This window comes from Oryza brachyantha, chromosome 1 (assembly GCF_000231095.2).
Source record: "Oryza brachyantha chromosome 1, ObraRS2, whole genome shotgun sequence".
Lineage (NCBI taxonomy): Eukaryota > Viridiplantae > Streptophyta > Magnoliopsida > Poales > Poaceae > Oryza > Oryza brachyantha.
The window spans coordinates 5,750,784-5,858,236 of NC_023163.2; the positions used below are offsets into that span (position 1 = coordinate 5,750,784).

Below are 107,453 nucleotides of genomic sequence, written 5' to 3' on the forward strand. Positions count from 1 at the left end.
TGCTACGAGTATGAAAAATACGTGAGATGTCACGATTATCACGGTGCGTTATAATAATTTTCTTTTTCTGATTTCTACCTTTGTTTTTCCCAAAACCTAAACCTCACGAAAATTTTTAAAGGGCTTACCGACACCGTCGCGGATCCGGATTCAATCATATTGTGCAGTGACATTCTCGATGATATTATGTCACTAACATGTGAGTCCCACATGTGCCTGAATTCACATGGGACATATTACCAAAAATGTCATGGTGCAGTGGCACTGAACCCGCGTGCCGAATTTTCCATGGGCAATCCCGCCACGTTTTGGGCGTGATGCCTGCAGCATGGCAAGCACAAGAGCAACCACCCAGTACTCCCATTTGGTATGTCAAAAGGACCTCGATGATTTGAGCACATTTTTATAAGAATATAAAATTTAAATTCTATAACGTAACTCTAGTCTATTGTCATATTTTATTTAATATTATTTGTTTTAAAACACTAAAAGTATGTATAAAAACTACTCATAAATTTTTTTAGTTACTGGTCCGATGTGCTACGATGTGCCACCTATGTTTATTACTCTTCATCTCTATTTTAACGTCATTGATCTTTTTATACATGTTTAACTATTTATTTTATTCAAAAAATTTATATAATTATTAATTATTTTTATATCATTTTATTTATTGTTATGCATATATATATATAGTTTTACATAGCAAATTAAATAAAACAAATAGTTAATAGTTAATGTGTATAAAAAACAATAACGTTAAATATTTAGCGACGAAAATAGTGAGGGGGTCGGACATTGTCCATCCATGCGACGAATCACGGAAAATTGGAAGCCTGACATGATTTCAGGCTGAAGAATCGTTTGTCAGGTTCAGGCCCAACCTGCTATGCTAGGCTTTCAGATTAGTGGGCCAGGCTCAGGCCCGAACAGAATCACGGTTAATTTAGGGGTCGTTCAGATGGGGTTAAACTTTTTAGCCCTATGTCATATCGGATATTCGGACACTAGTTTGAAGTATTAAATATAGACTAATAAAAAACTAATTTTATAAATGAGAGCTAATCCACGAGATGAATTTTTTGAGCCTAATTAATCCATAATTAGCAAATGTTTACTATAGCATCACATAGACTAATTATGGATTAATTAGGCTCATTAGATTCGTCTCGTAAATTAGTCCAATATTATGCATGGGTTTTATTTATAAACTATGTTTACAATTTATAATAAATATCCAAACATCCGATATGACTAGGGCTAAAGTTTAACCCCTAAATACAAACACCTCCTTACCCACCTCCTGAAGTCGGTCTTTATGGGACAACCATTATGAGCTAAAAATGTATATATTTTTTTTTGATAGAGGTGGTAGACCAGTAAACCAACTCCTTTGTTTACATTAATACTACATTGAAACGCATATCTACGCTCATGTTTTTTCATCAAAGCAACTCCTCCCCTCAAGAGATAAAGAAAATTAAATTGGTTGAAATGGTCGTAACTGAAGTTAACATTGACGATGTCTACACTTTTCTGGTACTTAAAGCATGGAGATGTATATACCTCGTAAAGTTGTAATATATCCTACGTTAAGGATTACTTTTGGTATCGCCTAAGAGATGATTCGTTAGTTCCAAAATAAATTAAATTTTAGAGTTGAACTTTATCCCACCGTCGTATTTTTACCCACTGTCAGTTCACAAATCAAAACATTTTACCACTTCTACCAATATAAATTTTACATTAATGGGTGTGATATTTTGATCATTTTCCTTCTCTACCAATCTCTATTCGTATTAGTTCCTTGATTCCTATTCAAGATGTGATCAAATTTTAAAATTTTGACTATTGAAAACATTTAAACAGTTTAGTTTGAATGCATTAGGACATATCAGATGACATAAGTCTTAAGAGGCACTTCAATCGATGTAACATTTATTAACTTTTAGTATATAATTTTATTAGAAAGGACTTTTTTTAGTGTATTCCAAATCTGTTTTGGACCATCCATTATGCCTTCGTCCAATGGTTGACAGCTATCTTACTTCTTGGTGGTAAGATATCAAAATAAGGAAACATTTTACGTGCTATTAAAACATAATTTTGTATATGCATGTTAACTATTAACACGATATCATATGCTATCTTTTTAAATTTAAATTATGAACTGCAAAAACTTATTTATAAAAGAATTATCCACTGTCTTTCCGAATCATATTTAAAAACGGTCATAAAACTTGATGCTAAGATGTTAAAATTTTAAATTTGATAGCAACGCAAAATTCAGGATCATGCAAAAAGAAATGACTTGACCGCAGTAGAAATATTGAAGAACCCATATATTGAAACATACTTCCTCTGGGTTTTTTTTGACGGTGTTGACTTTTTGATTTATGTTTGATCCTTCGTCTTATTAAAAAATTATCCAAATATACAAAATTATAAATCATACTCTATGTTACTTTAATAATAAATTAATTCATAATAAAATAGTCAATATTTATATAAATTTTTTGAATAAGACGAATGATCAAAAGTAGATCAAAAAGTCAATGCCATTAAGAAAAAAATCGGAATGAGTATTTATTTGAATAGCATGGATTTAAATTTAGGGATTAAAATTGACACGCAAAACCATTAATAATAGACTGAATTGTGCTAAATTTATTTTCCTTAATTTCAGACATGCATGATTAATTTTAGGAAAGACACTGTGTTTACTTTCCGTTCCTTCTTTCCCCTCATTAATTGACATGCAAATGCAGTTTTATTTAAAAATAACATTAACAAACAATGATTGAGATTTGTTGATACTCTTATTCTCTTACCCCTACGAAGGTGAGATGGAGCAGACTCGGTTAGAAAGGATAATGTTAAGATAGATTTTAAGAAGTGACGTTATCGGTAACGACAAAAATTATTAAGGCTCGTTTAGTTACCAAAAATTTTCATCCAAAAACATCACATCAAATCTTTGAACACTTAAACAGATATTAAATATAGATAAAACGAAAAACTAATTGCACAGTCATGTGAGAAATCGTGAGAAGAACCTTTTGAGCCTAATTAGTACATGATTAGCCATTAGTGCTACAGTAACCTACATGCGCTAATGACTGATTAATTAGGCTTAGAAGATTCGTCTCGCGGTTTTCATGCCACCCGTGAAATTTGTTTTTTCATTCTTGTCCGAAAATCCTTTCTGACATCTGATCAAACATCTAATATGACACGTAACAATTTTCATTTCACCGGCTAAACATCCCCTGAACTCTGCGGCGTATGATTTTTGGACATGTTTTTTTAAACCGAGAGAAGAATGCACACGTCTATCCCATCCATTTCAAAACGGCGCTTCCTTTTCCAATTTTGCAGTACATCTAACGGGTCTTTGAATTTGCAGTACCAGCAACACTTTCAATGAATTCAGGCTCCGTTCCGTTTAGTTTCTAAAATTTTTTTCCAAAAACATCACATCGAATTTTTGACATCTAAATGAAGTATTAAATATATATAAACATTAAAACTAATTATACAGTTATATAGAAAATAGTGAGACGAATCTTTTAAGTCTAATTAGGATATGATTAGCCATACGTGCTATAGTAACCAATGTGTGCTAATGACGAATTAATTAGACTTAAAAATTCGTCTCGCGGTTTTTCGATGAAATCTGAAATTTGTTTTATAATTAGACTAAGTTTAATACTTCAAATATGTGTTTAAAGTTTTGATGTGATGTTTTTGCAAAATACACTGTCCGTCCCAAAATTCACCAATTCCTGTGTTTTTAGATTGAATTTTTGGACTCTTCGTCTTATTTGAATTTTTTATGATTTATATTTTTATTTTTATTACATGATAAAACATAAATAGTATTTTATTTATGATTATTTTTTATTTTTTAAATAAATTTTTTAAATAAGACGGTCTAACGTACCGTAGACAAAACTCGTAAACCTGTTTTTTCGACGGAGTAGTATTGTGCAAACTAAACAACCCTCAACGAAAAGGCATGAAAAAACACTTTCTGTCCACGAATCCGCCATCTTTTCAGAAAAGAAAACCACACAAATAGCTCTCAAAAACAATAAAATAATTAAAAACCTCCGGCGATGTCGCTGATGTCCCATCAAATCAATCACTGGAGCTGAACGGTCGGCTCTCCTGTTCATTTCAACTGCTCTCTGGGTTGGGTTTCTGCTTTACCGTCTCATCTTTTTACCCTTCCCGTGCACATTTCGAAGATTCAAAGCCCAGAAGCTTCGAATCGAGGTGAAAACCAGAGACGCCAGCCCAAGGGCGGCGAGGCGGTCGAGCTCCAGGTGTCCGGTGGCAATGGCGATCGATCCGCCCATCAAAGCATGTTCTTTTCATCTCTCTGTCTGTCTGTCTATCTGTCTCGACTGACCCCATTTGTTGGGGGTCATTTACTTCGCTTGTTTATATCCCTCCTCCGGTTGATTTTTTTTTTTTGCCACTGAACGAGTTTTCTTGAATCGTCGATCGATGGCGGAGCACTTGAGCTAAAAGTTCGTATCTTTCTTTGATTTCATCTTCTTGGCTTCCTTTTATTACTATTATTGTGATCCTTATGAGGAGGAACGTTTTCTTGAAAATTTTCTCATGTTTCCTTCCGATTATCCGTTGCTACAGCTCTTTCCTATGGTCATTTAATCTTCTTGGAGATTTTTCTTCCACTTTGATCAATTTGAATATTTGGTAGTACTACTCATTGTTGGATACGGGTTCTTTAGTTCAATGGATAACTTGAATATAATTTGCTCTGTAATTTGGTTGGTTGTTCTTCAGAGGAAGAGAGGGAGACCATCAGGTTCCCTGTCCCAACCAGTGAGGAGCAAAATGGAGCAGAAGATAGCATTAGTCAACCAAAGGCTCGCCTTGCTTGACAGCAGCAGTAGCAGCAGTGGCAGCGACAAGGATGACGAGTTTGAGCCGGGGGTGAGATCTTGCATCGAATGCTTTCACACTAATTTGATTCAGACATTCTTCTTGTTGTTCTAAATGGACAAAAGGGGAGATGCATATACTACAATTTGATAGGACAATATACTCTTTCCTACCTGCTACCCTGAATGGTTCATGTATTGTGGAATATCTTTAGGAGTATGTTGGAGCGTAACTCTGAACACAAAATTTCTGACAAATTTCCGATGTTGAATTTCTTAAAGATAGATTAAATTTCAACTGTTATTGTTGTCAGGTCACTTATGTAGACTTTGATGCCAACCATTTCTTTGCCTTTTTTCCGTGTTATTTCTTAATTTCATTCCAGCGTTTTCGAGGTTATGGTTTTTCATGTAAATGCTCATTAGTCATCAACATCCAGTAACCCCCATTATCAATGATGTATTCAATATGCTATCAAGAATATATCTTTTTGTAGCTGCAGGATTATAAGCTTGCTTCATGTTGTTGCTTCACAGGCTGCAGTAATCGATTATGATGATATGGATGACGTAGTGGAGGTTGCTCCTTTGAAAGTAAGGGCAGCGTTGCTTTACTTATCTGTTTACAATGATACAAATATATAGTATGATATGGACTACATCAGTTCTATTTAGAGCATCCCTGTTAACACTACATCATTGTTAGCACTACATCTAGCAAACAGTATTTTCAATCGCACAAACTCACAATATCTATCTTCCCTTTTATCTCATAATTTCGTTTCATGATTTTTATCTCAATAACTTGTTGATTAACCGTTCTGATTGTTGTTGGATTTCCTTGTCGCACAAGATGCTGAGGCCAAAGGAAGTGTACAGTGAGCAAAGAACGATTCCTGCCGCTCCTCGAACATGCAATACCCAGAATACTAGCAATGACCTCACTAAAACCACTAAAGTAAGATATGTTCACCAACTCTGTGTGTTGTGAATGCAATATGAGCATTCCTTACGTTGGAAAGAAATTGTAAAAGGAGTTCCTATTTCCATCTATATAATGCCCCTAAAGATTTTTTACAATATAAGTCTTAGCATTTAGGAATTTGAATAGCTGGCTCAAATCTCCAGTTTTCATATTCAAATGAATCACATAATGTAATACTGGAACACATCTCTAACTTTTATTTCACTGGACTTAGGCCGCGTTCGGGCCATCCCATAAGTTAACTAACCCTCACTCATTTTCCGCATGCACGCTTCCCGAACTGCTAAACGGTGTATTTTTTGCAAAAAATTTCTATAGGAAAGCTGTTTTAAAAAATCATATTAGTCTATTTTATATTTTTTTAATAATTAATAATTAATTAATCATATACTAATCTATTACTACATTTTCCGTGCCACTTATGCCCCTCTACCGAACAGGGCCTTAATTTCGTTTCCAATTGCTATATAATGTGTATGAAACCATTGTACTTTTGTTCTCCATCATTCACAGGTGTCTGTTAAGGGCCAAAATAAATATCTAAGGTACTCTAGCTCTCCTTGTTTATGAAAAAACTGCAAGTATAGTTTTCAAGCTTGTTCAATCACAGACACCTGTGTTTTTTTTAAAAAAAATCTAGTGCTGAGGAGTGCTGTGGATCTGCTATGGAGAGAGCTCAGGAGGTACAGGCAAAGTTACCAGCAGAGCATCCTAGCTTTGTTAAGCATATGTTACAATCACATGTTGTCCGGGGATTTTGGCTGGTAAGGTTTGTTGATTACTAGCTTTTCTCATTCTTTTCAAATGCTGAAGACTTAGATAATTGTTTCTTATGAACCGTGTGTGGAGAAGCACCTTCAGCAGAAACATTTAATTTGCATTTATATACTATTAAGAGATTTTATTCGTCAAACAAATGCTCTCACAAAATTACTAGAAAGTAAAAGTTTAAAGCGTGTTAGGGATCTTATTTGAAACTTCCTACTGCTCTACTAACATGTTTTAAACTTCCAATCTTTTTCATTAAATTTTGTTTTAGGAAGGGAAGTCTCACACGAACAAGTTATACCCAACTTATGTACATTTCCCTGCATGTCAAGTTATATCCAACTATTGTACATTTCCCTGCATGTCTTAGCTCTGACTGCTCGAGTGCTAGTGATTATTAAAATGGCTGATTCTAGTTCTGCACAGGCCACCTGAAAACTCCCGTTTGGTTTTCTCTGCATTTTAATGTTGTGCTCCTCTGCAGGGTCTACCCGCCGACTTCTGCAATAAGCATCTCCCAAAGCATGACACTGGAATTGTGCTGGAAGATGAGGATGGGACCAACCATGATACGACATATCTAAGTAGTAAACAGGGACTCAGTGCTGGTTGGAGAGGTTTTGCGGTTAACCATGATATCAAAGTTGGCGATGTTGTGGTCTTTCAGCTTGTGAGATTAACAAAATTCAAGGCAAGTGTTCCTGAAATGTTTTGTCAATTGCTTGATTTCATTCTCACTTGATTGTTCCCTAATAATCTTCATACCGATTTCTTGAGTTCCTTGTGGATTTAGTCCTCCATAATCCAATAATAAAATTACTTCTTGTTTCTTTATGCCTTACATTCAGGTGTATATATTGAGAGAGAAAAACTTTGGCACAACTGATGAAGCACTCGGTTTCTTGAGTTATGATGCGTGCAAGAAACGGAAGATATCAAGTGAGTGGATGTTTACCTTGTTAGTTTTGTGCCTTGAAATGTGTTAGACATGGGTATAGGCTAACTACTGAAACTCCTGGATCATGTGCTGTGTTCTATATGACAGAAGTTACTGACAATGCCAAGCCTAAGGAGGATCCAAAGACTACTAGAGTCAGTAGCAAAGTAGAAATTACGGACAATGCCAAGTCTAAGGAGGATCCAAAGCCTATTAGAATCAGTAGCAAAGTAGTTCGTGATGATACCCAGAATTTAGTCAGCGAAGCAATAGATGGCATCAGATTTTCAGACTCAGAAATCAGCTTTGAGGATGTGGCAAGCTTCAGTAACTTCAACATCATCGTGGACAGCTTGGTCATCGACTGCAAATTCCTGGATCATCAACGCAGGACGTACTACGAGCTGTGCTGTTCCCAGAAGTCATTCCTCCACAAGCATCTGCTGAGGCAGTTAAACCTCAAGCTGGTTGTGGGGGTGATCATGGAGACGATCATCATTGCCGAGGGCATCAGGGCCTGCAAGGTGAATACTTCCTCCCATGAGGACTTTCTGATCTGGAAGAAGACACTGGAGTCCTTTCAGCTGCTGGGCATGAACGTCGTGTTCTTGCTCAAGCGCGTCGACGATCTCCTTGGCCTCGCGGCCCAGCCAAGAGATCCATCAGAGTGTGACAAGTACAATGAGATGAAGCGGGAGCGGTCTCGCACCGGGGAGAAGATGAAAGCCCTGGAGTCCAAGATGTCGACCCTGAAGGATGCACTGAAGAAGATTGACGCCGAGATGGAGGAGATGGAGTCAAGCCTGAGGAAGTATGACACTGCGTTGCAGAAGATCGCCACCGCACCATGGTGATCCTGCTACAAGTCTATAACAACTGCTACTACCTGAAACATTTTGGGCTCTTCTTTCCGAGTTTCAGAGAATGGTGATGATGATGATGATGCAGTGAGAAACCTTCGTGGTGAATGACTGTAGTGGTGAATCCTGCTAAAGCTCTAGGACAAACCACATTTTTGTGTACATTTCTTCAGTTGCTACCACGCAGCTCAGTACCTACCTATAACCTAGGACTGTTCAGCTTCAGCAACCTGTGTAGCAACTAGGATGCTGTTTTCACACGGCAAAATCGTGTAACAAAAGTTGTAAATTTGGGGGGACGAATGCACTGTAAACAGTAAACAACAGTGCAGGAAATGCGAGGAAGAAACGCAATATTACTGCCCTTAAACTATTTCTGATTTCCAGCCATTCAGTGCTCACTGTTGTTGGTGCCTGCTTTGTTGGTTGGTAGGGATGCGTGATCTGAGTACCGGACGCAACTGTGCAATTGCAAACGAACCGTGCCGGTGCAGGGACCGAATCAAGGCGAGAGCAAATTAGCTGCAACGGCATCTCTGCATCTGTATCAATGGTGTACGTTTCAGGTTCTGCGGCTGCCAATCGATATGAACTCAACAGAAGCACAGGCAGCAGCACAAGTCCTACAATGTCCACTAAGTGAACTGCCATGTAACTACTTAGGACTACCACTGATCACAACCAAAATTTCTCACAACATGCTAATGCCAGTCATTGCAAAAATCAACAAGATGTTAGCTGGCTGGTTACCACTGTCATTAGGAGGAAGAATAACAATGATAAACTTAGTCATCTCAGCTATACCGACATATTACATGTCATGTTGTTTATGGCCAGACATCAATTGAAGCAATTGACAAACTCAGAAGAGCTTTCTTATGGAAAGGTGCCTAGTCGCCTGAAAAACGGTTCTGTTATCCAAACAACAAGGAGGTTTAAGTATCAAAGATTTGAAGACACACAATATAGCACTGCTAATGAAAACTGCAAATAGGATCTTAACAGAAAGTGATCAACCACTAGGAAAGTGGTTCAAAGCCAAATACATGCAGAACAGTATACCAAGAACACTCCTATCTGAGAATTGATGAATGCCAACATCCAAAGGCTAATCCCAGTCACAACAACCATATTGGGGAGAGGAAGCACAATACTATTCTGGAAAGATAACTGGACCAATAATAGACTCATGCACACATTCCCCATTCTATTTTCATATGCAGTTGACAAAGATTGCACAACTCTCTCACAATTCTAGAACCAAGCTTGGACCATCCAACTGCACCCAAACCTATCTACCCAAGCACAAAGGAACTATAACTCATCATCAATAACTACTATCCTGATGATTCAACTCCAGATGAAAGACAATTGCTACATCCCACCACAAAGATAATAACTTCAAGTCTATACTATATGATAACCTACCATGGATCACTAAGGCACCCATCGAGATACATTTGGATTACTGTCATACCGAACACATGCAAAGTCTTCCTTTGGCTAGCCTTCAAAGACAGATTAAACACAAACGCAAATAGGACAAAAAAGAAATGGAATGATAACCCGCACTGTGAACTCTGCCCGGCACTAGAAACAGCAGATCATATCATTCTCAGGTGCAAAGCAGCAACAGAACTATGGGCAAGTCTACAACTATTAGAAAAAACCAACACATCAATTTCGGTATGTAACTTTATGGATAGAATAATAGAACAAATAATGGACAGACATGCATTGAACCCGTATGGTTCGCAGCATGTGCATACACGCTCTGGAGAATGAGGAACAAAAGAGTGTTTCAGCAGCAAAGACAAACCTTACCAGAAACACTGAGACAGATAAAAAAAACTATTGACTTATGGAGCCATCGTGCAAACAACTCAACCAGAAGGACGATGAACCAATGGACTGTTTGGCACCTCTAAAATCTGCAAGCTTTCTTCCTCCTTTAAATTTTTGTTACTTTATTTATGTACCTGAAAGAAGCTGGAAACTCTTCTTTCCCTGTACATCCCCCACCCTCCCCTTTGTACTTCAACTTGTAACACCACCCTATTTTATTGAAATGGATACAAGATAGAGCCTCTCCTACCTTCTTATTCCAAAAAAAAAAGGTCCTGCGGCTGCTTGGCTTGGCACTGATGCTCCCCGGCAAGAACCGTCTCGGTGCCAGCAGAATCCACGGACCACACATGCATTCATCAAATGGGCTTGGATCAATGCTATTATAGTATTACAGGAGTGTTATTATAGTCACCGATATACAGATTCCATCATTATACAAACTCATATATTAGTGGTTGTAATGACCTGTCATAATGACATAGACGTGAATCCTCTTCTTAAATTAGAACTACTGTATTTTATTAAGGTGTTTCATCTTACCTAGTAAGACCTATTATTAAATCCTCCCAGCCATTGATTATATTTATTTTATTTATCTAATATCAAATAAGTTTCAAACCCTTAACTAATGAATATTAGCAGAAAAGGAAAGCAATGATGCACATAATTGCCCTTCCTAAATTTGATTCATGCATGCATGCGCAATTTAACTATTAGGGGTAGGACAAGAAAACCGAGTTATATACGAATGAACCACACGTCCATGAATTCAAAAATCCTTTTGTTTGGAGTCCAAAATATATAAATGCTGTTTAGATTTCAAAACACTTGAAATTTTCATGTCAATTTAAAGTTGTTCTCTCAAGATCGACATCCTATATCAAGTTTGAATTCTATTGAATTTCACTACTTAGTTTAAAATTATCATTGAAGTTGAAGATGTGGATATATACAACGTTCATATTTTTTTTAAAAAAGTGCATTTGCTAATTGTAATTAGATTTAAAAATACTGAAACTAAGATAATTGCATAATTACTTACTTTATAGTAAGAACGTATGTTATTGTGTAGACTAAAGAATGTTTGTCTCTTTCCTTTCTCAATTATGATATACTTATCAATTAAGGTATAAAAAAATAACAAATTAAACTCCGAGAAGTATACATATATTCACAACTCCGTTTTTTTGCAATTTGTAAAAGTAAAAAAATTAACTTACGTTCTCATGGAGTGATATATTATACATCTATATTGTTACATCTTTTTTAACTATTTGGATGCCATATAAAAATGATAGACATTCTTTCGAGAATATAAATTATTTTTCATGATTGACGGGATGGCACTATACGAACGACAGATACGTTGGTAACCATCGGTGTTTAACATGGCTATCGAACATAAGTTGGTACAAATATAGAAATCCACTCCATAAACCAGTTGGGTTTTTCTTTTTTATAAAAAATCAATTCCCAATAAATTATGTTTTAATTTCATAAACCGTTCGGGACCGTTCAGCGGTAGAAGGTACATAGAAGCACCCTTTTTAAACCCTAATGGCCACACCGTGGCTGCTTGTAGCGTGTTTTATAATGGCTCTTGATCCGTCGCTACTTTGTTACAGAATGGAGGTGGTCGGACCAGGGTTAACTAACCCGCTGGTTACCTTGGTAAGTGCTTTTACCTTTGGGGGTATGAAAATGATATATCGCAGGGTAACATCACACTTAAACAATTTTAGATAATAACTTATTTTCAATAAATTTTTGTTTGGTTTTCCTGATTCGTCGGGGTTGTCGTGGTTAGCATCGGGGTTACGTTCTTGTCTTTTTGTTTTTTTTACTTTTATAAGACAATTTAAAATTTTCAACCTTAAATTTAGAATTATTTTGAAGTTTTTTTAATCATAGTATATTTTTTGACCTTTGCTCTTAGATAGTTAAGAACACGTGTATAAAGGTTTTATTCACAGACTAATTTTGATTTATAAATGTATCATTGCATTTTTTTGAGAAAATACCGAAAGATGGCAACTTTAGCCCTCGGACGGTAAGGTAACCCTAGGCCGGACACGGCCACGTTACGTTCCAGCGAGCGGCTGCCGGAGTGTCCGGTTACCGGTGGCCGGTGCATGATTGCACACCCGATCTGGCAACGAACACACACTCGCCGATTCGCCGGCACGAGCGGATGGGAGTAATGCGATACCACATCACCATTTACTCCTATCGGCATTGCATCCACGGTTTTTTTCTATTCTGTTTGCATGCTTTCGCTGCACACATTTTCTTTTCTCCTCTTAAATTTTATCAAAGATTCACTCCAAATCCAGTAGATCCAACCAAATATTGGCAAGATAGCATCATCGAAATTGCGAAAAGATTAAAAGAAAGGTGGATTTTGAAGCAAAGAATGGCCAGCGTGAAGCCAACTCAGCGAAAACTCCTCTCTATAAATTCTCTCCTAAAATCACTTGGTCTCGCTTTTGCTACGCTTACATCGAAAGAAAGGTTTTGTGAGCATATTTTGCATGGCCCATGCCACTCTCGGCTCGCCCGAGCCGGCACGGCCCCGGCTCCGGTGCGCCGACGCCCGCCACCGCCGCCGCCTGCTCGTCGTACTGTGCATCGTCGGCGTGGCTCTCGCCGTCGGCGTCGCTGTGTCGGTGGCGATCGCCGTCTTGGGGAGGTGGAGGACGACGCCCGGTGATCGAGGGGCGCCCCGGGGGCGCGCGCCGACCGAGGCGATCACGCGCACGTGCGGGGTGACGCTGTACCCGGAGCTGTGCGTCAGCACGCTCATGGGGTTCCCCGGCGCTGTCGGCGCCGGCGACGCCGAGCTCGTGCCGATGTCGCTCAGCGCGACGCACCGCCGCGTGGTGGACGCGCTGTACAACGCGACGGCGCTCGGCGGCGCCGCCGCGCTGCTCGCGGGCGCGCGGTCGAGCGCCGCCTACGACGACTGCGTGGAGCTGCTCGACGCCGCCGGGGAGCTCCTCTCACGGTCGGTCGGTGCCATCGCCGCTCCGCCGCCGTCGCCGGAGTCGGTCGACTCTGACACGGCGGGCCGGGACGACGATGACGTCATGGCGTGGCTCAGCGCCGCGCTAACGAACCACGACACGTGCCAGGACAGCCTCCAAGAAGTCGGCGCCGGCGACGATGACGACGGCCGCATCAAGCCACAGATGCTCGGCTACCTCGGCAACCTCGGGGAGCACCTCAGCAACAGCCTTGCCATCTTCGCGGCGCGTGGAAGGCCCGGTGACGAGCTCTCCGACACTCCCGTACACAACCAGCTCCACCGACGGCTACTGACCACTGACGACGGCGGCGACGCTGCCAGCTTCCCAAGGTGGGTGAAACAGAACGACCGGCGGCTGCTCCAGGCCGCCGCCGCCGAGATCGAGCCCGACATGGTCGTCGCCAAGGACGGCACCGGGACTCACCGGAAGATCCGCGACGCGATCAAGGCGGCGCCGGAACACAGCCACCGCCGCGTCGTGATATACATCAAGGCCGGCGTTTACATAGAGAACGTCAAGATCGGCCGCAAGAAGACCAACCTCATGCTCGTCGGCGACGGCGCCGGCAAGACCGTCGTCGTCGGCTTCCGCAGCGTCCACGACAACTACACCACCTTCCACACCGCCACGCTAGGTACGTAGCACCGTGCCCGTGCGTGCACACATGCAAAAAATGGCGGAGTAGTCTTGGTGTGCTGATCGTGTCGTCTTCCTCGCCGCAGCGGTGGCCGGAGCGGGCTTCATCATGAGGGACATGACCGTGGAGAACCGGGCCGGGCCGGCGAGGCACCAGGCGGTGGCGCTGCTGGTGAGCGGCGACCACGCGGTGGTGTACCGGTGCGCCGTGCTGGGGTACCAGGACACGCTGTACGCGCACGCGCAGCGTCAGTTCTACCGCGACTGCGACGTCGCCGGCACGGTGGACTTCGTGTTCGGCAACGCCGCCGTGGTGCTGCAGAACTGCACGTTGTGGGCGCGGCGGCCGCTGCCGGGGCAGAAGAACACGGTCACCGCGCAGGGGCGGCGCGACCCGAACCAGAGCACCGGCATCTCCGTGCACGGCTGCCGGCTCCTCCCGTCGCCGGAGCTCGCGCCGGCGCGGCGCGGCTACCCGACGTACCTCGGCCGTCCCTGAAAGCCGTACGCGAGGGCGGTGTACATGATGTCGTACATGGCGGACCACGTGCACGCCGCCGGCTGGCTCGCCTGGGACGCGTCCGGGCGCGCACCCGACACGCTCTACTACGGCGAGTACCGGAACTCCGGCCCCGGAGCGGCCGTCGGCGGGCGCGTGTCGTGGCCGGGCCACCGCATCATCAAGCTGCCGGAGGAGGCCATGGAGTTCACCGTCGGCAGGTTCATCGGCGGCTACTCGTGGCTGCCGCCCACCGGCGTCGCCTTCGTCGCCGGTCTGACCGTGTGAGCTGACTCATGGTAGCTTAAGCCATAGCTAAACTTGCATTTTCCTTAGGATTAGGTGCAGTAAAAGCATATTTAGTTTTCCAAAGATTACTGATTAATTTGCAAGTCGTTTGGAAATGCTTCATAAGCATGAATTTTGATTGACAAATATTAATGGCAATTAATTGAATTGGGCACCATATATAGTACCATGACTGAAAAAGAATAAAGTTGTAAAAGATTATACAAAAACAAATATTTCTGCAATGTGGGTGTAATGGCAAAAATTAATTGTTTGTCTAACTACTACGTCCCTGCAGCAATGAGACGGAAGGTGAAAATGGCACAAGCTAGCTAGCTACCCTGGAATTAAAAGATGCCAAGCAAAAAGGAAAAAGCTCCTTTAGATTGTCACTTAGTCTGATCACAATTGAACAGAGAATATATGCTCTAGAAGATCGAAAGAACCAAAGCATAATGCGAGAATATCAGAGAGTGGCCTATAATGAACTATTGCCACAAAATTCCTAGTACAAATTCGTAGATAAACATTGCGTATTTATGGTCCTGATTTATTGTTGTACAAATTAATTGTTCTGTGTTTCAGCAATACTTTCTAGGGGATTAATTGTGTTCAACAATGTTCAGCTATATTTCCCGGCAAAGCAGTAGCAATATATCAACATCAACAAAGGCGACTGATGGTAGCATGTAAATAATCTAAAACAATTATATCCAAACCTTGCACATAAATACATAATCATGTGTGATCATCTGTCCATGGACCATGGTCCCATGCTCTCTCATGAGATTCAATCCTGCTGTTTGGGCATGGACGGAATGCATTCAAGTTTATATATCCATGGTGTTTTCGTCTGTCATTTCCTACTTAGCTGAAAGGCCATTGATCAGTGCCTTTTGAAAGCAAGTAGAGCCTTTCTATCTCAGCAACCAAAAAAAACCAAGGGTACAGATTCTTTTGCTGCCAAAGTAGAAGCCAGAATATATAGCAGAATGCAAGATCCAAGATTAAAATTGTGACTTTGTGAGGCAATGTGGAGCCCTTGGAAGAGTCGATATTGAGCACAGTGATTTGAGTCTCAGATTTAACAAGCAAAATTCAGCCACATAGAGCATTCCCTCCACATTCCCTTCCTTTTGTTTTAACTGTCACCGGAAGTATTAAATTAATAATCCCGCCATTTCATGTTACAAAATGTTTTAGGTTTATCATAAGTTGACTGAGACTATAAACTTGTAGCAATATTACAAGATGTAATTACTTTCATAAAATCAATCATTGAATATATTTTTAATAATGACCTAGTGAAAAAATATTTATATAATATATTTGTTTCGTGTTTGAAATATTGCTATATTTTTCTACAAAGTTTGCTAAACACGGAAAAATTTGGTTTACGACAAACTCAAAACGGCTTATAACATAGAACGGAGTGAGTTAAAGTTTTTCATTCGGTCATAAAATTAATCAACACGTTTTTTCATAATTAATATGTGTGTTTTCTCATTCAAATATGACTACCAGCCCAGTTCTAAAATTTTTAGAGACGGGCCAGTTTCTAAGGCTGAAATTAGAGAAAAGTGAGAGAAAACAAAACAAAAGAAGGTGTACATCCGTTTCAGTTCAGAGTCCAGCTTTGATGGGCACCCCGAGATGCGATTGGATCCATGGCGCGGCGCGCGGCGGGAGGCCGGCCTAGTTGCCACCGCCGAGGCCGGTGGCGCTCTCGACGGCGCCCTGCGCGCCCGCCTGCTGCGCGAGGCCGCCGCAGGAGGAGGAGGAAGAACGAACGGCCAGCCGGCCATGTCCTCCGCGTCGTCGTCCGATCGTCCCAGCCAGCGGCGATATATGGGCCGAAACGGGACCGCAACGAGCCGACGAGCATGGGGCCCATTACATATGGGCCTTAACGGGATTGTGACATGCGTGAGGCCCACAATGGATGGGCCGGAACGGGACAGCGACTAGCAAAGCGGCCTGTCACGCATGGGCCGGACGGCCCGTAATGATCATGTGTAAAATGCAACAATATACTCATAATCCGTTGTAGTCTAGCTGGTTAGGATACTCGGCTCTCACCCCCGAGAGACCCAGGTTCGAGTCCCGGCAACGGAAATTACAGTTTTTTACATTTGTTTTTTCACATTTTCCCCTTTAACACGTATAGTCACATATCATTTTTTTTTGGGGGTTCACGCATAACCTGCCAGGTGTACGTGTAGAAGTGAAGGTGGCCAGCATCCTTGCAACTTTGTGAGCCAAAAGCAAGCCAAAGACGACGACGATTGGGTCTCTTTTTTCCCCAGGAAAAGATGGCGCAATCAACGCGCGGTGTTGCTTAAACGCTAAGCCCCCCGAGCTTTTTTTCCCTCCCAAAAGAAAAAGAACAAAACTACTACTACTACCGCTGCTGCTAGTGCTACTTCGTTTCGGTTAATTTTTTTCCTGTTTGGTGGAGTCCGCCTCAACGCGCCCTAACCTCTTTCTTTCCCTTTCGCTCTTCGCTTTGCTTTGATTTGCTTTGCTTTGCTTAGCCATGTCACACTCTCGTAATACACAGGTCAAGTTCATCCCCTTGCTCTGCAAAGCCAAGACCAATCAGGCGAGGCTGGGGGCAGATCAGCATGGACACCAGTCTATAGCTAACACGACAGCATCACAGCTTCACTAGCACGAAACAAGTAAAAACCGTCGGAAAACGTGAAGCTGAAGCATCCACCAACCTAGTCCGCAAATTACCACCGGCGGTTTCTTACGTGGTAGCTGTTTATAGCATATTTGTAAATAAATTTTTTTATATACGTGTTATCGGTATATTCTCAGCGATATAAAAACAAAGACTGAAAATTAACTATAATAAAAATCTTTTTTTTAAGGTCACCGGAGGGAAGAGATTTCTCACCTGAATCTTTCCATTAAAAACGAACCGAAAGGTAGTTTGGAGAGAGATTGAAGGTGATACATATTAATAGAATTAACAATTTAAATTTTGCTATATAAGTATAAGCAGTAATGAGAAGATAAATTTTGTTAGATTTACACTATTATTCGACGTATCACGGCTATATGTTAGGGAGAGAAGAGGGAGAAAAACAACGGGCCGAAGAAAGGAGAAGACCATGAACAACTGTACATCAAAATCGTCAAAATCATTCTTGCGCCACTGGTTATGCCAAAAACCATGAAATTATTGTAAAAACCGTAAATTCTTAAAACGGAGAAGGTCGCACGCAAGATTTGTCACGCTAATCGTGAGGTAACCGCGGTAAACTCTGGTTCGTTTATCTCACGAGTCACGACTCGCACGCGTCGTCGGATCACCTCTCCCAGACAGCCGACAGCAGAAGCAGCAGCAGCAGAGGCTGCGGCGACGAGTGTCCGAAAGCCGACGGCCACTTCGCCGCGCTTTTCCCCACGAGAGCACATGCAACCCAACCCAACCACTCGACGCCATCATCCATCCGTAAAGCGGCAGGCCAGGCCACCCCCGCAAGAAGCCAACAAAGGCGATCGACCACTCCCCCACTGACCACCCACCACGCATGCAATGCAAGCGCCGCCAAGAACCCGAGACCCGGCCGCCGGAGGCGCGGCCAGGCAAGGCCCCCCGCCGGCGCATGCGCATGGGCCGCCGCCGGTGCAGCCGCAGCAGCAGCAGCAGCGACACTACTACTACGAGGAGGAGCAGCGGCCGCTGCAGGTGAGGCGGACGACGACGACGTCGTCGTCGTCGTCGGCGCTGGCGTCCTGCCTCATGGCGGCGGCGTTCCTGGTGCTGGCGGTGGGAGGGGCGGGCGCGGCGCTGTTCATCCTGTTCCGGCCGCGCCCGCCGGACATCGCCGTGGCGGCGGTGCGGCTGCCGGCGTTCGCGTCCGGGAACGGCACGGTGGCGTTCACGTTCGAGCAGACGGCCGCCGTGCGCAACCCCAACCGCGCGCCGCTCGCGCACTTCGACAGCTCACTCCGCGTCGCCTACGCCGGCGGCGAGCTGGGGTCCGTCTACATCCCCGCGGGCCTCATCGACGGCGGCCGCACCAAGGACATGTCCGCCAGCTTCGCCGTCCCGGCGTTCGCCGCGGCCACCCCGGTGCCGCCACTGCCGCAGGAGATGGCCGCCACCTCGGCGCAGCAGCAGCAGCAGCCGCAACCGGCGGCCGCGCCGGTGATGGAGGTCGACTCGCTGCTGGTGGTCAAGGGGAGGGTGACGGTGCTGCGGGTGCTGACGCACCGGGTGGAGGCGGCCAAGGTGTGCCGCGTCGGCGTCTCGCCGGTGGACGGCAAGGTGCTCGGCTTCCGCTGCTGAACACTCGGTCGTAGCCTTTCCGGTTTGGATCAAACCATAGGACATCACAATATCAAGGTCGAAATTTTACGGCAAAAAATGTGAAATTTCTGCACTCCAAAGTCCAAACTGGTCTTGAAATATGGTAGATAATACTATATGCAATGTGCTATCTTGCTTAGATATGACCATTCTTCAGACATGGTGAAACACCAGAGTATTTAGCAATCATACTATGGTTGTTCTACATCAAAGTCCATCTCAAGTTGTTGCATGCCAAATTATCGACTACAAAAACCGATAATCTGGCAACGAGGCTACGATAATGACCTTTCTCCAGCTGAAAACGTCGACTCACAGGACATTCCATGCCGCTTTGCATGGTATCGAAGACGACAGATCTGAGCCTTGGTACATCCACTAGCCTGAAACATCAATTATTACATGGTTAGTTTGCAAGAAGATAAGTATACTACTTTCAGATGTCGAAAAGCTGAATCTACACAGCTCTTAGCCGGAAAGCACAGCTCGAAAAATTCAAGAATTTCGCCGTCCGTCCGTCAGGATGGATCTGGATCAGGTCACCATATCTTGTTCCTGACTCTCGCAATTGACAAGTGTTCGGGAGAAGCCTGAAAACCAGAAGGAAAGTCTTTGTCACAGAAATGACAACAGGAAAGGAAAAGGGCATGCACTTCATCAATGATCGCAAGTTGCAGCTGAGTGTGATAGTGCAAATCAAGTGTTTGTTAGCCTTAACAATCAACCGCTGTTAAAAACAGAGATAGGTCATAGTAACACCTGAGAGATTCCCATATCTCTTATGTGTCGATGAACAATCGAACATAAACTGGAGGTGCAACTTGAATTCATATGCTCAACAAATTACAGGATGTAAACATGTTCAGAGCATTAGTTAGTCAAAATTGATAGCAATGGGACCGACTTTTAGCCATGGAGTACAAATGCATATTTCCTCCAGAAGCATAGATTGCAGGTAAGGAAATTTTACGTGGACTTACTGGCACTAAGAAAATAATGTCGCAATCCTTATTTGATCATTATATAAGATCTGGGCACTAAGACAAAATATATTTAATCTACATCAAAAAATGATTTGTTTGGTCATAAACTCCGACCTAGCATATTTTTTTTTGTTTACATGTGGTTTATTTGGTGATTGATGATTTTTATACTACAAGGGAATGTGTCTTAAGGTGGGAATTATTAGAGATATGATCTGAATTTTAGTATGCACTTTATTATGATTATGATATTAGTTTCCTAAGAGTATCTCCAACGGTGCCCAATATATGTCCCTAAATCTTACTTTTTGGGAAAAAAAGTTGTCTAAAAGTCAATCGCCAACGGTGTCCAATATCTACTTCCAAATTTACGTTGCTCCTGATATTGATCCAAAATTAAGCTAGATTTGAAGGTTTTTTTGGTGTTCCCTATCACTCCAGCCAGGAAAAATAGCAAGACTATTGGAGGTTGGGAAGATTTAGAGGGAGAACAATTTTAGGACAGCTCATAGTATAATAATTTTGGGACTTGATTTTTTGCTCTCCCTTGGAGATGCTCTTATATGACTTGTGGTCTTTTTCTACTAGAACTCAGTTTTCTAACAAGACTTATAAGTCTTTTCTTATTAGAACTCTTAGATTTTCTCTTTATATATTGCTTATAAGCTGCACGGGAAGGAGTGATGGTCCAATGCTATTTTCCTGCATTGCAATCATCTTCTCATGTTGTTTATTGCTGGTCGACGCCCATAATTTTTCCCGTAAGAGTTTCCATGTAAAATTCCGTGTCTTCACTGCATATTTATTTTTCTAACAGATTCAAAAGGAAGCATGTGTGTAAGAAATATGAATAAGATCTGAAATAGTGCAAGGACCTACCTGAAATAGCAAAAGGGTCTATTTTTAGGGAATATAGTTTTTTGAACCAAATTTGTTTGTGAATCCGACAACTAGCCTACTCACTGATTCCGTTTCAAAGATGAACTCAAGATAACTGTTTATGCACAGAAATCATTGATAGGTCCATCATGCTACAAAATATAATGAACAAAGACGCAGTGGTAAACTCATGATCAAGTTTTTCACCAACACCAAGAACTTCTTAAACATTACAAGTCATAATCGGGTGCACTTCATAGAGCTCATCATTCAACTTGGCCAGATTCCTTTGGGTTCTGGTATCCAAATACAACTTGTGGAATTAAGATAGCTTATCCAAATTCAACTTGGCCAGATTCCTTTGCATTCTGTATGAATGTGCCTAAACAGGAATATACAAGCTCTTAACTTGTGGAATTAACAGAATTGAGTATAAAGAAAGATATCACATGAACCTAAGAACCATGCCAAAGTTTGTAAAAGCATATGGCCTTGCAGGCTGCAGCAGTTTCAATTTGGCTGCCATTCACACTCGAATTCATTTCTGAGATCTTCTGGGTACTGACAAGAATGGTCACACATAGTTAAATAGCTCACATGACCCTCAACGATATAACTTTCAGGTTTAATCAAGGGGCAGCAAAAGTACCATAACTATTTTCACAAGGCAGACAGGCTGAAAAAAATTCAAGAACCGATTTACTTATTAACATATATACACCATTAATAACACAACTTGCTTTGATGTCGTAGAGCCATTACCATCTAAATATATCATGAAAGGCAGATGGCAGATGATGCATATAGGACATAGCATATATACGAGTTATTGCTAATGCAAAAATGGGTAGACCAAATAAAATGTATAATACAATAATTGCTCACCAATTTATATCCCCCATAAGCCGCAGGAATACGTTGTTACTGGTCAATAAAATTAATTTGAGAGAGAGAATGTATTAAACGATATATCTAGTTGGAAACTTGGGATCATTCTCTTTGCTGCTGTCTTTAATATTTGTAGCCTAAAATCATAAGAAGGCAATCATGAGTTAATCCTTTTGGGAATTAGCACAAAACTCCTACAAAAAGAGTTCACCAAGGAATCACCTATTTTAAACATGAACTCTAAAGCTGCAGATAGCAAAACTGCATAATAAGGATTAAGGATACTGAAAAAGGTATGGCCCAATCTCAATAGACATCTTCAATGCATGAGGTTTGTTCAACTGAACCCTAAATCACATTTAGAAACAGGTTATTGTTTGTACTGAACCAAGCATTGAAGGAATCAGGGATAAATTGAGTGGGTTAATAATAAGACGATGGATCATGGATCCCCAATCTACACCACGCCGGCTCATGCGAGGCCGCCCGCCGGAAGGACTGAGCAAGAAGAACGATACTTTGGATCACGATTCGATTATATATGGGTGGCCGGCTGCGTCACCCCCTCAGCAGCATCGCGTGAGGAGGCCGTGCGGGGGAGGAGCCCGGCCGCACCCGTGGCTCCGGCAGGACACACACAGGAACATTTTTTTTATCCTTGAGGACCATAAGATATCACTGTTTTCTATGTAAATGTAAAATTAAATACCTTTAAATTTTATATAATAAACAGTGATATCACCTGCTGTCTTCTTAAAGATGGTAAAATTGCTCCACACACAAAGAGGGAGAGAGAAGTCGGGAGGGTGCACTGAGCATTTGGGTTGTTCTCCATTTTCTCAAAAAAAAAATTCCTGGAATTGAGATTCTTGCCACTATCACAACTCATTTTTGTCCAAATTGGCGTCAGACAGGGATTACTTTAATTTTCAAGATCAAATCGGTAATTTGAAGATTTCTTGTGTTAATATGCAAAAATTTCCCTGCAGTAAAAAGTGTATGCAGATGTGGTGTTCGCGTGTGTGTTGCCATGTAATCAAGGAAGAAAATCAAATGTTATAACAATAAAGTATGGTTTGATATTTGTGTTGTTTATTCAGGTCGAGAATTTGAATTAATACTAGTATCAGCTAACCATGTGGTCAACTCCCCTTATGTCATCCTCAAGAGGAAGTTTCAAGGGTGGAACTCAATTTCTTACTCATATTAAGATCTTGAGGAGAGAAACCATCACTTAAAATATATAAAATGAACATGTAAGAGAATGATGTTGACCACATATGTTGAACATGTAAGTTCCCAAAATAAATAAATAAATAAATATGGATATGTATATCCAACCAGATATAGAGGCCGGGAGAAATTCAGGCCAGCCTTCGACACCTTGTTCATGCTTACGACTTGGTCCATCTGGAAGGAATGAAATGAGTGTTTCAGCAGAAATTCGCCTCCGCCGAGATGGTCTACACTCTTATCCGAGAAGAACTGGCGATTTGGAAAGCAGTAGGATTTTTTAAAAATTTTCAATGACAATGGATAGATCGATGGTCTGCTATTTCTTTTGTTCTTCTTTTTCATACTGTTCTTTTGCCATATAATTTTATCTGTATTTTTTCCTCCCAACCCTTAATGAAAAATCTAGCCATCCTACTTTGGGGGTGGCTCGGCAAAAAAAAAGATATAGAGGCCGGATAAAAATATTCTTCTCTAAAAAAGAGAGAGAATGATGTTGAAATAGGTACAATCCATTAATTACAACATTCTTCACATCCATTAATTTACAGCTAACATCAAGAAATGTCCTAGGTAGGAAAGCCTGATGATTTACATGATTTTTCATGGAGATGGTATCTCAAACAAAAGGGATTTACATGTTTTATCATACACACAACCAAAACATTAAACCGCAACTATCAATCAGGTCGTCTCAGTTAAAAATTTCATTAAGACGGTGATCCATGATCCTTGAGATGGCTTCCATGAAGCCCTCTTCACTTGTCCCAGGAAGGACAATATTTTCTGCCTCTTCAACAATCTCTTCGATCTTCGATTTGGTTGTGATGTTCTCCCTACACAACATGTTACCAATCTCATAAGGAGTTAGGCCTCTCGCAACACCCTTCTTTAGCATCATGGTGCTTACACGAAGAACACGAACACATTTAGAGGATGGTTCACAACCATGGAGCTTGAGCAACTTGACATCCTCTTCCTCATTAAGTGACTTTACGTAGTTGATGGTTTCATCATTGAAAGGTTGGCGTGCTTGGGGCCAATAAAGCCAATCAAATGTGCAGTCTTCGAACTGTAGATTGGTAAGGCAGATCAATTACTAAATCTAAAATAGTTCAAATATTGGTTTCTAACGTGTGAGAAAAGAATCATCACTAGTAACCAACTTAATGGTTGGATAATTTACTGATGCTTAAAAAGTGGAACATAGTGAGCGGTAAAGTTTAACTATTTTTAAGGTGAGTGGTGACTAAATGGGAGATCATAGATTGTACAAGTTGATTCATCTACATTTCAAAAGTAATTTTCCTAATGAAAGCAATCCTACTCCTTACAAAAGAGCAAAGACAAAACAAAATACTTACACTTTCAGGCAAACAATATCCATGATCAATTGGCACCAGCCCAATCTGCCCATTCTCATCCTTATGGATCAATATGTTGCCACCATGGCGATCTGTATTAGCCAGTCTCATATCCAAAATAGCGATCTTATGCACCTCTCGCACAGGGAAAAAAGTTGGACCAATGTCCTCGCAACTCCCAGAATTCTTCATGAACATCTGCAAGGATCCAATTTTTGGTTTGTTCTCCGTGCAATCACATCGAGTCTGATCAGTAGAAACATGCATGCATCGAACAAGAACAGTTGGAGGGACACCAGCAAACCCATGCTCATCACACGCACGATATCCGCTAATGGGATGGTCAAGAATGTACGCAGCAACCTCCCTGAATGCACCTTCACCAACTCGTGTTCCTCTCTTTAACCCTTCCCCATCGCTCGACAAAGGGTACCCGTTAGGATTGTCCTTCGCCATTGGCTCTTCATTTACCGGCTTAAAAACCGCAACATACTCTTGACCTGATGGATCTAGCATGAAGTAGACTCCCCCAGTGCCCTCTGAGGACATCACGGGTGTGTGCTTCTTTTCTAGTCCAGCAAGTGTAGCTTGGATCATACCCATAATAGTTGGAGTAAGGGTAACACTTGGGTTGACAAGAACCGGTTCGATCAATGGATATTTCTTCACGCCAACATCAGATTGAAATGTATTTCCAATGTTAGCACCAATAATAGATAGTTGCTCAAAACATTTATCTATTTCTTTTCCACTAAACTTGTCATCAATACCAAAACTATCTTTCTCACAAACATTGGAGATAAGTGTAATTTCGTCAAACTTTTCACCACTGACCAAAGACATGCTCTGTTTAATATCATAGGGGCATTCAAAATTTTTGTTTATCTCCTTCATGTGTCTAGTGTTTCGACCTTGGTCTACTTGGATCTTAAACTTCCTTCCATAAATTGTCCTCACAACAGTTCGCCGTGGATCCGATAATCGGATCACAAGATGAAGCACGCTCCCATACCTCACGCCATAGTCGCGGATACGGCTATCATTGCGAGAGAGCTCTCGGCCTTCAAACACTAGCCTTTGGTTTCTTGCCACAAATCCTTTGCTATTCTGTATCCGAAGCTTCACTGCTGCAACTGAATCAGACTCGAGCACTTGCATCCTTGTGAGTGGAAAGCCAGGCACCGCAAGGTAGAGCAGCATGACCTCTGTTGTATGACATGAGGACTGATCGCCATCTAACTGTCCAATAACCAGGTCCAAGGCATCATTGCTTGGGCTCACTGTAATGCCAGTCGATGCCATGTTGCTCTTAGCAACAACTTATTTGATATGCACCACAAATTTTTAGTAGCCCCTATGAATGTTGTGAAGATTGTATTTTCTATTACAATATTCTGGAAGCCATCTCCAAAAATCAACTCCTATATAAAGATAAATAATCATAAGAACATACCAGTGAACCTTGCAATTTGAACTTCAAAAAAGTCGATTATGAAATTAAATTAGTATGCATTAGGACATCAAACAAAACAAATACAGATAATCAAGTTAAAACTTCAACCATGGCCAACATTGTAGATGTGTTGCTCATGAATTTCCACATTTTGGTTTAATAATTTTAATCAAATTAATTAGTTAATCACAATATCTATACTATTCTAAAAGAAAAGAAGGTAATAGTAGTGGCAGTGAATCTGTTATCCACCAACTATATTGTTTTGGAATAGTCCTATATATTGGCTCTATTTTTTATCTCCAAACAATACTAGCATGGGTATAATTCATATTTCTCTATATCAAAGCACAAATATTTAACTAGTTATAAGTAAAGCGAACATAGTCTTGCCACACAAAAGGCACATCCATAAAAGTAGCTCTCAGTATTCTTAAATGACACACATTTCCCACATTTAAGTAAAGATTAAAATACAATGGTAGTCATTAACTTTGTGTCATGCTGTCACGTCGATCCCTTAATTTTGAAGATACATGTCCATCCTCAAATATTATTAAATTATCGTTCTACAAGGTAATTGTTTGGGTGTTTTATAGAAAAAAGATGAACAATATATTTGCAAACGAAAAGTATTTGTAAATTAAAAATGTTATATACGTATTCTTAGTGATCTAAAAGCCAAGGGTGAAAAATAAACTTCGGTGAAAACCCCAAAAAATTAACTCTGAATTTAAAGATAAAAAGTCAAATTTTAGCTTATAAGTATAAGCATAAGCGAAAAGATGGGGTCTACCCCAGAAGTACTCCTGTAGCTATTTGCATGGTTACCGCATTGACCCCTCTCTCTCACACACACGCAGAGAAAGACTCAGGACCATGATGACACCACACAACAAATATAAGGATCATTAATTAATTCATTTTACTCTAAATATTACTTTTGTATCCACCATCCATAACATACACCAAAACCCACGAAATATTGCCAACATGACTTTGTAAGAACATGGGATAAGATTTCTAGAAAAGTGGTGCATGATGAGGTCTATATACATACAGTATGGTAAATAATACTTACCAAAGTGATGGGTATGAATATGGTTAGTAACCAGTAAACATCAAACTAAGAAGATTTCAGTTTTCCACCTCTTGAAGGAGAAGAACTAAAGCAATCAAACATGAGTGTGAATCTTTTGGGAGCAGGCCAGGAGAGGGCAATGAGAACCACCCAGTGGCTAGTCCTGTTTATATAGCCTTAAAATAGGAACTAAGGTGAGTTTAACATTAATGCTGACTAGGACTTTTTTTTGTGAGTACAAGATTGCCCCTGCAAGGAATAACATTTTTTTTAAAAAAAAATCATTTTTCCTGCTTTGGCCCCAGATCCTTTGCACCAAATGTTTTTATAGCTCTTCTCTTTCTTTTTCTTATGTTTGCTTCTGCAGCATATTATGCATTATGATACTCCATGAACATGACTATTAAGAGCATAACTATTAATGGCTGCTAAAACTTTGAGCTTTAATGATGGCATGCATGCTTTAAAATGGTACTACCTCTATTCTTGAATAATTGAATTTGACATGGATCAATTTCAAACCTCACCAAAAAATTAAATAATTGAAAATATGTTATATCATTGAAGTGTGTAGCATCACAAATAATGGAACCATACAACTTTCAAAAGTAATTTTGGTTAAAGTTAGATGGCAATGATAAATAGTGTCAATTATTCGAGATCATAGAGAGTATGTTTACTTGTCTGGTTCCTTTTACTTAAGAATCACTTCAATTTTTTCTTCTAAGTTTCATTTTTTTATCAGCTCAACTATTACTAGTAGAAGAGCAAATAGGTATGGTATTTGACTTGGAAGTTTGGAAAATATCCTTAGAAATACTTTGTTGATTTAAGTATTAAAATATTAAAATATTATTTGTGCTCATGACAAAACTATTACTTTCCCATTCTAAGTAAACTATACTATTATGAATATACTTACACATGTCCTTTTTATTATTCTCCATGGGGAACATGAAAACTTAGAAACAACATATAAACATATATGATGATGAAGATCATCTACCATCCCCTCATGCTTCGGCATAGTTCTTGCCATGGTTAGACCATTTTCTCATGAGAATCACAAGTGCTTGACCGATGGTGCTCGCCACCATCAACAATCAACTCCTACAATCATGAGTTAACTACAAAGAAACATGAGTTAATGCTAAATGCAAAAAGGGCACACAATATACTAAGGAAAGACATTGGTCTAGAGGAAACAAGTAGATAGAACACAAGCGTTGGGAGGGGACGAGGAGGAGGGGGAGGAGAAGAGAAACATTTCAAGTAGAACACACACACCATGCCTCTCTTTCATAGTTGGTTGGTGACATTGCGTGTTGTGGAAGGGCACAATACATACTTGCTCGAATGTTATCGGGATGCGACATCAAGATATGTCAAAAAAGGTAGTCATATACACGTGTCAACTTGACGGATTATACTTGCTTGAACTTCCGAATATGGGCCTTTCATTTTGATACATTGTACTCCTCCTATAGTATCTAATACTAGCTAAATTAAAATATTAGGACATGTATAAAGTGGAAGTATCAACATTAAATATGATCTTAGTAATTTTAGCTTCTAGCCAACATTATTATATCACAAATATTCAAAATCATATATCACCGATAATCCCCTTAGGAGTTTAGGAGGCTAGTGGCAATATAGCAAATATAGCAAACATGTAAGGGGTGAATTCAAGGTAGGTCAGTGGCATTTCACAAAATTAAAGCCAAGTTAAGGGGCACGGTGGTTTATTGGAGGGATGTTTCGTCACGGAGTGAAGGTCGGTAAAAATGAAGAATAAAACAAAACATATCATTGTGACATGTATGTGGTCTTGACGTGGCCGTGTGATAACCTTAGCAAACTTTTATGATGCAGCATACAACAAAAATGGTTGGTAGGATCACGCTTGAGAAGAGTTTGGAGTATGGTATAAATTGTTGCTATCTTAAGCGAAGCTTGTGGCAAAGAAAAAGGATCCATTTTGTGACTTGGAAAGTTAGAATCTTGGGTAGTCCCAGAGGGAATGTGACCGTTGTTACCCTTACTCTGCACAAAAGTTTTTTGTGTTTTTTTGTTCTCTACATGAAAGAGCAAAAAAGATTCCTGGCAGTATGCAACTGTAAGACAAGAGCCTTGACCATGTTCTTTGATGAGGCTGAACGTGGAAGAAATAACATCATTGTGGTATTTTGCTCTTTATACAGAAGTGGTTTGCTTGCTTCTCTTATCTTTGGCATCTTAGGATGAAACTTATCTAGGAAATCATATGCAAAAGATGGTTGTCACCATATCCTTGGATGACTGGATGCCGTAGTATACAAGTACATGCCGTAGGAAAAAAATGTGATTCCATTGTTGTGTTGCTCTTTACAAAGGTTTGCACGTATATTTTACCTATATTTTTTTTGTTTGTTTAAAGAGGGTATAAAGTTTCCTGGATTTATGTAGGGAAGCTGGGATGGATATATTCCTGACAGAAATGCAACCAGGCTGTTTTGTTGTTCTGTAAAGAAAAAGTTTTTTTGTATTTATATATCTTTCTGTTTGCTCACATGAGGATGGAAGTTCTTTACATGTATGCGTGCTGAGGCTGGATGGTGATTTTGTGTTGTGCTGATCTACAGAAAGTTTCGTGTCCATCGATCCATTTGTTTGCCAACAGGATATATACATAAGTTTTCTGGAGTTATGCAGGAAAAATGTGACTCTGCATTGTTCAATGTTACACAAACGTATATTTACTATCTATCGGTAAGTGTTACTGTTCTTCAACATTGTTGCATAATCTGGATTCCTTGTTAACTTGTTTTAATCATGAGAAGATAATATTTTCCCCTGCAATTATTGGGGTCATGTTCTCAGTTAACCAATAAGGGGCTCGTTCGAGCTGATGGCGTCGGCGAATCTAACCAGCACACGTAAAACGAATAACATCTTTAGCATATGATTAATTGAGTATCAACTTTTACGAACTTAAAAAATAGATTAATCTGTTTTTACAATAATTTTTATTTACAAAGAATACACCGTTTAGCAGTTCACGATGCATGCATACGAAAAAAGAGGAAAAAAATTCTCTCACATTCCACTTGCGAACGAGGCCAAGATCCCTTCAATACCTCCTGCCCATTGCTCTCAAATTCCAGTCACTTAGCCCATCTTGACAAGGACATCAACACATTACTTAAGTCATTAATCCATCACATGAGATTGTCCTCAAGCAAAATAAATATCAATATGTGTATAATCAATGGGTCCAATCTGGAAAAATGGTTGATATCAGCTTCCAGAAATGCTGACATCATCGTAGGTGTCCAACCATGTTTTGCTGTCAACTTGTAGCTTCTCCAGAATAATAAAAGCCATCACCAACTGAAAAAAAAAATAATAAAGTCCACATCTACATCTCATGACTCTAATCATTCCTCTGGCATTCGATGGTTGGAGACGCTGAAATTTCCTGACATAAAAATCGAAACTTGCTAATAACAACAGGAAGTAACAAAAATGCAGTTTCAGATCGAAACAACAGAGAGCTTGAACGCTTGATCAGCCAACCTGTAAGATATGGCGTGCCATATACACACAATTTACTTTACAAGAGCGTCCTACCCTCCTAGCATTTGTTTAGCAAAGGTACAACATGAAGCGTTGCACAAAGTGGAGTTCTCAGTTCTGTGTTTTCCTGAACATTTTTCGTTGCTTAGCTACAGAGATTTGGTATGCAGGCGCCATCCGGGGTCTGCTGCTCCTTCCAGATCCGGCCGGTGATCCTCAGCTTCAGCTCCTTCCGGTCGCCGCCTGAGAAGAAGAGCGCCATGTTCCTCTGGATGATGAGGCCGTCATGGCTGTCCCTCACCTTCCGGTGGCTGTCCCGGACACTCCGGGGGGTGCCCTCCCATACCATTTTCCGGCCATTGGCGCCGACTTCAAGACTGTAGCTGTAGTTCCTTGCCTCATTTTCATCACCCATGAAACGGAGGAAGGCCATGTAGACCGGTGCCATCCCAAGCTGGAAGGCCTCAAAATGCAGGCAGAAGTATTGCCCAAAACAGTGGAAGACCTACCCAAAAGACAGCAATTCAATGTGTCAAAATCTCTAAGTAAAATGCTTTTTTTTGTATGGTGACCAAAGATAGTCTTACATCTACCATGAAGATATTATTCTCTTTGTTTCATATTATAAGACTTTCTGACTTTGCCTATATTCATTGGTGTGCTAGTGAATCTAGACGTATATCCAAAACATATACATAGATATATGGATGGATTTAGGCCAACCTAGAAAGTCTTATAACCTGAAACAGAGGAAGTATAGTTTAAATAAGAATAACAAGAGGGGCACAGTCTATAGATACTTACCGTCAGCATCCAGGTGGCATTTTCGACTTCTCGTGGGTTCGACTTGACATATCTATGGTTGAATGTGCAACCACTATGCATGTCAACTTTGTGATCATCCCTCAAATGGGCAACAAGATAAGGGATATCACCCACCACAGCACACTCAGAACCAGCATAGGGGCAATTATATGGTCTAAACATGCATTGTGCTTCATGTTTTATCTTGCTGTAGTATGGGAAGATTTCCGGGCACCCCAATGAGCAGTACTTACAGGGAAGCTCAAGCGATTCAGCAACTTTCTCCAGTGCCAAACACCTGATATCACCAAGCTCTTGCCTGCATGTAGGGCAACGGTTGTGCACCCTAGCTTTGCAGGTGGAACACAAAGTGTGTCCATTTTGGCACTGCAAACAAATTCAAAGATATGAGAATCATATCCAAATATCAGAAATACATAGTGAATAAGACTTTTCAGTTTTACACCACTAGATCAATCAGATACAATGAAGCATTTATTTGAAAAACCGAGTTGCTTAGTGAATTCAACCATATCTTGCCTAAGGATCTTCAAATGATCCATTTTTAGATTAACTGATTTCCTTGTACACAGCACATGCTTCATATGTATCACTGTCTTCCTTCCCTTTTGCAACTTGCGCTAAAGGGAAAACTCGCCATGCTTAAATGCTAAGATGCTATATTTATAACTTTGCCAAAGATAAGCCGATTGATTTGCAGGCATGTTTATTTTGGTGGCACATTCCAGCAAAATAACCGATTAATCGTCATCTAACAATTTTTATGCTGTTGTTCCGAGGAAAAATCCTAATCCTAACGCTCTGCTCCAATTTGTACAAAGCTAGTATAGCAGATGTTAGCCATCTAACAATCGCAAGATCCAAACTTGCTGCTGCTTCTCAGGCGTCGACTAAATGTCAAAAAGGAGCACCAAAATTACTAGAAAAATAACGAGGAAATGAACCATCATCGCCTAATCGATAAGCTAAGTCCGCGAAGGTTGGTATTAGAACAGATAATCGAAATTATCAGAAAATATATGACGCCAATCCAGAGCCCCCAAAACGTCCAGATCCCACGAAATTCTGAACGACGAAGAGAAATCGGCTCGGCTCCCATTGTGCCGATAGCAATCGTCGTCGAATCAGATGCTCCAATCAAGAGCTCAAGAGGAATCAAGTCGAGACAGACATGGCGAAAATGACATTTTTTTTTTCGTTTTTTGATTCAACCCAACCCCGAAATTCCCAAGCGCGGACGAACACAGATCCCCATTCCAAACCCGCGATGAATCGCATCCCGAGAAAGCGAGGAGGACTCATCCGAATCCCGCATCAGCTAAGCGCCGCCGAATCACGCGAGATTCGAGAAGCCGGCCGCGGCCTGACCTGGTGGATCGGCGGGTACATGGAGTTGGTGCAGACGGGGCACTCGAGCAGCTCGTGCACGCCGCTCCCGGCCCCCGGCGCCGCGCCCCCTCCGGCCTTGGCGCTCGCCGCCGCCCGCGCGGCCGCCGCGGCGGCCAGGAGCGCGCCGTGCGCGTGCAGCGCGATGCCGACGTCGTCCGCGTCCGCGGCCGCGCCGGCGGCGGCGGCGGAGTCGGGCAGCGACAGGCACTCGACGCTGTCCACGTCCATGGCCTCACCCCCCGCCTCCTCCGCCCACGCGACGCGCCTGGACCGCGAGGAAGTGAGGAGGAGGAGCAGCAGCAGGAGGAGGAGGAGGCGGGCTCCGTCCGGCTCCCGGCGGTTGGGCTTTGTGGCGGTGTGGCGCCGCGGATTGCGGGGGCTGGGCTTCCTAAAAACAAAGGGAAAAGGGAGGAAAGGGGGGAGCTTTTTGGCTGAGAATAGATGTGGGATTAGGTGAGGGGAGGAGAGGAGGACGACGACGACCGCGACGGCCGGTGCGGATCGGGGCGCTGCTCCAGCTATTATTGCTTGCTGCCGTCTCCACGCCGCTGGGGCTCGCGTGGCCGTTATGATGATGGGTGGTGGTGGCGCCGGCGACATCGGTCCGGACCATGGACCCCGCCTCCGGCGAGCACGGTGACGGGGTGATCGCTCGATTTTTTTCTCGGGAAAAGTCAAATGGTATGAATTATAAATAAAAATAGTTTGTAGATGATATTTTTTATATCTCTATTTTTTATTATTTTAATAAAAATACTTTCAAAATTAACTCTAAATAAGATTAGAAATTATTTAGAGTTTAACGGTATTAAGTCTAACGGTATAACTCTATTAAGTCTAACGTCTAACGGTATGAATTATAAATTAAAAATAGTTTGTAAATAAAATTTTTATATCTTTATTTCTATCACTTCAGTGAAAGTTTTTTAAAATTAACTTTAAATAAAATTAAAATTTAAAATTTGGCTTATAAGCATATGCGAGGGGATACAAATTCTGGGGTAATTTTTGACCGACTTGACTTTGATGGTCTTGGTTTACCCAGTCGTATGGAGTGGAGTAGAGAGTAGAGTAGGGATCTGATGCTGACGACCAGATGCAGGTGCAATAACTGCTGGGTCCTCCGTTTCCGTGCAACTGGATATGGTGTTTAGTTACCAAAATTTTTTGCCACAAACATCACATCAAATGTTTGACCGAATGTTGAGAGAGGTTTTTGGACATGAATGAAAAAACGAATTTCACGGCTAGCTTAGAAACCGCGAGACGAATCTTTTGAGCCTAATTAATCCGTCATTAGCACATGTTGGTACTGTAGCACTTATGGCTAATCATGAACTAATTAGGCTTAAAAGATTCGTCTCAAGATTTCTTACGTAACTGTGCAATTAGTTTTTTGGTTTATCTATGTTTAATGTTTTATTTAGGTGTCCAAAAATTCGATTGATGTTTTTAGAAAAAAAATTTAGAAACTAAATAAGGCCCTACAGCAATTTTCGCACAAGAAAGAATTTCTACACGTGGATACGAGAAGTAATGGATACGAGAAGTAAGTGGCTTTCTGGATTTGGTGATTTTTTTAGTCTCTTGTTACATCGGATGTTTAAACGTTAATTAGGAGTATTAAGTATAGACTGATAATAAAAAATAATTGCATAAATAAATGTTATTTTATTAGACAAATTTTTAAAGCCTAATTAAACCATAATTAGCAAATGTTCGCTAATCATGGACTAATTAGGCTCAATAGATTCATCTCGCAAAATAGTCCAGAGTACGAGGTGTTTTTATTAATAGTCTATATTTAATACTTTTAATTAGTTTCTAAACATTCGATGTGACAGGGACTTAAAAAAAGCTGAGAAGAACCAAACACCCCTCACTCTCTATCCTAAAACGTAACAATTTCTACAGCTAGATACAAGGATCAAGAGAGTAGATAAAATTATTAAAGAAATATTATAATTAGTAAAAAAATGTGTGTAAAAAATTAAATAGAGAATTTTTGTGATTGGTTGCAATGACGAAGTAGATTGGAAATAGTTTTTTTCAGAATAAACGATGGTGTAACAGAAATAGCTTTATGTTAGAATGAAGATAGTAACAAATTATACAGCCAGCTCCAATTTAGTCCAATTCATCTACGACTCTCTCTTTACAGTAGGCCCTAATCGATTTTGATAATTAATGACAATACACTAGGAAGAACGACTAAACGTTTTCTTTGAGTATTGTATAAGAAAGTGTTGTGCTAGAAAAGCCATACTAGAAAGAGAAATATTGTTTTGAAACCTATGGTTGAAAATAAATATGCATGCATTATATCCGTATGAGCACATTCGAAGTTCAGCCATATCCTAATATTGATAAAGTCACCCGTGGACATCTCTCTGTTGATGAGTGTAGAAAGTAATTAGTAAGAGCTCGCGTCAAATCTTGTATTTGAACCCAGGTGGTTAGGTTCTACCACAACAAGAAACCTAACCAATTACGTTATGCCCACTTCAATAAAAGATTGTTTTCAAATTAAGTCATCTCAATGATTAATTTCGAATTTTAAATTACCTAGGTTCCCTTTACCAGCATCAGATTAGCTATGAAGTCATTACAGTCATCATAGTTATAAAAATCAGCGTAAAATGTTATATTGTGATACAAAATTTAAATATTAAAATTGCTTGTATTTTGATATGAGGAAGTACACACCAAGATAGAAACAATTTTGCTGGTCTATGGACCATTTTTCATGAAAAGTTTTGTAATATGGTGATTGTTTTGCCCATCAACTCTTCAAGTAACCCCTAGTTTGAGTAAATGACTAAATGAGAAAGCCAATTTGTAATTTATACAGTGTACTATTGTATTTGTGTGCGTGTATATATTTACACCTCAGGAATCCGTGAACTAAGCATATCTTACCTAATTAGGCTCTTTGTGGTAAAACCTCTGTAACGGGGTTCCAGAATTAACATTGGTGCTCGTATTTACATATAATTTTTCTTTTAATAATAATCGATGTACCCATTAACAGTGATGTAATTTCATCTATTTCAAGATAAGAAGGTCAGTATTCGGAGGTGCTTATTATCCAATAGAGATGATACGCGTATGGTTTATAGCGGTAGTGTATGTATGTCAGCATGCCTACACGTAATATGTTTCGAAATGAAACTACACGTAGGCCGTGTTTGGCAGTGGGGTTATTAAACCACGCAAAAAAGACGGTAATAAATTAGCATATGATTAATTAATCATTAATCATAAAAATAGAAAAGGATTAATATAAATTTTAAACAACTTTTATATATAACTTTTTTAAAAAATATATTGTCTAATAGTTTGAAAAACGTACACCTAGAAAAAGAGAGAATATTTATTAGTAACCGGTATTGTCGAACGCGGCTGCAGTGAGTGCTTGAACTTGTCCAACGTAGGCGATTTGCCCTTAGTTGCGAAATTTGCAACCGTGCTGTTATAATTCACTGCCGCATGCAATCGGCCGTCACAATGCTGGGCCTGATATGATCGCGGAGTTCGGCCTGAGGCCCATAAAGTACGGCGATGGCCCAAGAAATTCGGAAGGAGTCTGGGCCGCGCAGGCCTTGTCGATCGGAGGGACCCCACAGCGCGGCCGTCCCACCGCCGGCCGGCTAGACTAGCGCCGCAGAAGAAAGTCGCCGGTGGCGAAGACGACGAGTAGGGCCGCGTTCATTTGGAGGCGTGGAACTTATATGGCGCGAAAAACGTTGCAATAGATTAGTACATTATTAATTAATTATTAATTATTAAAAATATAAAATAAATTAATATGATTTTTTAAAACAACTTTTCTATAGAATATTTCTGCAAAAAGCACACCTTTAGCAGTTCGAAAAACGTGTGGACGAAAAACAACAAGTGGGTAAGTTAACTAACCGCAGAAATCGAACTCGGCCTAGGTCTGTGCATAGGACGGGCGGTGCGTGGCTGGACGAGGCCAAGCGCCGCCGCGTCGGCGGTGAGCAATGGATGGAGGGGACCCCGAGACTGGAAAATGGCTGCCAGTTAACAGTACCATGTTTCTGCGAGCAGAAAAGAGAGAGCATTTTATATTTTTTGGATTTTAAAATAATGAAAAGCATACAATTTAGTAGTCCGGTGATAATATGCTTGTTAATCTTGTTGTTTGTGGTGAACTGGTGATAATATGCAGAGTTTCAACACAAGGCTTGCTGGTCTGCAAGATGCTGTGATAGATAGACAAGAACTAACTGAAAAAGACCACACGATCAAAACACAGTGATCATGGACTTATAATAATCCGGCTAGCATGTTCAGGGCCCTGCAGTGTAATTTTACTGTTAAGTAATTAAGGCAAAATGCATATGTATTGTTTATATAATTAATCAGGATCAGCATGTCAGAAGCGGTTCCATGGTCTAGCGGTTAGGACATTGGACTCTGAATCCAGTAACCCGAGTTCAAATCTCGGTGGAACCTCTTTATTAGCACAGATTTTTTTTACGCTACTAGATGTTCAATTTTTCATGGAACAAATAGAAAATACATTTATTTCCCCTACAAATTATTCCACCAAACAAAATAAACCCCCAAAAAACATTTATTTCCCCAAAGAAAAATAAACCCAACGGGCGGGCAAGCATCCACCACGCATTATCCCACCACAAGGTAGCAATCCCACGTGGCGCCCAGCTCGCCCTCCATTCTTCCTCGCACCCTCCATTTCTCTCCGGGAGGAAGAAAGCAAGAGCGGAGCAGAGGCAGAGGAAGCAGGTCACACACCAAGATTAATCAATGGCAGCGGCAGCCTCGCTGTGGCTGCAGCTCCCTGCCCCTCCTGCTGCCGCCGCCGTCCACACCCTCTCCTTTCCAGGCACCATCGGCTCTTCTTCTTCTCTGGCCTGCAAGAAGCATCATTCACAGGTGCCTAGAGGGAGCATTCTCTGCAGCAGCAGCAGCAGCAGTGGCTCCTCTAGTTCTGCTGCTTCTGCTGTGACCAAGGAGCAGGAGGCAGTGGCTGCTGCTGCTACTGCTTCCCAGGAAGAAGAAGCAGCAGCAGCAGCAGTGGTAGTTCCTGAGCCTGAATTTGTCAGCTACAGGGATGACCCCAACTTCAGGTTTGTGTTTTTAATTTTGTTTTCTTAGATGGAACTTCATGTGTATCTCTAATTAGCATGATCTTGGCATTAATCAGAGGTTAATGACTTCTAGTGTAGTGTCAGAATGAGTCCAAGAATCTGTAACTTACTGAATTTGTCGGCTTCAATATTATATATGTCTTCTTTCATGTTTCATCAAGTGGTTCCATGGTCTAGCGGTTAGGACATTGGACTCTGAATCCAGTAACCCGAGTTCAAATCTCGGTGGAACCTTTTTTTTTCTTTCACCTGTATGTACACTTTGCCTAGAATGACAAGCACAATTTGTGATCTGTAAAGCCAAGATTCTGCTTACCACTTTAGCAAATCCCTTTCGAAACTATATTCTGAAGATTTCTGATGGGTGCTATATCCCAGTTTAAAAACAAATCCCTTTCGAAACAATATTCTGAAGATTGCTGATGGATGCTATATGCCAGTTTAAAACCAAATGAGAAGAGAAAAAATGTTCTCTTTTCCTGAAAATTGAAAAAAAAAAACGTATACACACTTTGGCTAGAATGACAAGCACCATCTGTGATCTGTAACCCAAGATTCTGCTTACCAGTTTAGCAAATCCATCTCGAAGCAATCTTCTGAAGATTGCCGATTACATTTACCAGTTTGAAGCCAAATGAGAGAAGAGAAAAAAAAAAACATCTTCTTTTCCTCAAAAAAACTGGAAAAAGAAAATGTACCTGTGATCTTAAATCAGAAACCACCAATCCAGTTCAGTTTGGATCCATGCATGTTAGCTGAGAATCTGTGCTTGTTGCGGTGGTGGGTTCGATCTCCTCGTCTTCAGGGGATGCAGAGGGTGCGGGCGGGAGGAGGTGGAGAGGGGCTGCAACGGCGAGGGGCGGATCCAGGGCGGCATAGCCACCGTGCCGGGCTTCGGGTGGTGGCCGATCAAGGCGTACCGGCCGTGCCCCGGCTTCGTCGCCTCCGGCGGCCGGTACCGGCGGCAGGGGCAGAGCATGGACGACGTGGCGTCCGGCAGGGGGAAGAAGGTCTCCTCCAAGACGAAACAAAAGGTAACTGCTCGTCTCGTTTTTCTTTCAAACATTTAGACGTGTAAAAATTTCACGTAATTATTATTTATTTCATTCTTATTTGATTTGTCATTTGATATAATTTAAGCATAACTTATGTTTTACATACTTGCAAAACAGCTTTGAATAGCACAACAGTTAAAAATGTTTAAAAGCCAACGATGTTATCTATTAAAATCAAAAGAGAATGACATTTGATTATGACATTCTTAGGAATTTCACAGGAAACAGAGGATGAGAGGAAATCTAAGATGGGAAAAAACTTTTTTTTTATGAAGTTCGTAGGAATTTCACGAGATGGGTAATTATCCGAGGAAAAAACAATCATTTATGATTTTCGTTCAAATTTCATACCAGGTAGAGAAATATATAAGGAAAAAACATTTCTTCTATTATTTTCGTTCAAATTTCATAGCAAGCAGAGAAAAAATACGAGGAAAATACGCTTCTTTTATGATTTTCGTAGGAAACAGAGATTCCCCGAGAATAAAGTAAACTCTTTTATATGAAATTCTTGTGTTCCAAACAAACACATACGATTCTTGCTCGTACAATGTAACATATCAGCTGATCTCACTTTGGGTTTCCAACTTGCAGTGAGAGCTAAGACTGAGAGGTGATCCAATCCAAGAAATTTCAAGTCTGGAAATGTAAGCAATTTTGTCTGACGTGATCAAGGAGAAGGCAGAGTATGCATCACCAAGAATGTCAAGAATTATGTCAGACTCTTAACATTATCTAGGTCAGACAAGAGTGTTTAAATCCAGCCTGCAAAACTCAGTAGCCCCATTTAGCTCGGATTGACTGAATATTCCAGTGTCACCTGGCTTTCATGGTTTGCATATTGCTATTGCTACCCAAGTGTAATAGCATAATTGTATTGGAAGTACTATCCTATGATAGAGTAGTAATACCATCAAATTTTTTATTCACTGGCTTGATGATTACTCTTCACTGGGACATGACTGGTAATTTCGATTCAAAATACTGTTACTGAATGTATTGCGAACAAAAACATAGATCATCTGAAAACTACATCAAACGGCAGCAACACGCATGTACTTGTGTTGATGCCATATACAAGTGATGGTACCGTGGTTATACAGCCCTGGCTACAAACAGTTTAGGACCATCACTTAAAAATCAGTAAGAGAAATTAAAATGAATGATTCTCATCAAGCTGTTTCTCTTCACCAATTGTAAGTTTCGTCTACACCATCCAGCAAGGATGTTCAAAACAAAAGTTCCTTTGCATCATCCAGCAAGGATGTTCAGAAAGCATACTTTGAATCAATTAATGGAGAAACCACGTCATTTGCATGTTCCTTCAATTCTTTACTTGAATTTGGTTAGATGGAACCCCTTCTATCATCTTCCTTTGGAAGATGCAAAAAAGCTAGTGAAAGCGAAGGAAAACTAACGGGGTAATCTGCTGCAGACAGCAAAGTGACACCCTAACTTATGATCTGATGGTTTGTCAGTTATGTATGTCCACCTTATCACGGTTCCAACTGTGCCCCTGAAACTAACATCAAGATAGTTGCAAAATGCAGCTGGCTCTGCAGGCATGAGGCCATCATCTACCTAACTCCAATGAGAAGGGAATGCATGTATTTAGCTAAGCGTTTATGCTGTCACCGCAGGTGGGAAGGCTTTGCACCAAATGGATTACTTCCAGGGGTAGCTGGTGAACGAACTGTTGGTGAACCCTGTACTCTCTGGAAAAGGAAAGGACATCAGGTCCATTGTCATATCACCATTTTCCATTCTTCTGAATTCAATACATTTTGGATAAAAAAATAAATTTGAAGAAACACATATTAAAAATGGCGAGTATAAACTAGATATTGAAGGGCAAATTAAAATAAAATCGATCTTCAAAGAAACATTTTGAACATGGACCTCATCCTAGGATTGGCCAGTTTTCACAGGGGCAAGTTAAGTAGTTAACTGGCCGTAAATTCGCGTTACCTAAGAACATATGAACAATAATTTATAGTATTGCTATACAGACGTCTTATCAATAGTATAACATGTTGTATGTTACGATAATAGATAGTGTATATGTAAGTCACTTTATTGTTTACATAAGCCATAGATAGAGTGGATGAAACTATGCACTAATGAACATGTTACTTCTATTTAATCAATCGCAGTTTTGTCAAATAAATGATCAATTGATTGCAGCAATAATATTGCACTTTCTATTTCATTGAACAAGTTCCTTTTTTCAAATGGAGCATTTACTATCTAGCAGACACCTCTGGCCTCCCCTTTACTCTCACAAGGCAGCTACATGCACCCTAAGAATTCTTGTTTCAGGAGAAACTTAACAAAAACCAAGCTAAGCGTATCAGATTTTCTGGCAGACCCCTCTGGCCTCCCCTTTACCCTCATAAGGCAGTTACATGCGTCTTACAGTTTCAGGAAAGACTAAACAAAAACCAAGCTAAGTTTATTAAATTCTCTAGCAGAGCCCACCCTGTTAGAAGGCAGCTCCTGTATGTGTACTTATTACAGTAACACCTCATATAAACGGTGCATTCTATTCCCTACACTCCAAAATGTAAGCATTTCTAGAATTTAAATCTTGTACCAAAACATAAGCATTTTTGGCACTATTCACAGTAATGCTTATCACATCAATCATTTTCCATCAAAAATTCTTATCGTTTTATCCTCACCTACCCACCAACCCCTATCCATTCCTCATCTATTGAGGAGCATCATAGTCTTTCTTCTTAACCTTAATCTCTACTAAACAACCTTGAAATGTTTATATTTTAGGACGGGTGTAGTATTCATTATCTAACTGTAGGTCTTGCCTCTGGATGACAATAAATTACCAAATTAATGCAGTTAAAAAATAATAAATTAGAAAGTTCACCTGTACCATTGCTGGTTGAGTGAGATATTCCATGAGCTGATGCTTTTTCTTGCTGAACAAATCCTTAACTTGGCTCAACAAATCTCCTTCTCTTTTCATGTCCTCAAGAAGCCTTTCCTTTTCCCAGTTCTTATGTTTAACTTGCTCTTCCAGTTCAGTTATAGTTCCAGGTAAGTTTGAGACACCAAGATTTACGGTTACAGGAAATTTTATACCCAAGCTTGTCCTACAAAGGCCATATATAATAATTGTAACAAAAAAAAAGGTCATTATGCTTTGTATGCTTGTTTGACAATACGACTAAACAGAAAAATGATGGTATAAGCAACACAAACAGTGTAATAGAGTTAGCACATTATTTTAGCAACACGAACAGCTCATACTCATTAAAGGACATAAAAATCACTGAAGGATCCACAATGTGAAGAACACTAACGGTCCATCAGTGTTATTATTTAATGTTAAAGGATAAATTCATATAATTGCATACCTATTTCCTAGGCAGAATGAGCCATTAGGCCTCAGTATAGCACCATCCAAAGACACAGCACCATCATTTATCAATGGAATAGCATTTCGCAATTCAGCTCTCGTCTTATAGACTTGCAAATGAGAAAACAGGCTGTAAAACAAAGTTTCCCTAAGACCATGGCCCCCAGCTGTGAGACAACTCAAATTTGTCTGGTCCAAATGTATCAAATTTACTGCAAAACCCAGAAAACCAGGAGGAATCTCCCCATTAGGCAACCTTGGCTTATGCAAAAGAAGTTTTCTCTGTGGATCATTGATCATCAAATCACCAGAAAATGGCCTGCAAAGTGTAATAGTGCATAATGTTAAGATGTTCATCTGATTGAGTCCAAAATATAATAGCACATTTAAACACACCTTATATTTTCAAGACAAAATACAGTGAATCTTCCATCTACAAATTTTCCAATTGTGCGACCTAGGCCATGAATGCCACTGGTTTTATCAATTATACCTTCCTTGTCATATGTTTCAAGACCCTTGACACCATCATAAGTCTTGCAGACGACACCAAGCATATTATCCAATCCCAAGTACTCTGAGAGTATTCTATAACAAATACATAAGAAAAAAATGGGTACCACCAAGTAAATAAAAACATCATGCCCACTAACTTTGCACCAATTGGTGCACTAAATCTTGCACCAAAACAAAGAGAGAAAAATGACCTGCTAAGGTTATCATCATTTAATTTTCCCAAAGTAGCAACAATACCAAGAACATCTTTCACCAGTGGAAGCTTTGACGCATGCTGATAATGACGGACTTTCAGTTGGCAGATAATCCCCGCTGCTGTCTCATCCTGATTGAGTATACTTTGAATAGTGCGCTGTTCCGCTTCTTCAACAGATGTGTCATTATTTGAAATGGCCGCCATTGATGAATAATAATTGCCAATTTTAACTGAGAAAAGTTCCAAAATTCAGCATATAAATAAAGGCAATGAGTTAAAGAAAAGGTATATAGATAGCTTTGTTATTTTTATTCAAATTACATTACTTGCACGATAAATTCAAGCTTTACCCACAGGCATCCAATGAAATGGACCAATCGTGGTGCTAAGAACATTAGAGAATAATAAAGGTTCCGACACAAATTTCTGTGAAGGTGCAATGGACAGCAAGGTTTGTGCAAACAGAGTCCAATTTCATTATCAGTAGTTGGCTAATCCTGCCAATAATGCCAATAAGTAGAGATCAAAACTTAAGATATTCTAATCAAAGAGACCTAATTTTGATTTACATAGATGCATATGCCATGTGAAATAATAGCACCACAAGGATATTTATTCATCCCAAATAATTTGAGTTTCTCTTCCGACGATATCAACAACTACATCTAATTATCTATATATTTCTATTTAAAATATTTGAGTTGGGGATTGTTGGTTCCACACCCCATCCCATCTCTCACATGAATAATTTCATGCCAAAACATGGGTTTGTCATCCTCTTCATAAATCCACTATCCATGATTCCACATCTGGATAATTGAATGTAAATATGGAATTCAGGTTTGTAGAGAATATATCTTACATACTAGAAAATAGAAATGTCAATTTCCTTTCACACACACAGTTAGCCACATGCTCACAGCGAAAAATATAAAGTGATCTCTGTATGAATGTCATCACGACCGAAGCTCCATAGTTAACAGGCTTATTTACCAAGAACTATGCAACTTAATACTCGAATTATATACCATAGTATTAATTAAGTCATGCTCGAATTATCTACCATACCTATTACTCCATCCGTTTCAGGTTTATTCATATGAATCTAGTAAAAACCAAAACATCTTAATTCAGAAGGCAGTAGCGTCTTACTTCCCAGGTCGGCACACAACTCCTCGATGACATTTAGCTCAGACCTGAGAAACCTAATGTTCTCCTCGTGGTGGTTCACCTTGAGCCCCAGCTTCTGCAGCTCCTCCTGCATCTCCTGCAAACCCACGCACACAACCCGATATCAGACACGAATTTTCCCAAGCATTGCAATGTTTTCAGTTCGGCATCATCAACAGCAGCATTAAGAAGGCAGAGGCAGCAGCAGCAGAGGCACACCTTACTGGTGAACTCGAATATCTGCAGCGTCAGTGGAGCCTCCATGCCGCGCTCTGCAGGTTGAACCAGGAAGCTAGGTGGCAAATCTGCAGGGCAGAGAGGGAGGGAGATAGATCAAAAGGTCACGCAGTAGAGAGCAAAACGAGGAAGAGAAGGGGGGCGAAACCCACCTCCCCACCATCGCCGCGGCGAAGCCGATGCCACCGGCGCGCTGTCCTGCGCACGAACGCGCGCGACAGAGCAGGCGACGGTGGCAGATTGAAGATGAGCGTGGAAGAGTGGGAGGGAGAGATTCGGAGGGGAAGGAATTTGGCAGTTTTCGGTGTGGGGATGGAGACGGGGAATTTCGTATAGATCTAGGGCTTGTTTGATAGCTACCACTAAGGGCAGGGTTCTGATTGATATCGCTATGGTTGCATGTTCGCTGACGTGTAAGAGAGATAATAGGATAAAGAAAAGTGGTTGTTTTGTATGGAGTCAGCAAAACATCGATTATTAGCGCATAAAATTAAGAGACAACCAGAAAGTCTGCTTTGTATATATGCTGCTCTAACATAGACGCTAATCAGATGGAATATGAACGGGGATTAATTAGCCTGTAACTATGAAGAGTCAGATTGAAAGATTATTCTTTGTATGAGGAGTTTTTTCTGCTGACATGTCTTGAGATAGAGCCCATAATAAACTCCATTGAACATGTCATACGGACATTTACAAGGTTGAGTATTCTCTCTGTGCTACGTAGACGAATACATTTTAAAATCACTCTTTCTACAGTGGAAACCATCTTATTAAATAGGACCCACGGCCACTTTGCATTTCAGCCTTTTTATTTTTCCCTCCTCTCTCCCATTCGGTCGCTCCCCCCCCCCCTTGCACCTCCGGTGTCGGAGGCAGCGGTCCATAACGGAGCACCGGGACAACCAAAGTGGCTCTAGCCAGCGGATCTGGAAACGGCAAAATAAAGATGGCGGAGCTTGGGCCGACGGAGGTGACGGCCACAAGCGTGGGGTGGTGCAGGTGTCACATGCGTCATGCCCAAGGCACGCGAACCTCTGCACGGAATCGTCCAGGCATTGCATCGCACTCTCTCTCTGACATGGCGGGCCTGGGCCACTCGTCACGTCAACGCAGTGTGAATGCCCTAATGCTAGAGGTGAAAATATAAGCATATACCGCGCATTCAATGTAATTCATAATAACTATCAGTATTTGCAACTCATAATCTGTAAATGATGTAAATAAATGGTAATATTTGCATTCAGTCATACAATTAACTTCATCGTATTGAAACCATGGAATGAGTTTGTTTTCTAAGAACTAACGATCGTTTGTAAAGTGGCATGTTAACTATTTTATCTATTATGCATCAAAGTATAAAAGTAGTAGAATTGTGGCCGTCGTTCTTACGAGAACTACGATTCCCATACCAGCAGCTCCCATTGTTTCAGGATCCAACCTCATCCTTCTTGAGAGGGATCTGGCCATCCTGACCCCTTTCCTAAGGAGTGAGCGGGCCTCCTGTCCCATTGAATAGGGGGCAAACTGTCCCGATCTCCTCCCATAAAGAGAAAATAGGCATTAAGGCAACCCGATGTTAGACATCCCAACACACCCTTAAGTCCAGGCACTAGAAAGCTAATGCATGTGTTTTAGGAACATGAGTTACCATATTAGTAGCTCGCGGCATCTTGGAACCTAAGTTCGCGGCAATGCCCCGGCTATCTTTATATGCCATCAAACACTTCCTGCACTTTCTACTTCTCAATCCCTCACCACCTCTCCTACAGTCCTACGCTAGTCCCTATTAAAGTTTGGTTGCAAAAGGTCACTACAAAGTTAGAGTACAAATCTTACAAAAGATGAGGTCCTAGAGAAAAAAAGAAAAAAAACATCCTTTAGCAAGATGTAAACTCACCTATCATAACATGTCTGATGTTGCCTCAACCAAACATACAGTGGTGTGCTCAAAGCAAACTTACTAGTAAAGCCAACTTACTTGTTATAAATTTATATTATAGTCAACACATATAAGAGCAAGTTCAATAGTATAGCCAACTACTAGCTCCAATTCATCTATAGTCAATCTAATAGCCAATTCATACAATAGTTACCTACAAAGTATTAATACATAGTCTCACATGTCATACATCCACTGCGTCTTGGAACCCGTGATGCAGCTGGCTACAAATAAGGTAGCTCACTCATCTTCTCTTTCCTCTCTTATGTCTTTAAAATATGTTTATAGCTGGCTTATAGTCTATGAGTAAGTTCAATAGTATAGCCAACTACTAGCTCCAATTCATCTATAGTCAATCTAAGAGCCAATTCATACAATAGTTACCTACAAAGCATTAATACATGGTCCCATGTGTCATACATCCACTGCTTCTTGGAGCCCGTGCTGTAGCTAACTACAAATTAGTAGCTCACTCATCTTCTCTTTCCTCTCTTATATCTTTAAAATATGTTTATAGCTGGCTTATAGTCTGCGAGCAAGTTCAATAGTATAGCAAACTACTAGCTCCAATTTATCTATAATCAATCTAAGCCAATTTATATAATAGTTACCTACAGAGCATTAATACATGGTCACACATGTCATACACCCATTGCGTCTTGAAACCCATGATGTAGCTAGCTACAAATTAGTAGCTCACTTATCTTTTCTTTCCTCTCTTATATCTTTAAAATGTGTTTATAGCCGCTTATAGTATGCTATTGTACCTGCTCTAATAGATTAGTTATGAGGTTGGTTATAGTTTTTATCTCTTATCTCTTTCTCTTACCTTTGCATTTAATGCATTTTTCTCGGTGTGGGTGCATAGCTAGCTCTTGCATATGGACTTAGTGTACTGTTATAGCTAACCTATAGCCTACTGTTATACTTTCTCTCGTGACTATTGTCATTATTGTTGATTCACTATTCCTTAAATCAATTATTGTTAAATGGGCATATGGACTTATCACTTATCTTGCTACCTTCTTATGAAAAGTATTACCTTCCTTTTAGGGTATAAGATATTTTGGTTTTTCTTAGATCTATATGGATACTGATAAATTTGAACATATATATAAAATATATATATTGGTTTATAGATAAATCTAGAAAAAGCCAAAATATTTTACAGCCTAAAAAGAGGGAGTATTAGCACAATCCTTATCTTTAAGGAAAATTTCAAGACTATCATTATAATTTTGCTAATTATAATTTTGCTAATTAGAGATATGGCATATCTTCAAAGCCACCAGTAAATAGTACTCTCTTGCTATAAATATTTGAGCGGATAACCTTGGACATAACGTTTCACCGTTAAACTTATGTAAAAATAATGTAAATATGTGAAATATAAACCAGGGTTAAAGTAGCTTCAATAATCAATCTAGTTAACACAAATACGTGATATTTACATGATTTTTTAGTTATAAATGTTAAACAGTATGTCTAAAGTGGAAATGAGTTTTATCTTCTCTTTTTTAACTAAGAGGAGGGTTTAATCCTATTTTGTACTAAGAGACGAAAATAAATCATGTCTATGTAAGGATTTATGGATGGACAATAAATATTATTGTCTCCCTAAAGAATTTGATACCACTAGCCATCTTCTTACCTCTTTACATCTAAACACACCTTCACTATCACTTTCTCTAATTATATAAATCTAAAAATACAATAACATCTAGAAAACCTAAAAGTCCTGCACTACTGCTCCCTCCATCCAAGAAAACTAGCTTGTAGAGGAGTGCATAACACAGTTGGCCAGGACGGAACACGCGTAAAAAAAATACATACTTGTGTGCGTTTGGTGCAAGTGTGTGACCATGTGATTATGTGTGTTCAACATGCACCTTTGAAAAAAACTAACTTGTAGCTATAAAAGTTTAGGTTAGAAGTTGTTCAGTCTGTAAAGATTGTAGCTCTTCTAGTTTATTCTAAATTATAAGAAATTTTGTGGAAATGGTTATCCCTTGAATCAAGTCTAATTCATTTTTTTCAATCTTACGTCTAATAAGTAATAACCCCACGTATCTAAGCACGTCTCATTTAACACGGATATTCTAATCTTCTATCTACTTATATTTTTTCTATAATGTTTGACTTTAAAAAATAAAAGTGACTTTGTAATATGATATAGATGGAGGATTTTTTTTAATTTTTTTTAAAAGATGGTATAATGTCTTATGATAGTATGGGGCTGGATGGATTATTCATCTTCGGGAGGACGCACCGTACTGTGCATTCTTTTATTTTTTTATAAAAAAATTGATTTTTGACAATCATTTTAATAGTATGAATGATGAAATTAATCACTGCAAGTTGAAAAGCTACTCTAAAAAGTAAAAAAGTAAGATGATGAATTATTATATAAAACTTTTTTAAAAATACATCATTTAACTGCTAGAAAATATGCGTGTAAAAGTTGAGGAAAAAATTCAGAAAATATGCAGCCAACGCTTGTACTCTCCGCCATTTATTTAACGTATTTGACTTTTGAATTTACGTTTAACTATTTATCTTATTTAAAATTTTGAGTAAATATAAATTATAAGTCATGCTTATAGTGTTATTAAATAATAAATTAAATCATTAATAAAACAATTAATAATTATACAATTTTTAATATAGAACGAACAATCAAATGCAATGGAATTAAAGCGCGATTAAAAAAAACAGGAATAGCCTATTTTACTCCTCTGCCGATCGGTTAGCGGCCTCCCCAAGCAAACAGTCGCTCTAGGCGAAGACGGCCATGGCGCGCCTCCTCCTCACTCTCCTCTTCCTCCTCCTCGCGCTGCTCCCGCCGGCCGCGAGCGTCTCCGGCTCGGAGACGCCGCAGTACACGACGGTGCACACGGAGTCCGACTTCGAGGTGCGGCACTACCGCGCCACCGTCTGGATGTCCGCCCCCTCCGACGACATCTCCTTCCACGTCGCGACCAAGCTCGGCTTCCACCGGTAAGAAGAGCAAGCAACCCCGCGGCTGATCGGAGACCCTCGTCCTCCTCGGGTTACCACTTGGTAGGAGTAATCTTGCGATGTAGTTGTAGCAGTAGGTGGGGGGAGGGGGGTGGGGGGGGGGGGGGGGGGGGTTGTCTTCCCTGTAGACGAAACCCTGCCACTTCTAGGTAGATCTTTGGTGAGCACATCCCTTGGAATTGTGTGCTTAATTGTTCTCTAGGAATGGGGATTTGTGGATTATACAAGAGTTTGATGAGTAAAATTGTGGGTTGTTGCAGCGACACTTGAGCAAGATGCGTGCTCACTTCAGTTTAGAATTGGGGGAGAATGTGGTATATATTGAGTTTGAGACAATATTGATGAATGATGATGCTCAGTTCTGTTATCCGGGAAGAAATGGGGTCTTTGTGAGAGATATTTATAGCAGAAAAAGTATGTAGGACTCTGTTGTTACCCACAAATTAGGGGCTGATCTCATCTTAATTTTAGTAGGATTTGATAGTGCTACAAAGTCTTCGGCTAAATCAGTGAAGAACTCTCCATGTAGTGCAGAGATAAAAGGCATTTTTGGTTAATTTGCGGGAGAGATTTATTGATCCATTGCATTGTTTTGCCACTTCCCTATTTAGAACCCATAAAAGTCAACTCCAAACTGTATCACATTTGTTGTGGGTATTTTAGTACTTATGTGATTATTTTAATTCTCAAGACAGTAACTAACAACATGGTAGCATGTGAACTAGAGCATCAAGGCATCTGTATACATTCAGTTGCTATCCCAGTTACATCAGCCCATAAGATCTGTTACATTGATCTCTGTTCATCATTCGTTCCAACTTGCGCCTTTTGAAATTCAAACCTTGTCGAATTTGCTTCCTACAAAGCACTAACCCTTGGTGTTGTTCCTGCCAGATTGTTCCAGTACCTGATGGGAGCAAACCTCAACTCCTCCAGGATCAGGATGACAACCCCTGTCCTAACTAGCATCGTCCCAGGCGCAGGGCCGCTGCACTCCTCGGCCTACTTTGTGCGGCTCTACTTACCAGAAAAGTTCCAGGATTCCCCTCCTGTGCCCCTCCCCGAGCTGAACCTCCACCCAGATAGGTGGCCAAGCCACTGCATTGCGGTGAGGAGCTTCTCGGGCTATGCACGGGACAACAATGTCGTCGAGGAAGCGGAGAAACTTGCGTTGAGCTTGAGCCATTCGCCGTGGGCTAACTCGACGAACTACCCTAGCAAGAATGCCTACTCAATTGCGCAGTACAACAACCCGTTTCGCATCATTGGCCGTCTCAATGAGGTATGGTTTGATGTTGACTGCAAGTCAGCTGGCATTGAGGCGTACTAAAAATGGTTTTTTACTGTGTATCATCACCAGAAACCAAAGTTTAATGTGTGTCAGTACCGCATAAGTCATGTATATATGTGTTCATGGTGATAAAATCTGATGGAAATGCTGGTTATTTTCGTGGTGTATCAGTCCATCAGCGCTGAAATGACACAGCAGGGTGTCAAATGTAATGATCCACTATGTACTCCCAAGTTGCAAGCTTGACTGCTCGACTCAGACTGATCTTGCATGTAAATTGTGCGGCTAATGTGATGCTTCCACTGCAATTACCATATTACCTTTCCCATCTATTGATCGAAGTGAGATACAGCTTACCAGGTAACTTATGAGTAAGGCAACGAAAGCAAAACTGTACTGAGCTGTAGTGGCATTACATAACTGCTCAAAAAGGCAAATGAACTTTTACAGATGAATGAACCAATTTTGACTTTTTGAGCTGGGTTCGCAATTTGTGATTCCGTAAAATGGTGAATAACGCTTTGTTATCTAATAAATGCTACTACTCGATATTGGATATAACAAATGGACTTGTGAGATGAATGAACCAAGAACACTTTGTTATCAATTGATGCGTTTTGAATCTGCTAGTTCAGGGAAAAAAAAAGACATGGAACACAATTGCACCTTTCTGATATACAGTGTCTTCTACTCCAAAGAGATGGCAACAGCAAAGCTTACTAGGGACATTATTTTATACAGCGATCATTATCAAATTTGATTATTCCTACGATGATTAAGGTGAATCATTACAGGAAAAATACCAGCGTTCTAGTTGTATTTAGTCCTACAAGCTGCGTTAATAGATCATAGGACATGGTTACCTCATTGGTATAGTAGGTAGACGAGCGCAGCAGCCAGCAGGACCAGGAATGCCGCAAAAATGCACTTCCAGTTCAGGACTGTTGGTTCAATAGACCGTACTGGTATTGTGTCAATTGTGCTACAGGCACCAGGTTTATCCTCCAGTGGAGCAGTCATCTCATCTTCCTCCTCTCCAAGATTTTCAGCAGTTCTCTTCACCTTTTACCATATAAATTAGTAAATATCGGAAGTTGATCTACCAATAAGAGCATGTAACTGTTCTTGCCAAAAGTTCTAAAAGGGGAAAATTTACTTAAAAGTTGCACGTCGTACATTAACCCAGAACCGAAGTTTTGGTTCTTATGACAAGAACCCCAGATGTGATGAATTTATATTCTTCTTTAGGTAAATTTTATAGTCTTGGAGAAAGTATCTCGAAATACTAAATTTTTTATGTAAAATTTTGATACCTTAAAGTACTTAGTATCTGGTACGAGTTTTTACACTAGAAAATATAGAATCTTAAGGTATTATTTTAAGAACGGTAAAAAACTCTCTTCTTTATGCTAGTAACGCTTTGCGTTATTAATTAATTAATCATGGAAGAGATAACATGGTTGGTGGGAAATTTCAACGTTATGAGTTCTTTTCTACGCTGATGAATGTCTTCAATAATACAACATTGTGGCAAGGGTTAACTACAAAGAGGATCAGAAAAACCAGGGAAATTGCTGCCTCTACATACATATTTTATAACAAGACACCAAAATAACTTACCTTGGTTTGTGTCGGTGAAGAATCTGGGACTGTTTCCTCAATTACCTTAGTGGGCCTTTCTTCACCTTCATTGGCAGTAACTTTGTTGTTTACCGGAGCAACTTCATTAATATTTTCTTTGCATTTTTGAGCCAATATCTTGTTCTTCTTTGTTAGCGTAACAATCTGAACATAGCAAATAGCAAACGAAGCTGGTTAAGAAATAGCCAGGAGGACATGTATTCTTATAGGCTTATAGTATTTTCTGCAACACTGTTAACTGAGAGGAGTCTACATGCATAGGATCAATATCCAAAGGAACTTATAAATAAAACAATTTTTATTAGCATACTGACCAGCCTATTGCAGAGTCTGATGGCTAAAAAAAGGCTAAACCATGCCCAGGTAAACAGCAGGAGAAAATTCAGAACTCGAATAAGTAAAGAACATAACTAAAGGTTTTATACTTTTATGAAGATGAATACAATCACATTTTTTGCAAAAAGATTATTTAAACAATGTCAATCATAAGAATCAACATATATTTTGTTAAAAATCATCTATCAGTTAGATAACATATAAGAACATAATACACAAGAAAAGCATAAAATAGTGATAACAGTAATTTTTCCTCAATAATAAAATGTACCTGTAAATGAAGACGTTCTCTTTCCAGTGCAAGTTTTGCAACCAAATCAGTGATAGTCTTAGTTTTAATACCAATATCTTTTGCTGCGGACATCTTCAGTTGGTTGGCTTTGTGCAGTGAGTTCTCTAAACTTTCTACTCGACCTCTAAGAAATGACAACTCTTCACTAAGCTCTAAGTTAGTGTCCGTCAGCAATGTACATTTTGATTCAGCATTCTCAGCTCGGGTTTCAGCTTTCAAATATTTTTCCTTTAGATCTTCAATCACCTGCTCCATATCCGACATTGATGACTTCAACATACTCTGCTGTTCGACAATAGCCTCAACCGATGCTTTTGCATGCTCTAACTGAGTGTCCGACTCCTTAAGCCTCTTCTCCAATAAGCCAGCCCTATCTGAACCCTGACTTTTAAGGGATTTTAGCTCCTCATTGAGTTGCATATTAGTGTGGGAAAGTCGTTTACACTTTGCTTCAGCATTCTGAGTTCTACTTTCTGCTCTGACAGTGGCATCTTTAAGGTCATTAACAATATTTTCGAATGTGCTCATGTCAGACCGTGGCATATTCTGCGGTTCTTCATTTGCCCCTAATGATGCAATTGTCAATGACAAACCAGACTTTGATTCCCTCAGCCATTCCTCTAGTTGCTGAAATTTATCCTGCAAAGTCAAGAACTCAGCGTCCGGTTGGGCTTGACTCTGCAGAGCTTCCCAAGTGACCTTTTCACTGTCTTGTTTCAGAGTGCTATTAGAAATATCTTTCGTCAAGCTTTGCTCTAACTTTGATTTAAGGTCACCTTCCCTACTAATTGATGCGCTTAGGTCGAACTGTATGGTATTAACTTTACCAATAAGTTCCTTTGACAATCCAAGAAACAATTCAGATGCATTTTCTGCTGCAAACATTCTTTCAGAGATCGCTTCAACTGATTCCTCCAAGAAAAATGATTCATTTTCTGAATGGTGCAGCTTTAGCTTGAGCTCTTCCATGACAGACTCTGAATCATGTAACTTCTTTCCAAGATCTAATTCGCTTGCCATTGACTGATCTAACATCTGCAGAATATTTCTTTTTCCCTCACTGTGCATAGCCGAGTGAGATGAAACATGACCATTTTCATATCCACCATCTTCACTAGCTCCTGTACGAACACAATAGTCAGAAACAATATACAGTAAGCAGCTAACACTAATAGCACCAAAACTGATATGAGCATACCAGAGTTATCGTGAGAAGTGTCTATGAGTTTATTAAAATTTGCCGACTGACTTCTAATAGCAGAAATAAGGTCCTGCATCTGCTTCAAAGGCACCGTCGCATCTTGGAGCTTACTGCTCACGCCACTCACTGAATCTTCATCAGAAGCCATCTTTGCAGCATTCCCAATATCCATTTCGATAGAACCAACAAAGTTCTCCAACCCCGTGACTTCTGAATCTAGAATGCAGCACAAGAGGTCAAATTCAGAGACCTTCTCGGCTGACTCTGCCGATATCGATTCAGCATCCAACACGAGGGGCTCGATTTCAGTCGCGCGATGGGCTATCTGCATCAGCAGAATCTCCAGATTCAGCAACTTCTCTGAGCCAAACGCAACCCCGAGCTCCACCCTTGTTAGAACTTCCGTAGCTCCCTCTCCATTCCGGCCGTCCCCACGTTTTTCACGAAGGTAAAAATCACCCTCCTGGATGCTCTCGATATCCATGATTCTTGCTCCCCTTTTCGTCGTTTCCTATGTATCTCCTGCGTATTGTATTGCGTATTTCATATTTGGATGGCGTGAGCGAACAAACAAAAAAATTGGTAAATGAGAAACATGTATGGAACGAAAAGAAAAAGGAAAGAACTCAAAGGAGAACGAAATGGGAGAAGGGTCATCTTTTTCAATTTTTTCAAGAAAAAATCAAACCGCATATTTATAAACAAAATTAATTTTTAAATAAAACTTTTATATATGTATTTGTAACGATTTAAAAACAATGCTGAATAAAAAATCTCAAAATGTTAAACATTCAATTTTTTAACTTAAGCTAAAAAATAGGGTAGGAAGCTCGGAGGAGCAAATTCGTCGGTGTCACCGGCGCGTCAGCCCGCCCTGCCCTTGCAGTAGAGGACACCGCCGACGCCGATCAACCGGAATGGGATGGTCGGGGGTGTATTTTTCCTCTGGTACGGTACTCGTGATCGAGACCCGAACCACACGCATCACCACCTCGACCAGCACACGCGAAACGCGAACGCAGCTCGGGACGGACTGCAGGGCGCGGCGAGCCACACCAACCGCGACGGCGACGGCGGCGGCGGCGATTGATCGTGGCGTGGCGCTAAGCTTAGGGTGGGAGAAGGGAGCCAGCCTGGGAGGAGGAGGATCGAGCAGGGATCGTTTACCCGGTGCAATGCGCAGTGGAGAGGAAGAAGGAGGGGGGAGGCCAGCGCCGTACGTGGAGCTTCTCGTGGCGATCGCCGGAGGAGGAGGAGGAGGGATTGATTGTGCGCGACCGACGAGGGCGGAGAGGTTTTGGTTACCGTTTTCTGTGGCTGATTCGTCGGTCGGGACACGCGGAACGTTAGGTTGGGGTCGGCGTGGCAGCACGAGCGGGTGACGTGGCCGGCGTGGGTTGGGCAGAGCCCGGTCGGCCACGCAAGCGGCTCAGGTGGCACGGGAACGACAAAAACAAAAAAGGATAATTGGTTATATAAATAGTGCCAGTACATACGTGTGTAATTTGGGGAGCAGAGCAGCCGAAACAAAAGTAACAAACGTTGAAAAATTACCCATATAAGCCAAAATTTTATGTGAAATTTCAATTTTTAACCTACATTTTAGATAATTTATTTTTATAAAATTTCAATTTTTAACCTAAATTTTAGATTATTTATTTTTTTATATTGGTTTAGATCACTAAGAACACGCATATAAAAGTTTTATTTATAAACTATTTTTTATTTACAAATATGTCATTTAATTTTTTTTGAAAAGCCAAAAAGATCACCGAAGTACTACCTCTTCTGTCACTGAGTTTTGTTACTAAACATAATCACATCAATCATTTTTTGTTTAAATTTCTATCCATTTGATGCCAACCATCCTCTATTTCCCATATTAATGAGTCACTGTAATCATAATCCTTTTACCTCTACAAAACAATACGTGATACCTTACTCTAAGTGGTGGTGGAAGGTGTCGCTCCTTTAGGGGGCTCTTAGGAGTGTAGAGTGGCCCATCCCTCCTCCTCTGTAGTGTGCCTTGCCGCTTAGTCACTTGTAGTGTGTTTAGTTGCTAGTTTAGATAGGCTCTCGTTGGCCTCAGGCAGGCCAGCTTTTTCTTTTTTTGGGTCCCTCTAGGCTTGTCTGGTCTTTTGCATCTTACATTCAAACTCTTTCCTGTTAACATATTAACATGCAAGTTTTTTGCGCGCTCAGGAAAAAACCTTATATTTGAGAAGAAACCAAATAGTCCCCGTGCTTCCGTGGGAATGACTAAAAGCTGTGATTTATTTGACATAGAATATATGTAAGAAAATTAAATAAAAATTAGTTAGGATTAGTCAAAGTGATGAGCTAGGTGAAGAAATAACTGGTGGTAAAAACAACATATTTTTAGGAGGAGGGAGTAGTACAAAAATTCAACCGATATATGCAATCATGCAACGGCAGAAATGGCCTTATGCCATCTTGCAACGGCACAATGCATTCAAACCAGAGCAAATCGCAGCAGGGATGCGAGCTCTCCGATCAAGGATTCGTTCAAGAGCCCTTTTCTTAACACAACAGAGGATGATTGACAATTACAAACGTCCGCAATATACCATTTTTCCCACGCCAGAGCAGAGGCAAGAAGGGGCAAAATTCACAGCAAGTTCCACCACACGATGGCACGCCCTACACTGGCAATATTCTCGGGGGTACCAATACATTTTCCGGAGGAAATGAACCTCTTCCACACCAAGAAGAAAAAAAAATCCAATCAAGGAGACATCCTCCACAATATTCATGTTTCCTTTTTTTTCCCCGCTGTATGATTAGACATCCTTCCTCTCCCAAGACCAACCTACACATGCCAGTGTGTGTTGCGAGGATGAAACTGCAACCAGTTTGACCGACCGACAGACTCACTCCCAGATACTCATCCTTTGACAAAACCGCAAGGAAACAATGCAAATGCCTTCCAGCAACGCCATTGACTCCTGAAATATTCAGAGGAGGTTTAGATACACTGAAATGAACAAATATAACAGTTTGCAACTATTCCAGACCAGCTACTCGCAAAAGGAAATATTCAGGGGTATTAAATAAGCAAATGTCAAGTCTGGACTAGAACAAAACAGTGTATTCAGGATCAAGATAGCTGCTTCTCGCAATTCTAGCCAACTCTAGGACCACCCAAAAAAACATTTCACTGCATAGAAAATTATGTATTGAAAATATATTATAAATGATGTTAAGAATAGCATCTATACTCTGGTTATTAAACTCACTTGCGTCCTAAATAACTGCCTATATGCTTTTCAGCAAGTTCCATCCACCCCAAGCCATGGAATATGAATTCAGCAATTCACATTTTGCAGAACGATCATGAGTAGGATTCCTGAATCCTAATTGAATGTGTAACTATTAGCAGAGTTCAGAACATGATCCTTGAATTTGCATAACTTGGATTCTGAATCAACTTTGGACAATGTTTCCTAAGGCTCATGACTCGTGCAATAATAATAACATGATGGAGAAAAACTTGAAGATACGAGAATAAGTTTCAATATTTATCACTAAGGCATATGTCAGGCTTGGAGGGGGGGGGGTTAATTTTCATCACCATCTCTCACAATTTTTCCTATCAATATATTGATGTCCCTTTTCTGCCAGCAAGCATCATGAACCATAATAACTAAATGATATTCCCCTCCAAAGATACAACTGTGTCCACAGCATTAGTTATATTTGTCTGGTCCTATTACAAAATGGATGTTTAGTACAGTTACTGTTTCTCTTTGATTGAACTAAATTTTAAAACTGCAATGATCTGTAAGCACCATACATAACAATATACTACTTACAAGGAGAACACCATGTCTGAGACATGAAGGAAAATGAAAAATGAAATATTATAGACAAATTTACAACAAAGCCTAGTAAAATTGGAGATTATGTACTGTTTGATGGAGAACTTGATCAGCCCAATGTTGAAACCTGAAAGTCTTTTCTTGTGACAAGACATCTCAAAAGGATTATGATTTTCTCATTTTTTCCATGAGTATTAGTTCTTGTGACAAGAACTACTTATCAATATGACATGGAGGGACTGCTACCCATTAAATCCTAATGAAAAGTTACTGCTATAGTTCTCAACTCAATGCAGACATAGCACTCAATTACCATATAAATTTTGAGACAACTAAACGTAAAAAAAAATGAATGCAAGGCCAAACAACAGCATAGTTTAAAAACTGCCTTCAAATAACATAATAGAGTGTTTGCTCTAAGATGACACAAAAAAAAAACATGGTAAAGAATCCTATACATTCTAAAACACAAAAGAATTGTTAAGCATGACCCAGTTGTCCTGTGCTGAAGGGCTCGCTATCAATGGATCAAAGTTATGACAGGGATGACGAAAGCTTATGTCCTGACTCACAACTCACAAGAGCTCGCATCTACACAGTTGTCAACATGAACTCTGATATTATCTGGATTCAATCCAATCTGCGACTAGCCGACCAATTCTACTTTGTATCTAAAAAAGATTTATGTGACATGAATCGTGGCATAACATAACCTACGGTATGGCTCAGAACGGCGGAAACTATTAATGAATCTAGTCACACTCACAATGTGCATAGTTATATCCTGTTCTACACAGAAGGCGTGTCCATTATATAGTGGAAGCAGCAAACTAAGGAAAAAGTTGTACAAAGGATCCCACTACAGTTTATAGCATCAAATGGATGGTTCACTTACAGTTGATATTAGAATGTATGATGAACTTCCATGTTTTGAAGATACACAACTGAAAACACATTGGAACGACTCAACATAATAAATAGGAAGGAACTGAGAGGTTTACCTAGACAATGTTGGCATTGTAGGCTGCACAAAGTTGAATAAGAGTGCCTTTGTTTGCAGGATCCACATTCTGTTCAATGGTAGGACCAAATCTCCCAGGAGATTGCGCAGAAAGTGTGGCCAAGGAGGTAACAAGAAACTGCTTTGGATCATTTACTTCTTTCAACAGATCATCTTCACTCTTTCCAGCATATTGAAGACGTACAAATGAGACAGAATAACCTGAGGTATTCTGACTATCTGCATCAGCACCATCATTCTGCTCTTGTTGTGCTTCATTTTGATCCGATCTGGACAGCAATGCAACAATGCTATCAAGCAATTTGCCCCAAGTTTGGGCTGCTGCAGCATCCAACAGCACTGCAGATTCACAGATCAACTTTGTTGAGGCAACTGATGTCAACTTAACTTCGAGAGCCCCTTTGATCAATTTAAGATTGGGAATCCAAAAACGTTGAAGGATGGTCATGAAAATATTTGGTTGAATTGCATCAACAGAACTGATAAGAATACCTGCTCCATATTTAACCACCACTAAGGACATGAAGACCACAAGAGAATTCACAAACTTCACAGCTTGCCTTGTCTGTAGTCGAGTAAACAGAGCACTCCATATCTCATTTATGTAAGGGTTCATGATGTCAAAACTCACATTTTCCACGAGCGTGTTAAGCATGTAGAACGCAGAATCTTCAGTACTACTCCGCAAGACGAGATTGCGGAATATTACTAGAATATTCGGTAGCCTGCCCTCTTGATTAAGCTCATTTGGAATTTTCCGAAGGAATGCTCTCAGCAAGCGAACCAAAGCAGGAACACACGGTGGGCGATCCCAGGTAGCATTGCTGAGCAAGACACCAAACAGCTGCATGTAATTCTGAGAAAGAGGTGGTTGGCTCATATTGACAAGTTGTGCAAATATCTGGAAAGCATATGGCCAGAACTCCGAGATGTCCTCAACCAATATTCGCTGGAGCACAGGGAAGAGGCTTGCCTCAAACATAGGAAGTAGTGCTGGGTCCTGCTCACCAGCCCGACCAATCACTGCTGCCAGGGCTTCAAATAAGTAATGGTTAAAATCAGGGTTCTTGGGGTTATTGCACACTTCCATAAGAATACCCACAAGGCGAGCAGTAATCTCATGAACAATTTGCCCAGCAATATTAGCAATCCCAAGAACTCTCATCAGACACTTCATCAGATAGGGGTTCTCATATGATTCAGGAAAACTTAGTGCCTTGGATAGGTTCTGAACAATCTGCTGGGCATATGGGTTGATATCAGCAGCAACATAACGTGGAGCCCTGGTAACCACATTCACACCTGGTACCGGGACCACATCCTTGATGATCAGAAGGTTCTCAATAAAGGTTGCAGCATAGGAATGGACAACATTGGACTCATGTACCAGGAACCTTATCACACTTGGAAGCAATGCCAGTGCAGTGGCTTTGGGGATTTGATCCTTGAATTCCTTCAAAAACCTCAGGACAGTTGCCTTCAGCATCGGTTCGGATTCCCAATCAGGGGCCTGCAGCTCAGGTATGATCACAGATGTAAAGAAGCTCTCCATGTCAACCACCGGTGTCCCACCTCCTGTGGCACCAGGCCTCTGCATAAGAGAAATAACAAGGTATATTGCAGCATCCTTCTCTTTCCAGTTGTTTGTCCGATCAGCTGCATATGCAGCCAACATCTGCTGGACCTGTGCTGACACAAGAGCAGCCACCTGCTCCCTGTAGTTTGCCGCAAGACCACGCAGCAACCGGCACGCAGCCCGTCTCAGTGTATCTGCATCGCTCCCCTCGGCATCACGCCTAACATATTCCACCCAGTTCCCCTCAAACAGCTCCTCATCATCGTCTCGTAACCGCAGGTTAGGAACAACAACACTATCGCATATCTGCTTCATTGCCTCAGGGCTCCCAAACAGCGCGTGGTGCACACTCTCAGCAACTGTTGTCAAAAATCTTATTGCAGTCACTGCAAGCTGCCCACGGGATGGTGAGACGGATGGTGCCATGAGGAGACCCCATACAGCCTCAACAAACTCCTTCAGATATCCCCTGAACTCCTCCTCATACTTCTCCATGTACAGCTGCAGGTTATCACATACAGCAGCGCGCAATGCATCCGGAGCACCATCTGCCTCTATCGCTGGCGGGTATGAGGTGGTGAGGAATGCACGGAACTCCGTCATCCACTCACGCATGTGGTCCTCGAAGAACTCCGGCAGGTCGATAGAGTTGAGTGAATAGAAGATCTCGCAGCACAGGCGAAGGCACTCGAACACAGGGCGGGATTCAGGCGGAGTCACCGTGACTGCAGCAGCCTGAAGGCGGCGGGAGGTGGAAAGGAAGACCTCGAGTAGGGGAGCGGCAAAGTTCTCGAGGCAGTACTTGAGGTCGAGGCGGATGGCGTTGTTGTCGAAGGCATTGCGGAAGCGGGAGAAGAGGGAGGCCGCCGCGGAGAGGAGCGAGTTGGTCGCCGGGATGTCCCCCGCCGAGAGGGCGGTGCCGAGGGAGGAGACGATGGAGGGGAGGAGCGACTCCCACCTGGCAGGGAAGTCGGAGGCCGCGGCGGCGGCGAGGGCCTCGGAGAGCTGCGCCTGGATGAGGGGCGGCGCGGTGAGGAGGAGCTGGAGGAGGTTCGCCTTGATGATGGCGCAGTCGGAGGGCGGGAGGTGGTCGGCGTCGTCGCCGTCGGGGGAGGGCTTGGGCCAGCGGCGGCGGAGGAGATTCTTAAAGTGAACGGAGGCGGCGAGCCGGGCCTGCAGGTCGTGCCGCGGGGAGGAAGCGAGGCCGAGCAGCGCGAGCGCGAACCCCGGGGATCCCGCCGCCGACGCGAGGCTCTGCTCGGCGGCGCGGCGGGCGGCGGCGTCGGGGGAGAGCGACTGCGCAAACCACCCCGCCAGGGTGTCGAGCATCTCCGGCGACACCTCCATTTCCGCCGCCGCGGCGATCTGGAGACAGTGGCTAGGGTTCGGCGCAGCGGCGGAGGAGATCGGGAGGAGAGCAGGTAGGGTTTTTGAAATTCTCGTGGGGGAATGAATAGGCAGCGGCCGCCGCGGAGAGAGAGAGAGCGAGAGAGAGAGAGAGGAAATTGCTATTGCTATTGCTATTGCGATTTGCTTGGTCGGTCGGATGCGAGGAGGAGACGGGGAAAGAGGAGAGATGAGCCGTTGGATTTGGGCCTTCTTGGGAAGAGGAAGAAAGGCTGGGCCGCATTTGCCATTGCTGGCCCAGGCCCAGCCCAGTCAGGCTTTGTGATAGCGTATAGTATATAAAACTTTTATTCATAAATTATTTTTATTTGCAATATGTTTTTTGGGTTTTTAAATAAAAAGCCAAATAATGAGGTATATTTGATAGCCGATCAAGGAGGTAGCAAAAATATAAAAAGTAAATCAATATAAGTTAGGTTGCTTATTTGAACTGTTGCTTGATGAATTCTTTTGGCTGCCGATGAGTTGTACGTATATGTTTGGGCTTGGGCTTAGGGGGCTCCGGGAGGCGGAGGCCCTGTCTGGTCGCTCCGGCGGTGTGCCCCGAGGAACGAATTTGTCATTAGATCCACGTATCACAGACTCAAGAAGATTCACGTATTATAGATAGTGAGTAATAAATTTATTTTGACCATTCGTAAGAACAACAAAAAAAAAAAAAGGTTAAATTTCCATCCATCGCCACCGCCGCCGGGAACATGTCTCGCTGCATTCGACGCACGCGCCACCGCAGGTTGCTTCCGCCAGGGGATCTATGGCGTGGAGGGTGATCATGGGAGTGTTTCTGCGGGTGGGAGGCCAATCCGAAGGGCAGGTCTGCGTCGGCCCGGCGGGCGCATTCAGTGGCCAGGCCTCCTCGCCGTCGCCGTGGAGACAACGCGCTCGCCGTCTCCCTGTTCAACCGTACCGCGCGTGCATCCTCGTCTACTGTGGCTGCCGCGCGAGCAAGCCCCTGTGCCTCGTCTTCGCGGCCGTCCGGTGCATCGTCAAAGACGGGGTGGAGGATGGAATGCCATCGACTTCACAAAGCTTGATCGAGCGACTCTACGGTTGGATGGTACTCCTCTAATTTTTTTTATGCGATGTTCTTAGTTTGTGTTTAACCCAATCATCTTAATAAAAAATTACTTTATTATTATTTATTTCACTGTGATTTGATTTATTACTAAAGGTATTTTACGTATGACTTATTAATACTATTTCTTTTGAATTTAGTAGTACTGTTGATACTCATTATTATTTGAGTCGTTGGTTCTATGCCAAAGTCATAAGTCCAATAGCATGCCTTTTTCTTTATCCTGTGCTACTTCTGTTTCGAATTTTATAACGAACTCAAATATCATATGCGCTGTTCATTTCAACCTATTTATCTTTTTTATTAACTACAGACGAGCTTTCTCCTGGGTGTTAATGAAGCATAACTGATTTCAAAATTTCTTACTGGCTTCTACCTATGTATACAAAATAATTCTGGTTATTAATTTTCTAAGTGATGTACTGCTATAATAATTTTCCTTTTTTTTTATCTTAGGTTTCATATTTCCATTGCCTCTCAAATTTTTGTAGGATCTTGTAGTAATCTTCAAGTAATATCTACATTTGTTCTTAGCATCTCAAACTTTTACAGGGTCTTCAACTGGTAAGAATTTTAAGTGATTTATACATCAAATATTGTTGTTTAGCATATTTATAATTACATATTGTATGACAAGGTCACATTTTAATCTTTATGGTGTAACTGGTATCAACACATACAAAAGAATTTTGGCTAAATCAAAGAAATACCTAGACTCCACTGGAAAGAACACTAGAATAGTATGTATAAAGACGTCTTGAAGTGGTGAACAATTGTAGATAATATAAGGCTGATTTTTATTTTTTTATGTAACGCGAAAAAACCGAGTCCATGTCAAATAATAGCCGTTATAATTTGTAAGGCAAAAAAATTATCAACCAATTTTGTTGTGAACTACTGTTATTTGATTGTTACTCCCTCGTATTTTTTTAGACGATTTTGAACTAACCGACACTGTCATTTGATGGCGGTTAGCCTGGTGGAGGGGCATCAGGTCCGCTAGACGAGCCTGTGTTGCCTCCTGACAAGCTTCGTTTCGCGACAAAGTTGACATTAGGTATCATATTTTTCATATGTACATTTGGACTATTCCGTGAGCTGTTCTTGTCATTTTTAACGGATTTTCGTCACTGTATGATTTATATCTTTAAAGAACACTCGAGATAACTGTTTTATAATAGATGCAATGATATTATTGCACTTTTCCTTAAATATATACTATGCAATGGAATAACTTTATATCATTTTTTATACATGCATATATTGTTCTCATATATGTAATTAAGTGATTAGATATAATTATTGGTGGTGTTATGATCAGTTTTTTTTTTTGACAATATGATAGTATTGCAATGCTTAAATATACTTGATATATGACCTGAACTGAATTCAAGCTTAGTTGCACTGGTTCCAAGCAGATTAATTTGACTAAGTAAAATTTAATAATTTATTAATAAAATAATTGTGACACTATAGTATTAGCACAGGCACATTATTAATGACGTGACTGTCTCACGACTCAAATATATCAATTTTGCGCTCGATGGTCGTCCCGTGTTATGCAGACAAATTCTATTCTCTCTTTCTTCTCACCCACCTCCAGAAACAAATCACACGACAGAGATTCTAAGGGTTGTAAACTTTTTAGCCCCATGTCACATCGGATGTTTGAACACTAATTTAAAATATTAAACATATACTAATAAAAAAACTAATTTCATAAATGAGTGCTAATCCACGAGACGATTTTTTTAAGCCTAATCAATCCATAATTAATTAGAGCATGTTTACTGTAGCATCACATAGACTAATCATGGATTAATTAGGCTTAATAGATTCGTCTCGCAAATTAGCTCAATATTATACATGGGTTTTATTAATAGTATAAAATAAGTGTTCAAATCTTTGATGGGACAAGGGACTAGCCCCTTGTCCCAAACAGCCCCTAATTATACTCAAGAGAACGCTCTTTTTGGCACGCTCCATGGGGGAATAAAAGGAAGGTATGTACTTCAGTATTGTTTTTATTAAACGTACATAAACTTCAGAATTTTACTCCAGAGAACCTTCTAAGAAAATAAGAACTTATTAAAAAAAAACTTTATGTGGCAATGGATAAGAAAGTCAACTATTACTTCCCCCAAAACAAGTCACTGGATTCAAAGAAAAAACACAGATGCCTATTGGCCCATCAAATGCACAAGGCTATCAGAAAAGCAGGTGATTTTTTTTCTCAACTCATGCATTTGACGAGATGTACTGTTTATGGTTCTACCACAAGCAATAAACTAAGAACATGGTATTCTTCCCAATAAACAACAAAAACAAAAAAAAAGAAAAACTACACCGACCACAAGAACCTACCATACAACAATGGCAGTTTTCACTTGAGCATTGTCTTCCCCTTGCATCGCTAAGTCAGAACCTGAGCTTTCTTTCTCTGCCTACAACTTCTATCAACAACACTGAGAAGGTGGGGGTGTCCGCCCAACGGCGGCTGCTTGTCTGCAACCAGCGACCGAAGTAAAGCTGCCTCTCTAATGGTGGCGCCCACACCTCCACTGATTCTAACCTGAGCTCATCGCGCGGGACACGGCGGCGATCACCTTCTCCCTCGTTTGCTGCTCGGCGCCAGGGCATTTGATGATGAAAGAATGCACGGCTGTGCCGTTGTTGCTTGTGATTTTCGACTCCCCTGCATGGACTTCTGCTTCTTCAAAAGCTTGGAAGACCGTCTTCACTGGATGGTTTTCCATGGGGCTCATCACTCGGACCAGAACCTCATCCTGCACCACCTGGATGTCCACCTCTGGTCGAGGTGTTCGCTCCCTCGGATCTACCATTCCAGATTCGAGAAACCTTTCTCGCTCCGCCTCCATCTCTTTGAGCTTTTTCTGTAGGTCAGTGATGTATGTTATCGCGTCACCCAGCAAGGACGCCTTGTCCATTTTCGATATGTTGGGCACAACCGCTCTCAGCGCGTAGAATCGCTGGTTGAGCTTCTCCCTCCTTTGGCGCTCAGCCTCAACATGATTTAGTGGCTCTTCCCTCCCGTTTGCAGGCTTTCGTCCCCTCTTCCTAGGCCGCCGGTCTTCTATAGCAGGCGGCGGACCTTCATCTTTACACAACCCATCCACCTCTGCACTCTCCCCATCAATACCAGCTGGTCTTTTAGTCAAAACACCAGGTTTGGAACTGCTCCCTGCACTAAAATCTATTTGCCTGGGCGCCTGAGGTTGCAACTGTTGCTGACTCACTAGTTGTTGTGGCTTTACTAGCTGCTGTGGTTTCTGGAGTTTTGGTAGTTTCTGAAGTGGCGGTGCTTTCTGAAGCTGAAATTGTGTTGCAGTAGGGCTTTCCACAACTCCATTGTTGCGCGGTGTGGCTTCATTACTCACAATCAATAAACCATTGCCAAACTTCTGCTGATGAGAATTCAGCCCCCGAGCCTGACTCCACGTGAAATTCTGCAGACCTCTCTGGACATTGGGAAGCAATGAGCTCCCACCAGCAGCAATCCTTTGTTCCCACGACCTTTCATCTGCCTTTGACACGCCAGCTCCTGGGCCTGCTGAAGGCCTGCCAAGGTTTAGATCTTTTCCAAAAATCTTTGCCAAACCTGGTGACTTATCTGCAGGACCATTCCCTTCATGTCTCTGAACTCCAGCTTTATTGCCGATTGCCCCAGCAAACACAGACCTTATGGTCTGGAGAGTGTCAGAACTCTCTGCCACTTGCTGCATTGAACCCAGCTCAAGCACACCAGTCTCAAATGGAACTAGGACAATAGTTCTAAATCCTGCAGCATTTGCAAGGTGTCCTCGGTAACAATAATTGGCAGGGAATACGCTACGTTCAGTATTGGGAATCCAGAGGGGCACACCTGCTGCAAATACTTGGCCAGGTCCACCAGCACGACGTGGAAATGCAAAGTACATAGATGCTAGAAAAAACATCTCAGTATCTGTCACCTGATCAATGCCTGGGGCATAATCCTCCTCATCAACACCCCCAAATGCTGAGTGTAACCGCTGCAGCACGCGCTTGCGCATCCTCTGTTTGGCCTCATCGTTATCTGCGGAAGCAGCGGCTCCCACCTCACCATCACGAGGCTCACGACAAGAGCCATCCCCCCAACCAAGGACAAGGTCACCAGACTTAGTGCGTGACAGCTGCCAGAATATGGCATAATTCCAACCAACGCCAGGACGCTCTGATTCAACAAGCTCCTGGAGTCTGTTTTGCAAGTCCACAGGCAAAGATGCAGCAACCAGACCTTCAGATATGGCACCACCTCCTTTTGTCAAGTAAGCAAAAGCATCTGTTCCAAGCACACTGGCGCTGAGGGCTCGGTCCTCCTCAGTCCATGTCCCACCAGTTCCACCATTGGCGCCATCCTCCTCAGCCTCCATCTTCATCACCATAATACCTACTCAAGATAGTATATATATCAGGCCAAATAGCACTACAAATACATGGTTCTCAAAAATAATTGGCTGGTCAGACACCAGAACAGTTTAGACAAAGATAAGCAACAAATCATCACTGCACTTATGAATGTTACAGTGATGACTGATGAGCTCAAAACAACATGGAATAAAACTATCAGTCATCACCCAACTAAAATACGCACTGATAAGTGACAACAAAATTTCACTGCACTCAAGGCGGCACAGATTATATTCCATGTACACAGAATCACGAAATAAGCAACTGAAATAACAGGCAGCGTCCACCAGTGTGCAGTGCGAATTAATAGCTATCCTAAAATCTCGTATGGCACCATTTCAACAGATAAAATACACATGATTGAATTCTATCCAAATCTGAGCCGACAAAAAGCAATAACCAGTAAATTTCCTATTTTTCCACGCGAGAGGATATAGCCAAACACCCGTGCCGATCGCGACCTCAGATTCCGGCCTAAACAGACCCTCCCCTCCTCCTCCCGACCCAACCCCAGCTCGTCGACCAAGCACGCCAACCCCCCAACCATCCTAACCCCCTTCCATTTCACTATTCCGCAACAGCAAGCAGCTAGAATACCTACAGTAGATACGGCAATTCTGACAGTACAGTACAGCACCCAGCCAGCGCGCGGCGCGCGGGGGGATGGGTTGACAAGGGCCAGGAATCTCACCGGACTGGAGCTCCCGCGCCCGAATCGGCGCCGCGGCCAGGGAATCCAGGACGGACGGGCGGGCTCGGCCGCCCCCGCCCCCACCCTCGGGTCTTCCCGCCGCCGAATCCGACCGCCACCCCCACCGGCGTCGGCGACGCCCGGATCTCTTCCCCACCACCACAACGCGAGCGCGAGTCCCCGCGCCCCCCACGAGCTCGCCGAATTCGCCGCGCGCGCGGTGGTGGTGGTGGTGGTGCCCTCTGGTTTCTCTGGTGCGCGAGGGGATTTCGGGGAGGAGGAGGCGACTTGTGAGGGGGGGAGGTGTGAAAGGAGAAGTAGGATGCCTCTGCCTTTTCTACCCCGTGTGGGGGAGGGATTGGATCCTGAGCCGACCGATCCGCGGCTCGCCGGGGGTGGTGGGATCGAGCCGGCTCGATCGTAGCCACGGGCTCTGGTCGGCTCAAGTGGGGGTGGGGGAAGCTGCGCTGCTGGTTTGTTCTACTGCGGTTGCGTGCTCTGCGTGCCCCCGTTCGTTTCCTCGGAGGATGGTGATTTTTTTCTCGGCACGACTTGTTCGCCTCCTAAATTCCTTTTTTTAAATATCTCTACTATTTTATAAGCAAAGTAGTTCTTGTTTTCTCTCCTCCTAAGTCTTTATTTATTAAAACCGGTATGAAAAAACCAGCTTCTCCGTAAGACTAATCGAGAAAACCAGTCTCATTATTACGGAACCACTTCCAATCCCATATAAACGACACAATGGAAAAAAATTAAATCACATTTCCTAAAACGCATGGATAAAAAAATGAAACCAATCTACATATCCTGTTGTAACACAATGACATATGACTAGTTGTGTATAAAGTTTTTCTTATCTAGTTTTTTACTTTTTTCTTCAAGGCAATTAGCTCAGTCATTTATATTTTTAAGTAACTATAAGAAATTTAGAGTAGTTCAATATCATAAATCTCAAATAACACTTACAATTACGAGCGTTTTGGTGGATAGAGAGTGTGGGGATAATTGATTGTTTAATTTGGTTTTACCATAGCAGCTTTATTTTATTAATACTATGGATTTTTCGATCTTTTGTTAATATCGAAGGGGCTAGAAATGGTAAAATAAGATAAGTGATCATCCTTTTAATTGTTTATTAAATTTTTAAATCATGGATTTATCCCCGCCCACCCTCTTCCTTCGATTGTCACTCGTGGGGTAGGCATGTTCAAGTTTAGCTTGATCTGGTCAGCTCGGCTCAAAAAGGCCCAAGCCTAATCTAGTCCAACCATGTATTGGCCATATACGAGTCTAAATAATAAAGCCCCAAAACCCAAAATAACCCAGCCCAACCTGAGAAAGTTTAGGGGTTGGGCCGGGCCCATACTTTGCTTTTGTTGGAAATGTCAGACTAGGGCTGGGGTTTTTTGGTCGGGTTTATCCAGGCCCAGTCCAAAGCCTAACCCAACCTAGGTTTTGAATATGCATGCTCGTGGGCATAGAAGAGATTTATATTATGTAATATATTTTTGAACTTTTTTCACTATGACAGTTTTGGTAGATATAGTGTGTCTGAGCGGTTGAGCCGCTCCATGGCGTAAAGGAGGAGCCGGCTCGCTCTAAGCCATGCTTAGCTTTATTTGCGCCACTTGCTTTCTTTCACGACTGGATATAGTGTTTGTGGAGGGGCCAAAATAAATTAACATTATAATATGGTAGAATAACACAGATTATTTATCTACTGATCATATATGATTAAGATGTAATTGAAAAGTCATTGTAAAATGTAGAATGGGCAATGTAGGACTAGAGTGTCTACCCCTCTATTATAACTGTGTGAGGAATACGTTTCTATTAAGAGGATTGCAAAATGGCATTTGGCGGAAAATTGAGGAGGATTTCTTACTTTTTTTTGAAGATGTGTGTGCCCAACCCCTTCTCCACTCTGATGAAGTTCGATGATCTCTAGTGATGGAGGCGGTAGCCCCAACTTTGGTAAAGGACCCATGGATGGCCATAGGCAATGATCAAATCGGCGATGAACATACACAGGTAGTGACGAAAGTGTCGTCGGAGTCGTGGGACGGAGGAGGGTGGGCTAGATTTGGAGGTGGGGGCAAGAGGGACGTGAGGGGTAAGGTGGTGGATGGCAATGAATCTAGCAGCAAGAGCCATCGGAGATGGAGGAAGAGAAGGCAGTCTACAAATTATATGAAAGAGAGTAGTGGTGGTGGATCCGGTGATGGCGATATGGAGGAGGAGGACATGGAAAGGGACATATCGCTATAGCAAGGAGAAAGACGGAGGCGGCGGCGGGGGAGGTTAGGAGTGAGGAGGGTAGTAGGGTTAGTATTTGGTTTATATAGTGAGTGGTTTGATCGATCTAGCTGTTGGATCTCAATTGAACGGTTGGAAAAACAACTACATTGATGGGGATTTTTCTCCAAATGTTACAAAACATTTACCTACGACAATTCTATAGTGTAAAGAAATCCCTCATACCTTAATGAATAAGATTTACACACGTTCGGACGATCTTGCTATACATAGAAAACACATGAAACACATAATATTTGAAGTAAACTAGAGTATGGTTGTGAATGCCTTTGTAAGCCAAATAAAAGCATATGTTTAGCTAAGAAATTTAGTGAAAGGAGATTTTGTTACTATAAAACTAGCTCAGCCCATCATCCAAAGGGAATAAACACATCTCAATTAACTTTCAGTGTCACATGAGGTAGAAAGTGGCAAACAACATAAGGCAATTTCATAATATCCACCAGAGGAACTTGTGTAATTCCATATTTGCCAATGATGATAGCGAGTGGCAAATTTATGGTTAATTAAAAAATCGTCGGTAAATACATAATTGTCCTAACATAAATTGTACTTTTGATATTCTTTATACATTTAACCTATAAAATTCTTTCCAATTTCCACTAGCATGATATTCGCGAATGGTTTAGAATCTTGATACACTACTATATAAATGCATCAATTGACGATCTAGCCTAACCCTAACATCTATCACACCCTCTCCCACTATTTTCCACTCCTTCCTTTGTTGCCTCTCGTATTCCCTATGGAGCCTTCAAGCTCCATCCTATATATCGGTGAGGCTTGTTGATTTCCTTAGTTACCATCGGCCCTCTTCTACACTCATCATTTTCATATATAACCAATGTAAATAAGGTCATTGTGGTGCATTTGCCACCCACGTTCAAGACCATAGCATCACCATCACCTCTACATATCCTACCTCCAAAGCGAGTGTTGGGGAGGGGTGTTAGTTGAGTTGGTTGCGGTGTCATTATGAAGCCACAATGTGGTAGCCCATCTTAGGTGCCCCGGAGCATAAATCTTCAAGCATGTGGATGGTAATTGTACATGGCAAGATTTCATTCTAAAAAAGTTAAAATACATACATAACTCATAAAAGTAATGGCGCATTGGTCATATGTAATGCCAAAATCAAGGACCGACACATGGTGTAAGGCCAAACATGCTATGTCATCAATATTGAATGACATTGATGGCTGGTTGTAGTGAAGTTTACTTAGTTTCTAATTTTTCCCACTCTAGCACTTGATTGACAAATTTTAGGTGGTTTGAGGGAACTATAATGAGTTGCCCTATAATGAACTGCCATATAAAGAAATGATTTTTTAAGTTCTACATGGAGAAAGGGTTAAGGTCTAGGGTCATCCATGATATAAATATGGAGGTCTCCTAGGAGGGGTGGGCATCGAATTAGAAGTTAGACAAAATAAGCCACATCAAGCCATCCGTCTGAAAGATATAGCATATAGCTATTGATTATATTTTAGCCTTCTTGTTGAGATTATTGGTGTGATCACATTGTTCATAGTTCATATAACTAAATTAGAACTATTAACCAACTTGATGTCAAAACCAATATAAATGTTTGTATCTCCTTTTTAAAGCATTTTACCTTAAATATCTTGGTACTCGTCGATCTTGTGTCCCTAAATACTCAATATATCACTACTTCACACTAATAGTTATTTAATGGTATAAGCAATGAAATTAACTAGTAAAAAGTTAAAAATCTTCTCAATAAAGATGAGATGATGAACTTCTATATATAACTTTTTTGAAAAGAATACACCGTTTAACAGTTTTCATGAAGCAAGCGCGTAAAAGCTGAGGAATAATGTGTAGAAAAGAACACGGCCATGTATCGAAAGCTTTAGCAGTAGTAATCTGCAAAATAGTGATTTTATTCACATGCGACATGCCTGTAGTTAGATAAACAAGAAAACATATCTTCACACTAGAAAAACATATCTTGTAACAGATTGTGGCCTTGTGGGTGGTAGCAAACAAAATTCCATACGTTCGTACGTTTCTCCCTTACCTTTTACACAACTAGCTCCACCCCCCAGCCCATACTAAAATAACTTTACATCTGTCTACGCATCACCAAACTATATGGCTCTATGTTACGCCGTTTTCGCCGGAAACAAAATGCAGCTCCCTTTTCTTTTTCTCCTTTTTTCCGCGAACACGGCGATCATCTCTTGCACGGCGACAACACGGCCTGGCTCGAGTGCCCCCGTGGACCCCACGCGCGGCACGCCTGCACGCGATCCTCCACCCGAAATCCGCCGGAGAAAAGAAGCCGGCCGGCTGCCAAATCCGCCGGAGAGAAGGCGCCGGCCGATCGCCGCCGCCGGAGCTCGCCCCTCCTGGTACGCCTCTTCACTTGCTTCGACGTTTTCTGCGCGAATGTGGGCGGGGTCGATTTGGCGGTGAGGCGATATCCTCATGTGCCCAAAAGCTACACGAGGACGACGAGGTGCGCGTCCTCGATCTTCGCCGTTCGCCCCCTTCACGTGAACCCACACCCCTCCCCTTGCTCGGCTCAGCAAGCCGATAGCTACCGGCTCGAGCCGAGAGCCGCGGCTCCCCTCCCCTTCCACTCACGCGTGAGCGAGCACGTGCGGGCCGCGTGTCCTGCTGGGATCGGGAAGGCGACTCAGGGGGGGCTCGTGACGCCACGTGATCCCGTGCGCCCCCCCGCCCCACCCCACCCCCCGAGGCGTTTCCCCCCGTTCCTCATCCCCGCACGCGACGCTGACGTGCGGGGACCACCGGTCCGCGGGTCCCCACCATGCAGTCACGCGGCGGATGGCGGGTAGCCACGGCCAAGGTGCGGGTGCGTTGGCGTGACGAGGTGGTGGGAAACGTGAACTCTATTTAAGGAAAACGTGACGCGGTTTTAGGGCTAATTGACGAAGGCCCCTCCCCCCGCCCCCCCCCCGCTCCCTCTCTGTCTGTCTCCACCCGCACTCGCGCACGCCGCGGGAGGCTGACGTGGTGGGCCCGCGATCCCGTGGGGACCACCTAGGGGTGACCTTGCGTGTAGCTTTTCCGGTGCGTTGTGCGTGTATGTTTAGCGCCTAATGCATGTGTTAAAACAAATCGGCCGGGGTGACGCCGCTCCCGCGCGAAAAGGCGTGCGGGGATTAGATGAGGGGGGCCAACGTGATGGGCGTGCACCTCATGACCTCGTCCGCGATCGCGCGCGCAACGGACGCCGAGCCGGTGGCTCATGCGCGCGCGCACACACGCCGTCGAGGCTTTCGCTTCGTTGCCACGGCGTCCGGCCGGCGGAGTAGCGGAGATGTGGAGTTTTTTTTTTTTGGCCGCTTGGTTTTTTACACGTCAATGGGAAGTTATTGGATGTCACGTAGGACACTATGAGCTAATGGTATGGCGCCGTTCGCAGATGGCATTGCACTTTGTTGGTGATTTAGTGCACGTAAAACATGAAAAATCATTAGTATATAATTAATTAAATATTAGTTATTATAAATTTGAAAAATAAATTAATCTGACTTTTTGAAATAATTTATATTTTTTTTCATAAAAAACATATAATTTAACATTTGGAAAGCGTGTGTATGATTTTTTCCAAAAATAACACTGACTCATTATTGGACTTTGCGAGCGTGCCCTATGTGTGTTAGAGTGCAAATATAAACCTGTTTCGTGGAGTGGTAATAAATTAATCTGACTTTTTGAAATAATTTATATTTTTTTCATAAAAAACATATAATTTAACATTTGGAAAGCGTGTGTATGATTTTTTCCAAAAATAACACTGACTCATTATTGGACTTTGCGAGCGTGCCCTATGTGTGTTAGAGTGCAAATATAAACCTGTTTCGTGGAGTGGTGAGATAACAAACGGAGCGTTTGATGTTGTTGTATGTGTGCCATAATCCGGAGTATAGGATCAAAGGGGTTTTTATGGACCAAGGGCGTGACCAGTTGTGTGTCATATGTTTTGGCGTTCAAGTTGTTTGCTATTAACTGGGCGTGGTACTATATTCATGATCGTTTCACTAAGTATACAGTGAAACAACTTATTAACGATTAAAAATACTTTAAATAAAACTTATATATATATATATATGTTTTTCATTATCTCAAAGTAAATGGTAAAGAGTAAACTACAATAAAAAAGACCTAAAATCAACTCCAAATTTAACTTACGAATTTTAAATTTTGACTTATAAACATAAGTATAAGTGAAAAGACGATGGTGTTAGATTCGTGTTATCCTAATATGTTATAATTTGACTAATTAGAGCATCTCCAGCAGAGTTAGCAAATGACTCTTCAAGTAAAAATTTAGCAACTTGAACTAAAATTCATTCTCCAATAGACTAGCCAACCGGACGGCTTGGCTATATAGCTGGCCAAAACACTCCTGCCACTGATCAAATTTAGCCAGCCAAAATACACTTGCCAAACGTGAGCCTCACACATAGGCCCACAACACAAGGTACTACTGTACTACAACGTCGCTTGGTCGCCGCCGCGCCTCCTAGCCTCCTACACTAGGTCACCGGGTGTCCCCGCGCCGCCTCCACACCGGCAGCGTGCCGCCTGCCTCTGCCGTCGTGAGGACTGAGGAAGAAAAGGAGAGAGAAAGAAAGATGGAGAAAAGGAGACTGAGGGTGAGGGAGAGAAAAAAAGAGAGAAGAGGATGACATGTGTGGCCCATGTGTCATAGACTCAGAATAGATAGGGTGGATAGAGAGATTGTTAGAGTAAAAAATGAATTTGAGTGGCTAAATAAAATGGAGTGTGACCAAATAGACATTTGAAGAGTATAATTTAGGTTGTCAATTAGAGATACATCACTTAATTGTTACTATGCATGTAACTAGTAATAAATTAGTTATGGCCTATGTCATTGAAGCATGACAAAATAATTCCCTGCGACTAACAAATTTTATTTACTATACATATTCAACTAATTAGGCATTTTTCATCAGAAAAGTTGGATTTTAGGGAGAAATTATTTATATTCTAAATAACTACGGAGTAATACCTAGAGACCACACTTGCTACTTACCACTGTATTAACTCCTTTCCTTTGTACAGGTTGTCGAAGAATAACGTCTTGTTCGGTCGTTCCTGATACATTAATAATAACTACATCGAACCGTTATCTTCATGGCAATGAGATCAATCATCAAAGATTGCAATTACTTGAAGTTGCTTGTATATGCTTCTTGCGGCGTAAGGTATGACTGGCATCTTTTTAATTTATCCTTAATTTGCATCTTAATCTGGCATGTTCAAATACCACAAAACAAGGGCATCGGAAGTAGAAGAATCCTCCTATATAACTGATAACACATACTTCAGAGGTTAGGTTTGTTGTGCATATCTGTTTGTCACCGTGACTGAGGCCGAGTTCGGCAGCCCCATTTTTTTCACGTGCACGCTTCACATTATTATTAAACGGTGTATTTTTTACGAAAATTTTTTATAAAAAAGTTGTTTTAAAATATTATATTAATTAATTTATTTATTTTAATAATTATTAATTAATTAACCATATACTAATCTATTACTTCATTTTCCGTGCTGGATAACTAACCCACACCTCAGTCCTACCGAACGGGGCCTAACACATATTTTGCTGTAGGTGCAGTCATTCCTATATGATGAAAATTCATCCTGGCTTTTAATTCAAAATAAGTTACAATTAATTGTAATAGAGTGCGTAGATTAAACGACTGCGAAATATAAATCAGTGTCTCTTGTGGAGTTGAAGTGTGTAGACTGCCAAGACTGGTTACCACTGTTCAACTGCCTACCCACTGACCCACCTGAGCGAGGTCTGAAAGAGCTGAAGATATATTTGGGCCCAGCCTGCTCAAAAAAGCCCAAACCCAAGCCCAATTTGCTTCGCCCCCGGCCCGTGGCCAGCGTTCGTGCAGGCGGAAGCGCAAAGCGGCTCGCAGTCGCGGGCCGCATCGCGTGTACACACACATCCCCGGCGCCGCGCCCTGGCTTCCCCGTCGTGGCGAGAGCCCTAGCTAGGGTTTTCCTCGTCCGCTTCTCCTGTCCCCTGAGGAGGTGAGCCCCGTCTCCTCTCTCTCCGTCCGTCCCCCGCCGGCGCTCTCCTCGGGTGGGGTCTCTATTCGCGGCGTGCTAGGGTTGCAAGTAAGCCTTCCTGGTTTGGTATTTGGAGCCTCTGCGCGATCTGGGGGGATTGGGTTGGGTTGGTTTGGTGTGTGCGCGTGGCTGAGCTGCACGGGGGAGCGGAGTCTGGGGGTTTGGGAGTTAGGGGTTGGTGTCCGCTGGGGCTTGCGAATTGCGATCGCTGGTGGTTTGATCCGAGGCCGCCTACGGGGGTGCTATTGAGCTCGGGCTTCTGTTCTGTTCGGTAGCGGTATGTGTCTGTGCAGTTCGTTTTGGTCGTTCGAGATTCCAATGCTACGGAATAGCTATTAGTACTAGGCAGCCATTTGATTTTTTGAGGTATTTAGCATAGCTCATTGAAATGAGCCGCAGGAGAGCTGCAGGCTACGTGTTATCTAGCGCAGCAGTTGACTGCTTACCTTCTTTGCTGCTCTCTGTTCAGGTGGGGTTAGAGATGGCTTCCAAGAGGCCGTTTCAGAAGAATTCGTCAGAGCAAAACGGTCGGGGCAAGTGGCAGAAAACAAAGCACAATTCTTCGCAGCAGCCTCAGCTGATAGTGCAGCCGGGTGTTCCTATTTTCCGCATTCTCTGCCCTACTTCAAAATCTGGGAATGTCATCGGCAAGGGTGGTGGTATCATTGCAAAGATAAGGCAAGAGACTGGAGTGAAAATCAGGGTTGATGAAGCCGTCCCTGGTTGTGACGAGAGAGTCATTGTCATTACCGCCATTGATAAGGACAGAGAAGTTAGTCATGAGCAAGCTAAGGAGAATGATGGAGGCGTGGCGTGCTCTGTTGATGGCAACCATGGAAAGGAGAAGGACCATAGTAAGGAAGAAAAGGGTGAAAGTAAAAAAGGAATGGATGATGACTTAGAGAATGGCCTTCCTAAGGAAGAAAATAATGGTTTAGAGAAAGATCATGATAAGGAAGAAATGGATGATTCAGGGAAAGACCATGTTAAGGAAGAGGATGATTCCTCTGTTGCAAAAGATACAAAGTCAGAAACAGAGCCAGAGCTGGAGCCGGAGAAGGGAATGCCATTGGCCGTTAAGGCCATTTTGCTTGTATTTGATCGGATTTTTGTAAATGAAATGGAGAATGAAAAAGGAGATGCATCTGGTGAGAGAAATCCTGTTTCATTGAGATTACTGGTGCTAGACAGCCAAGTAGGCTGGCTTTTGGGAAAGAATGGTAGTGTGATTAAGCAAATGTCAACTGACAGCGGCTGTGAAATTCGAGTTTCAAAGGATAAGCTCCCGTTGTGTGCTTTACCCCGAGATGAACTTTGCCAGGTAAATTTTCAGAATTAGATTTCATTGTCTTGTTCCATACTGGTCCTTTTGTAATATCTCTTAGATTATGCATCAGAAAATCATTTATGGTGCTCCTTCATTTATCATTTGCACAGATCACTGGAGAGCTCAACTCAGTCAGGAAAGGTCTGAACAGAGTTGCTCAATTGCTATTTGCTCATCCTCCTAAGGAGAGTGATGTTCCTGGTGCTCATCATTCTGGTTCATCATCCCGTTCATTCTTCAATCGGCCAGATGTTCTTCCTCCAGGAATGCAACCTAACCTCCATCTCCCTTTTCAAGGGCCAAATGTTGCTCTTCCCAATTTTCCTGAAGCTCTAATGCATGGCCATGGCCCAGTTCCGCCTGAACCCCTTATTTTTAGGTTGTTATGCTCAAGTGACAAGGTTGGAGGTATAATAGGGAAGGGTGGAAACAATATCAAGACTATTCAGAATGATACAGGCTGTGAAATTAAGGTTCTTGATACTGTTCCGAAATCAGAAGATCGCATCATACTTATCTCTGGACCTGCGGTAATCAGCTTCTTGCTCTCTTGATAGTATAGTGCCTTGACATAAGTGCATTGTCTTTTAGTGCATATCAGTTTAGTACCTGTTTATAGTAGCTAGTAGCCCATTAGTGCTCACTGCTAGGAAATATATATCCAGGATCCATCTGTCTGAGAAACATGGCATTCAGTAGAACTACATGCTGTATATTTTTCTCATAGTGTATTCTCTCTAGTGTTTGAATATATAGATTCTATAAAAAAATACTACTATATTCACATGTTTTTTGATTCTCCATCTTTAGTTCTGGATTTGTACCACTGTATTGAAATGTTGAAATATTAGTGTAACATAGCTGGCAGGCAGCCTGCATGAATCTTGACAACATTTAAGATGAAAGGAATTCCAGTTTTCCAACAGAAGTATATTTCTGCACACTGCATTGTTTCTAGTGTTTTGAATCTTTCGATTCTCTAAAAACTGCTAATACTATATTCACATACCTTTTGGTGTCCCATATGCAGTTATGCATTGGCCACCAATTCTATTGAAACTGTAAAATATTAGTGCAATACAGTTGCCAGGTTGCCTGCCGTTAATCTTGAAAGACTCGATACTAAATATAATTGTTGTTTTTATGCACATGGAGACAGGAGTGGGACATGGAGAACATAGTGTGCCAGAAAGTTGGATGGCACAAAATATTAATTACATCTCCTGTTTTATGCACTACTTTTTTACTTTGCAATTTTCTCCTGAATTTTGACACTTAAGGCAGTTATTAATCTGAGAACTAGTATTAAAGAAATTTGTAATTTGCGTTGTAGTTAGCGCTGAGCATGTCGTGTTACTGTCTAATGTGTTCTCAAAATAGACAATCACTAATGACTAATGTATTCAATATTCATTTAATCATTTGTCTCTATTTTGTAGCATCCAGGTGATGGAATTTCCCCTTCACAGAATGCAATTCTGCATGTGCAGCATAAAATTGTACCAACCTCTAACACCAAGGAAGGTCCTGCAATATGTAGGCTGATTGTTTCACCTAACCAAGTTGGTTGCCTTCTTGGCAAAGGTGGCAGTATCATAGCTGAAATGAGGAAGCTATCAGGAGCACACATAATAGTGCTGGGCAAAGACAAGATCCCAAAGGGTGTCCCAGAAAATGATGAAGTTGTTCAGGTCTGGTTTCTATTGTTGTGTGCAGAACCTACAGTCCTATACTGTGCTGATGAGCGCGAAGCTCAGCGGTAGAGCTCCTAGTAGAGATGTCGCCCAATGCCGCATTTGTGCCCACCTTCCCGCATAAGGTTTGGTGGGCCCCTTTAAAGCTAAGTCAAGGGGGGCATCCATCCTCCTTGATTGAGTTTTTTTAGAGCTATATTTGTCCAATATTCTACGTCGTCTGTCATTATGTATCTTGACTTGCCTGAGCTTTTTCCTATGACTTCTCTTGCATGATACTTCTTTTTTCTTTTGGATAAATGATATGTAAATTGGTATTATTTTCAGATCAGTGGGGCCTCTGAAGCTATTCAGGAAGCTCTAATGCTGATAACTGCAAGACTGCGGAACCATCTTTTCCGGGACAGAATGGCTTCAACAGTCCCTGTGCAGCCACCTTTTGGTTTGATGGATCCTCAATTTGGCCCATATGTGGGAAACCATGATTCTATATCTCCTAGGATTTTTCCTAACGTGCCTCAGTTTCATAAAGATTTTATAGGACGGCCATTGGATGAGATGTCTGCCCCTTGGACCATGAAGGTATCAATCCATGTATTCTTTTTTTTCTTTTTAAGATATTATTGACCATACTATGAGGATATACAGATTGCTCGCATCTTTTTCCTCCATTCTCCCTTTATTGAGATGCTTACAATGATCTCAAAGACCAACACAGTTCCTAATTTTATGTATATCTGGCACCAGATGTGGTCCTGTCTTGTTATAAGTTCTGGTAGTAATTTCCTTCAGCCTGGAGTTCCTTTGTTGTGTTTGCAACATTATGCTGAACATCCCTATGAGTCTCTTAGGGGACGATTTAAACTGCTATGTTTACCTTGCTTTGTTTGGCACTTTGGCTGGGAACAGAATTTAGTTATCCATGATTGTGGCATTCCACAAGATGGTCTGTTGCCTTGGCTTTCGGTGCCATATTTATCAGCCCTTTTTTGTGAATAAGTAATCTAATGTTGGTGTCAGAAGTGTTTTATAGACACCACTAGAGTAGGAAAACTGTTGATGGTTTAAGATATGGCATGATGCATTCGTATTCCAACAATGTAAACAAGTAGGGCTGGGACGAAAAAGCTTGTATACTACCATACTCTGCAAGTTATACGATTTTCTGCACCATTGTGGTTTTGTAGGGCATTCATGATGTTGGTGATCCGATGTCAATATCCGATATCCCAGGAATGGCACATAGAGGAATGGGTGGATTTCCTGGGTTTGTTTCTTGTCTTGGCTTGAATATGTTAATCTGTTGATCAACAAAATTGGAAACATCATGTGTTCAATTGTATTGCAGCCCTGGTCAGCCAACTATGGTATCAACTGTAACCACAGATGTCATGGTTCCAAAAATAATTTTACCTGCTCTATGTGGGGAAGATGGAGGCTGTTTAAATAGAATTCGTGAGGTTAGTATTTGACTAGTGCATTTTGTAGCATAGCCAGTAAATGGCTGGATGTGTTACCTGACATAGTTAAGGCCATGCGCAGTTTTCAGGGGCTAAGATAACAGTCGCAGACCCGATGGCTAATGCAATGGACACTGCTGTTTTGATATCTGGCACACCAGACCAAATGCATGCAGCCCGAAGTCTTATTCAAGCATTTGTTTTAAGTGAACCACTAGCTCCCTGATTTTTCAAATACCTGAAGCCTGAAGGTGATGCATCACCTTTTAATGTTTGTTCCTTCTGCGACAACCATGGACTGGTTGAGTTGCTGGTGATATTGATTGTTGAAGGCTTGAAGCTAGTGACCCAATGTGTGTTCATATTTATGAATATGCATACCAGTTTGCATACTTTCCATTGTGTCCATATGGCCAAAGAGGCTAATTATGCTAAATAGTGACTAAACTTCAACCTGATGGGCCTTTCTTATATCCCAGTCTTTCATTGTGAGATAGAAATGCTACGGTTAGCTGTACGGATCTCTTTTCATGAAACTTACATGCTTGGAGCTGGAAAGCTTCTAATTCTTTTGTACAAGGACTGAGGAGCCCATCTTGTTGAATTTATGAGCTTATATTAAGGAAACTATCCTATAGCAATCATTGCATTTTTGTTTGATATGTATATTGATAAGAGACACCAATAGTCTCTGTTCCAGTACCCTAATATGAATATCTACTTATATGGTGCCTTCAACCCTCGTCTATTTTACTGTATATATAAAAGCAGTTTTTCAAATGATAAGATGCATAACAATACGTGGGGGCGTGAGGCTGCTCAGTGCTCAGAATATATCTGGAACTTGTAACACAATGATAGTTGAGGAAGGAGAATATAAGCTGGACGCCCTGCTCTTGTTAGCTGAAGGTAGGTTTGGTGACTCATATGGTTCATGGTGTCCTCTCTGTCTACCTCTTTGTGAGCCTTTTGTGACTGGCTTCAGTGTGTAGATTGGTGATTTCTCATTCTTATGTCTATCAGTTATTATTTTGTTAAGTTTTGAGTCATAAATTTCTAAATTTATTATTTGCAGAAGTTGTATTGGATAGGGTAATGGTCCTTCCCTTCTGTATTGACATAATTCTACTGAATTTTCAAGTCAACAAATTTGCAACCTTTTAGATGGTAAAAGGTTGATTTTGCCTATATGTGGTAGCTTCTAAAATTTTTCAAACATATAATAGATCTAATTGATTTATGCATCTAGGAGCTTTTTACTCATGTACTTTTTAACTTTAACTTGTTTTCTCACTAGTCCTTTTTACTCATGTCCAATTTAATATGTGTTTTGATTAATGATTCATGCGTTGCGTGAGTCGACCAAGTCACTTGCTTATGTCCTTGAGGAAAGGAAAAAAAATGGCTACAAGAACAATTAGAGAAGAATTGAATGAGCTTGCTGGGATGAAATCTTCCATGATATTGAGTTGTGATGGACAATTTTAAGCCAACTGAAACCCCTGTAATCTAAACACAAGCAATAATCTAAACTTGATCTCATATGGGTATTATGCAATTCAAATCATGGGAGCTCCACCATTTAGTGCTCATAAGTCATGACCCATTGGCCATTGCTTTTGAGGGATATGTGGAGGATTATGGTAGTGATTAGCGACTGTCTTTCCAAATGGTGACTGTTGTATCAGGTTACTTTTTGTCTTTCGAGGTATACTTAATCCTCATTGGATACAAGGATTATAGTTTCAATCTTGAGAAAATTAGTGAATCAGTTGTACCATATTTTATATAATTATGATTCTTTGGACAATTTGAAGCAAATATTTCACAATGGACATGCTGTGGATGTTTGACTGCCTTTTCTGTATTGCAAATTGATCAAATAGATTGAAATGGGTACATATGATTAGCTTTATATAATTTCTTCTGTTCTTTTAATTCTTTATGATTGTACCTACTTTATTTGCTATCTGCTTTTAAGAACTAGCGAAACAATGAAGATGCACCAGTGGTGCCCTTGGTTACTTTCCAATGTCTGAATGATAAGTCATCGGCGATAGTTCAGCTGCACCCCAGAAGGTATGGGCACACCCTTATGTTTGATAGCTTTGTTTGTCTACCTTAGAAGTGTTCCTTGAACAAGTTGTCCGAATGTTTTTTTACCTTTTCTTTTGGTTGTGGCTCTTGTGCTATATTACACAATGGTCATGAACTATAGTGAGATCTTTTTCATATGCAGGTTTGTCATCCGAGAAAAAAAAAGGACTAGAGAAACCAGTATTGTTACTGCAAAGAATGGTACTTGCACAATTTTATTACAGTATCCTTAGTTTTAGGTTTCCAGTAGGTTTTTTTTTTCTTTACCTGGTTGTATACTTGTATTGTTTTGTCTGACTTTCTTTTTTCCTTTTGCATTTTTTGTGTACTTTGTGCATATCATTTCAACATTGGTGCAGCTTATCCTTGAATGTGAGTGTTCATTGTTTTTAGGTCGGTTTCTAAAGTTAATATGACACTGCTTTCTCTTCAATTGACATTTTAGGCTTCCCTTCTCAAATTTTATGTTATATCGAAAAGATATTTTTTAATGGTCAAACAAATTTGGGTAATGACTACTTTGGTTTAATGGTAAGGTAACTATGTTTTGTAGTTTGGCATTTATGTTGTGTGTCATTGCCACATGCTTTTTATTTATATTTTGTAACCTGGTTTAATGTCCTAAAAATTCAGTACTATAATAGTATTGTCATTGGTTAGGCAGAATAATTTGAATGGTTAGGCATAATAATATTATTCAACTTGATCCTTAAACTCCTGGCCTAAATAAGTATTAAAAAATAGAATGGGCATAACTCCTGGCCTAAATAAGTATTAAAAAATAGAATGGGCATTCAGAAACATAGAAACTTAGTAAACAAGATACGAAGAAGTAGCTGCTCACTGTACCTTCAGTCTGACTTGTTTAGCGAGAGTTCACTTAACATTGGCTGGTCACAGTTGGTTCAAACATTTTCTCGGGCCATACCTAGTTATTACATGGGTAATTTGTTTAGTTTCTTTTAGGAGACATGTTCCACATAATCATTAAACAATCTGTTTATGATTGTGAGTTTGTGAGACAATGTTTGTCCCCAATGTTCTTGTTCATATTTTCTCCTTACTATATCCATTGTACAAGAACAAAGATGGATGAAATCGGAAACTTTCTTAATTTTGGTTTTCACCTGAAACTGAGGTTCTTTTGTACCGAATGATGGCCAGTACTATAGAATCAAGTTTTCCAGTTTTGGGTGTTCAGAAACTAACATATTTATAGGCCCTTCGTTGGTACTAGTGCGAGTTTTGGACTGTCTTGGCTCTTGGCCGTTGGTGCTTCTGTTTAACATCTTTCACATAACTTCATCTGTCTGTTTATATGTATATACGCTCAGTTTTTAAAAGAATGTGCATGTCTGGATCAAGAATCAAACCATGTCATGTCTGGATGGACCTTCAACGAAGTATAATCAACACCAGAAAATATTTAGGCTGATGCTTGCGGCCTGCTGGTTTTCTTTTTCCAATAATACGCATTGTCACTGATGCAGCAATTGTTCAAGCTTTTATTCTTTTGTATACACTTCACAAAAATGGTCGTAAAGCAGCGTATTATTCTGGTGATCCAACTTCAGGCTGTGCATACTACAGGATTGTCAAGCATGTTGCAGAAAGAACTTGTGGCATGAACTGCATGAAAAGGACATGCACAGTGCAGCCAAAGATGAAACTACACTGGAGTTACAGTAACGCCCGTTGTTTCCAGTTGACTACTGGGTTTTCATACCGTGCCAAGACACGTCCATGGGTAGGTCGGCCCACTTCCACAGCGACGTCTGAATGGAGCAGCAGCATCTGTTGGTAAAATAAGAGTAGTGGTCAGGAAAGGAAGGAGAATTGGCAGCGTAGTTTTACAGTTCGGACTGTCCTGTGATTTGGAGGTATGTAGAAGTACTTCGCTGTCAAACAACCAGTATTGTTCACGCTTCATGGGTTTTACGTGAATTTAATGCTTTTTCAGATATTCACGATGCCGATGCTTCGATATCGTGAGTCTGCAACTAGCTGTGAATCACGTTTCCCCCTTGTAGTTTTCTTCTGGGCATTCAGGATGTAAAAGTTTGATCTTTTAATCTCTAATCCTTTAGTTATGCAATATTAACCAGCTGTTTAGTTATGATTTACGGCTCTTGGGTAGCAGCAGATATCACGGTTACATTTACTCAAGGAATATAAGGATTTGTTTTACGAGTTCAGAAGTATTGTCGCACAGTGATATCTCATCGTGTAAGCTCTTTCAAGAAGCATATGTAGGGATTGGTGCGGGCTGGTTGCGGGTAATCTATGGCTAGTTTTAGTTTAACTAAACGAAGTAAGTTTCATATTTAAAATGTTAAAAATAAAACTTAGGTTCCAACCATAGATACGCAGTGCATCCCTAAGCATATGCGTGGACAGTGATCTAGCTAAAGTATAAGCATTTTTAGGATTTGAATATTATATCAAAATAAAAATGTTTATGATATTATTTATAAATACTACTTGTCCTATCAATTGCTTCCTATTCAAAATTTTTTGTTTTATCGCTATCTATCGAAATTTATAGCCTCGGCGGTTAAAATTAAGATCGTGTTTGCTTATATGCACACTCCGTTTTGGCTTAACCACTGCCACTTATTTTTGGACACCGGAGGGGGAAAAAATCAAATACGAAATGAAATCTTATTCCGGTGGAGCAGAAGGGCAGGAGCAAACTCGCCAAGGAGAGAGTCTTGACGTTAACCCGGCAGGAGCCGTCCAGCAGCTCTCACTTGATCATCTTATCGCCGCTCAGCCACTCAAAATACCATCCTTGCGTTTCCCTCCACAACTTGAAGAAAGAGGAGGGCGCGAGACGCCACCACTGGTTCTCTCACTAGCTCCAAACTACTCAGGAGCTGAACGGAGCTAGCCATGGGGTGCGCGGGCTCCAAGGACGTCACGGTGGCCGACGTCTACCGCCCGCCGCCGACGAGCGTCTCGCTGTTCGACGTCAGCGCCATCGAGGAGCCCTGGCTCATCGCCACCGGCAAGAAAGACGGTGGCGACGGCGAAGCCAGCGATGTCGACGATGATGATGATGGTGATGAAGAGGAGGAGGAGGAGGAGGAAGGCAAGAAGCCCTCCACCGCGGTTCCGCTTCCTCTGCTCGAGAAGCTCGACGGGTTCGACCTCGCGCCGGCGTCGTGGTCGGAGGTGAGCAAGGCCCTGGAGGATATCAAGCCTACGCTCAACTCCAAGACGACGGAGAACACCAAGCTTCCTGCCAAGAAGAAGACCAAGAAGAAGAAGAAGAAGCAGCCAGCTCAGGCGGCGCCGCCGCCGCCGACGCAGACGCAGCCTGAGACGGCGAAGACATCGTCGGTGCCTGGCACGGACGAGGCTGCCAAGAAGGCGGCGCTACCTCCGGAGCCGTCGTCCGTGCGTGGCGCTAATCATGAGGTTGACAAGAGGCCGCCGCCGCCGGAGCTCACGGGGCGTCGCGTCGTGAAGGACAACCCTTTCCTGATGCGCGACCGCGAGAACAAGGGGAACGACGGCGCCGCCGCCGCGGCGGCGAAGTGGCGGCGGAGGGACCCGTTCGAGGGGTACCCCGAGCGGCGCCCCCCTGGCGCCTCCGGCGGCGGGGTGGTGCTGTACACCACGACGCTCCGCGGCGTGCGGCGCACGTTCGAGGACTGCGAGCGCGCGCGCCAGGCGGTGGAGACGTGCGCCGAGGCCGTGTCCGCGGCCGGCGGCTCCCCCGTCGTCGCGGACGAGCGCGACGTGTCCCTGCACGGCGAGTACCTGCGCGAGCTCCGCGAGCTCGCCGGCGAGGGCGCCGCGCCGCCGCGCCTCTTCGTCATGGGCCGCTACCTCGGCGGCGCGGACGCGTGCGCCGAGCTCGCCGAGAGCGGCAAGCTGCGCGAGATGATGCGCTGGGCCAGGGCGCGCGGCGAGGCCTGCGCCGCCAAGGACGGCCGCGGTTGCGAGGGCTGCGGCGGCGCGCGGTTCGTCCCGTGCTGGGAGTGTGGCGGCAGCTGCAAGGTTGTCGCCGGCGACGGCGGCGGCGACGTCGAGCGGTGCTCCAAGTGCAACGAGAACGGCCTCATGCTGTGCCCCATCTGCCACTGATGAGCTCCTTCCTAGCGTTCAAAAAGTGAAAAAACTCGCCATGTATTCATCCATAATACAGTATATACTCGTATAATTGTGAGCTTAAACTACGCTTTATTAGTGGTTTGAATGAGAATTAAAAACGGTATAGTGCTTGTAATAGTATTGTATAGCAGTGTATTTCTGTGACCATTTTGATGATTTGTTGGAACAAATGTTAATAATTTCGTCTTCATTGTTCAAAATAAATCTACAAAAACTAACTGGCATAGAAAAACCAGACAAGTATCCAACCCAGCTCTGTACATCTGGTAGTGTGAAAAAAAAAGCAAATAAATTATATAGTAAATAATTTGAGCAAGTCAATCAAAACACTCTGGCAGGTGGAAGAGAGCGTTGAGATCCAAACGCCAACAGCTCCCACATGGATGTCCGTTATGATTTTGAATTAATCTCTAATTTTTTTCATGGTGGATCTATATATTAGGCCGACATATTTATTTGGGTAAATTAGGATGCGGCAGGCTTGCAGCTCAAACGGTTTTTTCCTAGCCAAATAAAAACAAACATTAACAGAGCATTATGAACAATGTCAAATCTCAATCATGTTATCCAACATTATAACTCCAAAAGGTTTTCAAGTGATGGATCAGGATTCAGGAGTGAGTAGGTCAACTCCAACAAAACTCTACATAACCAGTAACCGTTTATGCCAGCAGAGCTAAATTACTAAATTCAGGAAGGCCATTCTTTTATTGAGATTTCTTATGCTTTTATATTATCATCCACATTAGAAACATTAATATCAGCAATGTTGACCATGACAATTTTACTTCAGATTTATTTCCAAAAAACACATTCTATTACGCGTTCACACGATAACCTCATGCGTGAGATCCGCCTCAACATCTGATAAATTTTATTATAAAATTATTTATAAGGTATGTCAAAACCTATCATGGATGGCTTATTTCTTTTATATAAATCGTTTAATCTAAATTTGTGTTTCATGAGCTTTTCAATAAGCTTCCAAAAAGTTAAAAAAAGAGAGTAACACAAGAAAAAAAGAAGAAAACATTTTTATTTTATTTCTTTTGGGTAAACTGAAATGTGAACTAGTCCCAGTGTCCAGTCTGGCTCCCTTCGTCTCCATTCTGTTGCTGTACCAACGACACCGCCACCGCCACCCCCCAACCTCTCCTCTCCCCCCGAAATCCTCGTGAATCTCTCGTTCTCGCCGCGCCGACGACGACGAGGCTGCCTCGGATGCTCCCGGCCTCGCACCCGCTCCTCTACGCCTGCGCCTACCGCGACAGCGCCCTCGTCGCCGAGCTCGCGCACGCGGACGACGGCGGCGGGGGCGGGGGCGGCGGTGGCCGCGGCGGGGACGACGACGTCCCGGCGGTCGCGGCGGCGCTGGTCGCCGAGGCGCCCGCGCACCACCGGCACGTCACCCACACCGCGTCCGGGCGGGCGCACGCGGTGCTGCTCGCGCCGCCGCTCGTGCTCGCGGCGGTCTCGCGCGCGCCGCAGCTCCCGTCGTCGCACCTCCTGCTCTTCCTCCGGAGACTGCGATGCCTCCCGGGGCACCGGATGCGGGACGAGATGCCCCGTCTGGCGCTCCGCCTGCCGTTCCCCGACGAGGAGGCGCTCGCGCGGGAGTCCGGCGAGGTCGCCGCCGTGGAGGCCGAGGCGGAGGAGGCGGAGCGGAGGGAGGGCGAGCTCTCGAGGAGGACGCCCAAGAGGGAGCGCCGGGCCCGCGGCGGCGGCGCCGGGTGGACGTGGAGGCGGAAGCTTTGGCTCATCGTCCTCGCGGATCTGGTGCTCCTCTGCGTCCTCTTCGCTGCCTGGCTCGCCGTGTGCAAGGGATTCAGCTGCATTGGCCGGTAAATAGGTAAAAAGGTAATAAAAACTTCTCTACTTCACTTATCTCTTTCACTTTATTGGTCTCTCTAGTTTGAGATTGTGATGCCATGTTTTGGATTTGATAGTGGAAACCAACAGAAAACGTAGTTAGTACTTCTAACAACAATGGTTGTGGCTGTGCGGTGGAATTGTAGGGTACAGACTAACCGAAACCTCATAATTCCTACTAGTGAATAGGTTGGTTGTTGGTGTTGGTTACATACATTTAGTTGGATGAAGACTATAGGAACAGAAACCTCAGTGGCGTTCAACTTTTTAATGTGACTGCCTTTTGCATTCCAGTAGTTTAATAGCATTTGTAGACTCTAGTCTGTAACTGAGAAATGCTGCCTTGAAATAAAGTAACAAGCACAATAATCTGGAGCTCGATTACCTGAAACTAAAAGATGAAGCGCAAGTTAAAGGAGAAAGTGGCAATGGCTGAATGGTTGATCCAGTAGCTTGTGAATCTTGTCCTGCCTTAATTCTGTGCTCGATGAGATATACCCAAATTTATTACATCTCTCCCTTCATTCAAATACTATGTTGCCTACAAGGTGTATTTATATTGAATTTATCTTGATTTAAAGTAATCCCAGCTAGTTTCATTGTAAATTATAAGTCTGAACTCTCAACTGAGTTCAAAACTCATTTACCATAAGTACATCAAATGTATAATACATTTCATATCCATCATACACATGTATCAGAAATTTTTTGATATGGGTGGCTAGCGGCTAGCCTGCATAATATTAATTAGTTTAACAATATATCTGTATAGATTAATTCTCCATGCTTGAAGTTACATTTTCAGCAGAAATTTCTATCCAAGCTTACTGAATTCAAACTTCCTCCAGCTAAACTTATTTAATTCAACATTACAAATCATACTCATTTCGTTCCCAATATGATTAGGATGACATGTTCTAACTTGAAGCCACAGTAACAAGATTTTTTTAAAAGAAATTAATTTAGCTAATCAAGCTTAAAATTTAAATGAAGGTAATTTTACAGTCAATCCTTCATATAATATTCATAGGATTATGATCCTGAAGGAAGCTATGACCATTTCACCTGCAATCCTGACAATATGGTTAAACTGGATATTGAGCTCAAGTGCATTGACTGAAATAGAGCACAGTAAGGCCATCTGTCTGCTGCCACTGTGCCCATAAGCTGCAAAACATGATGATGGCCCGAATGAAGGGGAATCTTTTTACAAAACACCAGCCATTCATCTGGCTATTGTGATGAAGATGTTGTCCACAAGCTGGTACTGGGATGGCCAAGATGTGTACTTTTGATGGCATTCTCATGTCTGCATACGATGACACTGGATATTGTAGAAGGCCAAAAGATGCTGGTTCACAATTTTGATGGTGAAGGTTAAATAGGATCATTAGATGTTAGGCTGATTTCTTCTTTTAACTGTTAGATTCTGGATTTGACCTGCCCCAACATTTAGGAATCACACTCATACTAATTTGGTTGGTCTTGTCTTGTTATTATCAATTGCCATTAATCTCTTAATCCGCAGTTGACCTTTGATTGTCATAAAACCTCTATTTTTTTATCAAGATATTTCTTAACTAGCAGAATCAGGAATAGTTCCTATATTTTCGCACCATTCTCAGCTTCATTTATGTAGTCTGGAGTTTGATTATGCAGATACCACCTGCTGATGGGAGATCTAGAATTTCATGTTAGCGGGAACACCATTGAAAAGAGGGTCGAGCATTTTCTTTTCTATTTACAATTTAGCATTAGCAACTCAAATCAGAAGGCACAATTTATATTTTCTCTACGATAGGTCTCTTGCTACCACCAATCCACTGTGTTATGGTGGTTTAAGTGGCTCAGGTCTACTTGCTGGATGATCTCGACATATTCCCAAACCAGGGCTAAGATCCGGACTTCCATTGAGGGATTCAGGGGCATTCCAATTTATACTGTGTTTTGTGGTTTCTTGCTGTGTATTGAAAAGGATGCAGTTTTTCTGGTGATACCATCCTCTAACCACCAAGTTGTCAACTAAGAATATTGTTTTGGACTAGAAGCCATGGAAAGAATTTGCATTCGAGTCCACCTTATTTGCACCATAAATCATGTTTTTGTTGTAGAAGTGTAGGAGATTGGATTTCCTCATCTACTATGCCCATTATATTGTGTCAGGCCTCCATGTTGTCACTTAACTACTGCATACTATACTAACAAATCGAGCTACTTGACTCCCACAAATGCAGCAATCACCCTGCCCATGCACTCACAGAATAAAATAAAATACAATGAGCGGATACCCTTGTAGGCTGACCCCAAGTCCTGGACCAGTTCTAGAGCCTAGAGGAGCAATTGTAAAGATCTTTGGTTCTTGGCTCTTTCTTAGATCTAGTAATGCCAGCTGCCTTGTTATCTCTGATACAGAAGAAACAATGCTTTATCACCTGCTAAATCTATACTGCTCTCTTTGCTCATGTATCATATATGTTATATATAACCAGCTCATGGGTCGAAGCGAATCCCCTCTTTATAATGACAACTCAACAAGGCGTAACTCATTTGGTAGAAAGACTGGGTTCAGTATTTCATGTGGTGTTATCAGTTTGGGCAACCCATAGTCTCTCTCCTCGAAAGCTGTTTATAATCTTTATATTGTAAAATATCATTTTGTTCATATTTGGTTTGTTTATGTTTGAACAGCGGCACAGCGCTGAGTTTGATCTGTTGAGCAAATATTGTTTTTTATCCTTTACATTTCAGTTTGAATACCCTATAACGTTTCTTGTGAGCATGCAAAAGTGTGCAATCTTATTTCCTTTCCAGTGTCAGTATTTGGACCTTGAGGAGGGAACAATAAATTCTCATCTGATCAATGTTTTTCTGTGAGAGAAAACCGTGCAAATGTTTCTGAGTTTGAGAGTTCCAAATAGAGAACTATATTGAAAGGGCTGAACTGTTATTGAATATTTTCTGATGATCCCTTGCATTTTTTTTCCACGATGCAGAGTGCTAGGTTTCAAGACAAAAAAATGTGGAGATTATTGATGCAGTACTTTCTCCTCATGCATAATGCAATTGAAATTGGAAAGTGGTGGCCATGTGATCTGCCAGGATTGCAAAGATAAAGGCAAAAAGGGTACAGGCACTCATCGGCGACTGTTACTTCCTGTTATATGAAACATCTTTGAAAAATGAAGCCCAATGGCCTTGCTAGACTTCATAAGTTTGAATTTGTTGGTTTGGTTGAGGACATCTGTAAACCCAGTAGTGTAATTTTTTTGTTCATTTACTATACAAAGCAAACGTTGAAATTTTGCCTCATCGAGCTTGTTTCCCACATTTTGTTCAGGACAGAACCAAATACATCTGAATTCTACTGTTATTACCTTCCACAATACAAAGCAAAATGGTCTCTATTCTGTTGCAAGTATCCATGAAAAGAATATTTCTTTACCATCTCCACCTGGGCCCGGGAGTTTTGCTGATTCAGTTTCAAGATCCCCTGGTGATGAAACATTTGATATTCTAATTAAACCACTACATATCCTTAAAAATATATATAAATATATATAGTTCATCCTTAGTGTACTAGTTAATACTATATTCGTTCCACAATATAATATTTTTTTTAATATTGTCTATATTTATATTTATATGGATAGTAAACAAGAATACCTTAATCAATGAATGAATATAAACATGGTTAAAAAGATTTGCAATGAAACGGAGGAGGGAGGGGCAATTTCGTACACCCAGGTTGAGCCAAATCACCTAAAAAATATTGGCCCATTGGATCAATTACGTGTGGATCCGATTACATGCTAATAGCAGCAGTTGTGTCTATTGGATAAAAAAAAGTGTGCAACTGACTCTATCCAACATTCAGATTGCTGACAATTAACAGGATTAGTTTGTTTCAGCAGCGAATGCATTTCTCCATCCTTATCAGTACTCAGCGATGATGATGATAAAGTTGAGCTCAAAAAATTCGACCCCCGAATGAATACGTCCAACTCTTTCCCGATCAACGAATCTGGCCCACCGATGGGTACGACCACGAACCAGTTCAGCCCGATTAACAGACGCCCGTAAATCCTAGTGAACAAATTCGGAGGAGCTTTACTCTCATCCTTCCTTTTATACATAAGATACCGGTATCTCAAGGTATTAAATCGTTTCTCATCATTAGTATGTGGCCAACAAATTTCTCGTCAGAACATTTAGCCCACATGCGAATTTGGCCCACGAATTTCTCGTCCCACATGCGAATTTGGCCCATGAATTTCTGTGACAAATTAAGCCCACATGCCAATTTGGCCCATTAATTTCTCGTCACGATATGTAGCCCACATTGGAATTTGGCCGACAACTTTCCCGTCACAACATTTAGCCCACATGTGAATTTGGCCCACTAATTTCTCGTCACAACATTGAGCCCACATTTGAATTTGGCCTACTAATTTCTCGTCACTCATTGAGCCCACATGTGAATTTGGCCCACACAATTTGTGCCAACCAATTTAGCCCGCAAGTAAAATTGGCCCGCTAAGTTACCGTTCACAAAAGTAAGTCCTCAAATAAATTTGGCCCACTTAAATCTCTCCCACGAATTTGGCTGTCGAATGAATTTGGCCCATCTATACTCCCTTCGTCTGCGGATGCGCCTTCCGCGGCACGTCGCCGGGGACGGCGGCGCCGGCCGGCGACCACGGAGCTGTTGCCGCAGCTCCCGGAGTCCCCACCTGCTGCTCGTCCTCCGGCACCTGCGACGCCTCCCCGGGCACAGGTTGCGGGACGGACATGCCCACGCCTGCCGTTCCCCGAACGAGGCGCCGCTCGCCGGCGAGCTCGCTAGCTACCGGCGCTCTGCGTTGCCTGGCTCGCCGTTCGCCGGACAGGTGCATTGGGCGATGGAATTACATGGTAGACTGACCAAATTATGCAAACATTTGTGCATTTGAATGTGCTAGTTTGTTGTGGTATTGAGTTTCCAGGCTATTTCGTTGGAAAAAACAAAAGTTTCGAGACCATTTAACTGAATTTTTCTGATGAACCCTTAGCATTTTTTGTTTGTCACGATGCAGGGTGCCGTGGCCGGTGGATATTATTGTGCATGATGCAATGCAATTTGGGAAGTGGCATGTGATTTGATCTTCCAAGAAGTAATGGCAAAGGTACTCAGCGGCAACTGTTGCCTTCCTGTGATCTTAAACATCTTTGAAAAATCAACCCCAATATTCTTTATAGACTTCATAAGTTTCAAGTTTTTCTTGGTTTGATTGTAGACCCTGTTAGCGTAATTTTATTTGTTCATTTACTATACCAAGCAAAATTATGAAATTTTCTTTCATATTTTGTTCAGGACTGACTCAGATATATCTGAATTCTACTGCCACTACTCTGTTGCAAGTGTTGGTTCATGTGATTGATTGCTCCCATATTCACCTGGGCCTAGGAGCTTGGCTGATTTTTCACTCACATCTCTTGTCTTATTGGACGTTGTGGCGTTCGGCATTTGTTTCCAACAGTTCATTTCAATCATCTGAACATCAATGGAACTGTACACGCTACGCACACCGCACAGATGCTGAAGCTGCCTGTACTAAGCAGTTTTGCTGATTCAGTTTCAAGATCCCCTGGTGATGAAACATTTGATATTCTAATTAAACCAACACATATCCTTAAAAAATATATAGTTCATCCACGTGATAATGTACTAGTTAATATTATATTTGTTCCACAATATAATATTTTTTAATATTTTCTATATTTATATGGATTACCTTATATCAATGGATGAATAGAGACCAGAGTCCGCGTTACCACGGTTACCGCTGCAACGGTAACCGGGCTGTCCATCGGAGCACGGCTTCGACATGCCGCGGTTTTGCTATACAATATTGACCCAAATTCAAAAAAAGTTAAGGAATTTTATGGAAAAAATATAATGTAGAGATTGATTTGTAATGATGTTTGATGAAAAAAATTGATGAAAAAACTAAATTTATGAATGAATAAAAATCTAGCACCAAAAAATGGTTGGGTAAAATAAAAAATGGTACTGTTCAGAACACCTAGTTGAGTATTTATTTGATACATGAGGGATATATTTTAATGTTTGTGGCACTTAGTTGACTACATTGATACATGATACATAAGGCATATTTTTTATTGTATTAGCTATTTGTGATGTAGATAGCTGGTAATATTTTGTTATAGACTTTTTATTAATTTCTAGTATCCAAGCTGAGGTAAATTACATATACAGTCACATGTTTGTAAACATGTAATAGTTTTGTACGTAATATTTGGTTGTAGGTACACCTACGATGTCAAAATTTATCAAGAATTTAAAAAGATCCTGCCAAAATTTTGTTTTTTCCCCTATAACATGTTCTAAATGTCATAAATATAGCTACATACTATTTTCCTATTTTTCTTGTAATTTTACATATTTTTTCAAAATTAATTTGCATTTAATTGTCAGTAGACGTGGTTTTCGGTTGAAACCGTGCGATTTTGACCCAAAACCATACGGTCACTGCAGATTTTGAATCCAAATTTTTTTAGATTTAAATTTGTCGCGGTGTTCACGGTGACCGTGCGGTAATCGGGGCCCTCTCATGCCGCAGCATGGATGGAAAGGACGGTTTCGGGACCCTGATATAGAAATGGTTAAAAAGATTTGTGATATGAAGGACGGTTTCGGGAACCCTGATATAGCCATGGTTAAAAAGATTTGCGATATGAAATGGAGGGATCCGATTACATCCTAATAGCAGCAGTTGTCTATTGGATAAAAAAAGTGCAATTAACAGGGTTAGTTTGTTTCAGCAGCGAATGTATCTATCCATCCGTATGGGTACTCAGCGACGATGATAAAGTTGAGCTCAAAAATTGGACCCTCGAATGTATTATGTATACGTCCAACTCTTTCCCGATCAACGAATCTGGACCACGAGCGAGTTCAGCCCGATTAACAGACGCCATAAATCCTAGTGAATGAATTCGGAGGACGCGTGAATTCGGCGAGCCCAATTACCATTAACGAACACGGTATATCACTGAATTTGGCCCACTACTTTCTCTTCACAACATTTAGCTCACAAGCGAATTTGGCCCACTAATTTCTCGTCACAACATTGCGGCCACATGTGAATTTAGTCCACCACTTTGTCGTCACAACATTTAGCCCACTAGTGAATTGAGACCATCAACTTCTCGTCACAACATTGAGCTCACATCTGAATTTGGCCCACCACTTTATCGTCATAACATTTAGCCCACAAGTGAGTTAGGCCCACCACTTTATCGTCACCACATTTAGCCCACATGTGAATTTGGCCCACTCAAATCTTTCCAACGAATTCGGCTGTCCAATGAATTTGGCCCATCTAATCGTCTGCGGCTGCGCCTTCCGCGACCGCGACACGTCGCCGGGGACGGCGGCGCCGGCCGGCGACCACGGAGCTCGCGCCGCAGCTCCCGGAGTCCCACCTGCTGCTCGTCCTCCGGCACCTGCGACGCCTGCGAGGAGGAGGCGTTCGCCGGCGAGGGCCGGCGAGCTCGCTACCGGCGCTCTTCGTTGCCTGGCTCGCCGTGCGCCGGCCAGATGTATTGGGCGATTAAACAGGTAAAAAGGGCGCAATTACAACAGCTTCTCCACCTCGCTTTTATTTTGGTCTCTCTCTGTGCTGAGATTGTAGTAGAAAGCATATAGGAACAATGATCGTGCGGTGGAATTACATGGTAGACAGACCAAAATTATGCAAACATTTGTGCATTTGAAAGTACTTGTTTGTTGTGGTATCGAGTTTCCAGAGTTTTTCGTTTTAGAAAAAAAAAGTTTCGAGACTATTTTACTGAATTTTTCGGATGACCCTTAGCCATTTTTTGTTTGTCACGATGCAGGGTGATGTGGCCTGTGGATATTATTATGCATGATGCAATGCAATTTGGGAAGTGGCATGTGATATGATCTTCCAAGAATTAATGGCAAAGGTACTGAGCGGCCGGCAACTACTGTCTCCTGTTATCTGAAAAATCAATCCCAATATTCTTGATAGACTTCATAAGTTTCAGGTTTTTCTTGGTTTGGTTGTAGACCCTGTTAGTGTAATTTTATTTGTTCATTTACTATACCAAAGAAAAATCTGAATTTTTTTTCGTATTTTGTTCAGGACTGACTCAGATATATCTGAATTCTACTGCCACTACTCTGTTGCAAGTGTTGGTTCATGTGATTGATTGCTCCCATATTCACCTGGGCCTAGGAGCTTGGCTGATTTTTCACTCACATCTCTTGTCTTATTGGACGTTGTGGCGTTCGGCATTTGTTTCCAACAGTTCATTTCAATCATCTGAACATCAATGGAACTGTACACACTACACACATATGCTGCAGCTGCCTGTACTAAGCAGTCTTGCTGATTCAGTTTCAAGATCCCCTGGTGATGAAACATTTCATATTCAAATTAAACCAACATATCCTTAAAAAAATATGTAGTTCATCCCCACTTGATAGTGTACTAGTTAATATTATATCCATTCCAAAGTATAATACTTTTTAATATTGTCTATATTTATGTGAATAAACAAGACTCGATCAATTGATGATATAGACATGGTTAAAAAGATTTGCAATATAAAATTGAGGGAGTAGCAATTTGGTACACCAGGTTGAGCCAAATCACCTCAAAACAATATTGGCCATTGGATCCGATTACATCCTAATAGCAGCAGTTGTGGCCATTGAATTTGGCCCACTACTTTCTCATCACAAAATTTAGCCCACATGTGAATTTGGCCCACGAATTTCTTGCCACAACATTTAGCCCGCGCGTGAATTTAGCCCACTACTTTCTCATCACAAAATTTAGTCCACATATGAATTTGGCCCACGAATTTCTCGCCACAACATTTAGCACACGTGTGAATTTGGCCCACGAATTTCACTCACAACATTTAGCCCACATGTAAATTTGGCCCACAAATTTCTCGTCACAATATTTAGCCCACATGCGAATTTGGCCCGTACATTTAACTCCTCTTCACGCTCTCAAGTGAGTTGGGCCCACATAATTCATGCCAACCAATTTAGCCCACAAGTAAAATTGGCCCACTTAAATCTCTCCCACGAATTCGGCCGTCGAATGAATTTGGCCCATCTATACTCCCTTCGTCTGCGGCTGCGCCTTCCGCGACACGTCGCCGGGGACGGCAGCGCCGGCCGGCGACCACGGAGCTCGCGCCGCAGCTCCCGGGGTTCAATGAAAGCAACTTCTCACCTCGCGAAATTGATCTCTCTGTGCTGAGACTGTAGTAGAAAGCATATAGGAACAATGATCGTGCGGTGGAATTACATGGTAGACTGACCAAAATTATGCAAACATTTGTGCATTTGAAATTGCTAGTTTGTTGTGGTATTGAGTTTCCAGACTATTTCGTTATAAAACAAAAGTTTCCAGACTATTTAACTGAAAATTTCTGATGACCCTTTGCCATTTTTTGTTTGTCACAATGCAGGGTGCTGTGGCCTGTGGATATTATTATGCATGAAGCAATGCAATTTGGGAAGTGGCATGTGACTTGATCTTCCAAGAAGTAATGGCAAAGGTACTCAGCGGTGACTGTTGCCTCCTGTTATCTGAAAAATATTTGAAAAATCAACCCCAATATTCTTGATTGACTTCATAAGTTTCAAGTTTTTCTTGGTTTGGTTAAGGGCATCTGTAGACCCTGTTAGTGTAATTTTATTAGTTCATTTACTATACCAAGCAAAATTTTGAAATTTTTCTTCGTATTTTGTTCAGGACAGACTCAGATACATCTGAATTCTACTGTCATTACTCTGTTGCAAGTGTTGGTTCATGTGATTGATTGCTCCCATATTCATCTGGGCCTAGGAGCTTGGCTGATTTTTCACTCACATCTCTCGTCTTATTGGACGTTGTGACGTTCGACATTTGTTTCCAACAGTGCATTCAATCATCTGAACATCAATTGAACTGTACACACTACACACAGATGCTGAAGCTGCCTGTACTAGGCAGTTTGCGCAATGTCTTTTTCAGAGCTACCACTGATACTGAGACTCAAATTGCCATTAGATTTTATGCAATGACGCAGTAACCATCATGCCCTGGGTAATCTGAGACTTTGAAGACATTTGCAGCAAACTTATCCACAGTGTTATCTTTACAACATCTGGACTGAAACTGTCAAAATATCTCTGGATGAAAAAGCCCATGCATGCACAGGCAGAAATTCTTTCTGCATCACCATTCACCAGTCAGCTCCCATGGTCATTTCAGAAGGCCAAAACAAGATAGACAACGCACATTGCAGAAAGCAAACCATGCCCCCAATTGCTTAAACCCCTCTGCATCACTGGCTCACTGCATCAGATAATTGTCTTCTTGGATCATTTTATCTTTCCCGTGTCATTTCTCTGCATCGCATCAGGTCAATTCTATCACCTAACGCTGGAGTGCACATGCTGCTGGCCCATTTCGCTCCAGTCCATTCCAATATCCTGGACAGAGAGAGCTTCACTCCCTAATCTGCACTCGTGCTCATGCACATGCACTAACAGTGTGATAACAGTGTGATCTTTGATAGGGTCATCTAGTTTCAACACTGAATCTTCAGCAGGACATCTCCCTGTGGCATCGCCGTCGACGATCTTGGGGTGCGGTGACCGGCATAATAAGGGGTCATCAGCAGAAATTGTTGTCACAGAAAGACCCTCAGGTGATGAACCATTTGCCAAGTATGTAATATGTATGGCCCCTGGCAACAAGCGGCAGATAGGTCAGTCAGAAGAGGAAATTAGAGGTGAGGCCAAGTGCAATGCTTGTATGTGCAGACAGTGTTGGATCCAACATTCAGATTGCTGGCAATTAACAGGATTGTAGTGTGTCTCAGCAGCCAATGGGTTTTCTCCATGCTTATCAGCATCCACTTCAGGGGGTCTACTGATGATGATAAACTTGAGCTCAAAACATCAGGAATCAAGGACATAAAAATATATTAGCAGAAACAGGGAAGAGGGCACAGGGAAAAGGCGCAAAAATCGCTTTATTCTCGCAACGCGAAGAAATGCCATTCCAGAATGGAAAAGGAAAAATAATACAGGCAAAGGATGCAACTGTATGCCGACAAGTGGATCCATATCAATGGCCTTAAGCCGTCCTTTTAATGGTCAGAGATGCAAATGCCTGCCTTCCATAGAGCCTAACCTAAGCTTGTTAATGCTTCTTTGGCCTCTTTAAATTTTCTAAGTCCCTTCCACTTAGCCAGCTTTTAGGCCATATAATTATCCCGTACCACGCCCTACACTTTGCTTAATGCTCACATGAATGCATCACTGAAGAAGCATCACAAACCGGAGTTCATTGGATGGGAGAATCGATCGACAGTATGAAAGCTTGCCATGTTATTCTGTCGGGATTGCGAGCAAGATTAGTTTAATGACAGTTGAGACTAAGTGCTTGGCTGCTTTGAATCAAGAATGTGATCTTTGTTATCATAACCATATATGAGATATGCAGTCTAAGATATAGCAACAGATTAGGATGAATTAGGAAGCATCATGCGAAAATTCACGGTGCACCGGAGCTGAGGAGAAAATATTTTCTGTTTTGCAGAGTGGAGCATGATTTGCTATGAAAATATGGTCAAGATAGGTACAACAAGTTGCTGGGCATATTCTCTTCCAATCCTATATATAGGGCCTCTCTTCTCTTCACAATTAGGCTCAATTGTTAATGCTATTGCCTGTCTATTCATGGCTTACAAGCCAGTAGATTGTCTAGGGTATGCTTTGCCTCAAAGATTAGAAAAAGTTGATAACACTGACATCTTTCCTTCCAAGACTTGAAGTCAATCCAACTCATAGTTGCCAAAAGGTCATTAAACTAGTAACCTATGCTGTACATACATTGTGATGTTGTCTCAAGATTACATGGACAGTTGGTGAAACTACCTACAGTACATCTTGCACAAGTTATTCTGAATAATGTGTTTCCTCTTAAACTGAAACTGAAGCCCATGTATTCAGATTGCCAAGTCATGCATTTTATATAATTCCTTCTTTAATTTGGACACTCCAATGCCTCTGTGAGATGTCACAATCAACTGCCAGTCGTAACTAAACTAAACAGTGAGCTCAGTATCAAACAATCTTGTTTCTTACAATCTAATGCTGAGTTCTTGTTAGTCAATATCATCCCATTTGTCTTCTTAAATTTGTTTCCCAAGATGCTGCTACCTTGATGCCTTCAGCTACCATAGGTGACAACTGAACTAGTCCATTTAGTTGAGCTAAGAACTAATATTATGGGTCAGTGAGCATAGTACATACATGGGCTTAAACAACTGTTGTGATGGCCATAAGCTAGCATCATTAAGATTAGATTAAGCATTAAGCATGGGGGGACCAAGACATTGCCAAATAGAAGGCAAGAAGCTCCCACATAATCCCACTGCATACGACAGATCCAACAGCATAACATCCGAATAATCTCCACATTATTGTCATGGCATCTGTTAATGATCAAGTTGATCTGGTTACTGAATTTTTTTTTTTTTGGTTATTGTCTTCAACCTTCTCTTTCCCCATCCAGTCATCAAACCAAACAGGATGCTGTAATGCCTTGTTTCTCCTAGACCCTTTAATTGTCTCTGTCTCATGGTTTGGCTGCCATATGATTGTTCATGGTACAGCTCATCATGATGGAATTACACATAAACTTCTTCAGTTGTTAGTATATTCTTCAGATACTCCCCATGTGAATGACAAAGATCCTTGCGCATCTCGGACCGATTATCGCGATTTTAGCACACATTATCGTGATCCATTTTTAATATGCATAATCCTTTTGGTTCCTCTTTTTTTAAAATCTTTGGAGTGTAGAGACAAACAAAACACAAAGAAACAGCATAACAACAAAAACAATTTGAATGTCAACACCAACTGGATTCAAACATTTGCAAGTTGCTATCGAACATTTCAGCATTATGCTGAGTCAGTGAAGACTGAAGAAAATACTACTGAAGTACTAGGAAAAGGTTCATATCATTTTCAGAACTTTCCAATAGTTTCCAAGCAGCTGTGTGTGTAGTTTTGACGCCAAGCAGGAGATTGATCAGATGGACAGCAAGGGTAGGTTGCAAGGAGATGTCAGCTTGTGTTGGATAAGCAGGGTATCGAAAGCAAATGACGAAGGCATTAGGGCACTAAGTTCACTTTGGTCCAAAGCAAGTACAGTTGTTGGGTGCCGTTAGTTAAGCCCACCCTTGCCGTTAGGTTTTCAACACTAACTGACAGGTGGGACCAGCCAAGTGATTGTTCATGAGGATTTTGTACAAGTAATTAATCACTTATACTAGAGTGTAACGGTGTTTAAATTCTGACAAATGGCTTCTTCGTTCCCTACTAATAGATGAGGATATTGATTTTGAATGATTTACGCTCGAACATTTGTCTTATTAAAAATACGTAACTATCATTTATTTGTATGATGTGGTTTATAACTAAAGATAATTTAAACACGACTTAATTTTTACATATTTGTAAAAAAAAGTTAAATTCTGACAAATGGCTTCTTTGTTCTCTAATAGATAACGATGTTGATTTTGAATAATTTATGTTCATTTGTCTTATTAAAAATACGTAATTATTATTTATTTTTATGATGTGGTTTATTATTAAAGATAATTTAAACATGACTTAAATTTTTATGTATTTGCACAAAATTTTTTAAATAAAATGAATGGTTAAACTTATCTAAAAGGTCAATGATGTTATCTATTTAAAACTTGGAGGTAGTATTAAATAATAAATCATGCTTTTATACTCAGGCCGCGTTCGCCTAGAGGGCTGATAAGTTAACTTATTTGGTGCGGAAAACGTAGTAATAAATTAGTACATGATTAATTAATTATTAAAAAAAATATAAAATAGATTAATATGATTTTTTAAAACAACTTTCCTATAGAAAATTTTTACAAAAAATACACCGTTTAGCAGTTCAGGAAACGTGCACGTGAAAGACGATGGAGTTTAGTTAACCTGTGCCTACAGATGAACGCGGCCTCAGTCGAACTATACTGGGGTTTCTTCATTTGACTCACATATTTTTGGGAGGAAAAAAGAATTTTGTCCAAAGCAACGGTGTACTCTCACCTTCTAGCAAATGCACCGAGTTAGTCATAATTTCTTGGTTAGATATCATGTCAAGGATATGAAGTGGGGACAATGTAGAATCACATATGCTTCTTTTTTTGACAAACGTAAAGCATGTGAAATTGATATACTTCGAAAAATTGAATAGGTAATGTTAGGCTACGTTCTTTTTAGCCTTTGCACCTTAATTTCTCCTTGGTTTTCATTAGCATGATTTTTAAATTACTAAACAATATGTTTCATGCAAAAAAAAGTTTATATACATAGTTACTTAAAAAGTTTATATATAAATTTACTCTGAAAATTAAATAAATCTATTTTTAAGTTTTTATTAATTAATACTTAATTAAACATGTGCTAATTATTTTCTTATTTTGCGTGAAAAAAGCTTTGGCCAATGGCGGAATCACCCAGCCTTCGTCTTCCACACCTCTTCCAAATACATCATAAACTAGTTTGATTCATGCATCTACCTTGCTACCCGTCTTTGCTAAATAAATAACTAAATGATATCACACATCTTTAAAAGAAATATTTCTTCTTTTGACGTAGTTTTAAGCACTTATTATTTTAATTTTGATGCTATCACGGACACTAATTCCACACTTTTGGAGTAGTATTAAACAACAACCATATAACTGAACAAACAAAACAAAAACCATTCTGTTTACATAATTTCACAACTTTTGTACACAAAACGATTTATATTTAGAAATAAAAATTGCTACAATCAGCATCACCCACGTAAAACCCTTGGCGCCCATCGCCCAGACAAGGAGCTCGTCCTCCTCCTATATAGCTGACATCATCATGACTTAATGAGCTAATAAAACCATGATTAAAATGGCATGTCATGGGTGATGGGGACACCCGTTGCCTAGGAAAGGCACTGGGACCCGCTTGCTTGATCACCAATTTGTCACCTTTCAATGTTCGATTCATTGTATTTGGGATTTTCTACACGCAACCTAACCTATCCCCTTGTAATGTTTCCACTTGCTACTCCCTGTAGCTAGGCCTTTATCTTAGACCATACCCTGAAATGCAAACTTTAGGTACCATGTCTATTTTTTCATGTAGACAGAACTTCAGACTATAAGTGATGTGCATATACAAAGAGTGTTATGTATGATTTGGTCTTTTATAGGGTCTACTAGAAAGATAGTAAGGAAGTTAGACGTGATATGATATATGCCTAAAACTTGACTAGCAAAACATTAGTTTTTTAAGTTTTAAGGACTACTCCATCCATCCATCCATCTATGCATGTATTCATGGTCGTCGTATTAGCACATGAATGACTGCTAGCAGTAGGTTTGATTGTCGTATTTCTCCTTTGACCTGGTTTTTCTTAGTAGACACCATCTCATCCCTTCGTTTTTTGTGCACGTAAGATGTCATGTACTGAGCATGCTAAGGTGTTGTAATTCAATCCTTTGTCTTGTACACTGGACGTCATGCATATGCAGCATGCTCGGTGGCCACATGCGCTTGAAAATCAAACTACTGACTACGTGTCCTAAGACAAGATTAGTACATGAATATAAATGGATTAGCGGGTATTTAAGCTCTTCTTGATATCGGTAGAAAAACATACTCTTAAAGCACTCCTAATACATACATAGATGATGAAGAAGTAATTGGGGGCCTTATTCTTTCTAAATTCATTATACTAAACCTCAAAAAAACTTATCATAACATATTAAATCGATGTCCCTCCTATACATCTGAAATGAGATCTCTACGGTACTACTGCATGCTACAAAGGATTTGAACCCACCTGTCTGGTGGTGCTTGCGGAGGACCAACTATGCCTACCTGTTTTCTAACCTTGATGAAGTGATGTGGTCCACAAAATTGCCTACCAGATTGCCAAAGCCGTAGAGGATCCTAGGGAGATAGATGTTGACACTAGAGATGACATATGTGTTTGCCGTGATTATTTCACACACAAATAAATACAACTCCCTCCCCACATTTTCCAATTTTTTTTTCTCATGTGCATGGAAGCATCTGTCTGTCCACTCTCGACTCGTGCACGGTGCTGCAGACATGGTGTGTGGGCCCGGCTGGTGTTTCTAGGGGAGCAACACTTGGTTCAATTGCAGGCCTCGCAAAACCTCTCTCGTATGCTCCTTCTCAGGCCCTGTTTATTTCCAAAATTTATAAAAAAAACACCGCATCGAATATTTGGACAACTAAACAAAGCATTAAATATAAATAAAAATTAAAACTAATTATACAATTATAGGAAAATCGTGAGATAGATCTTTTGAATCTAATAAGTGCACGATTAGCCATAAGTGATACAGTAACTAACATGTGTTAATGACAGATTAATTAGACTCAAAAGATACGTCTCGTGATTTTCAGGCCGAATCTAAAATTTATTTGTGATTAGACTACGTTTAATACTTTAAATGTATGACCGTACGCGTCGATATTATCCCTCTTCCAAAATTGTCTGCTCCACGTGCTCTCCTCCTGCTGTTTACGGTGAATTTTTTTAAAAATAATATGACATAGTGTACTGTTTAAAATAAAATGGACTCGATGACGAGCTATCAAACATGATAAACAAAGGATATTATATTTGATACGTACGTATTAGGTTTATACTGTTTTATAGCTCTTTTTGAATTTCTTGTCTTTTTTCGTTCATGAGCTTAGAAAGATGGAAGTAGAGGCGGTTCTCCGATCATATTAACCATGCACGGTAGGATGGCTAGCTAGGAGATTTAGATAAGAAAAGGAACATCAATATGATACGGTACATGTAAGTTATTCGGGTCGTACGGTTTTAGTGGTATTTATAAGACATGACTAACATGATTATGTGACGTAAGTCTTGTAAGATCATGGTCATGATCAATGTTTTGTGATGAACAATTGGCTTATAAATTGGTGTCGGTGTGTGTAACTAATGTGAGTCAGGTTGCGATATCTGTGTTCGGAAACAGTTGGTTTGTCTCTATGTGTGCAGGTGACTTGAGGTCAACTGTGGTCAATGGCGAGGACCATGACTAGGTTCAGGGAGGAACCGAGGTCTGGATGGTCGGGATGTCATGTGACATGGTTAGACTAAAATCAGAGGTCAATATCGGTCAACGGCAGTGGGATCGTGACTAGGCTCAAGGAGGAGCTGATGTCCGGACGATCAAAGATACCAGGTGACGATATTAAGTACAAGGTGACACATGGTGGAGGAACATCGTGTGGAGATGGATGTGTAACGGCTTCACATACTGTATGTGTAAGCGCTGGGAAATCGTGAGAAAAATTAGAGTTAAAAAAGGAATAGAGAAAGTGTGTGGTACGCGTGTACGTACACATATGGATATATGGTTAGTTGGTTGTTGCTACAGTATTTTTGTTGGTCACTGTAGTGCAAGAAGAAATTGATGTACATACGTACGGTGCTGTACGTACTATGGAAGGAAATATATATGCGGCGGCTTGGATTGGTTTGGTACTGTGAAAAGAGATATATAGTTATCCGACGGAGTTCGTTTTGGATAAAACGATATTGATGGCTGGTTTCTCGTGCGAGTACAGGAGGAGATCGAGTCGTACTTCTGTTGGTTCACGAAGATAGTTCGGATGGAGGCAGGCCCATGCGGTTATTAGAGATAGTTTTTATGCTATATAAATTGGTACCGAGAGGTGTGTCCTTGGTATGCTTTTTTTTGAGATTTAGAATTAGAAAATTTGAGTTGAATAGTTGTTGGTTCTAGATCAATAATTTTGAGAGGAGCGTTGTTGGTGCGCTTTGTAAATTCTAGTTGATGTAATAAAGTTAAGTTCATTTAATCTACGTCTTCGACCTTCATCTACTAGTGATTTTCTGGATTCTAACGATCTGATCGGCGCTGGTGACTTTCTGGATTTCGACGATCTGATCGGCGGCACAGGAGCGGCGAGATAAAGGTAGCGGTGGCATAAGAAGCGAGGCGATCAAGATATTCTTCGACAGAGGTAATCTTTTATTCCACGAAAGATTTTTTGGGTTTTGGTTTTCTCTATCATTCACCCCCTCTGATAGGTCTGTTTAACTCTTTCAATCCTACAAGTCTCTCTCTTTTTTAC

At 41.4% G+C, this 107,453-nt stretch overlaps 13 protein-coding genes, 3 long non-coding RNA genes, 3 other non-coding genes and 1 pseudogene across 19 annotated transcripts; 13 read left to right on the top strand and 7 right to left on the bottom strand.

The window, feature by feature from the left end:
* Positions 1-2,846: 2,846 nt before the first annotated feature.
* Positions 2,847-8,844, top strand: LOC102706788 (B3 domain-containing protein Os01g0234100-like). Its single transcript, XM_040528955.1, is given in 10 exon segments — positions 2,847-2,860; positions 4,493-4,535; positions 4,816-4,965; positions 5,451-5,507; positions 5,767-5,871; positions 6,412-6,513; positions 6,516-6,662; positions 7,151-7,357; positions 7,515-7,605; positions 7,712-8,844. Coding segments are annotated over 10 exon segments (1,662 nt in total). The 3' UTR covers positions 8,458-8,844.
* Positions 8,845-12,823: 3,979 nt separating this feature from the next.
* LOC102703264 lies at positions 12,824-15,476 on the top strand (annotated as a pseudogene).
* A 1,324-nt stretch (positions 15,477-16,800) lies between these two features.
* Positions 16,801-16,875, top strand: TRNAE-CUC. Its single transcript has one exon. It is a non-coding gene; the product is annotated as a tRNA-Glu (tRNA).
* Positions 16,876-18,153: 1,278 nt separating this feature from the next.
* On the top strand, positions 18,154-20,113 carry LOC102703539. Its single transcript, XM_006645623.3, has one exon. The coding sequence runs from the start codon at positions 18,308-18,310 to the stop codon at positions 19,061-19,063; it is 756 nt and encodes a 251-aa protein (XP_006645686.2). The 5' UTR covers positions 18,154-18,307; the 3' UTR covers positions 19,064-20,113.
* Positions 20,114-20,976: 863 nt separating this feature from the next.
* On the bottom strand, positions 20,977-22,457 carry LOC107304510. The gene is made up of 3 exons (XR_001550627.1): positions 22,057-22,457; positions 21,832-21,971; positions 20,977-21,328 (listed from the first exon to the last, which is right to left on the bottom strand). It is a non-coding gene; the product is annotated as an uncharacterized LOC107304510 (long non-coding RNA).
* Positions 22,458-23,761: 1,304 nt separating this feature from the next.
* LOC102703825 (phosphatidylinositol 4-kinase gamma 4) lies at positions 23,762-25,733 on the bottom strand. Its single transcript, XM_015843768.1, has 2 exons — positions 24,432-25,733; positions 23,762-24,139 (listed from the first exon to the last, which is right to left on the bottom strand). Exons 1-2 carry the CDS (start codon positions 25,731-25,733, stop codon positions 23,762-23,764), a joined length of 1,680 nt encoding a protein of 559 aa, XP_015699254.1.
* Positions 25,734-30,485: 4,752 nt separating this feature from the next.
* Positions 30,486-33,261, bottom strand: LOC102704107 (E3 ubiquitin-protein ligase SINAT5-like). The gene is made up of 3 exons (XM_015832808.2): positions 32,717-33,261; positions 31,328-31,714; positions 30,486-31,028 (listed from the first exon to the last, which is right to left on the bottom strand). Exons 1-3 carry the CDS (start codon positions 32,963-32,965, stop codon positions 30,669-30,671), a joined length of 996 nt encoding a protein of 331 aa, XP_015688294.2. The 5' UTR covers positions 32,966-33,261; the 3' UTR covers positions 30,486-30,668.
* A 3,883-nt stretch (positions 33,262-37,144) lies between these two features.
* Positions 37,145-37,216, top strand: TRNAQ-CUG. The gene has a single exon. It is a non-coding gene; the product is annotated as a tRNA-Gln (tRNA).
* A 290-nt stretch (positions 37,217-37,506) lies between these two features.
* LOC102704381 lies at positions 37,507-39,611 on the top strand. Its single transcript, XM_015832609.2, has 3 exons — positions 37,507-37,854; positions 38,681-38,909; positions 39,525-39,611. Exons 1-3 carry the CDS (start codon positions 37,532-37,534, stop codon positions 39,525-39,527), a joined length of 555 nt encoding a protein of 184 aa, XP_015688095.2. The 5' UTR covers positions 37,507-37,531; the 3' UTR covers positions 39,528-39,611.
* Positions 38,038-38,109, top strand: TRNAQ-CUG. Its single transcript has one exon. It is a non-coding gene; the product is annotated as a tRNA-Gln (tRNA).
* Positions 39,612-39,913: 302 nt separating the features above from the next.
* Positions 39,914-44,662, bottom strand: LOC102704662 (protein DEFECTIVE IN MERISTEM SILENCING 3). The gene is made up of 8 exons (XM_015832608.2): positions 44,578-44,662; positions 44,408-44,493; positions 44,171-44,285; positions 43,014-43,248; positions 42,703-42,894; positions 42,305-42,625; positions 41,821-42,040; positions 39,914-40,645 (listed from the first exon to the last, which is right to left on the bottom strand). The coding sequence occupies exons 2-8, from the start codon at positions 44,450-44,452 to the stop codon at positions 40,562-40,564; spliced, it is 1,212 nt and encodes a 403-aa protein (XP_015688094.1). The 5' UTR covers positions 44,453-44,493; positions 44,578-44,662; the 3' UTR covers positions 39,914-40,561.
* A 4,449-nt stretch (positions 44,663-49,111) lies between these two features.
* Positions 49,112-50,947, top strand: LOC102707066 (heme-binding protein 2-like). The gene is made up of 2 exons (XM_040519938.1): positions 49,112-49,364; positions 50,280-50,947. The coding sequence occupies exons 1-2, from the start codon at positions 49,159-49,161 to the stop codon at positions 50,713-50,715; spliced, it is 642 nt and encodes a 213-aa protein (XP_040375872.1). The 5' UTR covers positions 49,112-49,158; the 3' UTR covers positions 50,716-50,947.
* Positions 50,948-51,018: 71 nt separating this feature from the next.
* LOC102704934 (WPP domain-interacting tail-anchored protein 1-like) lies at positions 51,019-55,439 on the bottom strand. The gene is made up of 5 exons (XM_006645627.3): positions 55,314-55,439; positions 54,144-54,668; positions 52,925-54,066; positions 52,297-52,461; positions 51,019-51,738 (listed from the first exon to the last, which is right to left on the bottom strand). Exons 2-5 carry the CDS (start codon positions 54,628-54,630, stop codon positions 51,541-51,543), a joined length of 1,992 nt encoding a protein of 663 aa, XP_006645690.1. The 5' UTR covers positions 54,631-54,668; positions 55,314-55,439; the 3' UTR covers positions 51,019-51,540.
* Positions 55,440-56,706: 1,267 nt separating this feature from the next.
* LOC102707344 (exportin-2) lies at positions 56,707-62,091 on the bottom strand. Its single transcript, XM_006643900.3, has 2 exons — positions 58,987-62,091; positions 56,707-57,112 (listed from the first exon to the last, which is right to left on the bottom strand). Exon 1 carries the CDS (start codon positions 61,927-61,929, stop codon positions 58,987-58,989), a length of 2,943 nt encoding a protein of 980 aa, XP_006643963.2. The 5' UTR covers positions 61,930-62,091; the 3' UTR covers positions 56,707-57,112.
* Positions 62,092-65,273: 3,182 nt separating this feature from the next.
* On the bottom strand, positions 65,274-68,506 carry LOC102707619 (transcription factor MTB1). Its single transcript, XM_006643901.3, has 2 exons — positions 68,205-68,506; positions 65,274-67,493 (listed from the first exon to the last, which is right to left on the bottom strand). Exon 2 carries the CDS (start codon positions 67,486-67,488, stop codon positions 65,632-65,634), a length of 1,857 nt encoding a protein of 618 aa, XP_006643964.1. The 5' UTR covers positions 67,489-67,493; positions 68,205-68,506; the 3' UTR covers positions 65,274-65,631.
* Positions 68,507-75,676: 7,170 nt separating this feature from the next.
* Positions 75,677-81,747, top strand: LOC102707903 (RNA-binding KH domain-containing protein RCF3-like). Its single transcript, XM_006643903.2, has 8 exons — positions 75,677-75,745; positions 77,095-77,946; positions 78,063-78,482; positions 79,392-79,643; positions 79,974-80,228; positions 80,834-80,913; positions 80,995-81,106; positions 81,189-81,747. The coding sequence occupies exons 2-8, from the start codon at positions 77,107-77,109 to the stop codon at positions 81,330-81,332; spliced, it is 2,103 nt and encodes a 700-aa protein (XP_006643966.1). The 5' UTR covers positions 75,677-75,745; positions 77,095-77,106; the 3' UTR covers positions 81,333-81,747.
* A 4,190-nt stretch (positions 81,748-85,937) lies between these two features.
* Positions 85,938-87,597, top strand: LOC102708377. The gene has a single exon (XM_040528555.1). The coding sequence runs from the start codon at positions 86,096-86,098 to the stop codon at positions 87,293-87,295; it is 1,200 nt and encodes a 399-aa protein (XP_040384489.1). The 5' UTR covers positions 85,938-86,095; the 3' UTR covers positions 87,296-87,597.
* An 810-nt stretch (positions 87,598-88,407) lies between these two features.
* Positions 88,408-92,576, top strand: LOC107304579. The gene is made up of 2 exons (XM_040526958.1): positions 88,408-89,179; positions 92,185-92,576. Exon 1 carries the CDS (start codon positions 88,544-88,546, stop codon positions 89,165-89,167), a length of 624 nt encoding a protein of 207 aa, XP_040382892.1. The 5' UTR covers positions 88,408-88,543; the 3' UTR covers positions 89,168-89,179; positions 92,185-92,576.
* A 1,236-nt stretch (positions 92,577-93,812) lies between these two features.
* Positions 93,813-94,913, top strand: LOC107305064. The gene is made up of 3 exons (XR_001551162.1): positions 93,813-94,102; positions 94,264-94,353; positions 94,542-94,913. It is a non-coding gene; the product is annotated as an uncharacterized LOC107305064 (long non-coding RNA).
* Positions 94,914-96,720: 1,807 nt separating this feature from the next.
* LOC107305114 lies at positions 96,721-97,684 on the top strand. Its single transcript, XR_001551206.1, has 3 exons — positions 96,721-96,812; positions 97,091-97,180; positions 97,360-97,684. It is a non-coding gene; the product is annotated as an uncharacterized LOC107305114 (long non-coding RNA).
* The last annotated feature ends 9,769 nt before the right edge of the window (positions 97,685-107,453 follow it).

Excerpts from the sequence above, each read along its gene's own strand:
- LOC102707903 (XM_006643903.2), top strand. The coding sequence starts at position 77,107 with ATGGCTTCCAAGAGGCCGTTTCAGAAGAATTCGTCAGAGCAAAACGGT. Across the intron at positions 78,483-79,391 it reads TACTTATCTCTGGACCTGCG|CATCCAGGTGATGGAATTTC; the intron begins GTAATCAGCTTC and ends TCTATTTTGTAG. Across the intron at positions 81,107-81,188 it reads GTTTAAATAGAATTCGTGAG|TTTTCAGGGGCTAAGATAAC; the intron begins GTTAGTATTTGA and ends GGCCATGCGCAG.
- LOC102708377 (XM_040528555.1), top strand. The coding sequence starts at position 86,096 with ATGGGGTGCGCGGGCTCCAAGGACGTCACGGTGGCCGACGTCTACCGC.
- LOC102703539 (XM_006645623.3), top strand. The coding sequence starts at position 18,308 with ATGCAAGCGCCGCCAAGAACCCGAGACCCGGCCGCCGGAGGCGCGGCC.
- LOC102707066 (XM_040519938.1), top strand. The coding sequence starts at position 49,159 with ATGGCGCGCCTCCTCCTCACTCTCCTCTTCCTCCTCCTCGCGCTGCTC. Across the intron at positions 49,365-50,279 it reads ACCAAGCTCGGCTTCCACCG|ATTGTTCCAGTACCTGATGG; the intron begins GTAAGAAGAGCA and ends TGTTCCTGCCAG.
- LOC102704381 (XM_015832609.2), top strand. The coding sequence starts at position 37,532 with ATGGCAGCGGCAGCCTCGCTGTGGCTGCAGCTCCCTGCCCCTCCTGCT. Across the intron at positions 37,855-38,680 it reads AGGGATGACCCCAACTTCAG|GGGATGCAGAGGGTGCGGGC; the intron begins GTTTGTGTTTTT and ends CCTCGTCTTCAG.
- LOC102704662 (XM_015832608.2), bottom strand. The coding sequence starts at position 44,452 with ATGGAGGCTCCACTGACGCTGCAGATATTCGAGTTCACCAGTAAG. Across the intron at positions 43,249-44,170 it reads GTTGTGTGCCGACCTGGGAA|TTAAAATTGGCAATTATTAT; the intron begins GTAAGACGCTAC and ends AACTTTTCTCAG. Across the intron at positions 42,895-43,013 it reads AATGATGATAACCTTAGCAG|AATACTCTCAGAGTACTTGG; the intron begins GTCATTTTTCTC and ends TATTTGTTATAG.
- LOC102704934 (XM_006645627.3), bottom strand. The coding sequence starts at position 54,630 with ATGGATATCGAGAGCATCCAGGAGGGTGATTTTTACCTTCGTGAAAAA. Across the intron at positions 52,462-52,924 it reads GAGAACGTCTTCATTTACAG|ATTGTTACGCTAACAAAGAA; the intron begins GTACATTTTATT and ends TGCTATGTTCAG. Across the intron at positions 51,739-52,296 it reads CTTCACCGACACAAACCAAG|GTGAAGAGAACTGCTGAAAA; the intron begins GTAAGTTATTTT and ends ATATGGTAAAAG.
- LOC102703825 (XM_015843768.1), bottom strand. The coding sequence starts at position 25,733 with ATGGCATCGACTGGCATTACAGTGAGCCCAAGCAATGATGCCTTGGAC. Across the intron at positions 24,140-24,431 it reads GATATTGTTTGCCTGAAAGT|TTCGAAGACTGCACATTTGA; the intron begins GTAAGTATTTTG and ends ACCAATCTACAG.
- LOC102707344 (XM_006643900.3), bottom strand. The coding sequence starts at position 61,929 with ATGGAGGTGTCGCCGGAGATGCTCGACACCCTGGCGGGGTGGTTTGCG.
- LOC102704107 (XM_015832808.2), bottom strand. The coding sequence starts at position 32,965 with ATGGACGTGGACAGCGTCGAGTGCCTGTCGCTGCCCGACTCCGCCGCC. Across the intron at positions 31,715-32,716 it reads TGTACCCGCCGATCCACCAG|TGCCAAAATGGACACACTTT; the intron begins GTCAGGCCGCGG and ends ATTTGTTTGCAG. Across the intron at positions 31,029-31,327 it reads ATGCCACCTGGATGCTGACG|GTCTTCCACTGTTTTGGGCA; the intron begins GTAAGTATCTAT and ends TCTTTTGGGTAG.
- LOC107304579 (XM_040526958.1), top strand. The coding sequence starts at position 88,544 with ATGCTCCCGGCCTCGCACCCGCTCCTCTACGCCTGCGCCTACCGCGAC.
- LOC102707619 (XM_006643901.3), bottom strand. The coding sequence starts at position 67,488 with ATGGTGATGAAGATGGAGGCTGAGGAGGATGGCGCCAATGGTGGAACT.